This window comes from Mustela erminea, chromosome 7, assembly GCF_009829155.1.
Source record: "Mustela erminea isolate mMusErm1 chromosome 7, mMusErm1.Pri, whole genome shotgun sequence".
Classification (NCBI taxonomy): Eukaryota; Metazoa; Chordata; class Mammalia; order Carnivora; family Mustelidae; genus Mustela; species Mustela erminea.
The window spans coordinates 104,398,755-104,542,216 of record NC_045620.1 but is presented as its reverse complement, the minus strand read 5'-3'; the positions used below and the strand labels follow the sequence as shown (position 1 = coordinate 104,542,216).

The 143,462-nt window shown below is 42.5% G+C and overlaps 3 protein-coding genes, 3 long non-coding RNA genes and 1 pseudogene across 6 annotated transcripts in view; 4 read left to right on the top strand and 3 right to left on the bottom strand.

Moving 5' to 3' along the window:
* The window catches only part of SLC20A1 (solute carrier family 20 member 1), a 16,213-nt gene extending 8,272 nt beyond the window's left edge, over positions 1–7,941 (top strand). Inside the window, exons 6-11 of the mRNA XM_032352752.1 lie at positions 1,559–1,678; positions 3,171–3,440; positions 3,549–4,107; positions 5,063–5,248; positions 6,018–6,102; positions 6,963–7,941. Coding sequence (XP_032208643.1) covers positions 1,559–1,678; positions 3,171–3,440; positions 3,549–4,107; positions 5,063–5,248; positions 6,018–6,102; positions 6,963–7,124 — 1,382 coding nt within the window. The 3' untranslated portion in view covers positions 7,125–7,941. The remainder of the gene's footprint in view (positions 1–1,558; positions 1,679–3,170; positions 3,441–3,548; positions 4,108–5,062; positions 5,249–6,017; positions 6,103–6,962) is intronic.
* An 18,212-nt stretch (positions 7,942–26,153) lies between these two features.
* On the top strand, positions 26,154–31,916 carry LOC116596557. The gene is made up of 3 exons (XR_004288176.1): positions 26,154–26,227; positions 31,811–31,818; positions 31,906–31,916. It is a non-coding gene; the product is annotated as an uncharacterized LOC116596557 (long non-coding RNA).
* Positions 31,917–52,057: 20,141 nt separating this feature from the next.
* LOC116595908 lies at positions 52,058–56,914 on the top strand. The gene is made up of 4 exons (XR_004287910.1): positions 52,058–52,156; positions 52,272–52,708; positions 55,291–55,522; positions 56,609–56,914. It is a non-coding gene; the product is annotated as an uncharacterized LOC116595908 (long non-coding RNA).
* Positions 56,915–60,189: 3,275 nt separating this feature from the next.
* On the bottom strand, positions 60,190–90,949 carry CKAP2L (cytoskeleton associated protein 2 like). Its single transcript, XM_032352751.1, has 9 exons — positions 90,833–90,949; positions 88,475–88,541; positions 86,598–86,649; positions 78,759–80,005; positions 74,926–75,133; positions 70,189–70,344; positions 64,361–64,424; positions 62,546–62,735; positions 60,190–61,340 (listed from the first exon to the last, which is right to left on the bottom strand). Exons 1-9 carry the CDS (start codon positions 90,861–90,863, stop codon positions 61,115–61,117), a joined length of 2,241 nt encoding a protein of 746 aa, XP_032208642.1. The 5' UTR covers positions 90,864–90,949; the 3' UTR covers positions 60,190–61,114.
* A 4,134-nt stretch (positions 90,950–95,083) lies between these two features.
* On the bottom strand, positions 95,084–104,493 carry IL1A (interleukin 1 alpha). The gene is made up of 7 exons (XM_032352750.1): positions 104,414–104,493; positions 103,710–103,782; positions 102,686–102,734; positions 101,785–101,995; positions 100,021–100,194; positions 98,580–98,698; positions 95,084–96,382 (listed from the first exon to the last, which is right to left on the bottom strand). The coding sequence occupies exons 2-7, from the start codon at positions 103,772–103,774 to the stop codon at positions 96,191–96,193; spliced, it is 810 nt and encodes a 269-aa protein (XP_032208641.1). The 5' UTR covers positions 103,775–103,782; positions 104,414–104,493; the 3' UTR covers positions 95,084–96,190.
* LOC116595906 lies at positions 101,832–117,089 on the top strand. The gene is made up of 3 exons (XR_004287909.1): positions 101,832–101,906; positions 115,703–115,759; positions 116,613–117,089. It is a non-coding gene; the product is annotated as an uncharacterized LOC116595906 (long non-coding RNA).
* Positions 117,090–127,431: 10,342 nt separating this feature from the next.
* Positions 127,432–127,585, bottom strand: LOC116596602 (annotated as a pseudogene).
* Between the last annotated feature and the right edge of the window lie 15,877 nt (positions 127,586–143,462).

The following is a 143,462-nucleotide window of genomic DNA, read 5'->3' as shown; positions in this document are numbered from 1 at the left end:
AATGGTATGGGCAAAGAAAAGCTTGCATGCTACATTTTTGTTCTTTTTTAAATTGAAGTCTTTGTGCTAAACTAAAAAAGTCTCCTGTGAGGCTCTCAGCACTGAAGTTTTATCTGGTAGCTGCAAAGCTTGTAGTTCAGTGAAATCATTTTTGAAAAAGGAATTTGGGATGTTTTTGTTCTGTTCTTTGTGGATCATTTACAAGAAAAATTTCCCCTTCTCGTTTCCTCTCTTTGGGGAACTTGGAACACAGGCAAATTTAAATTGTGATAGAGATTGATTAAATTTCATGAATATTTTAGTTTGTGTGACTAAATACATGGTTAAAATTGATAGGAATTAAAATGGAAAGATTTATAGTCATTATAGAACTTTAGTTTTGAAGGGACCACAATTTATATCTGATTTTTAAATATTAATAATTGGGGGAGAATAGATTTTCCATTTTTTTTTTTTAAGATTTTTATTTATTTGACAGAGATCACAAGTAGGCAGAGAGGCAGGCAGAGAGAGAAGGAGGGGAAGCAGGCTCCTTGCTGAGCAGAGAGCCCAATGCGGGGCTCCATCCCAGAACCCTGGGATCATGACCTGAGCCGAAGGCAGAGGCTTTAACCCACAGAGCCACCCAGCTTCCCCTAAATTTTCCATTTTCTAAGTAATTTAATTCCTAATCAGAATAAAGCAAAAGAACTGTAGGTAGCCAAGCTATTCTTGGATAAACTATAATCATTATAACATCTTTTAGGCTAAAATAGAATTCTGTAGTGTTTTGCTTCAGTCAGTAGTCTAGGCTAGTGGCTTGGAACCTGTTGGCATATAAGTGATAAGCAGAAGAGGACTGATACTGATGATCCTAAAGCTAGGTGGAAAGTAGGCAAGTCCCTAAGATAAGGCTTGTTAATGAAATTACCACTGAACTATTTTCTTTTTGTGAAAGATAGCCCTTTGAACTATTCTTATCTTTTGATAGATAATCTGGTTTTTCTGTATCTTAGTTTGATAATGTCTCTTAAGAGATAATCTTTTTAAAGGATTTTACTGGAGGATAATAATAGTGGATGTGGTAACTTCCACAGAGAATTCTGTCACTATGACAAAGACGACTCTTGGGGCCCTTTTCTTTTTAATATCAAAATCTGTATATGCAAACATAATGTGTGGCAGCTACCATCTGGAGGCTAGGGAGTAGAATGCTTCCATTTTTTCATAGCTAGTGCAGATCCTGAGAATAGCGAACCTTATTATCTTCTAAGTAAAGAAAGGAAAAAAAAAACACCCAGTTTTTGAAGGAGCTTGGGAGACTTGAACCTAATCTAGCAGGTGTGGAGAGTGGGCCAGAGGTGGTGGTGTGGGTTTCAGATGACTGGGGGATTTTTCTCCCCTCCTGAATTTATGTAGTCAGGAACACAATGAAAACCCTGTGGACTTAAGACTGGCAGCAATTGTAAAGGGTGATGGGCTGGCTTGGGGAACTCCAGAGTCCCCAGAGGAGGGTTTACACATTGTTGCAGGGGGCTGTTGCCCTGGGGTTTTCAAGATGCACCATTTTATCTCCTAGTGCTGGGCTTTGACAAACTTCCTCTGTGGGGCACCATCCTCATCTCGGTGGGATGTGCAGTTTTCTGTGCCCTTATCGTCTGGTTCTTTGTATGTCCCAGGATGAAGAGAAAAATCGAACGTAAGTAACAAATTGTGGCAGAACATTTTAACTAGGAATGTGCTCGTTTCTTGTGTGATCAGTTAATAAAAACACATTATTCCGATAGATTGGCAAAGTCAAAAATTTAAGTGAGATTTCAGGAGATGGGTTTATTGGCCAAACTATGTTTTTATTGATTTGAAATGACCTGAGACCTACTTATAAGGAATAGTTGGCATATGTTGGGGATGAGCTGGTCATTTAATCTAGTTTTTACTGTATCAGTTGCTGGTGACAAATACACAGAGAAGTAGCTTAACATTAACTTCGAAGTATGAGGATATCTTAAAGTCTAATAAGGGTAGGCATAAAATTTTTAAGGGGGAAACTATTCTAACTACTTTTGTGTGTAACTTCACAGATTTTGACATGTGAATTTAAGTGTCTTGTTAGTATCTGACTTTTAGATGTGGTCAGTTCTCAGAATTGTCACACAGATTTGAGAGGTAGATATTTTCCATTGTTAATGTGAAGGAATTGTTTAGACCATTACTACATAGGGTAGTAGAGTATAATTAAATACAGAATAAATTTTGTTAGTGTTAGTCTTATTTAAACTTTGTATTCATTTCCTTACTGGCTGAGATTTGTTACAGTAATCTTTCTGCCCTTTTCATCTGCAAATGATTGGTTAGAGATTTCACCTTTGTCTTTGGGAAGTGAAAGGCTGCACACACTGCAGGGGCACTAGGAAGAGTGCTGTGTCATTGCAGCTGCACCGAAGTGCTTGTGCCCTGCGCACAGTGGGAATGAGGCTTGCATGACCTCCTGCTCTCGTTTTTCCTCCAGTTTGGGAAAAGAGACCAGTCTTGCTAATGTTTTAGGTCCTAGTCTATAGCATGGTTGTGCTGCCTGAATGAACGTGTAAATGTACTGGGCATTGTAGACTGGGCAGAGGATGTTCCTGCTCAGTTGGGGCATTTAGATCCATAAGGTGTGGAACATTAAAGCACGTCTCTGTTTTACAGAGGTGGGAATTCGAGTTTTCCTCTGTAGTTGTCTGCATTGAGCTGTTCCTTTGCTTAAACTCCTAGACTGAAATTTGGGGGCATTCCTTTTTTAAAAAGAATGTGAATTAGATGCAGTGTAAATTTTCAATCTGTCTACCTCATGCTTGAGGTACGTTTCACCTCAGAATGGGTTAGCAGGGAGCTAGGAATAGTTTTTATCCTTATAAAACCGAAACCTTTGTTTTGTAAAGGAGAAGAATATACAACAGAGCCTAAAGTGCCTAAAATATTTTACTGTCTGGCCCTTTACTGAAAAAGTTTGTGACTGCTGAAGCACTGTTGATTTCTTCCCAAAGGAAAGATAGGAGATATGGCAAGTGAAGCAAACAAGGAAACCTATCCCAAATTTTCACTGAAATACATTACGCTGAGATGAATATTTTTGAGGTAGGGGGAGGGAAGGTGTGGAATGAGTTTGGTCAAAACCAAACCAACCCCCCCCCCCCCCGCCTTTTTTCTAGGAGAAATAAAGTCTAGTCCTTCTGAAAGCCCCTTAATGGAAAAAAAGAATAGCTTGAAAGAAGACCATGAAGAAACAAAGTTGTCTCTCAGTGATATTGAAACCAGGAATCCAATTGCTGAGGTAGGATCTGCCACGGTGCCCCTCCGGGCTGTGGTGGAGGAGAGAACAGTTTCGTTCAAACTCGGAGACTTGGAGGAAGCTCCAGAGCAAGAGCGGCTTCCCAGCGTGGATCTGAAAGAGGAAACCAGCATAGACGGCACTATGAATGGTGAGTGGAGTGAGAAGAATTTTACTTTGTTACCTGTACTGGGGAGGAGGCTTATTGTTTGGACCCCATGATGTTTGTTTTTAACGTTACTGTTTTGGTCTTGGCTAGGGGCAGTGCAGTTGCCTAATGGGAACCTTGTTCAGTTCAATCAAGCCGTCAGTAACCAGATAAACTCCAGTGGGCACTATCAGTATCACACTGTGCATAAAGATTCTGGCTTATACAAAGAGCTGCTCCATAAATTACATCTTGCCAAGGTGGGAGACTGCATGGGAGACTCTGGCGACAAACCCTTGAGGCGCAATAATAGCTATACTTCATATACCATGGCAATTTGTGGCATGCCTCTGGATTCATTCCGTGCCAAAGAAGGTGAACAGAAAGGTGAAGAAATGGAGAAGCTGACCTGGCCTAACGCAGACAGCAAGAAGCGAATTCGAATGGACAGTTACACCAGTTACTGCAATGCTGTGTCTGATATTCACTCGGCATCCGAGATGGACATGAGTGTCAAGGCAGAGATGGGTCTGGGGGAGAGAAAAGGAAGTAGCAGCTCTCTGGAAGAATGGTATGACCAGGATAAGCCAGAGGTGTCTCTCCTTTTCCAGTTCCTGCAGATCCTTACAGCTTGCTTTGGGTCATTCGCCCATGGTGGAAATGATGTCAGGTCAGTTGACTTGGAGTCTCAGTGTCATGCTTTCTAGTTTTGTATCACCTTATCCCTTTTATAAGGCTGTGGTTGTGGCTTTGGTACCATAGCACCCTGTGGGACATGAATAATCTAGAGAGGATGAGGTAATAGCTGTTTAGCTGTTATTGACTTAATTAAACAGGCAGCAAAATTTTTTTTAGAAGGGTACTTGACTGGCTCAGTCAGTAGAGCATCTAAGTTTGTGGCCCATGTTGGGTATAGAGATTACTTAAAACCTTTTTTTTTTTTTAAGAGATTTTACTTATTTATTTGACAGAGATCACAAGTAGGCAGAGAGGCAGGCAGAGACAGAGAGAGGAAAGCAGGCTTCCCACTGAGCAGGGAGCCCAGTGTGGGGCTCGATCCCAGGACCCTGGGATCGTGACCTGAGCTGAAGGCAGAGGCTTAACCCACTGAGCCACCCAGGCACCCCGTGACTACTTAAAATCTTAAAAAATATTGTGTGTCCCCCTCCTCCCCTTTAGAGAGATTACAAAGAATGTTTCTGTAGATGATAAACACAGATATTCTTCAGGGAGAGGTCTTCTCTGTCAAGATAGGGGCCAGTTCTGTGATAGTAAATTCTATGAATACTGAGATGAAAAGCTAAAAAATCACTGCCCTAGGGAATGAATTTGGATGTTGTTGGCCTTATTTCTGTGGTTTGTAAACTGGTCATTGGAACCTGAGTTGTTCTAGGCTACCTCTTGGATGAGAGGCCACCAAATGCATGGGATTCTTCTCTTAAGAGCAGCTTTTATTTTCTTCTGCTTTGTATGTTGGGGTTCTATTTATTTCTGTTGAAAGGACTGTTTGCTAAATGAGCTTGACAGCTTTGCTTTAAATAATCTAGTAGGTCATTTAGCAAACTGGATCTTGCCAAATTCTAGTTCTGCCTGAAAAATCATCTTTGTCCTCTTTTTTCTTTCAGCAATGCCATCGGTCCTCTGGTTGCTTTGTATCTGGTTTATGACACAAGAGATGTTTCTTCAAAAGTGGCAACACCAATATGGCTTCTGCTCTATGGTGGAGTTGGTATTTGTATTGGTCTGTGGGTTTGGGGAAGGAGAGTTATCCAGACCATGGGGAAAGATCTAACACCAATCACACCTTCTAGGTAAGTTGGTAAAACAGGTCTTAGGCTAATGCTCATTTTCTTAGGATGCATAATATGTGTAGTGTTACCACACGAATCTTCAGCTAATGTAACCCAAGCTTGAATTATTTCCTGGTGTTCCTCTCATTGTTGTGAACTTTTTCGATTTCACATACTGTCTGGCCCTTAAACAAAATTTTGGTCAAATATTCATCTCCAGTGGTCTCTTAATAACATAACTTTTCTGAGAAAGGCTGTGTGTGGAGCAAATAGTCTTGTATACTTGTCCTTTATTTGTCTCTACTTGAGAGCTGAGATTAATTACATTCTTCAAAATAGAAGTGCAGACTTTAATAATGGGCTCTTAGGAACCCTTAGAACCTTAAAAATGTTAGAAAAGAGGGAAGAGAGCCCAATTTAAAGTAGATTTCAGGTGCACCTGGGTGGCTCAGGTAGTTAAGCGTCTGCCTTTGGCTTAGGTCATGATTTCCAGGTCCTGGGATCCCACCCTCCATTGGGCTCCCTACTCGGTGGGGAGTCTGCTCTTCCCTTTAAGATTGCCTCTTCCTACCCCTCTGCTTGTGCTCTCTCTCTCTCAAATGAATAAGGAATAAATAAAATCGTAAAAATAAAGCAGATTTCAGGAGCTACAGCAAATGAAAGATGTTAGGTCAGTGTTAGGTTTTGTCACTGAGTGGATCACAGTAAAATTGGGTTAACTTTGAGGTAATGTTAGCTTATAAAAAAGATCACCTTCCATTCTTGACAAGTAATCTTTTTATGTCTACAGTGGCTTCAGTATTGAACTGGCATCTGCCCTCACGGTGGTAATTGCATCAAATATTGGTCTTCCCATCAGTACAACACACTGTAAAGTAAGTATAGTTGTAAGGTATATGAACTGTGTCTATTGAATGGTTCTAGTAATACAAAGAGGTTTTTTTTTTTAATGTAGTAACTGTGGTTTAGAAACTTTTATGCAGTTGGAGTCTTGAAGAGTTCACAAATTTAGGACAAAGGACTGTAATAATGTAAAGGCTTACAGTTTATAATTCCTTGGGTCGAGTGTTCTTATTTAAGCCGATAATGTATGTTCTCCCCAAACAATGGCGAAAGTCCTTTTACAGATAGTTAACCCATCTGTGAGGCATGTTGGGCTGTTGAAGGGCAGCGTTAATTATAGAAGGCGTATATTCATAGCCTCAGAATTGAAATACTGAGAATCTTGTTGAATTCTGAAGTTGCTCGATGGCCATGTAATAACTAGAAAAAGGAAGAAACTAGCTTCCTTAAGGCAATTTAAGTTGGTTCATCCTGGAGCCTGTGAGTCATACTTCCTCTTCTAGGGTATCTCCAGTTGATTCGCTATGAGGTCTGATATCTGTCCTCCTCTAAAATGATGCTCGGAAAATCTGAAACTTAAAATAATTTATTAAAACTTGATTTATTTAAGACTTTATTAAAGCAGTTGATTAAAATGCTGGTAGCTCAGGAGAGAGAAAGGAAGTGTTCTCGTTCTCGTCTATTTACGCCAGGTACCACAGAAGTAATGATTGGGTTTTTGTATTGCCTTCGTCTTCCCATGAGTAATCTGCTTCTTACCCTGTTACAAACCATCTTGCATGGAATCCGTCTCATCAGCAGTTTGGGGCTGCTTACCTATGTACGATTATGAGTCTGTTACCAGAATACCATTGGCCTCTCCTAACCAGTGTCCTCCATCCCTCTCTGCTAGGTGGGCTCTGTTGTATCTGTCGGATGGCTCCGATCCAAAAAGGCTGTTGACTGGCGACTCTTCCGCAACATTTTTATGGCCTGGTTTGTTACCGTCCCCATTTCTGGCGTTATTAGTGCTGCTATTATGGCAGTCCTCAAATATGTCATCCTCACAGTGTGAAACTGTTTGAGATTACAATTCGTGTCGATGTTTGGGGCCACCTTACACATTCCTGCTCCTTTCAAGAAGGATCACAGTGTTACAGAAGACCGACAAGAGTTTTTTTAAAGTTTGGGAGCTGTGGGAGGGAAGTGTTACTTGTGCTATAATTGCTTTTGTGCTAAATACAACTTGTCTCAAAATTAGCTATGTAAAATAGCTGGGTTTCCACTGGTTCCTATTGAGGTCCCTTTTCCTTCTGGGCTGTGAATTCCTGTACATAATTCTCTACTTTTTGTATGAGGCTTCAATTCCATTATGTTTTAATGTTGTCTCTGAAGATAACTTGTGATTCCTTTTTTTTTTTTTTTTTTAAAAACAACCATTCAGAGCCTTTTGACGCAGTGTGCTCTGCTTTGGTGGTTTCACCAGCTTCTGCCCTAACATGCACAGACAGGGACCTAACAACAAACATAACTGAAGCTTCCCTTGTAGTCTCTTAGAGAAATAGAGCCATTTGTACTCTGCCCTCCTGTCGGTAGTGGCAGGTTCCGTTGGCATATGTGGGAACTTCTTATAGGGACGAGGTTCTTTGGACACAGTGAAAATTTTTAAGTTAGTAGAAACTTCTTGGCAAGCAATTCATTGACAATTACTGCTGAAAAGAAGTAGGAAGAAAAAGCCTTCTGGCTGTCTTGGTTATTTCTTTACAATTTCTGGCAGTGTGGGATGGATGAATGGAGTGGAATATGAACTTTGGGCAAGTTAAATGGGACAGCCTTCCATGTTCATCTGTCTACCTCTTAACTGAATAAAAAAGCCTACAGTTTTTAGAAAATTTTGTTCTCATGGTTTTTGTTCATGTTTGAAGCATCTGGGCTATAGATCAGTTAGCCCTATGCCATTCTTAGGAGAGTGTTCTCATCTTAAATGAGAACTACCGACCTACTTAAACTTTCCCACTCCTCCCTGGTAAGTTTCTTGTGATCCCAGAATGTACGTGACTTAACTCCATAGGTACTGTTGTAGCTGTTTGGCATTTTTCCTTATAATAGCACAGCCTAGACACTTTCACGTTAGCATGTATAAATGTACTCATTGTTTGACAGCCGCAAAGTTTTCCTGTTTGGATGGACTGTTACCAGATCCTTATTTAGAATGTCCTTAGCTTTGCTATTATGAAGGATATTAAGACAGGTGGGGTGTGTATATGTGTGTGTGGGTAGCTCAACTTAAAAATGCTCAGTGTTGGGTTCTTCAGTCTGGACCCATTACCTCTTTTACCCTTGATCAGAACAGTTAATGAAAAGTACGTTGCTTTGCAAAGTATGTTGATGATTCCTGTCCTGAGAGTTGTGTTTTAGGAAGATGCTTTTGAGAAGCCACACTATACCTCATAAAGATAAGCCTGCCTGACCTATGCCTGAGAGAGATTAGATCACTGGTTGGGTACATTCCATGAACTCCTCGATGTTCACCATTTAAGGTCAGGCACTGTGCTAAACTTTTTATATACATTTAATCCTTAAGACCTCTTCAAATAGGTTTTTACCCCTCTCTTACAGGTGACAGAACTGGCCTGGGAGCTTTATCTTTCCCAGTATTACATGGTAGCAGAGAATTGTCATCAGTTGTAGCCTTTGGGGCTGGCTGAAAGTAGCCTTGTGATTTTTTTATTTGAGGAAGGAAGGAAGGAGCTCATTATGGTAAAGAAGAATTTAGCATTAATCCCTGAACTGAAGGTTTTGGAGGAGATGCTCTTGAGTTTTGGTATTGGTTTCCTTTCCTGATGCTGTGTGACCTCACAAGTTCTCCATCGTGTCTTCCCTGTGATTAAATGAATAGTGACCAGCCTCAACATTTCCCCTTGGCTTGGGAGAAAACAGCTGAGAAAATACTTCAATCAAGAATGTGTTTCTCGGGGCGCCTGGGTGGCTCAGTGGGTTGAGCCTCTGCCTTTGGCTCAGGTCATGATCTCAGGGTACTGGGATCGAGCCCCACGTTGGGCTCTTTGCTCAGCAGGGAGCCTGCTTCCCCCTCTCTCTCTGTCTGCTTCCCTGCCTACTTGTGATCTCTGTCAAATAAATAAATAAAATCTTAAAAAAAAAAAAAAAGAATTTGTTTCTCTAGGAAGAGTAGCTAGATGTGGGAAAGAGGAACCCCAAGAGCTGGGAAGAGACCAGGGGGAGTTTGTATTTCCATATATAGTAATACCTACCTTGGGCCGGGAATACATGCTCCAGAGAGCCTTTGTCTATGCTTTTTGGGTATAGAGGTTGCCTTTTTTTTTTTTAAACGAGTTTTTAAAAATGAAGGTTATATGTGGGCATGTGAAGGAGTTATGTGATTCAGCAAGGCTTACAACAGAAATGGGTCTCCCACCACCATGTCTCCCTCTCATGATGTGACACTCAGTCCTTTTGGTATTTATCTCGGTGTTGCTGAGTGCTATAGTTTTGTGTAACTACTTGGCCTTTCCAGCTTTTGGCTCTTGACTTCCTATAGTGGAAAATGATGTGTAGTTTTCATCATCTTCAACTTTTATCATATACAGACCCTAATCTCCCACTTTCACTGTATAGTTGGGTCTTAATTTTGTTAAGATAATACTCATAGTATTTAAAAGCTGTTACTGAGTTGTTGAGTCTTAATAGTAATCTATGTAGTCACTTTTCTTAACACAACTTCTTGTTTTCCCTGGAGTAGTCTTTTTTAGGACCCCGTACCAGTTTTGTTTTTGTTTTTGTTTTTGTAAAGATTTTGTTTATCTGAGAGAGAATGAGCAGCGGGAGGGAGAGAGAGAAGCACATTCCCCGCTGAGCAGGGAGCCCAACACCAGGCTTGATCCTAGGACTCCAGGATTTTGACCTGAGGTGAAGGCGAATGCTTAACTGACAGCCATCCAGGTGCCCCCCTGTACCAGTTGTCTTAATTTCCTTTTAGGACTGTTGTAAACAGCAGGAGTGTTGGGGAACCTCCCTCACGGCTTATCTGCTCCAGTCTAGACCAGTTCCACATCTGCATCCTAAAATTTTACTCCATGTCCTGGGAGTTTCTTTCTTTTCTTTCTTAGGTTGGGGGAAAGGAGTGACAGAGGGAAAGGTAGTGAATCTTTTTTTTTTTTTTTTAAATGATTTTACTTATTAGAGGCTGAGCAAGCAGGAGGGGGAGCGGCAGAGGGAGAGGCAGGCTCACCACTGAGCAAGGAGGCACATGTGGGACTCCATCCTGGGACCCTGGGATCATGACCTTAGCTGAAGGTAGATGCTTAACTAACTGAGCTACCCAGGTGTCCCTGGAGAGAGGGAATCTTAAGCAGCCTCCACGCCCAGTGGGGAGCCTGACACAGGGCTTGATCTTAAAACGCTGAGATCATGATGTGAGCTGAAATCAAGAGTTGGCACCCACCCAGGTGCCCCTCTGGGAGTTTCTTTATCTCCTTTGTTAGGGTTCCTATTATTTACTGTAGTCCTGTGTTTGTTTTACTTGGTTTGTTCCCTTGTTTTTTTTTTTTTTAAATTTTTTAAAAGATTTTTTATTTATTTGTTTGACACAGAGAGAAAGATCACAAGTAGACAGGCAGGCAGAGAGGGGGGAAGCAGGCTCCCTGTTGAGCAGAGAGCCCAACGTGGGGCTTGATCCCAGGACCCTGAGATCATGACCTGAGTCAAAGGCAGATGCTTAACCAACTGAGTCACCTAGACACTCTTATTGGCTTGTTTTAATGGAGAACACCTTGTAAGCATTATTGGGTTGTTTTAATGGAGAACACCTTGTAAGCAGTTTCCTGGGACGAGTATTGGAGAGGATTTTTTGGGGGGACCTTGCACATCTAGACATGCTTTCATTACATTTTCACATTTAGTTGAAAATTTGAGTATATGATCTATGTTTGAAATACTTTGCCTTGAATATTTGAAGGCATTGCTTTCAGGGCTGCTATGGAAGAAGTCTGAAATCTTTTTGATTTGTAAATGACGCATCTTTCGGGAAACTTGTTAGGATTTTTAGTCCTTACTGTTGGAAACCTGACAGTGAAGAGTTGGTTTACTTTTCAGTTGACTTAAGTACTTCTTTGAGTCTAGAAAATAACGTTTTTCAATTCCAGCAACTTTCTGAATTTGATATCCTTTTTTTTTTCTTGAGCTTTTTAAGCTACCCAACTGGTCCTAATTTCTGAGTATTTTGCCAGTACCTTTTTCTGTTTCTCTGACCTTGTCCTTTTTATTTTTTTGAGAGATGCCCTCAATTCTTTCTAATCCTGTAAAAATTCCTGCTTCTTTTTGATTTCCAAAACCTTAAAAAAATAGCATCCTGGGGCACCTACCTGGGTGGCTCAGTGGGTTAAAGCCTCTGCCTTCGGCTCACGTCATGATCCCAGGGTCCTGGGATCGAGCCCCACATCGGGCTCTCTGCTCTTCGGAAAGCCTGCTTCCTCATCTCTCTCTGCTTACTTGTGATCTCTGTCTGTCCAATAAATAAATTAAAAAAAAAATAGCATCCTATTAAGGGATGCAATCAGTATCTCTTCGTCAGGATATTAATGAAAATTAAAATGTTTGTCTTCCTGTTTTTCACTTTCGTCTCTAATGCCAGTGACTTTCCTGGTCATCTCCTTTGTATGAGAGGAAAGCACTAAAATGGTGGTGGGAAGCTCTGAGTGTGTGGGTAGGACTGTGGGGCTTTTGTCTTGGGTAGCAGTTTTCCCACCACTGCCACCCCCTCCAGAATATATGGCAATACTTGTTTTGAGACATTCTTTGTTGTCACAGTAGGGGGATTTCTATATATTGTACAATTGTAAAAACATTGTGCAGTACACGGGGAAACCCCTGGCAGCACAGAATTACCTGATTTAAAATGTCAAAAGTCTGAGGCGGAGAAACCTGGGATTAGGGAGGTTTTGGTTAGATTTTCTTGGGAGAATCCCAGAGAAGCATCGGACTGCTCAAATTTCTGGCACTCAGTGGGGGAAGAGGTCACTATGTATTTTAATCTCCCTGTGTCCATTACAGGCAGTCCTTGCTTTGTGTGACTCCAATATGCACTATCGGTTACTGCAGTTTAGGCAAATAATAGCCTTCCCCCAACAACACGGTTCAACTTTCAGTTGCTGTGGTCTTTTCACTGAGCAACTGCATAAAGTACAAACTTGAATGCTGGTTCTTCAGTCCGCAAAGCACATTTGCAAAAGAACAGAGTGCAGCACCATCAGTGGCTTCTCAGATCACTCCTTTCTAAGTCTGCTGGTGGCTGCTTGCCAATCATCTGTTGGGCAGTTTACTCACTGAGGACAGAGCTTTTGATGGTGTCAGCTCTATACCTCCTGGTGGTAGAGAGACATTGTAAGCTTGTAGCACTCCTGTCGGGTTATGCCCCACATTCTCCTCGGGCTTTTGAATGAAAACGTGAAAACTTTGTGTTTTTACCATCAAATACAACTTCATTGATCAGCCGGTGGACAGGTTTATTTCAGCTTTTAATGGGCTTTTGGATGGTCATGGATGCTACAACCGGAGATCTTGCAGTATCTATAGCTGAGGTTTGGAAGACATGGGAAGCATTAAGGCAGAAAGTAGTAATATGCAGTGTGACAGAAATGTACGACACTGCAGATAGTCATGGGATTCAGACTGAAAATGAGTTGTATCTGTCCATGGGAAGGTTGCTGCTGCTGTTTGAGGGATTCTAGACAGGCAGCTACGGGAGCTTGATGAAGGTGATCTTTTCAGCATAAATGCGTAAGTGATTGTGATAAAAAGTGTACGGATGTCCCAGAAGAGGTGATGGCCATCACTTCACAGTAAGGAAATTCTTGGAGATATTTTACAACATTCAATAAAGGTGAAGTGTTGGAAGCTGATCCCAAAATGTTGAATCCCAGTATTTCTAATGTTTTAAATTAGTGGGATAACTAATTTTTTCCATTTCTGTATTCACTTATTCCTCTGTTTAATGTTTTGACAAATTTTTAGACTTCACAGGGCAGCCATCTTTTTTCCTGTTGATTATTAGTTTGTTTTGCATGGTTTCAGCTTGCATTGTCAGTTTTACGGACCCGTACCTACGGTGCATAGTGAGGCCTGCCTGTATATTTCTTTCTTTTTTTTTTTTTTAAAGATTTTATTTATTTGACAGAGACACAGCAAGGGAGGTAACACAAGCAGGGGAGCAGCAGAGGGAGAGGGAGAAACAGGCTTCTGCCAAGCAGGGCACCCAATGTGGGGCTCGATCCCAGGACCCTGGCATCATGACTTGAACCAAAGGCAGACCCTCAACAACTGAGTCACCCAGGCGCCCCTGCCTGTATATTTCTTGTGCCTAAAACTGCTATTTCCCAATCCATGGACTCTCTGGTACCCTTTATAAAGTAAACTTCCTGTCTAATGCCACCTGGGGAGACAGATGCCTGACCACAGTGTGGGATAAAGGATCTGGGGGCTTAACTGTTGATATTGAAAGAAAAAAAGTTTAATTACGGAGATCTTTAAATGAACGTGAACACAGAAGAGTATAATGAACTTGGTGTACTTTCTACCCGTCATCCAGCTCCCAAGAACACTCAGTATCCTGCTATTATTTCACTTCTTTCTCGAAATTGTTCAGTGGAGTATTTTTTTTTTTAAATATTTTATTTGGGGCGCCCAGGTGGCTCAGTTGGTTAAGCAGCTGACTTCAGCTCAGGTCATGATTCCAGGGTCCTGGGATCGAGCTCCGCATCGGGCTCCCTGCTCAACAGAGAGCCTGCTTCTCTCTCTCCCCTTCTCCGTGACACTCTGCTTACTTGTGCTCTCTCTCTAACTCTCTGTCAAATAAATAAAATATTTAAAAAAATTATTTATTTGACAGAGATCACAAGTAGGCAGAGGCAGGCAGAGAGAGAAGAAGGGAAGCAGGCTCCCTGCTGAGCAGAGAACCTGAAGCTGGTCTTGATCCCAGGACCCTGAGATCATGACCTGAGCCCAGGGCAGAGGCTTAACCCACTGAGCCACCCAGGCACCCTACTTAAGAATTCTTGACTAATATTTTAATGATTTAAAAAAAAAAAAGATTTTTATTTATTTACTTATTTGACAGAAATCATAAGTAGGCAGAGAGGCAGGCACAGAGAGAGGAGGAAGCGGGCTCCCTGCCTAGCAGAGAGCTGATGCGGGGCTCAATCCCAGGACCCTGGGATCATGACCCGAGCTGAAGGCAGAGGCTTTAACCCACTGAGCCACCAGGTGCCCCTTAATGGTTTTTTTAAAGCAAAAAATTTATTGGAATGTTTACATTGAGAAAGTTTGAACAATTAAGGTAGAGAATGAAAAGAACCTCACTTAGCTTTCCCCTTTCCCAGCTCCAGTACCCAAAGGTAGCTGTCAGTAGCTTGCCTGAGAGTAATTTGTGATTTCTGTCAAAAGCTTACATTTCTTAGGCACTTTGCCCTTGCATGTGTGCACATGTGTGCATGCACACACACACTTGAAGAATCTTTTTGAGAGATGAAGCTGTTCACTCCTGTAAAGCCTCCTTGGTATCTAGAAGTTAAATGGTGTCATTTCAAAGAATAAACAAGTCAATGTTGAGACACCCGTTAACCTACAGTTGTACCAAGAACTAGATAGATGTTACACAATTGTGCTTACTTGTGTTTACTTGCAAGTTGCTAGGTCCTTTGCAAGCTGGACTGAGCTTTAGGCAAAGCTAGTGCTTTCAACCGTGCATTTCCTGCCTGGCGTGAAATAAAAGGATTTGTTCTCACCCTCCACTCCTTTCCCTTCAGGCAATATAAAGCTGCTTACAGATGAAAGTTGACAAAGTTAAGATCGTTGCTCATTAAAAGCTGGGTTGTGTTCTGTATAAAATCTAGTGATATGAGGATGCCTGGTCTATTAAAACCCTTTCTCCACTGTGTGCAGTGTGTAAGATTTTCATATCTTTTTTTAAAAATTAAAATTTTTTTAAAAGATTTTATTTATTTGACAGAAATCATAAGTAGGCAGTGAGGCAGGCAGAAAGAGAGGGAGAGGCAGGCTCCCTGCTGAGCAGAGAGCCCGATATGGGGCTCGATCCCAGGACCCTGGGATCATGACCTGAGCTGAAGGCAGAGGCTTTAACCCAACTGCGCCACCCAGGAGTCGGTCTTTTTTTTTTTTTTTTTTTTTAAAGTGGGCTCCACACCCAGCATGGAGCCCAATGCAGCGCTAGAACTCATGACCCTGAGACCAAGAGTGAGACACTTAAACCAACTGAACTACCCAGGCGCGCTGATTTTCATGTATCTTGATGGCTGATAAATGTTTTCTCTTGCCTCATGCCAAACTTTTGTTCAGGGCTCCAAATTTTGGTAAGGTTATTAACCCAGAGAGAGCTTGGTTCTCTGTAATATTGTTTTCTGCCTTTCTTTTCACCTCTATTTGAGAAATCGAATCCCATCCTTTGTTTCACCTGAGACACATATTTGATAAGCTGAGAGGGGTCTGGTGGCTGTAGATTCCTGAGGTGTTTATACCAAATGATTTCTTTTGTGACAGATGGAGACTTCTGAGAGTTTATGAATAGATTTTTTAAAATAACTACTAAAAACACTGGAGCTGCTCATTGGCAGTAGTCCTTGCCTTTCTAATGATTGGGCTTTAGCATAAACCCTTTTTGTTACATTCAGAGGTGATACTGGATTTCTCTCATCAAACATACCGTGGTGCAGTGCAGAATGCTACTTATTAAAAGGACAGGATGGTTATTTTCTGGAGACTGCTGATAGAGCAAGGTCTTTCCTCCCAGAGTATTATTGCTAAAGACCTAGATAGCAGGTTTCTACTTCCCATTCATTCTATTTCTAGAAGCAAGCAAATGTTCTCTAATTGCAGGCTTGGGCTGAATGCCTCAACAGTGTTTCCCACTGTGCTAATTGGAAAAATATAATTCTCAACTAACTCTGTCCTGCTTTGCAAAATAATAGTTGGCAGCTGAGTTGCCAGTTTGGTTCCTAAAGTGAAGTGGTGCTTTTGGACCACTTGGAACCTTTGGAAATTCCAGGGAGAGCTTATTCTGTGTACAAGGATCATTAGAGATCAAGCTTCAGCCCATAGTAACCCAGTGCCTGTTGATTTGATATCTTTTCCTAGGAGTCATTATTAAATTTAATTTCAATTAAAAATTTTTTGGGGGGGCAGGTTCTGGGAATGTTAGTCAATATTTCCCATTAGTTGAATAGTCCTGTGAGGGGCCTCGTGTGTACCTTACTGATTTGGAAGGGAGATAATTTTCTTTTACCTAAGACCTTGGCTTCTGGCAAGCTCTCCATCCACATCAAATATGGTTGGTCTTGCCAGCTTTTTGGGAATACTGCCAGCCTGTGCATATAGAGTTGATGTGACACTTCTGTTTAGAATCTTTGGTTTTTCTCGGACTTCCCCACAGAATCACTATCTAGTATATAGAATGGCTTTTTTTTTTTTTTTTTTTTTTAAAAGAAAGGCTTTAAATTCACAATTTCCATTGGATTCAGGTCTTAAAGACAGTTGATTACCTCATGTGTAACGGTATAATATAGTGGGTTAGGAACATGAGATCTGGAGCGACATTTATCTGGGTTCTAATTCCAGCTTTAGCACTTGCTAGTTGTGTATCTTGGAGGCTGTTTAATATTTCTAGGCCTCAGTTCCTTTGTCTAAAGATGGGTGATAATAATGGTACTTATGTCACAGAATTTTCATGAGGTTTATGTGAATAGTGCATGTGAAGTGTGTAATGCCTGACACTTCGTAAGCACTTTGTAAAAATAGTGTTTATTAACTGATCTCATTCTCCAAATAAATATATGTAATTTTCTTGGTATGGTAATGTTCAACTTGACATTGATACCTTTCCTTGGCTGATGGGACAAATAATTTTCCTTAATTAAACCTTTATTTCTTACATCTGAAATAAAGGACATAACTTTGGTGGAATGTCTTTGAAGAAAAGTATATAGGACTCTGTATAAATTGGGATTAGGTTAAACTGAGTGACAGGAGGGGCACCTGGGTGGCTCAGTTGGTTAAGCATCTGCCTTTGGCTCAGGTCGTGATCTTGGGTCCTGGGATCAAGCCCCATATCAGGCTCCCTGCTAAGTGGGGAGTCTGCTTTTCCCTCTCCCTCTGCCTCTTTCCCTATTCATTCTCTCTCTCTCTCTCAAATAAATAAATAAAATCTTTAAATCTATGAGCAAAACAAAAAAACACCTGAGTGGCAGGAAATCGCAAGAACGAAGAAGAAAGTTTCTTTTTTTGCCAAGTGAAAGAGGCCCAAGGGCTGTTATAGTGGCATCATGGTCCTCAGGGTAGAAAGACTTTCTGTCATATTCCATCTTCAGCATGTGATAACTCCCTCAAGACTTAACTCCCTCAAGGCTTAAAGACCCAAACTATGCCAGTTTTCTTATTGATCACTCAGTTCTGATGAGCAGGAAATGCAAGTGGTTTAGATGGCCTTAGTAAGGTGTGTATGTGCTGGGGGGTGGGATATACACAATGCTCTTGGTACTGATTTCTGCCAGAAATCAAATTTCACAGATCTGACAGAAATTGTAGATTTCTATGAGATTTCTATCTCAACAGAATTTAATAAAAGAGCTAATGAGGTATAGAGTGAAATGGCAAAAAGCAGACACAGCTGTGTCCTAGATGTCGCAGCTAACGAGGCTGGGAAACCAAGAGAAGATGTTGGAAATATTTAAACTTTAGAAACAGAAGAGCCCCGCTGAAGCTGACACTCAGACCTCTGAGGAAGGGTTGCTGTTGGCTGCTGTGGGTCCCCAGCCATTGAGGAGGACATGCTGGTGGCTAGTGACTAAGGTCTGTGAAGAGGTGGATTCTGTGAGGGCTGCTGTATAGGAGGGGACCACTGCTGTCCTAGTGAAGAAATGTGAGGGTGACCTTCACAGGAACAGGAAGCAAGCAAGCAAGGGGTGAGTTCTTTCCCCTGGCAATCTCCTCATAGCCCGCCCCATCCCCCCGCCCTCCAATGTCAGACTGTAGTAGGGAAGTCAGTCCCCAGTCCCTAGTCCCTGTGTCACCACGAAGCTTAAGGGCTGAGATATGAGAGCTTAACCAACACGGGACGGCTACCTGCCAGATGTCTGCATTTTATTTTATTTAAAAAACTTTTTTCCCCAGATTTTATTTTTAAGTAATCTCTATACCCAACCCCAAGATCAAGAGTTGTGTGCTCTACCAACTGAGCCAGCCAGGTGCCCCAGGTTTCTCCATTTCAAGAGGATCTTTGGAATTAATACCTGATCAGTGGAGTGAAAATGAGAATGTGTGAGTATCCTATGCTTTAGCAGTCTTTGACCCAATTGCCTTAGTATCCACTGGGAAATCTAGCTGGAATCAGTTATCACTAAGATGGTTGTAAAATGGTGATTTTGGGGCCACCTGGGAGGCTCAGTCAGTTAAATGTCCAACTCTTGATCTCAGTTCAGGTCTTGATCTTAGGGTTATGAGTTCAAGCCCCAATTGGCAACTCCACTTACTTAAAAAAATAAAAGAACAGTTATTTTTCTATTTTTCTCATTCCTTGCATGTTTATTAGTTGGCATTCTTTGGTAAAGGAGAGCTTTCTCTTCTCCCTCATCCCTTGCCCTGGGAAATGTGGTTTCACTCTGGTGGCCACATAGCCAGCTTAGAGTTGGAGTTGTACTAAGAGCTGGGATGGAACAGATGCTGGTGTAGGTAGCTAGCTGTTACACGTCCTGGCCTAAGCAGTCTTATTACTGCGGTTGGATCTGTAACTGACTCGAATTGTAAAAACATCAGAAAGAATAAGAAGGAATTACTACTTCGTGCTTCACATATGGAAGGATGAGAGCAAAGAGCTGGAATTCGCAGGTGGTGTCCGGCGTTTCAGGCCCTCATTCTCCTGAGAGGACTTACAGGGTGGAGGGCCAGTGGTTCTCCACCATGGCAGCATCCTGCATTCACCTGGAGAGATGAGGCCTGGGTTCCAGCCTGGCCCATTGGGATTTCATAGGTGTAGGTGTGACCTGGGTGTCAGGATTTTTAAAAGCCTTCCCATAGATTCCAATATGCTTCTGGAGTTGAGGGCTCTGGAACAGGCAGCCTAAATTGGTCACATGGGGTAAAAAAACCACATGGGGTATTCTCTGTTCCATTCCATTGGATGGGAATGAAGGAACTGAACTAGGTTATTGGCATGTCTTGCTTTCAAATCTGCACTTCCAAAAATCTGCCCACTGTTGGTGTTTGACCTTGACTACATGGCATATTTGTAAATTTGACTTCTTCCCTTAAAAAAAAAAAATTTCTCAAAATCCAGTCTGACCAGCTAGTCCAAATCCAGGCAATCAGGTTTAGAATGCGTCTCATAACTTTAGTCATAAATTTATTGGAGCTTCTGTAAAAATGGAAGCAACTTTTTGTACCTTGTGCATGGAGGGAAGGAGAGAATCCTGAAGGTGAGTGAACATAAGGGGTGGAATGTCTGAGTGAAAAGGACAGACATTGTTACTGTATATGAAGCCCTTGCTGTGTCCCCAGCATTGTGCTACATACTTAATATAAAGTTGGTCTTTAAAATATACTTTTAAAATTTGCTGTGAATTATTTATGACATGGAAAAGGTTATATAAAGAATAAAATCACGAACACTCGTATACCCAAATGTAGCTTAAGATTCCAGGCCCTGGATTGTTTTCCCTTTGTTCCATTTAGGGCCGCTAACTGTTTGTGTTCATTATTTGTTATGTAATAATAGGTAACCAGAGCTACAGCCACGATAGAAACTGAAGGGAAGACATTTCTTCTCCTTTATGGATATGGAAAAATAAGTGTATTTAACGCATGTCAAAATTTGAAATCCACCCAATATGACTATTTTGGGTTTATTTTTCCCATATTCTACAAATAGCACGATGACTCCCAATCTGCTTTTTCCACTTTTCCATGTTCTGTTCTAGTCTTCGCTCTAATGAAACATTTAATATCTAATTAAATATGCAATTATAAAATAGATGTCGTTTAGATTTCCTGTGTTCTAATTCTTAGATGGATTTGGTCAAGGGAAATCACTCTTCGGGTGCTAAAAAATTAGTCCTAGTTCACATTAATTTAGCACTCATTTTGCTTTAACTCATTTAATACAATAACTCAGGAAGTTACATACTATAGATGAGAAGACCGAGGCCATCTAAGGGTTAGGAAACAATGCAAGATCACATAACCAGCACACTAGGGAATGTGACATTACAGTAATGGAGAAAATTAAAGTACAGGGGATGGTTTATCTGGGGCCCATACAGAGAGAACACATCATGTGAGGCAGGAGCATTTCCAGATCGGAGATAAATGGACTGCTAGATGCCAGCTCGACTGCTCCTCCTGCAGTGACTGAGTGCTAGGAAGATGAATTTAAGAGCATGGAAACAACGTTGGCTGTATGCTTTGGCAATAGTAACTTCAGAAACAGCAGCCAGCAGAGAGCTAGATACCATAAAGGTGACCCACTGAGACTTGTGCCTGCACTTGGAGCCCTTACCAAGAAACATGACCTGTGCTTTTCGGGTCCTTAAAGCCCATAAAAACAACTGGGTGGTCAAAAGAAGGAAACTAGGGGTGCCTGGGTGGTTCAATCACTTAAGCCTCCGACTCTTGATTTTGGCTCAGGTCATGATCTCGGGGTTGAACCCCAGGTTGGGCTCTGCTCAGCGGGGAGTCTGCTTGAGATTCTCTCCATCTCTCTGTCCCTCCCACCCTGTGTGCATGTGCGCACTCTCTCAAATATATAAATCTTAAAAAGGAAGGAAACAGTGAGGTGGTTGGCTTAGTAGATGGTAGAGATGCCTCTATTCCCCACCTCTGGGGTTTTGGTGTTGGTATCTTGTACTCTTGGTGAGGTCTACCGTGTCTGTAAGCCAAGGTGGAGTGTTGGATTCAAAACAGTGATTTGTAAGCATAATTACCATGATGCTGATAACACAGCCATTTTCTGCATGCTGGCCAGCAGCGCTGGCGTTCCCAGTGCAAACCTGTGGCCGGCAGCATCGTGGTCTACCCTGACCACAGGGGGAGGAACCTTGAGGCATGATGGTGTCCTAACGGGCTAAGCCTTGTTTGTCCCCACCCTCACCTTGTAGTACCTTCTGTCACACGGCAGAGTTCATAGCTAGGAGCCACTCATCTACTTGATGACCCCAAACTCCTGGGCGAAGCAGATGAGAAACCTGCTTTGGAAAGAGGCTGTTCCTGGAATTGCCTTTGTAAAGCTGCTGGGCTAACACCAGACTGGGACTGGCTTCCTTGCTTGCTTCCTCCTGAGCAGCCCTCTTGGCACGAGGGAATAGCCTGGTATCTCAGGATGGATGGTGGCAGTGGCAGACAAGCTTGGATCCCCAGGGCTCGTTTTGCTATAATAGTTGCAACTTCTTTCCCACACAAAGCACTCTTACTCAGGCCCCACCACTTAGAGCTTGTGTATACCCTTTATTGAGGGGCTGGCTTTGCCTGCTGTTGGGGTTCTAGTTCCTGATTGAGGTCCCATGTATTTCCTGGGCCTTTGTTTCATTAGCCTTACAATGGGGCTAATAGGGCTTTTGAATCCTGAGCTTTGGAAGAAATTAGAAGGATGTTATAAAGATAAGTGATGTTATAGGTCTATCTAAGATTTAGGAAACAAATTTCCTCCAAAGACACAAGTATCTCCAGATTTCAAGATCTAGGCTCCAGGCTGCTTTCCTTCTAGCTCTTTCAGGAAGCAGGTGCCCTGGATACTCATGAACATCTCAGCAGCCACTCACTCCCTCCTCCCTTTCCCCCTTCCCAGCAGCTCCAGATTCCTGGTGGAGGAGGAAAGTGGTTCCAGCCCTAAGCCAATCAAGACAAGCCAATTCTCTCTTCCTCTGGGAGGGACATGGGAACAAATATGGTCTAATCAGAGTGAATCTCTGGACTGCTGGGAATTTCTGCAGTGCAATTATCACCAGAATTCAAAGGGAAGCACGCAGCAGCTCCTGGTAGTACCCCCAAAGATGCTGCTGGCAACGAGGACGTGCAGAGCCAAGGACAGAAACAGATCCTTGTAACATTCCTGAACTACTGGAGGAAGCCTCCCCGTGGACCCTTCCACCCTCTGCATCTGTACATTTCTAGTATTGTTTAATCCAGGTTTTCTGCTTCTTGCAGCTGAAACCCTCCTAGCTGGTACCTGTGGGATGCCAGTTACTCCTTTGATCTGAGCTGTTATCTCTGATGTGGAGGAGGGAAAACTTAGAGATCGTGGCCTAGGCCTTTCTGAGAATTCTAGAACCCCAGGGCTGTAGGCTCATGGGGGAAGGCAGCCTTGACTTGTTCATCCCAATATTCCTAGCAGAGGTGGAGCCCTCCTTCCCAGATGTGAGGAGGACCTAAGTGTCTGGTCCTGAGGGAGTTTACCATCAAGCATTCATGCCCATGTGAGTATGGTTTGCCCATGGGCTTGAAGAACTAATTCCCTATAGGGCTATATTCAGTTTCTCTGGAACAAGGGAAGTTTAGCCACTCTATAAATAATCACATTCTCCGTCCTTCCCCTATCCTCACTTAATAATACCAGCAGCTTGAGGGCCTGGGGGGTTCAGTTGGTTAAGTGTCTATTTTTTTAAAAAAGATTTATATATTTATTTATCTATCTATCCATTTATTTGTGACAGCACACATGGTGGGAAGGGGCAGTAGGAGAAGGAGAGAGAGCCTTATGCAGACTGCCCACTGAGTGCAGAGTCCAACATGGGGGGCTCCATCTCACAACCCTGAGACCATGACATCAGATGAAATCAAGAGTTGGACATGCAACTAAGCCACCCAGGCGCCCCAACTGTTTGACTTGTTCTTAGCTCAAGTTTTGATCTCAGGACCATGAGTTCAAGTCCTGTGTTGAGCTCCACGCTGGGCCTGGAGCCTATGTAAAAAGAAGAAGAATAAAAATTACCGACAGCTCAAAACACTTCTCTTTTTGTTTCGTCACTGCTTGCTTTTGGTCTCACCAGATGACCCTGGGGATGTGGCTTTCAGGCGCTATCATATGCCTTTTCTCCTATCAGACTAGGCAGCCCAGTGCTTGCTGCCCCACTTAGTCTGGTACTCCTTGACAGGAAGGGAGGGCCTCATTTGTCCCAGATTCTGCTTGGGTCTCTTGTTCTTTTCCCACCCAGTTGATCAATAAGTTTATCCTCTAGGAAGGATTTAAAGAGAGAGAGAGAGAATAACTGATGAAAAATTAATACAAAGCCACAGTCATGGAAACAGTTTACTGCTATTTTCTGTATGGTCCAAGAATAGACATCAAATCATTGGAAAGTCCTGAAATAGACGCAAGTGTATCTGATATATAAGAATTTACTATGTGATGGGGCGCCTGGGTGGCTCAGTGGGTTAAAGCCTCTGCTTTCGGCTCAGGTCATGATCCCAGGGTCCTGGGATCGAGCCCTGCATCAGGCTCTCTGCTCAGCAGGGAGCCTGCTTCCTCCTCTCTCTCTGCCTGTTTCTCTGCCTCCTTGTGATCTCTGTCTGTCAAATAAATAAATAAAATCTTAAAAAAAAAAAAGAATTTACTATGTGATAAAAGGAGTGTTTCAAATCACCGGGGAACCAATAAATCAATGGTTTTTAACTAGGGTGGGGGGGGGTGACTTTGTCTCCCAGGGGACATTTGGCAGTGTTTGGAGACATTTTTGGTTGTCATACCTGGAGAAATGATCCTGGAATTCAGTAGAGGTCAGGGATGCTGCTAAATATTTTACAGTGTGCAGGAGACCCCTGCATTAGAGAAGCTGTGGCTCCAAATACCAAGAGTGCCACTTTTAAGAAATCTTGGGGTAAATGAAATAACCAACTGTTGGCCAACTGTTCAAGAAAAGGAAAACAGAGTTAGATTCTGAATCATATCACAGTAGAAATAATTTCAAGCTAGATAAGAAAACATTTTAATAAGTAGAATCTTTAATAAGACCTTTTTATTTTTATTTTTTTTTTTTTTATTTTTATATTTTTTTATTTATTTATCAGAGAGAGAGAGGGGGAGAGAGCGAGCACAGGCAGACAGAATAGCAGGCAGAGGCAGAGGGAGAAGCAGGCTCCCTGCCGAGCAAGGAGCCCGATGTGGGACTGGATCCCAGGACGCTGGGATCATGACCTGAGCCGAAGGCAGCTGCTTAACCAACTGAGCCACTCAGGCATCCCAAGACCTTTTTATTTTTAAAGATTTTATTTATTTATTTGACAGAGAGATCACAACTAGGCAGAGAGGCAGGCAGAGAGAGGAGGAAGCAGGCTCCCTGCTGAGCAGAGAGCCTGATGCAGGGCTCGATCCCAGGACCCTGGGATCATGACCTGAGCTGAAGGCAGAGGCTTTAACCCTCTGAGCCACCCAGGTGTCCCTTTAATAAGACCTTTGATAAAATTTGGAAGACATTGTTCTGTTTCTTAAATTCCACATGAGTGAAATCATATGGAATTTGTCTTTCTCTGACTGACTTATTTTGCTCAGCATTATACTCTCTAGCTCTATCCAGGCTGCAAATGGCAATGTTTCACTATTTTTTATGGCTAAATAATATTCCATTACATATATTTCTCTCTATATAGTCCATTATGTGTATATACACAATCTATACATGGATATGTATATATATATACATATTACATATATATTCCATTGTGTGTGTGTGTGTGTGTGTGTGTGTGTGTATACACACCAACAGTATACAACATTCCCCTTTCTCCACATCTTCACCAAGACCTGCTGTTTCTTGTGTTGTTGACTCTAGCCATTCTGACGGGTGTGGGTTGATATCTCATTGTAGTTTTGATTTACATTCCCCTGATAGTCAGTGATGATGAACATCTGTCTGTTGGGCATCAGTATGTCTTCTTTGGAGAAATGTCTATATATGTCTTTTGCTCCTTTTTAAATTGGGTTTTTTTGAAAGCAGCATTTCTTAAGTGATTTTTTTCTAAATTTGATTATTTTAGATTCTACATATAAGTGATGTCATTCAATATTTGTCTTCCCGTGACTGGCTAATTTCACTTATCACAACATTCTCCAAGTTCATTCATGTTATTGCAAATGTCAGGAATTCCTTCCTTTTTAAAGGCTAAGTAATATTCCATTATGTTACATATAATTACATAATTACATATAATGGAATAATATATATATATCATAAGATATATGTCACAATTCTTTTTTTTTTAAAAGATTTTATTTATTTATTTGACAGATGGAGATCACAAGTAGGCAGAGAGGCAGGCAGAGAGAAAGGAAGGGAAGCAGGCTCCCTGCTGAGCAGAGAGCCACCCAGGTGCCCCTATGTCACAATTCTTTATTTAGTCATCCATCAACTGGCTCTCGTAGTTTCCATATCGTGGCTATCCTGACAAGTACTGTAATGAACTTGGCAGTGCAGATATCTCTTTGATATGTTGATTTCCTTTCCTTTTTTTTTTTTTTTTTTTTTAAGATTTTACTTTTTGAATTTTTGTATAGTTTAAAAAGATTTATTTGTGGGGCACCTGGGTGGCTCAGTGGGTTAAAGCCTCTGCCTTCAGCTCAGGTCATGATCCCAGGGTCCTGGGATCAAGCCCTGCATCGGGCTGTCTGCTCAGCGGGGAGCCTGCTTCCCTTCCTCTCTCTCTGCCTGCCTCTCTGCCTATTTGTGATCTCTCTCTCTGTCAAATAAATAAATAAAATTAAAAAAAAAGATTTACTTGTTTTAGAGAGAGAGGGTCGGGGAGGGGAAAGAGAGGGGGGAGAGAGAGAATCTAAAGGAGACTCCCTGCTGAGCGCGGATTCCCACAACCCCTGAGATTATGACCTGAGCAGAAATCAAGAGTCTGAGCTTAACCAACTGAGCCACCCAGGCACCCCTTTAAGATTTTATTTTCAAGTTATCTCTACACCCAACATGGGGCTTGAATTCACAATCCTGAGATCAAGAGTTGCAATACTCCATGGGCTGAACCAGCCAGACACCCCTGATTTCATTTCCTTTGAATATATACCCAGAAGTGGGATTGCTGGATCATATGGGAGTTGAATTTTTAATTTTTTGAGGAACCTCCATACTGTTTTCTATAATGGCTGTACCTGTTTACATTCCTAATGTTTACATTCCATTCCATGTACGAGTGTTCCCTTTTCTCCATAACCTTGACAGCACTCAGTATCTCTTGGCTTTTGATAATAGCCATCCTAACAGGAGTCAGGTGATATCTCATCATGGTTTGGTTTTGATTTGCATATCTCTAATGGTTAGTAATATTAAGTGCATTTTCATCTACTTATTGGCCATTTGTATGCCTATTCAATGCCTTTGGCCAATTTTTAATTGGGCTGTTATTAATATTATTATATTGAGTCGTATGACTTCTTTATATATTTTGGATATTAACCCCTTATCAGATATATGGTTTGTATATATAATATCATGTCATCTACAAACAGACAATTTTACTTCTTCCTTTCTGATTTGGATGCTTTTCTTTTCTTTCCTTACCTAATTGCTGGCTAGGATTTTCAGTACTATGTTGAAATCAACTGAGCATCCTTGTCTTGTTCCTGATCTTAAGGAAAAGTTTTCAGCTTTTCACTGTGGAGTATGATCTTAGCTATGGCTTATCATATAGGGCCTTTATTGTGTTGGGGTACATTCCTTCTTTACCCAGTTGGAGAGCTTTTATCATGATAATGCTTTCGGTTTTGCCAAGTGCTTTTTCCTGCATCTACTGAGATGATTGCTTTTCTATCCTTCATTCTGTTAATGTGGTGTATCATGTATATTGATTTGTATATGTTGAACCATTTTTGCATCCCAGGGCTAAATCCCACTTGATCATGGTGTACAATCTCCCCTTCCCCCAGCTTTATTGAGATGTAATTGACATGTATGTCAATTACAATTACAATTTTTTTTTTAAAAGATCCTATCCATTCATTTGACAGAGAGATCACAAGTAGGCAGAGAGGCAGGCAGAGAGAGGAGGAAGCAGGCACCCTGCTGAGCAGAGAGGCTGAGCAGAGAGCCCGATGTGGGGCTCAATCCCAGGATCCTGAGATCATGACCTGAGCCCAAGGCAGAGGCTTAACTCACTGAGCCACCCAGGCGCCCCATGAATGATCTTTTTAATATACTCTGTGGAATTTGGTTTGTTAGTATTTTTTTCCTCGTGTTAAGAACTTCCAATATTTACTCTCTTAGCAACTTTCAAATATGCACTACAATATTACTGACTGTAGTCACCATGTTCATTATATCCCCATGAATTTTTCTATAACTAGAGGTCTGTACATTTCAACTCTCTTCACGACTCCCTTCTCCCTCATTTGTTCCCTATATGTATGAGCATGGCTTTTTAAATAAAATTTTTTTTAAAGACGCAACGTAAAAATGAGATCATACATTATTTGTCTTTCTCTGTCTGACTTATTTACTTAGCATAATATCCTCAAGGTCCATCCATGTTGTTGCAAATGGGAAGATTTCACTCTTTTTCTTGGCTGACTAATACTGGATATTGGTTTCTCATTTTCTTTTCTTGTAATAGCTTGTCTGGTTTTGGTATTAATCTTAACATATATGGAACTATTAGAAATAATTAAGAAAGGGGAGCCCACGTGGCTCAGTTGGTAGAATGTCTGACTCTTGATCTCAGGTTGTGAGTTCCAGCCTCAGGCTGGATGTAGAGATTACTTAAAAATAATAAAAATCTTGGGGCACCTGGGTGGCTCAGTCATTAAGCAACTGTTTTTGGCTTAAGTCATGATCCCAGGGTCCTGTGATGGAGCCCCGCATTGGGCTCCCTGCTCAGCAGGAAGCCTGCTTCTTCATCTCCCGCTCCCCCTGCTTGTGTTCCCTCTCTCACTGTATCTCTCTGTCAAATAAATAAATAAAATCTTTAAAAAATAATAAAAATCTTAAAAAAAAAAAGGAAGAGTTAGTAGTGTAGGCCTTATAAGTTTATGCCAGATAGTTTATCTACAAAAGACTTACAAATATATTTCTTCCATCACTGTGATTTTGGCTAGATACAAGGTAGAGAAGTGACAGGGCCCATTTAAAGCTAAGCAAACTGAAGTCCAGAAAGAGGGAGATCACTTAGGTTTGATGTTTTCCTGTCCAGGAACATTACCTGGACTCTGCTAACCTCAGGGCCTTGTACATCCAGGGAGTGCAGAGCTCCATTATTATTAAGGCACTAAGGAAAGCTGGGAAGAAGAAATCTGTGAGCTGACAGATCAAAAACAGTGTTATTTTAAAAGGTAATGGAGAAAAGACATTCAGGAGGGCCGCTGGAACAGAAAAGTCCAGAAACTCCTAGAGCGAGGATTATCTGATCTTGCCGGTGGATCATCAGGGGATATCACTTAATTTGCCTCAGGTTTCAGTGTCTTCATCCTCCTTGCTGGGGGAGGGAAGGTGGAACCTCTCCCCCTTTGATCACTCCTCTTTTCACAATCCGGTGAGAAAGGTGCTGCTCACATTCTTTTAAAGACTTTATTTAAACTGAAGTACAGATGACATATTAGCGTTAGGTGGATAACAGGGTGATGTGATCATAGTACCCATTCTGCTGTGCTCACCACGATTACCATAGTCACCATCTGAAGTTGTTACAGTCTTACCAACTATGTTCCCTATGTAGTCCTTTTCAACGCCATGCTTGATTTCTTTCATAACTTGAAGTCTCTACCTATCTTTTGCGTACTGCTTTCCACCGTCTAGACGCGCTGTCCGAGTGAGCGCCCCCCACCCCTTTTGCAATCAGGTGTTGAAGGCAGTTCCTGCTGAACTGCCCTGCCTCTTGTCCCAGAATCTGGACATCAAAGAGGGCAGGGCCTGGCGCAGGCCTCTGGGCTTTGAGTGAAGAGGGAGCAAGTGAGAGAGTTGAGGGCAAGGGCCTGCGGCCTCCTTGGTGTCTCTCCCTGCCGCAAGAGTAGGATCAGGGTGCTCGCTGTGGTGGGCTGAGGCGCTCACTTGGTGGGTTGCCCAGGGAGGCGGAATGTGGTGCTGACAGTGGTGGTCACAGTTACTCCTTTCTTCAGTCTGCTTTTCATGATGTTGCTGGCTTATTTCCCAGTAGGGAGGAACACCAACTCTTGAAAATAAAATGGACGCTCTGGCCAGCCCACACACCTGATGTTTTCCTGATGAACATGTCCTGAACTCAGGGCCTGACAGTGGGCCCTGCAAAGATCAGTAATCAAGAGAACGTCTCACTTCCTTTCTTGAGAGACTAAGGAGAGCCTGGAGTCTCCTGGTGCATGGGCCGAGGCTGTGGAGAGATGGACAGAGGCTCTGTTTGCTCTTCTCTCCCAGGCTTGAAAACCTTGCCTCCTCTGCTCCTACCCTGAATCCAAATGGGCAACCATGGGAGCTGTACCCTTCATCATTCATTCACAAATACCACCAAGCATATACACTGGTGGAAATGTACTCTGGCGTGTCAGGTTCTCACTCAAAACCCCCTCCCCTATCTTTAAAAATCAAGTTTATTGAAGTATATTTTGCATACAATAACATGCACCCACTTTTTAAAAAATAGTCTCCACTCTGCGTGTGGAGCCCAATGTGAGGTTCAAACTCATGACCCTGAGATCAAGGCCTGAGCTGAGATCAGGAATCAGATACTTAACCGACTGAGCCACCCAGGTGCCCATTTTAAGTACATAGTATGATAAGTGTTGACAAATGTAAATGCCAGTGTAAGCATCAGAGCAAATTCCCAACACACCAAATAATTCCTTCTTCCGCCTTTGTGGTCAGTCTCTCTCAGTCCTGCTTTCTGTCACCATCGTTTTGTCTTTCCTAGAATTTCACATAAATTGCACCAAGCGGCATTTTGTGCAAGGAGCTGGTTGCTGGCAGATGTGGGAGCGCTGCTGTGCACCCCTGCAGCGGGGGGAGGCTGGCCAGGTGCAGTCTGCTCAGCTTCCTGCGGGAGGCCCCTGGTTCTCGCAGGCTGGCCTGTGTGCCACGATGGTGTTTTTACACTTGTGCCAAGGTGTTACCCTTGAGTGAAGCATGATTATTCTCAAAGCCCAGCTGGGGCAGTGCCCTTGCGCAGAAGAGGCATGAATCTGGTGACCGAAGGGCCAAGGTTTGGAATTACCCTCTCAGAGAAGTGCTGGTGAGAGGATGGCCACGTCTGAATGGCTCCCACCGCTCTCATCGACAGCCGGCGAGGAGAAGTGAAGAGCTGGGTCCCTCCTCCTCAGCTATCGTGTGTCTGCGAACACAGAGGGTGTCTCCTGCCAGATCCTAGGAACTTTCCATCTGTCTTTCCTGCGTTAACCTCTGTGAGCCGCTGTCAACCTCCTGGAGGAAAAAAACTGCTTAGAAATTTTGAGATACTTTGACTTCTTTATTATAAATACATCCTTGGTTTATCAAAAGGATTCCAATAAAGTACTTTAAATTTTAAAAAGTTACATCAAGCAGTGTATATGCTCTTGTGTCTCTCACTCAATATGTTTGGGAGCTTCTTCTGTGTCAGTACTATTCTTCTTTTTGTTGCTGAATAATATTCCATTCAACAAGTTTTAGAATTGCTCTCTTATTTTTGACTTTGCAAGGGATGGCTTTTTCAGCTACTGCCTCAGGGCTGCTGGAGGCCTGTCTATGTGCTGGATCTTTCTCTCCCTCCTCTTCCTGCTGACCTGAGACCTTTCTCCTTCCCCGGCCCCCTCCTTTGCCTTATGTCTGCTGCAGAGCAAACCATTCTTCTGGTTGTTTAAGGTGATGTTAAAAATAATCATTTATTGCACAAGTAATATAAAGTAACAGTAAGAGATGCCAACTAAAAAACTAAAAAAAATGTGTACTCCTGACAGCCCACCAAATTAAGATTTTCACCTGATTTTAGCAGACTACCAATTCTTCACCACATGCTTCTCAAAAGGCTACCCTTTTTGCCAGAATGCATATTTTACTTTATTTCTTTTCTTATGTAGACACTCTGATATATTTGTGGATGTATCACATTTCTTTTTTAGGTACTTATTTTAAACTGTAAAAACATTTAAAAATAATATATGACTATGGCAAAACCAGATTCAAAAGTAGAGAAGAAATGTCAGTTGAGAAGAAATCTTTCTCCCTAGGTTGTCCTCATTTCTTAGGGCAACCCCTGGGAGGGCTGGGGTGAATCTCCCCCGACATTCACAATGTCTGAAATGCATCCAAATAAAAAACCAGGCCTCCATGTTTATGCCTTACTGCAGTGATCTGTCTGTGAGAAGCACAGATGCGGCTTTGCATTTGGAAATTGCATTGGTCTTTACTGAAGGTCTTTTGAGAGCCCTGGGGAGAGAGGTACATGGTATATACACGTGTTGGCCAGGGCTCTTGGTGGTAAGCAAGAGAAACCACTGTTTTCTGTTAGACAATATTAGGGGTTCACAGAATCTCTGGAGCGCTCACAACTGGGAGCCTCTGCAGGTGAGACCAAGCCCCAGAATCACTTCATGGAGCTAGTCTGGTTAAAATATCCTGAGCTCCGTCACCGATGCTGGTGGCGCCCCTTCTGGCTCCAGCTTGCTAGCCACCTGGGCCACAGCCCTGGCCACTCTGGAGAGGGAATAATGGGCTGCCCTGGAGACCGCCTGGCTCCTTCCTGAGTGGGGTTTCCAGAGTGCTTCATGTCACTGCTTTGGGATCCAAACGCTGGGGGAGAGCTTCTGATCGGCAGAGCCGTGTGTCCATCCTCGGTCTGCAAAACAAACTGGGAAAGGGAGCCTCTGGCACTGGCAGCTTCCATTGTGAAGGGGATTCTACTTTCCAAAGAGGGGGGTTCCGTTAACATAGAGGTTCACATCCTGATGACCCAAAGGAAGGAGAACTGCTTCTACAATACCTCCCTTTCCAACTCCCTAAAAATGTCTTCTTTTATCTGTGCCCCAAAGTCTCTTTCTTTCTTCCAGACTGTCTTCTTAACTCCAGCCTGCTCATCCATCTTAAGAACTCCCTTCTTCCTTAGGGGGCAATGGGAAACTCTGCACGCTTATACTTATAATTTTATTTTATTTATATTTATTTATTTATTTATTTATTTATTTATTTATTTATTTATACTTATAATTTTATTCCGGCCACATATACCTATGAGAGGGACCAAAATATGTGCATTTATTATACAAGTGATGTCATTCTCTGCACAATGTTTGGCACCTGACTTTCTAAAGCATAGATCAGGGATCGTTTCATGTAATAGATATAGAAAGCTGCTGTCTGCGTTTTGCTGAATGACATGTCAATAGACTATGATTTACTTAATATATCACTCTTTTTTTAAATTTTTTAATTTTTTTTTATTTTTTAAAGATTTTATTTATTCGACAGAGAGAGATCACAAGTAGGCAGAGAGGCAGGCAGAGAGAGAGGAGGAAGCAGGCTCCCCGCCGAGCAGAGAGCCTGATGCGGGGCTTGATCCCAGGACCCTGAGATCATGACCCGAGCCGAAAGCAGAGGCTTTAACCCACTGAGCCACCCAGGCGCCCCTCACTCTTTTTTTAAAAAAGATGTTATTTATTTATTTATTTGTCAGAGAGAGAGAGAGAGAACACAAGTTGGAGGAGGTCCAGAGGGAGAAGCAGATTCCCCACTGAGCAAGGAGCCAGACGTAGGACTCCATCCCAGGACCCTGAGCCGGAGGCAGATGCCCAACCGACTGAGCCATCCAGGCATCCTTTAATAATATTTCAGTCTTGATGAACATCAAGTCGTCTGTCTTTAGGAATTCAAACAGTGCTGCGTTCTTTATTATCCCTCTATGTAAGCAGGACATGGTTGGGTCCAGCTGGGGAGGAATGCTAGCCCTTTGTACTGCTGGGGCATGAAGTTACAGGGGGCCAGGTGGACCCCGGCTTGGCTGCTGCCAGTGAGGTCTCCATTTGCCTATGGGAGGGTGTAGGCACCCGAGTGAGGCTTGGAAGGAAATCCACAGTAAGAAATGTCACAACTCAGACAGTAGCTGGACCCGCAGAGTGCTATATTTCTTGTTCGCCCATGACCAGCCCCATTGTCTGGAGCTCGTGGTTCTTTGTTTCATTATCTTCTGTAGTATGCATCTACCACAATTTACTAATATGCATCCCTGATAATAGACATTATGTTACTTCCAACATTCCATCCCTCCAAAATAAAGCAGTGGCTAATATATAGGCACACATCCCCCAAAGAACAGCATAAGCATTTCTTTGGGATATATGCCCAGGTATAAACAAATATTTAAACTGACCTAATGCTGCTGTTCAATACTTGTCTAGAATGGCTACAGCAACCAGTAATGCAGGAAGCAGGGAAGCCTTGGATGAAAGCCCCAGAAATGCTTGTTCTATTAGATGAAATGCTTGGGACTTGTTTGGCAACTTGGCCCAGTATCTTCTGGACAGGGAGCAACTCAAATCTTCATTTTTTAAATTAATCTTTTAAAATATTTAATTTATTTATTTGACAGGCGCCCCTCTCCTGCCGTTCTGACTTCGGTTTCTGCTGTTCCATTCTGTGATCCCACCTTCTTATCATTTGCTTTTGTTCGTCACTGTTGGCTGTATTGCCAGAAAAAGCCTGGACTTGACCTCCAGCTTCAGCAGTGAGCCTGTGACAGTCATCACAGGAACCCCCTCTACTGCCCTCATTCTAGCACGCAGCCTGGGAGCTGCGGCCAGAGCCCGGCTCGGCCTTTCTGCTGTGTCTTCTCCAGCCTTGAACCCTACTTTGCTCTCCCTCCAGAGCCTCAGTGCCTGACCTACATTAGGTAGAACCCTCTGACCCCAAGAGATTGGGCTCAATTTCTCCCCAATCCTGTGGCTGTCTTCTGATCACCCTGTGGGCAGGTAGGCGGGTCCTGGTGCGGGGAGGCCTGGGTGGGGAGTGGATGGGCACAGCTAAGTGGGAAAGCAGAGGGAGGCTGAGCCACTGGGAGAGAGAGCGGGAGCCCCTGAAGAAGGAAAGGAGTCACGAATGTGGGCCTGAAGGTTCAACTGCCGAATTCTGAGCTTTTGTGATTTGAGGGTCCTGGAAATTTCTCCCTCCTTAGCACGAACTCTTTTATTAGTTTGGGTTAATACAGGACCTTTGGATTCCTTGTGAAATGAAAATAGTGAAATCGTGAACCCATGAAAATCTGGACATTTGGGCTTGTTTCTCATTAAGTCCTAGCAAAGAGCAAGCACAAGAGGATTAGATGCAGGCGTTTTAAGAAGAAAGAAAAACAAATCCGAACATCTGGATTTGAGATCCAGCTCCGCACTTATGACTGAGCAATCTACACAGCGCATTTGATCTTTCTGGATGCTTCAGGGGAGGGGGCAGGGAATCAAATGCGTTAGGAGCTCCAAGCTGAGGTTAGTCATTGCTGCTACTTTCCTCCTGGGAGGAGACACAGGCTCTCTGTCACCCGGCAGGAGGGTTTTTCTGGGTGAGCTTGTTCAGACGGTCGAGAAAGAAGAACCGGGGTTTGGATTCAGACTGGGAGCCTGTGACGAGACCCCAGGATCAGAGACATAGGAAGCAGCGCTCTGTGGAGTTCTGTCCGATGCTTCCCAGATACTCTCCGGTTTTCTCAGTTTCCAAGTTTAAGTTCATTCTGAAGCTGAAAAGCTGTGAATGAACCCTGAGGTTCAAAAGGGGAAGGCCCCCCATGATCAGATTAGAAGCATCTAGAAGGACCCTCTCTATTCCCATTTTATCTGCACCTCTGATGAACCTTTGCCTGCCTGCTGTCTGAGAGGAAGCCTCTGTCCCTTTTTAGAAAAATTTAAATTAACACATAATGTATTATTACCCTAGGGTTTAGGTCTGTGAATTGTTAGGTTTACACACTTCACAGCACTCACCATAGCACATACCCTCCCCAATGTCCATAACCCCACTACCCTCTGCCTACCCCCCTCCCCTGGGCAACCCTCAGTTTATTTTGTGAGATTAAGAGTCTCTTATGTTTTGTCTCCCTCCGGATCCCATCTCGGACAAGATGGGACAAGATGGTGGCAGAATGCCTGTGCAAGATCTGGGAGGGCTCAGGGAGATCCAGGGCCAGAAATAGGAAAGACGTGGTGGTTTCCAGGAGCACAATGCTGGTGTGGCTGGAGACACGTGGTCCAGGGGAGGAGGGATGATGAGGTGGGAGAGGCCAGCAGAGGTCCGGGGCTGAAGAACTTGAAGTCAGTTTGGGGGTGAGGCTTGGATACACTCTGGCAGCTTCCAACTCTTCTTTGGGTTTTGAGGTCTCCCCAACTCTGTTGGGAGAATGGGTCGAAGTTGGTAAAGGGAGCAGTGGCTATGCGGGTGACCTGGACAGGAGCTGGGAGAAGAGGCAGCCCCTCCCTCACCTCCCCATTCCCAAAGAGTCCCTCCTCCAAGCCCCGACTTGTGTCTCCATGGAAATGAGGCGTTGGGCCTGCACATTGGCCCTTGGGGTTTTCATTTCCGGGCGTTTGTGGTTATTGTTTAGACAGAGTCAAGACCCAGTAAATTTGTCAGGAGCCATCATCTCTGGAACTGAGCTGGTGGTAAAGTAGGTAGCAGGTGAACTGGTGAAATGAGGTAGCCTCTGCAGAGACTTGCCGGTCCTCTAGGACACGCATGTGACCAAAGTGGGCCGAGAAGATGTCCTATTTAACAAGAAATCCAGCCGCCAGCTTTGGAAATCCACTGCGCAGCTGGTGGGCCCCAGCAGAGATCCCTCTGAGCGACTGAGGCAGCCCCCAGGCCGGGCCGGCAGCCAGCTGGGCCTTGGGCCCCCGCAGTTGGCAAGCCAGGTAGAGTCTTGGGCCCGGGGCCTGAGGAGTGTCTGGGGTGTTGACCGTGTTTAGGGAGGGGGCAGTGGCTGTCCAGATGTTTGGCCAGGAGGAATTCATGCTTCCCAATTCTCGTGACTTTCTCTCCTTTCCCAGGAAGGCCTCCGCCGAACACAAAGTTATTTTTTTTAAACGAGTGTCTAACACGTTAAAAAAAAAAAATCAATCCTTGGGGTGCCTGGGTGGCTCTGTTGGTCCCCAGTCGGGACTCCCTGCTCAGCAGGGAGCCTGCTCCTCCCTGTCCCTCTGCCCCTCCCTCCCCTTGGGCTCCCTCTCTCCCTCTCTCTGTCTCAAATAAGTAAATAAATAAAATCTTAACAACCACAAAAATCGATCCCTGCCCTCCCAGAAAGTGTAATCTAGCAATAGTACTAAGGAGAGAAAAATATGAGACTTTCTTCTTAAAATACAGTGAGATTTAAAAAAAATCAATACGTTTTATTATAAAAGTAGCACATGCAATGGAAGTCTCTCGCTGGGGTGAGCGTAAGGGGGTCCAGCTGCGGCGGCGGACGGCATGGCAGAGGCTCCTCCAAAAGGGCCCGTGAGTGGGGACTTAGTCCTGCGCGAATGCTTGTAAGGGTCTAGTTCAAAAAACGGAAGGCGGGGCTCGGATAGATCGGCGTCCGCACAGGATGACAGCAGCATTGTTCGCAAGGGCCAAAATGCAGACACAGCCACATGTCCTCGAGCGGATGAAGAGAGGACATGAGACAGAGCCACCCAAGGAGTTGATACCGACCAGCCGTAAAAGGAATGAGATTTGTCCATGCATTCGGCATGCACGAACCTTGGAAAACCTCTTCGTGAAGCAAGAGTTGTGTATATCTTACCAAAGAACAAGTACTGAATGATTGTACTTACATGCGGTACCTAGAATAGGCAACTTGATAGAGACAGAAACGACAAGTTCCCAGGGTCTGGGGGATGGAGGAAATGAGGATTAGTGTTTAATGGGGACAGAGTTTCTGTTTGGGAAGACGGAACATTCTGGAGATGGGTGGTGAGGACGATCTCACCACAGTGTGAATGTACTTAATGCTATAAACCGTACACTGCTGAATGGCTAACGCGGGGGCCCAATTGGTTGAGTGTCTGGTCTTAATTTTGGCTCAGGTCATGATCTCAGGGTGATGGGATTGAGCCCCACATTGGGCTCAATGCTCAGTGGGCCGTCTGCTTGAGATTCTCTCTCTCCTTCCTCCTCTGGCCCCCCCTTGCTGTCTCTCTCTCTCTCTCTAAAATAAATAAAATCTTGGGGCACCTGTTTGGCTCAGTCATTAAGCATCTACCTTTGGCTTGTCAGGGTCCTAGGATTGAGCCCAGCATCCGGCTCCCTGCTCTGTGGGCAGCCTGCTTCTCCCTCTCCCACTCCCCTGCTTGTATTTCCTCTCTCGCTGTGTCTTCAAATAAATAAATACAATCTTTAAAAAAATTTATATATGTATATTTTTTATTTCTCATAGTTTGGTGGTTCAGCTGGTTCTCTGGCATCTAAATACTGGGTATATTCATCATTTTGCTTTGTCACATCACCACATTCCATTAGCATTTGGCGTGTTTATATGGCTTAAATTATTTTTACAAAGTTTGGGTCTTAGCATTTCTTTTGTCCCTACTAAGTAAAAAAATAATTCTAATAATGACTTGTGTTCAGGATATAATTTTGTATCTGGTTGTATTCGCACTTTCTTTGTATGATCATTTCTTGTAGTTTTTATTTCATCCTTTGAGTAAGAAATTTACATGGCTCATAATCCAAAAATACAAGCTAATGTACTATGAAGTTCCCCCCCTCATTCCCCATCTCTAATTCCTCCCACCTTTTCTAGCCTCTAAAATCCTATTTTTAGTTTCTTATAAATTATAAAGAGTTTCTTTATAAAGTACAAGCAAATACAAATATAGATTCTTACCCCCCCCTTTTAAAACATAGAATGTCATATTTGTTCTGCAACCTCTTCTTCCTCCCCAGTTTTCAGTACACCTTGCCAATCTTCCTTATCAGTAGATAGAGAGCTTCTTTATTCTTTCCATAGTTCCATGTATGAGGTACTCCATAATGGAGGGAGCTTACTTGCTTAACCAGACCTCTACTGATGAGTATATACTATTTATGTCACTATTACAAACACTGTTGCAACTTCTACACATGGATATGTATAAGTCGGTCTTAAGTGTAACAGTGGAGCTGCTGGGTCAAAGGGTTTCTCTTAATTTTGACTGATACTGCCAAATTGCCTTCTCAAGGCAATTTCACCCTATCACAAAGAATGTGTAAAATTTCCTTTTTCCACAGCCTCATCAACTCCTTGGATTTTTGCCAATCTGACAAAATTGAATTCAGATGATAACTGGTATCTTCAGTTTTATTTGAAACATTTAAATTAATTAATTTATACATTTATTTATTTGAGAGCGCATGAGTGGGAGGTGGGCAGGGAGACGGACATGGGGCTTGGTCCCAGGACCCCTGAGACCTGGACCAAAGGCAGAGGCTTAACCCACTGAGCCACCCAGGTGACCCTAGAATGTTTTTTATTACTGTATGCATTTATTAATTTTTTAAAAGTTATTTTACTTTTTTAAAAAGATTTTATTTATTTATTTGACAGACAAGAGATCATAAGTAGACAGAGAGAAAGAGGAGGAAGAAGGCTCCCTGCTGAGCAGAAAGCCCAATGCGGGGCTCCATCCCAGGATCCCGAGATCCTGACTTGAGTCAAAGGCAGAGGCTTAAACCACTGAGCCACACAGGCGTCCCTGCATATATTAATTTCATAACAAATGATAAGCATTTCTAGTAGTTTTAAAAATCACGGGCCTAGGGCGCCTGGGTGGCTCAGTGGGTTAAAGCCTCTGCCTTTGGCTCAGGTCATGGTCCCAGGGTCCTGGGATGGAGCCCCGCATTGGGTTCTCTGCTCCGCAGGGAGCCTGCTTCCTCCCCTCTCTGTCTCTGCCTGCCTCTCTGCCTACTTGTTTATCTCTCTGTCTCTCTGTCAAATAAAATTAAAAAAAAAAAGAAACTTTAAAAATCATGGGCCTAAGGAAATTGAGGTAGATTTCTATGCTCTTACACGGAAGAATGTCCAAGTTAACAAATGATTTAAGTTACTGGATAATGATATGCATACCATAATTCTACACATATAATGTGCATAGACGTGTCTATGTAGCTGTACACAGAAATAAATCTGGAAGGATAGAGAGAACGTAACAGTGGTGACTCCTGGGTCGTGAGACTAGGGAAAGGTCTTAGTAAGGGAACTTTTACTTTTTATAATATATTCTTCTGCAGTTCTTGCCTACTTCTTAAGAAATGTGATTTGTTTAAAATAAAACAACAGAAACAGTTTACCCTGTTCTCCCTCCCCTAACCATCACCTCTGGCAACCACCAATTTATTTTCTGTATCTGTGAGTTTAGTTCCTTCCTTCCTTCCTTCCTTCCTTCCTTCCTTTCTTATTTTTTAAAAAAGATTTATTTTATTTATTTATTTTTTAAAGATTTTATTTACTTATTTGACATAGAGACAGAGAAAGACAGTGAGAGAGGGAACAGAAGCAGGAGGAGTGGGAGAGGGAGAAGCAGGCTTTCCGCTGAGCAGGGAGCCCAACGTGGGGCTCCATCCCAGGACCCTGAGATCATGATCTGAGCTGAAGGCAGACACTCAACTACTGAGCCACCCAGGCACCCCTGTTTGTTTATTTTAGAGAGAGAGCAAGAGCAGAGAGGGGGGATGGGTAGAAGTAGAGGGGGAGAGAGAGAATCCTCAGCCTCCCCACTGAGCATGGGGCCTGACACAGGGCTCGATCTCAGGACCCTGAGATTATGCATGACCTGAGCAAAAATCAAGAGTCAGTTGCTTAACCGACTAAGCTACCCAGGTATCCCTCTTTTTTTTTTTTTTTTTTAAATATACGTACTTTTTAGATTTCACATATAAGTGAAATCATACAGTATTTGTCTTTCTCTGACTTATCTCATAAGGGGACTGCCCTCCAGGTCCTGCAATTACAAATCCTGTTTATTCCATTGTTTTCTAAATTTACTGAATTATACCTCCTTTGCTTCGTGGAACTGTAGTTACACCCTTTTGGCCTCTGGTTCTGTGGGACACTCCGGGGAGCCCAGGAGCTTTTGCTAGTCCACCCGGATGTGGCTCCTCCACCAGGAGCTTGTCCAGGTGATCAAGCAGAGTGTCCCAGTCCGTCCTGTGAACACCACGCTTCCCCAGGGCCTTTCAGGTTCTGCCAGGGTCTGGAAGAGGCCTCTGAGAATGTGAGCCTCCCCTGACAATTCCAGCAGCAGGTTCCTGATGGTGTAGACCACCCTCACCACGCACCACACCCAGTTATGCGGGACCTTCTTTAAAAAAAATTTTTTTTTTTAAAGATTTTATTTATTTATTTGACAGAGGTCACAAGAGGGCAGAGAGGCAGGCAGAGAGAGAGAGGAGGAAGCAGGCTTCCGGCTGAGCAGAGAGCCTGATGGGGGGCTCAATCCCAGGACCTGGGATCATGACCTGAGCCCAAGGCAGAGGCTTTAACCCACTGAACCACCCAGGCGCCCCATATGCGGGACCTTCTATAACCAGCACCCATGCTTGCGTAACCCAGCCATTGCTGTGGGCTCCAGGCGTGTCTAGACACCAGCTTGGTTTGAAGTCCATATTCCATGCCCTCTAGAAATCCAAAGCACTCCTCAGCGTCCTCACCAATACCCTGAGGATTGTGTTCTCATGTTATCTCTGACTTCAGCTCCCGCCCCCACGGGTGATGTCTCCGTTCTGCTCATCCAGATGGTAAATGTCAGCCCTTTCTATTTCTACAGAGAGACCGGCTCACACCAAGCATGTGGGGCATGGGAGGCGTTTCTGAAGATTTGGAGCACACGTGGCGATGTGAAGACGGCACAGTGGCAGCCCCATCTTTAAAGTGCCCCATCTTGGAGGCACTGCTGGCTTCCTCTGCAAATGTTGCTGCTTTCTCTCTGTCTCCTTTTCTCGCCGTCTGCCTACCTTCCTCCCAGGAGCAAGACTCCTGACTCAGGCAGGAACGGTCGGCTCTATCTTTTGATCTCACCTTCCTGGAAGGGGTTGCTGTGACAGGCAGTCACGAGTATGACCCGCACAGCCATGTGAGGTGGTCTGGCCTGCTGGAGCATGATTTTTTTTTTTTTTTCTTTGTAACTCTTGCTGTTTGTTTTTCTTGGGGGGGTTTCCTGTGCTTCCTGGAAATTCTGCTTTCTGGGGCTCTGGGTAGGGGAGTCAGGGCATCCTAATGAGGGAGTAATGGAGGAAGAGGAGGGACACTGGGAGAAAGGATTGGGAAAGGACAGTTAGGGGCACCTGGGTGGCTCAGTGGGTTAAGCCTCTGCCTTCAGCTCAGATCATGATCCCAGGGTCCTGGGATGGAGCCCCGCATCGGGCTCCCTGCTCGGCAGGGAGACTGCTTCCCCCCCACCCTCTGTCTGTCTCTCTGCCTACTTGTGATCTCTCTCTCTGTCAAATAAATAAATAAAATCTTAAAAAAAAAAAGGGAAAGGACAATTAAAGGTGATATAGGCACAAGAAAAACAATTCAAACTGTAGAAAACCGAATATAGAGTGACAAGCAAGACTGTCTCCTCCACCATCAGTCCCATAGTTTGCTTTCCTAAAATAACCAGTGTTACCGGCTTCTTATTGATTTTTTTGGAGATATTTTATGCATATATAGGCATAAATTATCTGTATTATGTATATGTATTTTCTCTTTTAAAAATAAATGGTAGCCTGCTATAGCTTTTTTTTTTTTTTTTTTTGCCATTTATCTATTTATTTATTTTAGTAATCTCTATTCCCCATGTGGGGCTCGAACTCATGACCCTGAGATCAAGAAGCACATGCTCTTCTGACTGAACGAGACAGGCACCCCTTCTTTTGCCTTTTAAAAATTTAACCATATAGCTTTATTATTTTTAATGGAGCTACCTATAAATATATACACCTAAATACACACACACACACACACACACACACACACTTATGTATTTTTTCTTGTACTTGCGCAAAAGGCAATCCTAGATGACCCTCTTCATCAGCCCCTGGGGAAAGGTTTCTAGAGCATGGGGATTTCCAGCATGAGGAGGGATTCTGGTTGCTGGAACATTCCTGATGTCAGATTCAGTACCCTGAGGTGATGACGAATACCCAGCCTTGTTTCTGAGGGCTCATGGCTGTGGTCAATTGTAATTTTGTTTCCAGGTATTTTCTGTCTACGCCGTAGGGGATTTTGTGCTCCTTGAAGGTGACCTTCAGCATGTCCCCATGGGAGGAGTGGATATGTCCCCTCGTTGGCATCAGGTTTGGCCACATTATCTCCCTGGGCCAAATGGAAGTGAGCGGGGGGTGTGGGGGCAGCAATACCATGTCCAGGTCGGAGTCTCCTGAGCCAGGGTGGGCGTTTGCTCTGTGTCTTTGTCTTTGGACAAGGGAATGGAGACGGGGTGGGGGAAGGGATTGTTCTGTCAGCCTGGGTACCCGAACCAGAAGACATTTGGGAAAAAAAGCCACAGTTGATCCATATGTCATGAGTAATGTGGGTGAGAAATAAACCTTGCTTGTCGTCAGCCCTGAAAGCTCGAGATTGTTTGTTCCAGCAGGCCTCAACTCATGAAAACTGATTTATGTTGGGCAACAGTGCTGGGCACAGTCCTTGGGTCCAAGAGGGTTCTGGGGAACTGCTTCCCTACTAAGAGCAGCCTCTGGGTTTGACCTGGATTTACCACCAATTGATAAAGAAGTCTGATTATTATTACAGGAACCAAGATATGCCACGGGCACTACGGAATCCCATACTTTCTAGCAGCAGGACCGGTTGCCTCGAATGTTCAGAAAGCCATTTGGCATTGTATAATGAGTCCTAAGATAATTTTTACTTCTAGAAATCTAGGTCAAGAAAATAAACGGAGATATGCAGGGAAGTCCATAATAGAGTTATCTGAAAAATTGGAGACAACCTAAATGCCCCGTCACAAGGTAATCGTTTATTCTATATGATGGATAGTATGTAGCCACGAGAATCGAGTAGCTGCATATTTAATGAATGGGGGAGATGTTTACATTTTAATACTGACCTAGAGAAACACGACGCAGAACTCTATCCATAGGACTATCTTCATTTATATAACAAATACGGGTTGATGCTCTCCATAACTTTGTAGATTTTTTTCACTTACATCATGCGAATAAGCATTTCCGCCAAGTGTCAAACATGTAGATATGTATAGAAAGAGACTGTGAGGAAGTAAGCAAAAATAGTGGTTCTCTCTGGCTCGCCTTTTCTTTTCTGTGCTTTCGGTATTTTCCGCATATTCTACGATGAGTATGGACTGCTTTCATAATCCAAAGTAACTGCTATTTAAAATAAGAATTATTCCGGTCACCTCGAGGGCTGTGCCTTTGCTCTGTGGCTGCCCAGGGACCTTAACTGGGGCTCCTTGTCTAAGAATAAGGCCGGGTGTTTAACTAGGTCAGTCTCCTGCCGCCCTAGAATCTTCGCACTGAGCTCAGCTTGCCGGGCCCAGAACCCCAGAGACGCAGCTCTGAGCCTCCTGGGCTGTGCTGTGCCTCTGCCTGCCTTTAGCTTCGTCTGGATTTGAGACATCTGTGACCTGTCACCCTGCCCCAGCTCCCTTCACGTCCCTTCAGCACGTCTCCTTTAAAAAGTAACTGTAGACCTCTTTTTTATGGAGGAGATTTTATTTTCTATTTTACAGAAGAGAATAGTAAGACTCCTGAAGTAAACGTTCTGACCATTGGAGGTTGACAGCAATCTGGGATGAGAAAAGCTGGTCAGCCTGGCAGCTTCTGTTCCTCGCTCCCCAGGGGCCTTCTCGGTAAGCTCTGGGTCAGACGGTGCGGGGCCCAGGGGCTGGCGGGGGGCCTGATGGAGGAGGGAGAAATCTCAGAAATCTCATTTGCATGAGAGCCCAAAGTCTCCCAGTTTGGGAACTCCATCCAAGGGAAAAAGGAGCCTGCACCCAGCCTGATTATAAATAGGGTCAGCAAGGGCCAGTCCCTGCGTATGGTTTTGCTAACGTCTTTATCCAGGCATGTCCCTTGTGAGGGAGTGGTGGCGGGTGCGGTGTCCGCGGTCCTGCCCAGTGGGAACTGCGGTGGAGTTGGAAGTCAGAAGGGACAGCTGGGACCAGCAGCCTCATGAGAGCAGAGCCCGTCAGTTAACTCCTGAAGTGTGATCCATGGGCAAGAGGAGTTGTGGGAGCTGTCTCACAATCCGTGCCACCTGTTGAGTGATTTCTGTGTCCTCTCCCCTCCCAGACTCCATCAGGCTCCCTTGGACCTGCTTCAGCTCTGCCTGGGAAGGCAACCCTTGGGCCTTGTCATCTCCCTGACTGTCCACATCTGCGACCTTAAATTCCATCATCCTCAACTTTTTTTTTTTAAGATTTTATTTATTTATTTGACAGACAGAGATCACAAGTGGGCAGAGGCAGGCAGAGAAAGGAAGGGAAGCAGGCTCCCCACTGAGCAGAGGCCCCGATGCGGGGCTCGATCCCAGGACCCTGAGATCATGACCTGAGCCGAAGGCAGCAGCTTAACCCACTGAACCCCCAGGCGCCCCAGCATAGTTTATTCTCGTCTGCTAATTCCACTGGAAGAACACACCACCATTTATTTATCCATTCTTTTGGCGGACACACATCATCTCTGTAACCCACTTTTCTTCCTTCACCCTCTTTATTGCCCATTGACGCCCCAACCTGGCAGCTCCACCGTATTTTCTTGCCCATCAGTCTGGCTACTGTGCCCCATCTCATTTCTTTTGAGGCCAAGACTCCTGCAAGGGAACCCTCTCTCGTGCTGCTCCTGCTTCCCTACCCTCTGCCCCTACTCAGCTGCCGCCATCTTGCCAGGGACATCCCACCAGTTCGGGTCTCCTGTGACCTACCTTTGCCATATGTAGGGGACATTTGGAGCTTCTCTGTGGCACTGTCCCTGCTCGTGGCTCCCCCCATGTTACCCCCTCCCGTTCTCCTTCTCTCCTACAAATCCGGCTGCCCCCTCTTAGCCTCCTTTGCTGTCTCCACTCCTGTCTCCGTCCTCACGTGGTTGCTCCTAGGCCTTTGTCCTCAGCTCTCCTCTCTCCTGAAGGGCCCTCTTGGGTCCTTAGCTACCACAGATACTAATATAACTTCCTTCCTCCACAGTCCCTAACTCATTTGGTGGCAAGCCTTGATCAGGCCCTGACATGAACTTGTTTATTGTCTTTATATAACCACTTCGTGGGAATGAATATTCATGTGTTGGCTGCCGGAATGTCAATGTGTTTGATTATGGGCCGTTGTTCCAGACCTTACCAAGGGAATGATCATGCATATATACAGTAAATGATGTATTACTTTCTGAAATTCAGAAAATTTAGAATTCTTTTTTTTAAAGATTTTATTTATTTATTTGACAGAGAGAGACAGTGGGAGAGGGAACGCAAGCATTGGGGGTGGGAGGGGGAGAAGCAGGCTTCCCACCAAGCAGGGAGCCCGATGTGGGGCTTGATCTCAGGACCCTGGGATCATGACCTGAGCCAAAGCAGATGCTTAACTGACTGAGCCACCCAGGCACCCCTTGAATTCTGAAACATATCTGGATGCCTGGGCTTCAGGTGAGGATTTGTAGACCTAGAACTCACTCCCCACCTCATACCCTCCCAACAAGTCCCTTCATTTCCTGCTGCCATCCTGGGTTGGTGTCTCCTACTCCTGTGGTTCTGTAGGATCTTAACTTCTTCCTTCCTCAGGATCATCTCCAGTTAATCCGTCCCCAGGTCCTAACTAACTTACTGACTCTCTGGCCAGCCTCCCCCCTCCACTCCTTGTAAATTCAGGCACGGCCCAGCGCCTGCCTGGCTGCTGTGGGACCCTCTCAGTAGCCAGTCCGGCTCCTAGCTACCCAGTCATTGGCACTGTCACAAGGTGCAGCTTTAAACCACAGGGGATCGTATTCTTACCCTGCTTAAAATGCTCCCAGGGTTTCCCACCACCTTCAAGGTCAAGGCCAAGCTTTTTAGTGGGACATAGTACCTTTCCCAATCCAGCTTTGCTCCTCTCGCCTACCTCTCTGGGTCTCCTAGAAAGAGGTGTGGGCTCACTGCACCCCTCCCCTTCCAAGAATTATAGGAATTCTTCTTGCGGTCTGTCCAGGGAGTTCCTATTCTTTTCAAAATCGGGCAGGCATCACCTTCTTCAGGAAACTGCCCTCATCCCTAACAGAGGAGGTCCCCTGTCCCTCTGGCTGGCTGCCCCTGGACCTCATGGGCAGCATCACATGCTCAGGACCAGGGTGCTAGGTATTGGCTTACATGGCGGGTGGTACCATCAGGGGGTTTAGTCTTCAGTGTTCAGGGGCAGGTGTTCATGAAATGCAGAAACAAAACAAAACAGAAGTTTTACTTAAAACAATAAATATTAATTCCATAGCATTTCATATTCTGCTATTTTCATTTGGCATAACATAGTTTCTATGTCACTTCATGTAGGTTTTTTTTTTCCCCCATTACCAAGCCATCTATCAGAAAATTGAGATACTAAAGACAAGAAATTAAATATGACCCGGTGTTTTGACCAGGCCCCTGGGTGCCTCACACACATTAAGCTGTTTTTTATTTTGAGTTATTTTCTCCAGTCCTTTTGTGTTTGCATTTTGTAAATGGTGATCAAGCCGGTGCTTTCTGCCTCTTTTTCTTGTGTGGCAGTCTGTCTTAAGTGGTTTTGGGGTTCATCTTCTTTTTTTTTTTTTTAATTGATTTTTATTTTATTTTACTTTTTTTTTTTTAAATTTTATTTGACAGAGAAGAAGAGACATCTAGAGAGGGAATACAAGTGGGGAGTGGGAGAGGGAGAAGCAGGCTTCCTGCTGAGCCAGGAGCCTGATGCGGGGCTTGATCCCAGGACCCTGGATCATGACCTGAGCTGAAGGCAGATGCTTAACAACTGAGCCACTCAGGCACCCCTGGGGTTCATCTTCTTAACCAGAGTTAGTCAGATTTGTCCAGCTGTTTGATGATACAGATGTGCTCTGCGGCTGGACACTGAGGGGGCCGATGGTTTCTCATGAGTCGTCTTCTTGCATCTAGCTTTGTCTCTTTTCCAGCTGACTTCGTAAAGGATGGATTCTCAGGATTAGAGGATTCGAAGAAAATGGAAGTTGTCCGTGTGACTGGATATGCATGAAGCTGGGTTTTCCTCCGGGGGAGTGACTGCTGACCACAGACACTGTGCGGAGGGGGTTGTCATCCCCGGAATGTGGACAGCCTGGGTCCCATGCTCTTGCCACGTCCTGCCTGATTCAACAGGAGATAGTGGCCAGACTTGCAGAGGACTTACCGGCCCAACAAAAACATCTGGCCACTCACCCCTCCCCTGTTGCCCTCCACTCCTTTCTAACTGGAGCAGAGCTCCTGGCCCAGTGAAACTGTAGAGATTTCTAGTCTTTAAAAAAAATTAAAAAAAAATTTTTTTAAAAGATTTTATTTATTTATTTGACAAACAGTAGGCAGAGAAACAGGCAGAGAGAGGGGGGGAAGCAGCTCTCCGCCCAGCAGAGAGCCTGATGCGGTGCTGGATCCCAGGACCCTGGGATCATGACCTGAGCCGAAGGCAGAGGCTTTAACCCACTTAGCCACCCAGGCGCCCCTTTAAAAAATTTTTTTTAAAAAAAAGATCTATTTATGGGGCGCCTGGGTGGCTCAGTGGGTTGGAGCCTCTGCTTTCGGCTCGGGTCGTGATCTCAGGGTCCTGGGATCGAGCCTCACATCGGGCTCTCTGCTCAGCGGGGAGCCTGCTTCCTCCTCTCTCTGCCTGCCTCTCTGCCTACTTGTGATCTCTGTCAAATTAAAAAAAAAAAGAAATAAAAAAGATCTATTTATTAGAGAGAGAGAGAGAGAGAGAGCGAGCAGGGGGAGGGGCAGCGGGAGAGGGAGAAGCAAACTCCCCACTGAGCATGGAGCCAGGTGTGGGGCTCGATCCCAGGACTCAGATGCTGACCTGAGCCGAAGTCAAGGGTCAGACGCTCAACTCTGTGAGCCCTGCAGGCGCCCCAGGGATTTCTGTTCTTATCCCTGCTCTCCCTCTGGCTAGTAGGCCAAGTGGAAGAGGGATCAATGACCCCAAAAGGGAGTGACTGTCTCCCTCTTCCGCCCCCACTAACTGGGATGGGGCCATGACTGAGAGACTTGGGGCAGACTGCAGGGAAAGCGGCAGCAAAGGGATGTTTCCTCCAGAACCTTCCCAGAGAGCCGGGGGTGGCACTGTTTGTGGTGGCAGAGGTTTCTAGAGCAAGCCCTTAACTTCCTCCTCTAGAAAGAGAAAAGGATGGCAATAATAGTAGTGACATCCACAGCACAGGGCGGAGGTGAACGTCAAATGAGAAAATGAAGACATAGTTGTCGAGAAATGCTGGGTGTTTCCGTGAGGGATGAGATTCCCAAGGCCCAAGAATGGGGTGACTTCAGTCTCCAGGTGTACGCACCGTGTCTAACGTTGGCTTGCTTTGTTAAATGTCTTTTTATGTATTTTATTATTATATTTATAGGGTTTGACAGTTTTTAAAAAAGATTTTATTTATTAGGGAGACTGAGAGAGAGAGAGAGCATGAGTGGGGGGAGGAGCAGAGGCAGAGGGAGAAGCCGACTCCCTCATGGGACTGGATCCCAGGACCCCGGGATCATGACCTGAGCTGAAGCCTAACGCTGAACCGACTGAGCCACCAGGCGCCCCTGTTAAATGTCTTTTTAAAAGTGAGGTTCTGAAGCTTTGTTGTACATTAGACTCACCCAAGGAGTAAAAAATGCCCAACGCTCCCTCCCTGTATGCCTACCTGGGGGACTTCTTTGCTGGCTGCTCCCGCTACACCAAGTACGTCCCATGCCCTGTCCAGCCCTGGGTGACCAGCAGGACGCTGCCATTGCCACTGCCCCGGGCCCATGCGCTGATCTGGGGTCCCTGCCAAGGAGCACAGAGCCCTCCTGAGGAGGTCTAGGAGCTCAGTGGGAAGGCTTTCACTGAAGGCGGGTGCCCGACCTTGTAACAGGCTCCCCCTCCAAGGGATGACCCACAGCCTAGGGTGATGCCCCTTCCAGCAGAGCTGGGACACAACTCAGTTTGGTTCAAGGGATGACTCTGATGCAGGGTCCAGGTTTCCTGGTCACCTCAGGCCTCCATTTCATCTTCCCCTGGCCTCACAGCCTGCCCCAGCGGTGACACTGGGTATCAGCATGGGAACCTCTTCAAGTCGTTCCGAAGCCTCTTCCAGGACATGCGTGAGGCCATGGATAATGTCCACCCAAAGGTGAGGGCCCAGGACCCCAGGACCCCTGTCCTCTCTGCCCTCGGCTCTGCTGGGCCAACCCTGAGGGCTTCCACCCCCTTAGAGTTTCCACTCCTCTGCCTGCTGAGGACTGCGGATCCAGGCCTGCAGGCAGGTCAGGGACACACACACACACACACACACACACACACACACACACACACACTCCCCTCTGCTCCACCTGTAGGGCTGTCTGAAGGAGAACACCCTGCAGGACTTAGACAAATATGTGGAGAAGGACATGAGTGGGTCATGACCAGGCCTGTCCCTTTGTCCCTTTCCTCCCTAGGGCAGTGGGGCTGTGTCCCTAACTCCCTCCTCGAGATGTGGCCAGACCTCTGTAGGCTAACTGGAGCCCCGTGCCTGGGAGGCTGAGAGCCGAGAAAGGGATCCTGCGGGCAGCTGGGAGCGGCCCCACGCCCGGAAGTGACGTCTGTCTACCTCTGCTCCAGGTGCGAATCCCCACCCTGCTGGACAAGAGGAAGGTGGATGGGAAAGGGCTTCTGGCCACCACCAGCAGCTACAACTACACGGATGTGAGTGTGTGGGTGGGGTGGGGGGATGGCCCTCAGCCATCGGAGCCCAGAGAACAGCCTCCTTTCTGGCTGCTGGAGGAAACTGAGGCCCTGCAGGAGCAGGAAGGGGTCAGGAGGAGCCAAGATCCTGCTACCCTCTGGGTCTGGTTGGCATTTTGCTTTCCATTTCTTGGTCTTTCAAGGTCTCAGTGGATTGAACAATTTCTCACGATGTTGTTCCTGTAGTCCCCAGTGTGTCCTGCAGGGTGAGGGCAGAGGCAGGCAGTGGCCCCCCAGCCCCGCCCAGTTCGGTGCGCCGACCCTTGCCCTGTCTTTGCCAGGCCATCTGGACCTGCCTGTTTGGCCTCTGTGAGGTGAGTGCCACGTGCCTGGCTGGAGAGCCTGTGCCAAAGGCAAGGAGGGCCAGGCCAGCCCACAGTGCTGAGGGCCTCGCCCATGTCTGGTCCTCCCCTTTGGAGAGAACTAAGTGTGGGAGGGGCGTTTCCCATGTATGGGCCTGGCTGGAGGGAGTCAGAGAGGCCGGTGACCTCAGCCAGGCCAAGGAAGGGCCCCTGAGGGGTGAGGAAGACCACTTATGGCCCTGGAGGAGCCATGAAGAGGCAATCAGACGTCTGGGGGGCGGGGTGTGTGAGCCCCAGAGTCCCTGGCAGGCAAACGGGTGAGCAGGGCTCGCACTCAGCTGCCACCGTGCTCAGGTCCTGTGTCCCTGAGTCTCTGCCCCAGTGCTGTGAGCAAGAACTGTGAGAACTCGCACAAGAGCCAACACCTGCCTCCACCAATACCTTTTGAGCATTTCCTTGTGCTGGTGCCTCCACCAATACCTTTTGAGCACTTCCTTGTGCCGGGATGGTCCTGGTCATGGGTGCTGGGGAGCCAGGGGTGCCGCAGGGCTGGGGGTCAGGACCCCAGCACACGGATGGCTTGTGACCTCAGTGCGGGCAAGCTTTCACCAGTGCAGAACGTGGCTGAACCTGGGCAGGTGCTCCCACCAAGAAAGGCAGGCCAGGGGATGGGTGACCGGGGTGCAGCTGTGACACGTGTCAGGGTCAGGAGTCCCAGACTGCTTCCATGTGTCCGCACATGCTCTCCCAAGCCTGCCCCATAGGCTGAGGCCTCAGCCAGGCCCTGGAGGTCTGACTTCGACCTGATTGTGGTAGACACACAATAGCCCTGCTTGTTTGCTGAGGGAACGGTGCTGAAATGGGTCAGCACAGTGATGGCGGGTAGGGAGCTGTTGAGGCCCCATGAACCTTGACCAGTGGGCCACATTGTGGGGAGGGCGCCTGCCTCTGAGGCTGGATCTGCCCTTGGCACCTGCCTCTTGGCTGCTCTGTCGGTCCCTGGAGACAGGGAACAAGGGGACTCTTCGGGGCTCTCACCTCCTTCCTCCCTCACCCCCACGGTTACCCCAGCCAGTCCCATCGCCCTGCACTGTCTGACCAGGGTGCCCCTCTGCCCCTCCAGGGCTCAGGCAAGCTCCACATGGGCACCTACACCAGCCCTGGGTGGTTCACTCTGGAGGTACCAGCTCCCACCTTGCCCCTCCTCTCCTGCCTCCACAGGCACCCTACTAAGAACCCATGTCCCCATGTCCCCAGCCTGCCCACCAGGCAAGAGGGGCTGTGAGCAAGCCAGCCTTCCGTCATGGGGCAGGCTCTTTGGACGTGGTGCGTGAGCTGCTTGCGGTGTGGGGGAAGGATATCCTGTATGTTGGGGACCGCATCCTTGGGGACCTCCTCAAGTCTAAGAAGTGTCAGGGCTGGCAGAAGGGGCCTGGAAGGGGGGCACGGGTGGCTAGTGCAGAGGCCTGCCCTTCACCACCTCGTCTTCTTTCCTGTTGGGGGTTGGTAGTGACCTTAATAATATTGTCCACTCTGTGCTTCACCAGAGCGGAACTCCTTTATCCCTGAGGAAACAGAGATCCAGAGAGGTTAAGCAGCTTACCCAAAGTCACACAGCCAGAAAGGGCAAGGCTGACTCAAATTCCTATGTCCTGACACCAGAGTGCTGTGGTGTTTCCGTAGTCTGAGGCTTCCTTCCCCACCTGACTCTACCGTCCCCATCAGCTGGGGACTCTCAGAGAGTGGACAGTCCACTCCCCCTCCTGGGAATGACTAATATCTTTGGGGTCAGGAGCGGCTGCGAGCCCAAACAATTCGGGTTTGTTCTAAGATTTGGGTTTGAGTCATGACCATGTGACCTTGGGTGGGTCACCTGCCGCCCTGACCGGCTTCCTCACAGGTCCCCACAGGACTTCTGCTGTCTTTGCTTTGCTCTGGGTGGAGTTTCACTCAATGAAAGGAAGAAGTGAAGGATGTTATGCACACAGCTTGGTATGTTGACCCCTGGTGACCTCGCCACAGGTTGAACTGGGCCTGGGAAAGACAAAGGTAGTTAGGGCTGTCACTCACCGCCCCCCCCCCCCACTGTCCCCTGTCCACTTTTCAGAGCGGAGGAAGGAGCTGAAGAGGCTGAACGTGTGCCTGGCGGAGCTGCACCAGTGAGAGCCCAGCCCGCAGAGGGGAGAGGGCTGGAGGGTCCTGTGCTGTGGTCAGGAAATCACGATCTGTTCCAGGCTGGCCTTCCTTGCTACACTGGGTTTGGGGATCCCTCTGGCCCCTTGGGTCATATTGTGACCTCTAGGCCCCTCCTCCTTACCCACTCAGCGCGGACTCAGGAGGCCTGTCCTCTCACACACGTGACAACCCCAGCCCAGCACCCTCCCTGGGTGGCCGCAGAGTGCCCTCCGACCTCCACAGGGATCAAGAGAGGTTGGACCTGCATCTCGGAGGTCTCCTGGGTCACATAGCCATTTTTGCAGCAGGCACATGGACGGGAGCAGTTATGGGCTGCAAGTCATCAATCCCACCAAGAAGGAGATTCAGGTGAGCGTGCTGAGGGGCTCAGTCCCAGGTTCCTGAGCCCAGTTCCGGGTTTTTCCCCAACCGCTGCAGGGCCACAGCTGTCCTTGTCTGCTGGCTCCCTCTGCTGGCCCATGTTCCAAACGACAGCCGCGGGCTGCCCCAGAAGAGCCGAGTTCAGCCTGTGGGGTGATGGGTGGTACGTCTCTCCATCTCCTTTAACCTACCTTGAGATGTGCAGGCCTGTCCATTGACTGATAGCCAGCTGTGATCAGCAAATAGGGACAGCCTGATGAGCTGCCCCAGGAGATGGGTTTGAGGGCCAGTGAGCTGATGGGTCCTGGGAAGAGGAGGAAGGAAGATGCTCCGAGGCACTACTAACCAGATCCCAAAGCTGGGAGAGTCCTGTAGGCCACATCAGGGGGATTCAGGCCACTTAGCATTCACAGAGCCAGTAGGGCTGAATAATGAAGGATCTCTGCAGGGCCTTTGCCCGGTATAAAGCTCTTTTCTACTGTGTGATCCTTCCCTAGCCCTGCGAAGTGGGCTAGGCAGGGATAGTTACCGTTATTTTACAGATGAGAAAATGGAGTCTCTATGAGGGATAGTAGCATGCATTTGGTCTCTCTGGGAGTAAAGGTCCAGACCAGTTCTCTAGACACTGAAAGCAAGGCCCAATGACGGGGTGGTGGGCTTGCAGAGGGGGCAGGTCTGGGGCTGGGAGGATGGGCCTCTGCACGTGCTCTGTTGGGGCATCAGAAGCTACATTAAGCTGAGGGTTTAGTCTGGTGGTCACTCTCCAGGTTCAGGCAGGTAACTGTGAGGAAAGCAGGGAAGGGAGGCCCGGGCAAAGCGGAGAGCTGCCCCACAACCCGAAGCACCAGTAGCTGCTGCCTCTGGGTTTAGAGAACCTAGCTCCTTCCCTACCCAGGGGCAGAGGCCTCAAGTTCTATGGGTGATAGACCCAGGGCGGGCGCAGCGCAGCCTGGCCCCAGCAGGGTAGGATTGGCTGTGGGTGACACCGGTCTGGGTAGGGTGGGATCTCTCTTCTGCCGGAGAGTCACCCCGGAGCTGGACCTGTGCTACAGCATGATGGGCAGCCCGTCTGCTGCGGCTTCTGCCAGCTGATCTTCTCCAACCAACTGATGGGCTCTGCAGACCTCTGTGCTGCCACCTGCCTCAGCTCGCTTCCCTACCTGCTCAACTCGCTGTATTGGGTGGCCCTGGAGCTGGCTGATCCCTGAAGAGCTTCCCCGGCATCCCTAACCTTCTGCCCCAGAAGGACTTGCTGGTCCCCAGCCCTGCCAAGAGCTTTCAAGGTCGCTAGACCCAATCTCCCACTTCCAGGGACAAGTGGGTCCAAGCCTTACAGGGAATTGTGGGACATAAAAAAGGCTCGGGAGGAGTTACAGTGATAGAGATAAGATGCTGCTGTAGGGACCTTTCCCTTCTGCCCAGCCTTCCCAACTGCTTTAAACTGAGACCAGCTTAACTCAGTATTTCCTTAGTAGAGAGGATACCAGATGCTAGGAGGAAGGCGGTAGTCCCTCTCCCTTCACTAACACAGGGTGACTTCAGGAGAAATGGACGAAGCAGCAGATGGCACAATAAACGCCTCAGCTGGCTTTCCTGTGGAACACCTGCGCATGCTCCTGGGTCAAGGGCAGGGAGGTGGAGGTGGGATGACATCACTGGGATTAGTGGGGAGCCGTGAGACAAACCCAGGCAGCGTGTCACTGAGCACGTGTGTCAATTCTCTCAAAAAAGTGTCAATATTTTCATCTTGTGACACGGAGTCTCATGTTGAAGATCTAGACTTGAAAGGATTTTCTGGGGTTCCTAGCCCCCTGCTTTCCTTGCCATTCTCAGCTACCTTTCAGGTGCTTGAGAGGGGAAAACCATTTTTCTGAGTGTCTCCTGGGTTTCCTGCATTGGCTAGGTGCCTTTTTATTTTTTTAAAGTAGTAATTTTGCTTAATGCTCAGTGTAACCCACCAGAGAAGGTCTTTTTTTTTTTTTTTTTTGGGAGATTTTATTATTTATTTGACAGAGACACAGTGAAAGAGGGAGCACAAGCAGGGCGAGTGGGAGAGGGAGAAGCAGGCTTCCCACGGAGCAGGGAGACTGATGTGGGACTCAATCTCAGGACCCTGGGATCATGACCTGAGCCCAAGGCAGATGCTTAACGCCTCCATTCAGGCACCCCCAGAGTCGGTCTTTAAGTCCTCATTCCATGTGAAGTGGAAGTGCAGAGAACCTGAGTACTTTGCTGTCACGCTGCTAGTAGACTGCAGGGTCAGAATTTGACATGCTCTGTCCCCTCCACCCCACTGCCACACAGTGGCAAGGGGGGAGTGAGCTCTCAGGATGCAGCCTCATCTCACTGCCAGGTTTTTAGATGAGCAGGGCTGGGGGTCTGAAATATAGTTAGATGTCATTGCTAAGGTAGTGACCAGGAAGGTGAAGAAAAAGCAACCTGAGCACCAAAGTGAAACATGTAAAGAAACTTGGCCTTTGCTCATCCATGCTGGCCTAGGATTAAGTGATGTCCATTTACTAGAAACTTCCTTCTCCAGCTGACTTCCCCCACCCCGCCCCCTGCCCCAGGCTTCCTCTTCTGCAGCATCATTGAGCAGGAAGCCAGCAGCTGTGAGCTGTGAGTGAAGTGGTGGGTTGTCGTTGTCTATGCATAACCGAGGACTTCCAGAAAATCTTGCCATGGAAGGAGCTGCTCCATCACCACTGGCACGTGTCTCTGCATATGCCCCATGAGTCAGTTGTGGAGCCAGAATGAGCTAACCTGGGTCCCTTCTCCTGCCCCTGCTTCTACTGCCGGAGTGTGAGTTGCTGGGAGAAGGCAGGTGGCTTCTATCCACAGTGGAGCTGGGAGGAGCCAGCTGGCTGTCCCGGGGGAGCTCAGCCACCTGGGGGGCTACACTGGGCTAGAGTAGGGGTCCCCAATGGAATGGTACTCAACCGAGGAGGCATCTTGTCTTCAAGCGTAGTTAAAAATTCCCGAGTATTTATGTTGGAAGTTTACTATTTTATCATAAATTGCTTTGCTCTGAATTTCTCCTATGTTATAGTATTACATTGATTTTTAAAATTGTGGAGACACTAACCACATTATCTATGAATTTCGATTCAGGGGAGAAAAGAAGAAATTAAAATGTTTGTTTTCAAAATGGGGCATTGGGTCCCTCAGGGCCAGGAAGCACCGGCTCTGAGCCCAGATTCACAGGTTTTGTTCTTTAGAGGTTAGCTGGTGCCTTCTACCTCTCCAGCCCGCTTTTGTCCGATTTATCTGACAAATCCATTCCCACTCTGGAATAGGCTGTAGAACCCGTGCTCTTCCAAGCTAGGATTCCTCTCCAGGCAGCTTTTGTAAACACAATGAGGAGGGGCCCTGCTTCAACTCCTTTGTCACATCGTGCTGCCCGGTCCCCCTGTGAGTGGACACTCCAGTTTTCACGAGTGCCAGCCTTGGCTCCTAGTCTGGTTCTGTCTCCTGAGCTTGATTTTTAAAACATCCACCTCGTAGGTTTCCTTTGGCTGGAAGGTGCCAGGCTCAGTGTGCGTGTTTTCAGCTACTGTTTACTGAGTGCCTCCTGCATGCCCAGAAATTTAGAAACGGAATCTTAAGCTACTTTACACCTGCCTAGGAGAAGCTCACAATTCAAGAATATTAACAGTCCTTTATCAGTGGTGTGCAACTCTGTTTCCATCTCAGCCCCCCAGAGGGCTGGACACACCCCCATCAGGACCTGCGAGGCCTCTGGGGAATGTGTATGGTTTGATTTCTGTACCCCTCATCTCCATCCCAGACCAAGCTGGGGCATTCTGGCACATTCTCTACCCCAGGGTTGGGAGCCATTGTGTAAGTTCGGGAAGACGGATTCCATAACCAGCTTTTTCTGTTTCTTAGAAGGCTGAGGGCAAAGAGAGGGAAGAGGACTGGGAAGACCACACTGAGGTTGACTGAATCCTCGTCAATCCATGGTTGTCTTCTACCTGAGATACTTTTTGTCAGGTAAATAGAAAAGTACAGAAGAGAGAGAAAGTAACCATACTGAAATCTAAATGGAACAGATTTGGAGTCTAAGAACACCTCTTTTAGGGAGGAGGGAGTACTGTCGTCATCCTAGAAGACACCCCCTGTGGACTTCGAACCATTTGAAAATGGGCATAACAAGGTGGAATTATTTTACCCAGTTCTCCTGAGCTGCATGATCGGTCACATCCAGTTTTATTTCTACATATTCTTTTTAAATGTTTTATTTATTTATTTGAGACAGAGACAGTGAGAGAGCGCATGAGAGAGCAGAAGGTCAGGGGGAGAAGCAGACTCCTGTGGAGCTGGGATCCCGATGCGGAACTCAATCCCGGGACTCCAGGATCATGACCTGAGCTGAAGGCAGTTGCCCAACCAACTGAGCCACCCAGGCACCCTACACATTTTTTAAGTTAAAAGAGTATTTTGGGTGGGCATCTGGGTGGTTCAGTGGGTTAAAGCCTCTGCCTTCGGCTCAGGTCATGATCTCAGGGTCCTGGGATTGAGCCCTGCATTGGGCTCTCTGCTCAGCGGGGAGTCTGCTTCCCCCTTTCTCTCTGCCTACTTGTGATCTCTATCTGTCAAATAAATAAATAAATAAAATCTTTAAAAAAAATAAAAGAGTATTTTTGTGCATTTTGATTCTGTTACTAGTAATAATAGTAATACTCTATTGGCCGTAGAGGACTTCATTGACTGCTCTTTCTCTCCAGGTCATTACGAAAAACAGTGAAAGAGTCAGCCCAAACATCTTTGAGCTTGCTGTGTGCATGCATTAAAACATGTCCAAAGTCATACTCATGACTTAAAGGCTTGGTGCTTTATTTTGGCAGGAGCCGCTCTGTGACACTAAGCCTGGGCCCTTCTCTGTTCTGATGTCATTGACCTGAGTTCACTTCTGTAGTTCCTGTTTCATCTGCTGGTAGCATCACTTGGCATCATCTAGAGGCTTAGAATGAACACACCCACGTAACCAAAATGACAGACGCTCAAAGGAACAGGGCTGTGACACAGTTCACTAGATTTGCTTTATGTGGATAATCAAGGGAAACCTTTAAAATACCTGAGGATAATTAAGGGACGATGGGCCATGTCCTGAGAGAGTTTCAGAAACTTCCAGGTCTGGTACTGCTAAAGCCTTTTGCTCTTCTTCCTGGATTGACTTTTGGGCCTGAGTCTGTAAAGCAGCTTCTCTAGGCAGAGACCAGCTTTCCCTGACCTTGTGTCTTCAAACACTACATTCTTGTTCAAGGGCTAGAGGGCAGAATTTTATCAGGGAAATTGCTCGGCCCCTAGGGCCCATGCTTTTCTGGAAAGATGGCTGAAATATGGTGCCGTCTAGTAACTAATACTACAGAAACCAACCAGAAGGGCTCTTTGGGGCTGAGGAAGAGGGAGAGGGAGGGGGAAACGGTGGCCAAAGGGCCTTTTGCATGCTTTTCTTCTTCTACCTGAAGTGTCCCCTACCTCTTCTCGTGTTAAACCTGCTCCTGGAGGGGCTTTTCCGCCTTCCTGACTGGATCAGATCCTTCTGTTGGTCCCATCCTAGGGACCTCTCTTGCTGGTGATTATTCCATTTTCACACATTTGTGTCCCCCCTTAAAACTCTTGGCTTCATGGGGCCAGGTCACATGGCTCATTGTTGCATCTCGGGCATCTACGGCGTCCTGTATGTTTTACTGAGTGCATTACGTCAGTCACCTGGTTTATTATTATATCGCAGGGGAAAAGGTGGGGCAAAAGATGGATTGTAAGACAAGAGGAAGTGGGGAAGACTAGAAGGCTTTGGGTTAGAACTCTGCTAAGCTTGTAGGAAGTCAGCTGGGGCAGCATAGGGTGAAAATACTTCTTTGGGGGCTATTCATTTAATGCAGGTTTTTAAAAAAATTATTTTTATTTATTTTTTTAATTAAAAAAAAAGATTGTATTTATTTATTTGACACAGAGAGAGGGAGAGATCACAAGTAGGCAGAGAGGCAGAGAGAGAGGGGGAAGCAGGCTCCCCCTTTCCGCTGAGCAGAAAGCCCAACATGGGCTTGATCTCAGGACCCTGAGATCATGACCTGAGCCAAAGGCAGAGGCTTAACCCACTCAGCCACCCAGGCCCCCCCGCCCCTTTTAAACCTAATGTTACCTCTGTACCCATTTATCTATACTTTAGTTGGAAATGTACTTCATTATTCCAAAAACTATAGTAGAAACTGATAGTCCCACCTCTGGAAGAATTTTTAGTTGGGCAGAGTATATTTCCCAGCGTTCTTTGGAGATAAGTGCATGTGCCCAAAGGTACAATCCCACAATCCTGAGTAGAAATAATGTGTCCAACTTCCAAGTCGTAGCCTTAAAAGGAGAGGGACTTGTCTTCTACCTCCTCTCTTCCCCAATGCCTCTGGAATGTGACCTTGGTTGGGAGCCATCCTTGGCCACATGAATGAGGCTGTACCCTTGTACAGTCGTGGCCTGGGCCTGGCACCAAACAATGGACAGTTTCACTTGAACTGCTGATGTAAGAGAGACAAGTTTCCCTTTGGGACTAGTTACAGCTGAATGGATACCCTCATTCTGACATCCAGCCCTGGGCAGTCAGAAAGAAAGGGAATGGAAGTATCATCCCTGAGTTAGTGGCCTGGTAAAAAGTGTGATCAGGTCACCTCATTTGTAGAATAAACCACAGTACTCTGGCTCTCATAGCAATTTCTGTTTGGTAAATGGGAATGGTTCAAGAAGTTCTCCAACTTATCACCTTCTCACTCCTCATTTCCTTACTTGGAGTAGAGGTGGGGACTGAAAGCTCTGGACTTGGCTCCAGACAACCTTGAGCCTGAAATTTCAGCCCTATCACTGATTGTCTAACTAGCTTCTCCATACCTATGTCATAAGGCTACTGTGAAGATGGAGTGAGATAAGGGGTACAGAACCCAGCTAGAAGAAGCACTAAATAACAGTGTCTTACACTATTGTTTGTGTGTGTAGGACTTTTCCCCTAGTAACCGACAGAAACCTGACACAGGCTTTCAGATTTTGTGATCTCTCGGCAATTCCCTGGGCATTATTTGGCTTTGCAGATGAAGGGAGTCTGTCCAAAGGAAGGAAAGGCTGGCTGTGTGGATTCCTGTATTTTGGTCATGGTGACCATTTATTCTTATTGAAAGTTAGTATTTTAACTTTATGGCTTTATAGCTCGGTTTTATGAACCTTGTCATTATAAACCTGACTTAGAGAGATGGTATTTCCCTTGTTGTGATAAAATCTAGTTCCTGGGTGGGGATGATGGTCAGACCCTGGTCAAGGTGAGTTCTTCATGGTAATGAATGTTCACTGTGAGGTCTCTTGAGATTGCCTAACAGTGTTTCCCTGGACAAAACCCTATTTCACTAGGCCAAGCCATCATCACTGTTTTTTTTTTTTTTTTTTAAATAATAAATAAAATGCATGAATAAGCAGGAATGAACAAAATTTATTTTTTTGTTTTAGATAATACTTAAATATTAAGAAAGCTAAAATTTAAAAATTCACAATATGTTGGCTAGATTTTTCTATACATTATATTTACATAATGATTCTAATTTTCCCCTTCCAAGAAGAGTTGCCCAGGAGGAAGGAAAGGCAACCTATGATAGTCTCTGGGGCTTGTACTGTCTTCTCAGACCAAGTGTCCCCATAGCAAAGAATTGAAGAAGTAAGTGGCCCTCCCCACCCCTCTCCCCTGCTCCCTATTGTTTTTCTTTGAAGCATTTCTGAATAACAAATGCACAATTAGATTTGGATATAAAAGCTAGACAACTGATGCGCTGTGTTTCACTGGAGAAGCTCTGGCACAGACAGGACGGGAATTGCCCCTCATCTATAGGGACACTGTGACGGAAGTCAGAGTCACATATGAGAGTCATCTGGGACATCTGAGCAAAAGCATAGCTAGCATCGGCTCCATAAAATGAGGGAATTTGATCAGTCTGTCGCATGGCATCTGGTCTGGAAAGCTAGCTTCTAAGCTCCCCTCACTGGGGCAGGGAGGACTCGCCCCCTCTGGGAAGTTGGCTGCAGGAAGAGAAGTCTATCATCCTGTGGCACCAGCCTCCTCATGTAAGAAAGAACTATGCTGAGAGTAAATTTGGTCAATAAGGTGAAAATGTTTACCATACTTGTGGGGTAAATGAATAGTCAATAGTTTAAAATTTATGTACTATAAAACCGTGGCAAACTGTAGTCTTAAATAAACAAAAGGCAATCCCGTGGGGATATTAAATTTGAGAGTAAGCCCAGGGGCTTCTAACTCCTGAGAGCCCGCAGTCTGCCTGTCCATTATAAAGTTTTGTCCAGGTCACCTGGACGAGGCTCTGAAAGCACCTTTAACAACAACAACAAAAAGGCATTAAGAAATTAGGACTCGAGGATTTTAAACCCTAATGTTACAGGCAAGGCCTCATTTTTACGAAATATGAAACACTCTGTTTCTTCCACTTCTAACAGCTCCTTGAGAGAGGCCACCACCACATCATGCTCCTGCAGCATTTCCGGGTAGCGGGACACCGCGCGCTCAATCCTGGCCGAGCGCCGCACGGGGGTGATGAGCTTCACGTCTTGTACTTCCGGCAAGCCGCTTATTCTGCGAGACAGAAGGAGCCATTCAGAATCTCCCGAAGTGTTAAGTGTGGTTTGCCTTTGATACTTGGCAGTGGGTGTTTGTTTATTCCATGAACCTTCAAAGAGTCGATAGGTTTTAGGGAAATGGGGCCTAACACCAAATGGGGTGGGACAAATGAATTCTAAGATTCTTTCTGGCTCTGACAGAAAATTATTCAAAAAACTTCTTTTAAGACGGTGGACCAAACCACAAACTGAAACTGGGCCAGCTGGGCATCTTCCTTGTAAACTTTAATGTGTTCCAATAAAAGTAGCCCTGAGGATAGTTTGCGGAGAACTTTCAAGTAGTGAATCTGTTTTACATCTCATAAACCCTCTGATGACATTAGTCTAAGAAAACTGGCAGGCCGGTCGGCTAAGAACTCTCATAATAAATTCCAGAGTCAGCAAGAGGTGGTTTTCAGACCCCCTGCTTGCCTTCGTCCTTCTGTGAGTCGGCTGTAATGGCAGGACCGAGAGGGGGGTTTAGGGCTGGAGGAGGCCCAGCTTTGCTTTCAGGGAACTAAAATACAGAACGGTGTGGTCGCGCTGCTTTTGTTCGGAAGCCTTTTTTAAGATCATGGATAGAGACTGTTGTTAACGTTTTAGGAAATGGCACTGATACCTGGACACAGTTCCTATGAATTCTGCCTTAAACTTTTACTTATTCAAACATCAAACACTTTCAATAAAAGGCGCAGCTTCTACCTAGCACGTATCCGACGGCGCAGCTTGTTCTCAAGGGCTATTCGCCGTCCCTTCCCTCCTACGGCTGCAGAGGTTGCCCCTGCTTGGCATTCTGTGTCCCCGCCCCGGGGCCTGGGCGGATAGGCTGGTGGGATCTGTAAGTGCAGCACCCAGTCCAGGAGCAAGGGGAAACTCATTCCAACCTGTCTCCACACTCCAGCACCACCTTCGTCACGGTGGGTCAGGTCTCCTCAGAGTGCTGTGAAGGTGATGGTGTGTGTGCACAGAAAGGGCACAGGTCTTCCTGTCAGTGGTTCCACCCCTCCCCTCACCCTCTGCTCCTTTCCTTAATGTCAAAGATGGGTTTGACATTAGACCACCTGTCCTCACACGACGCAGGGGTCTCCGTAAACTGCTGGTACTCTGCGTCTGTGGAAGTGAAACTGAGAACGGGGCTTGAGTTAGACCCGTGGACACAAAGCCTACTTAGAGTTTGCTTACCTAGGGATCGGGGCGATCTGTAATTTGATACCAGGATGATTATCCTGTTCTGCCTTGGTTATTTGGGGTGTTGCTGTAACCTGTTCTCCCTCTTTCAGAGACAGGCAAGACTCTTCAGATTCCGTCTTGTCGGCCAGTTCTTCTGTTGCTGTTACATTCGTCTCAGCAACTGGAGAGTCAGAGGTAACGCCTGTGTATGCAAGGTCAAGAAGGAAAGTAAGGTGTAGCAATAGGTTTTAACACTGAAACTAAATGCAATAAGATAAAAAGTCAACATACACAGTGATTTCCCAGTTTAAAAAAGAGTAACAGATTTGAAGTGAGACGTGTAGTTTTTCCCACCCAGCCCTCTAACAATGCTTTGCTGTATGAGGCCATCCTTCTAACCAGCCCTCCAGAATCCTTTGGGCCTCCTTGTCCCTTTAGATGGATCCTTGATAGTTTTTCCACATTCTGAACACATTCCCACCTCTTATTAGAGGTTCCCTTAGGGACCAATCATTGTTTTTTTTAACCTTATACCATACCTTGGGTCAATTTCTCTGACTCACTAAGGTTAACTCAGTTGACCTTCCAATGCCTTCCTACCCAGAGATGACTATATGATTATTACCTTGGGCAATGAGTGAAAAAAATGTCTTGTTTGAACACAATATACATGATAGCTCAATCACAACAACCAAAAGGAAGGGAAGAAAATTGGATTGAGATAGGCAGATATTGTGGCTGGAGGCTAAGACCCTAAAAGAGGTTGGCCAAGAAGTGGAAAAGGTACAGATTCCTGTTTTTTTCTTACCCCTTTGAAGAATAATGCCATGAATTATAAACAAATATCTGAATAGTAGCATCATTCCCAGTATAAGAGCACCATTGGGCATATCTCCTCTGTGACCTTATTCCCAAAAGTAATAGGTTAGTTAGCTATCATTCCACATGACTTGGTTGTTCCCCAAAGTTCAGTCTGTCTTTTTTTTTTTTTTAATATTTTATTTATTTATTTGAAAGACGGAGATCACAAGTAGGCAGAGAGGCAGGCAGAGAGAGAGGAGGAAGAAGCTCCCCGCTGAGCAGAAAGCTCAATGTGGGGCTCGATCCCAGGACCCTGGGATCATGACCCAAGCTGAAGGTAGAGGCTTTAACCCACTGAACCACCCAGGTGCCCCAGTTCAATCTGTCTTAAAGGAGGAACATTTGTCACCTTCTAAGATCAGAAAAATAATAATTTTTCTTTTCTCAGTGGAGCTTGTTTTTTCTTTCCATTCATATGACAAATATAAGCAATTAGAGTGGGCCCGTCACTGTATTTGGCACAGTAATTTTCATAGAAGAGATTTCTAAAGGTTCTAACCAATGATAGCAATGGTTAGCTAAATGAAAACGTTCCTGTGCCAGCTGATTAAAAAAAAATATTTTATTTATTTATTTGACATAGAGATACAGAGAAACACAAGGAGATGAAGCAGCAAGCAGAGGGAGAGGGAGAAGAAGGCTCTCTGCTGAGCTGGGAGGCTGATGCGGGGCTCGATCCCAGAACCCTGGGATCATGACCTGAGCTGAAGGCAGCTGCTTAACTAACTGAGCCACCCAGGTGCCCCAAGATTTTATTTATTTTTATGAGAGAGAGAGAGAGACAGAGAGAGAAAGAGAACAGAAGCAGGGGGAAGCAGCAGAGGGAGAAGCAATCTCCCCCATAGGAAGCAGGGCTTGATCCCAGGACCCTGAGATCATGACCCAAGCCGGAGGCAGAGGCTTAACCCACTGAGTCACCCAGGCGCCCCTAAAGGGAGTGAAATTTAAGTACAAAAATAGCAGTACCTTCTGTGGTTCTGTTCTGGTCTTGCAAAATATTAAGAACAACTTCCCGTAACTCTTGTATTGGCTGGAAGAAAGAAAATACATAAACAGTATTAAAAACATTCATGGAGGAAATGATCTAAGGAACTTTGCTTAACATCAAATAAGCTTCTTTTTTTTTTTTCAGAAAAATGTTTCCTTTTTAAAAATCTCTTATCTGACTACAAATAACATTTAAAAAGTTTCAGATTTATAGCTTTATGTAAAAAATGAAGGAACAAAGAAAATGTTGGTTGAATGCTGGCATGCTTTAATGAAGAAATGTGCTTATGGAAAGCTGTCTGTAGTGACATTTCTTTAAATCAGTTAATTTTCTTATTGACTTACATGATCCCACTGAAGATGTATCCCCACATAAAGATTCTGGCCCAAAGATGTAAAGTTAGTTATACAAAAATGCAGCATACGTTTTTAGTGTTGTCTTTACTGGATTTTTGTTTTTATCATAAAAGTCATATACCTCATTACAGAAAAACTGAACAATAGTGAAACTTAAAAAGAGAAATCACCCGTAATTCAATCACCCGGATACAGCCTTTATTTATTTTTTAAAAAGATTTTATTTATTTATTTGACACAGAGAGACATAGCGAGAGAAGCACAGAAGCAGGGGGAGTGGGAGAGGGAGAAGCAGGCTTCCTGCTGAGCCGGGAGCCTGATGCGGGGCTCAATCCCAGGACCCTGGGATCATGACCTGAGCTGAAGGCAGATGCTTAACGACTGAGCCCCCGAGGCATTCCCCCAAATAGAGCCTTTAGCTAGCATTTTGGATAATTTCCCTAGTCTTTCTGTTCTTTCTTCTTTTATTTAGTAACACAAAAACATAACATTAGACATAACATATAAAATACAATATTAAACATAACATAAAAAACAAAACATTAGAAAAAAGCCATTATTATTAAAAGTACTTTCCTGGTAATAGTAAAAAGTACTTTTCTGGGGTATCTGGGTGGCTCAGTGGGTTAAGCCTCTGCCTTCGGCTCAGGTCATGATCTCAGGGTCCTGGGATCAAGCCCCGCTTTGGGCTTTGTGCTCAGTGGGGAGCCTGCTTCCCCTCTCTCTTTCTCTGCCTGCCTCTCTGCCTACTTGAGATCGTTCTCTCTCTGTCAAAAAAATAAAAAAAATCTTTAAAAAAATTACTTTTCTGGTAAAATTATCTGAGATAGACTTCCTTTTTCAAAGTATCTAAAGCATTCCATGAAGTAGGACACTATAAATGAACTGTAATATCTCATAGGAATATTATATTTGGAGCTTGGCCTTTCTCTCTCTTTTAAAGATTTCATTCATTTATTTGTCACAGAGAGAGAGCACAAGCAAAGCAAGGAGAGCAGCTGGCAGATGGAGAAGCAGACTCCTGGCTGAGCAGGGAGCCTGATGTGGGACTTGATACCAGGGTCCTGGCATCATGACCTGAGCTGAAGGCAGACATTTAACTAACTGAGCCACCCAGGTGTCTCTCTCTCTCTCTCTCTCTTTTAAATATTTCACTCATTTATTTATTTTTCAGAGAGAGAGAGAGAGAGAGAGAGAGCACAAGCAGGGAGAGCAGCAGGCAGAGGGAGAAGCAGATTCCTGAAGGAGCTTGGTCTTTCTGATTTGGGATTCTCTATCAAATAAATGATAGATGTAAACTGACAACAGAACATAAAAGCAAAGCTGTTCATACATTTTCACAAAGTCTAATGTACTTCAAGCTTAAGGGAATGGGAATAAATGCACAGAGTACATTGCGAAAAGTCTGAATTATATAAAACATTTATCAAACATATTTTACATTTTTAAAGGTTTCTAGTTAAAGACGATGGATTGAATATACATTTATTTCTAATCCCTATGGAAACTCTAGTGAAATGATAATGGGATTAAAGGAGGCAATAACTACAAAGAATAGAGGAAATAGCAACAAGATTTGGAAGCTAGAATGTAGAAGGAAGAGATAACCAACTTAACCGACAGGAAAGAGCTGAATCCTAAGCTGGCAGTGTGGCTGAGAAACAACATGATTCAACCCCAGGGCCTTTCTGAAAGGCTCAAAAATGAGTGGGGGGTCAAAATCAGGAGGACTTGAGCATCTGTTCAGCACTCAGGCCCCCAAGTCTTTTTTTTTTTTTTTTTTAAAGATGTTATTGGGGCACCTGGGTGGCTCAGTGGGTTAAAGCCTCTGCCTTTGGCTCAGGTCATGATCCCAGGGTCCTGGGATTGAGCCCCACGTCAGGCTCTCTGCTCAGTGAGGAGGCTGCTTCCTCCTCTCTCTCTCTCTCTGCCTGCCTCTCTGCCTACTTGTGATCTCTCTCATTAAATAAATAAAATCTTAAAAAAAAAGATGTTATTAATTGAGAGAGAGACAGACACAAGCTGGGAAAGAGCTAGAGGCAGAGGGAGAGGGAGAAGCAGACTTCCTGCTGAGTGGGAAGCTCAACGCCAGGCAGAATCCCAGTGTCCTGAGATTGTGACTCAAGCCAAAGTCAGAAGCTTAACCGACTGAGCCACCCAGGTGCCCCTCCAAGTCTTTATCTTAACAGAAAACTGAAGATGTATTTTCCAAGTCTCTGGGTAATATCAAGCACTATTGAAGGTGGGGATGCCCACTGAAAAAAAGGGATAAATGAACGTTTCCATGCTGAAGGTTGAGATTCCCAACTCTCTTCTCCCCCACAACACTGGTAACCTGATTTCCAGATCCTTCTTTAGAGAATATGGGCAATTTTAGAGGAAAGATCAGATATTGAAGGTTCTTCAACTAGTTGGATCAGCCAGATCCCCCTGTGGTAAAACCTCATCTGTGTGTCCAGAGCTTTTTCAATCCACCTCTTTGTATACAGCTCAGTTTTTACTGGCATCTGAGTAAAGCTTTTCATGAACAATAGGAAAGAAAAGAAAAGAAAAGAAAAAAAAGAAAAAACCATCACTACCAACAGCAATAACACAAAACAGAGAGAGAAGAAAAGCACTGGAGAAGAAAAACAGGCAATGCTGATAGAAATGGGAATGTGAGGGTAATGGTGAAAGGTCCCAGAATAATAGGTAAAGACAGTGGTAAAGAGCAACCTGTAGAGATTGAAACTTGTCAGAAAGTTCTGGGAGAAGGGTCAATAAGAAAAAGAAATCGATAAGCTATCTGATGTTTTAAAAGTATTGAGAAATTTTGGACCTCATCAAGACAAAAACTCCTGCGCAACAAAGGAAACAATCAACAAAACTAAAAGGCAACCAATGGAACGTGAGAAGATATTTGCAAATGACATATCTGATAAAGGGTTAGTCTCCAGAATCTAGAAAGAACTCATCAAGGGGCGCTTGGGTGGCTCAGTGGGTTAAAGCCTCTGCCTTCGGCTCAGGTCATGATCCTAGGGTTCTGGGATCCAGCCCCAAATCAGGCTCTTTCCTCCGTGGGGAGCCTGCTTCCTCCTCTCTCTCTCTCTGCCTGCCTCTCTGCCTGCTTGTGATCTCTGTCACATAAATAAATAAAATCTTAAAAAAAAAAAGAACTCATCAAAATCAATACGCCCAAAATAAATCATCCAATTAAGAAATGGGCAGAAGACATGAACGGACAGACATTTCTCCAAAGAAGACATATAAATGGCTAAGAGGCACATGAAAAAATGCTCAGCATTACTTGGCATCAGGGAAATACCAACCAAAACCACAAGGAGATACCACTGCCCACCTGTAAAAATAGCTAAAATTAACAACTAAGGAAACAGTAGTTGTTGGCGAAGATGTAAGAAAGGGGAACACTTTTGCATTATTGGTGGAAATGCAAGCGGTAAAGCCACTCTGGGAAATAGTATGGAGAGTCCTCAAAAAGTTAAAGACCCAGAAATTATACTACTGGGTATTTATCCAAAGGATACAAAAATTTGGATTCAAAGGGGCACATGGACCCCAATGTTTATAGTAGCCCTATTTGCAATAGCCAAATTACGGAAAGAACCCAAACGTCCATCAACTTATGAATGGATAAAGAAAATGTGGTGTATATATACACAATGGACTATTACTCAGCCATCAAAAAGAATGAAGTCTTGCCATTTGAAACAACGTGGATGGAACTAGAGTGTATTATGCTAAGCGAAATAAGTCAGCCAGAGAAAGACAAGTATCAATGATTTTAGTCATATGTAGGATTTAAAAAACTAAACAGATGAACATAGGGGAACAGATGAAAAAATAAAATAAGATGAAAACAGAGAGGGAGACAAACCATAAGTGACTCTTAACTATAAAGAATAAACTGAGGGCTGCTGGAGGGGTGGTGGGTGGAGGGATGGGTTAAATGGGTGATGGGCATTAAAGAGGGCACTTGTGGTGAGCACTTTGTGTTACGTGTAAGTGATGAATCACTAAGTTCTACTGCTGAAACCAATACTACACTATATGTTAACTAACTTGAATGAAAAAAAAAAGAAATATTGAGAAATTTAGATAGAGAAAAGTTTGGAATCAATTATATACTAATAAATACTCAGAAAACTAAGCAAAGGGAAAACAAGACAATAATTAACTTCAGGAAAATTAGAAGATCATGCTTGAAAGGTAAAATAACCTTAGTATGTATTACATGGTTCAATGTATTCATGTATTTCTTACATATTCATAACAATACGAACACAGTATTATTTATAACAACAGTGACCAGGATTTCCATATGACTCTAATGGAAATATGGAAGATGGCAAAATTTGCAGGGTACGTGTCAGAAAGAGGGTTAAATTCTTATCCTGCATAGTTGGAAATCTACAAATCATCTCTAAAACTGAAAAATCAAGAAATAGCAATCTAAGCATACTATCTGAAACTATCCAGGTAAATATGAAAATAATCTGTTTGCTCTGGGAAGTGGGAAATGGGAGCCCTTATGGAAGGAAACTTACTGGATGGTTTTGACTCTTTAAACTATGTACATCTACAACTCTGATTTTGAACAATGGGAAGAGGTATGGTAGAATAGAAAATGACATGGAAAGTGACATTTAGGTGAAAAGAGTTATGAAACTTGGATGCAGTCTTTGTTAAAAAAAGTCATATGGAGACAGTGGTTTCAGTAAGTTTTAGAATTAAATTTTTTTCATGTACTGGCTCTGAATTATTGCTGTGTGAATATTGATATGTTGGGCTTAATGTATCTTTAGTTTTTTTATGATGAGGTATAATTTTTAAAGTACTGCATATTGATGTAAGTTTCCATGCTATTACTTTCTACAAGTGCATATTTCTACGATGAGTGTAAAGTGAGACACATTCATTTAATAAGAACAGTAATTCTATTACATGAAACACTATTTCTACTGAATAAAATAGGTTTTTTAAAAATTAATTTCTTTTCAGCATAACAGAATTCATTGTTTATGCACCACACCCAGTGCTCCATGCCATAAGTGCCCTCTATAATACCCACCACCTGGCTCCCTGAATCTCCCTGATGGCTAGTGATGATGAACATTTTTTCATGTGTCTGATAGCCATTTGTATGTCTTCATTGGAGAAGTGTCTGTTCATATCTTCTGCCCATTTTTTGATATGATTATCTGTTTTGTGTGTGTTGAGTTTGAGGAATTCTTTATAGATCCTGGATATCAACCTTTTGTCTGCACTGTCATTTAGCAAATAAATTTTTAATTAAATGTACATAATAAAGGACTTGTGCTTCATAATCTATGTATAATTGATGAAGTAAATTAGAAGTTTACAATTACATTGTATGACTGCCATACTGCAAACAACAGACAACTAACATGAGAGAATTTTCTGGAAGTTACCCACCCAAGACAGATACTCACTGTTGCCCCATTTCTAATGGCCTCTTCGTACAGCCCAATAACATCAAAGGGACCTTTACTTGCCAACAACTTTGCTTTACAGATCCAGAATTTAGCAAATTTTTCAACCTCAGGAATACTGGACAATATGGTAAATACTGCATTAGAAGGTACACCCTGTAAAAAAAAAAAAAAAATACCCAGAGGTAATTATTACCATTTTGCTGTTATTCTCACATCTAATGTTCATCAGAGCAGTTATGCAGAAATCAGTCTGATTGCTTTTGCTTAATTTCTAAAAAATTCAAATTTACTGAGGTACAGTTTACATATAATAAAATGCATCCATTTAAACAGTGTATTTCAATAAGTTTTGACACTGGTCATTCAACTTTAAGAGTTACACGAGACCAAATTGTAAAATGTTTTTTCACAGCTGAAGGTAAGGAATATGTTTACATTTTTATGCAAAACCAAACCCCAAACCAAACCAAACCCAACCCTACAGGAATCAACATTCATATATTTCTTACATATTCATAATAATGTGAACACTGAATAGTGAATAGAATTTCCATATGTTTCTAGCAGAAGTATGAAGGATGGCACAGGTAAGCAAGGGTCATGGGGTGTGTATATTTGTGTGTGTTGAAGATCCATGCAGCATATATAAAAAGGACTAATTCTCACAAAAAGTAACTTTAAGATATCCTCACTAATTTGGTCCCCTTCTGGCTTGTATCCAGAGCAGAGAGTGACATGGACCAGGAGGAATATGGGGAGTTACCATGACCAGAAACCCAGATACTGGCACACTCAGCTAAGCAGTGCCTCCTACTCCTCCTGAGAGGGGGAGGCCCCAAAGGTAAGCTCACAGTCAAGAATCCTCAATGTCTGAGAAAACCAACACTGCATGAAAGAGGCATAAATCTCAACAGAATTGAAGAAGAAATCAATGAGCTGAAAATTTGGCTGTGGGATTCTCCCACAACTCAGTGTGTCAACAGAGAAATGAAGGGCATGAAAGAGAAGTTGAGAGTTCTGGAGGGAATATCTATTAATCAGGAATTCCAACACCCAAATAAGAGATGGAACATTCACCATAACTGATCAGACATGCATTTCAACAAATTCAATCAAGCAGAACACATAACAGGCTACATTTACAATGTAGTATAATTAGAATCTGGAAAAAAAGATAGTCAGGAAAAACAAAACAAAACAGAACTCTAGCTGGGAGTTAAAGGATATTCTTCTAAGATAACTTTCAGGTTAAAGAACTCAAAATGGAAATCTCCAACTATTTAGAGATGAACAATAATGAGCGTGCTTGTTAATTATTAACCTATGGCCTCCTAGCTCCAAACCCACCTTTTATCCTGTTTTGGGGCACTGGGGCTGAAATTCTGTAAGTCACCCACTGTTTTCACAGCACAGGGTTCTGCCAGTATGGGGAAATAGAGGGAGACTGTGGGCATGGAGAAGAGAGGGATTTCCTCTTTCGCCACCCCAGCAATGGTCCTTCACTCTGGCAGCAACAGTAGATTCTAGCCTCTACCTTTTATCCTGGCGCTTACAGATCCTGTCTCACTGTGCTCTCTCAGAGGCAAAAGCACCCAGTGGGTGGCATCCTTTCCTCAAGGTCTGAGTCCCAGCCCTGCTGGGTCCCTCCACCAGTTTTTGGTACAGCATCTGCTAGATAGTATTGCTTCCTTAGAGTTGGAGTTTATTTCTCCTAGTTTCTAGATTCTTTTTTTTTTTTTTTTAAGATTTTATTTATTTATTTGACAGATAGAGATCACAAGTAGGCAGAGAGGCAGGCAGAGAGAGGAGGAAGCAGGCTCCCTGCCAAGCAGAGAGCCCGATGCGGGGCTCGATCCCAGGACCCTGAGATCAGGGCCTGAGCCGAAGGCAGAGGCTTTAACCCACTGAGCCACCCAGGCGCCCCTCCTAGTTTCTAGATTCGAATACCCTCAATCTCTCTTCATTCCCCTAAGCCCACTGGGTGATAGCTGCTTTCTGAAGTTAGCATCTTTGTTACCTCAGGTTCCCTTTTGCTGTCAGCCCTGTGTGTAGTACCCACATTTCCTCTGATGGTCCCTGTACCATTTTTGTGCACTGAGGCTTACAAGGTTCTTTAATGTCCAACAGTCAGCATCTGCTTCTCTTTGTATGTACCAGAGAGTCAGGGTGCCTGGGAATTTTTATCTCCCCAAGGGCAGCCATTAATCAATGATCATGGAGGTATTAATACTATTGGTTCCTTGCCCTGATCAGGATGATTCTGAGAGCTCTGATCCAGTCTCCAGAGTTCCCCCGTGGGATTGTGCCGCAGTTATATTCCATGGATTTTGTTTGATACCACATCCTTCTTGTTCTCCTTCCCTTCTGGGCCCACATCCCCAATCCTCTCTGTTTTCCCTGGGACCCTCTTCCTAATAAATTACCTTCACACAAATTCTCCTCTTTGGGTTTGCTTCTAGGGAACTTACATAAAACATTGTGAAACACCCTTTACATTACATTCATTCTATTAGAATACCTGATGCAGTTTCTGTTTTTCTGAGTTGACTGACCAATATAGAACCTTACCTAATCAAACATAAAGGATATGACCAAAGCTAAATTCAGACGCAAATTTATAGCGTTAAAATGTATTTTTAAGAAAATAAGATTGACGTAAATGATTTAAGCTTTCAACTAAAAAGTCTAATTAAAAACAATAAACATAAAAACAGATTCAGACATTGATGCAAGAGGAAAAAAATCATTAAAACCGCAGAGATGGCTGTTTAAAAAGATTGATAGAGAAATCTTTAAATAAAAGGCACAGAATCACTAAAATTAGCTCAGGAAATACAAAACCCCAATAGACCAATGGTCACAGAAAAAATTGAAAAGATATACCCAAAACTATGGTTCATAGTCTAGATGACTTTATGAGCAAGTTCTTATTAAAGCTTCAGAGAAAAAATAATTTCATGTTGTATAAACTATTTTCAGAGTACAAGGGAAGAGGAAAATGCCCAACTTAACTATCAGGGCCAGCTTAATACGAATATTAGGGAAATACAAGAAAAGACAACAAAAGAGCATATATAAAAATCTGAAATAAAATAATTGCAACTCACAAAAATATATACTTCATTTTTCTCTGTGCCTACCCAAGTGGTTTGTACATGCATAAAAGCTGTCTGGATGGATAATTGGCAATAGTGGTCAGGTCTAGGGAGAAGTCTGGGATGCATAATTGGTGTGTGTGCATGCATGCACAGATGTGCTTGGTGGGGAGGTCTAGTCATTTTCTCTTTGAAATGTTTTAAATTTTATTATTATTATTATTATTATTATTAGAGGGAGGGAGGGGCAGAGGGAGCCAGAGAATTTTAAGCAGGCTCTGTGTGCAGGCATTGTGCAAAGCCAGGCATGGGACTCAGTCTCATGACCCCGAGATCATGACCTGAACTGAAATCGAGAGTCCTGATGGTTAACCAACTGAGCCACCCAATTGTCCCTGAAATGTTTTTAATAATAAGAATGTATTCATGGGGGTGCCTGGGTGGCTCAGTCCATTAAGCGTTTGCCTTCGGCTCAGGTCATGATCCCAGGTTTCTGGGATTGGGTCCCACATTGGGTTCCCTGGCCAGTGGGGAGTCTGCTTCTCCTTCTCCTTCTGTAGCTCCCTCTGCTTCTCTCTCTGTGCCAAATAAATAAATAAAATCTAAAACAAAAATTGTTAAAGAGTGTATTCATGCATTTTCTTTAATACAATGAAAATAAAAGAAAGAGCAACAACAAAAAAAGAACTGAACTTTAGTTCTATCAAGGGGAAATAATTAATGTTTAACTGAATTTTGTGAAAAAATTGCCTGGAATAGAGCTACATTGAAGGTTTCCTTTTTCTGTTGCTGTCCAATGCCATCAGCCAAAGGACAGAATTTGGTTTGCTTCAGGCAAGGAACTTAGTATAGATGTCTACCCAATTGTTTTTAATTAATATATTTTTCCTTCAAGGCATCTCCTAGGGATCATAGACTTTGCTTACCATCTCCTTTATCCTTATCTGCAGAATCCAAGATACAATTTAGCTGCCAATTATAGCTACCCAAAGTCATCAGGATAACCAAATTTTATACATGATCTTGCCTTTGACTTCAGCTTCATATCACTCCTTGACCTTGATGCCTAAAGAAGGCAAAATTCCTTTTGGATCCCTTAAGAGGCAGACTGCTTGGATTAGTTTTCCAACTTCTTTGTGCCTCAGTTTCATTTGTAAAGTGGGCATGGTAATAGTTGTTATTGATAATTGTACGAGATCATATAAATAAAGTGTTAGAACAGTGCCTGGCATATAAGAACCTTTATTTAAGTGCATGCCATCATTATTATTGCTATTCTATATTTAAAAAAGCAGATGAATTTCTGCCAAGATCAAGGTTATCTCTCTTACACTATATTTAAGAAAAATATTTAAAAACTGTAAAGTTCGGGGTGCCTGGGTGGCTCAGTGGGTTGGGCCTCTGCATTCGGCTCAGGTCGTGGTCTCGGGGTCCTGGGATCGAGCCCTGCATCGGGCTCTCAGCTCAGCGGGGAGCCTGCTTCCCTCTCTCTCTCTGCCTGCCTCTCTGCCTACTTGTGATCTCTCTCTCAAATAAATAAATAAAATCTTAAAAAAAAAAAAAAAAAAGAAAACTTAAAAACAAAACAAAACTATAAAGTTCTAGGCCAAAGCTTTGGGAACTTATCCTCCTTACTCACCTCCTCAATGAGTTGCAGACATTGTGTTAGAGTGCTGTTAATTTTGTTGGACAGTTCAAGTTGTGCTTTCTTTTCTTCTTCTTCTTCTTCCATACTCTTCCAGAATGAAATATTCATTTCCTCTATTATTTTTCTTTTTGTTTTAAGTTCCATAGGAGGCCGCTTATAGATTTTCCCCTTAGATTTCTGCCATTCTTCCAGTTGTTTCCTGTTATAAAATTAAGAGTTGGGGGATGGGAAAATGCTTTAGGTTTCTTTTTGTATGTAAGTCACACTTTCAAAGTATAAGATATGCATAGATTGAGTACCACTAAATACCTTCAACTACACACAAAGTCAGGAGAATGGAGTTAAAAACAATTTACAAATGGGTAATCGCCACAAAGACAGAGTTAATAAACAATTTGTTGGAAAAACACAAATTAGGATACCACCAGTAAAATCACAGCAACTCTCTAGAGGAACAAATCTTGCCAGACCAGGAGAAAAACTCCCAAAGACAGTTCCCTCTCACAATGTTCAGATCCTTAGTAGAACTCAGGCACCAAATAAACCAGTGGTCAAGGATATAAAGGTTAATAGAGATAAATATGAAAGACCAAATGAAACTAAGTTTAAATCACACATTGTTACTGAACAGAAAATAAAACAAACCAAATCCTGGACATGCCCTACTGTGCTTCAGGGAGGCTTTAATAACAGACATCCAAACATTAAGCAAGATCAGAAATCCACCCGACCTTGTTTTAGAACTCAGACATCATGTGCACTGCAAAATTCAAGAGCACAATTGCTCCTATCCTTCAGAAGGCAGATTGCAGAGGGATTACTAGGATGTCACTCTTCAAATTCCTTGACTTCATGATTATTCTTCATTATTTTTCTCTAAAAATTTTTATTTCACCTGTATATTACTTCTGGCATTTGCTTTCCTAAAATATCCCTCCACCTCTGAGATCACAAACTCAGCACTCCATTTCTCTTACCATAAGCTCTCTATCTGCCACTCAACCAGACCCCCCAAACCTGCATTCTGCCCTTAATAGGGTCTTGGCCAGAGTCACCCACTTTTCCCGGTTCATTAGCACTCTCCTGGCCACACATGACCACCTTTCTTCCTAAACAAGATCAATAACTTCAGGAATCGTAAGTAGCTAGTCTCTGATGGTGGCCAAATCTTAATCCTCACTCTCCTCCACCCGCTCCTGCTTCTAAGCAGTCAACAGGTTACTGTTGGAAGAGGTACCAAGACCCATAGACTCAAGCATGTGAGTGTAGGCTCTTCAGCTTCTTTAAATTACTACATGTTTATAACTCACAGATGTACATTTCAAGCCAGATTTTCCCCCAGAGCCCCAAACTTTATAAAACTCACTGCCTAGTTGGTGTTTTTTAATTTGATGTTTGACAGTCACTTCAAATTTAATGCTCTCTAAAATAAAGGTCTTGATGTTCATCTCCAAACCTGTTCCCAAATAGCCTATATTGGTATATAGTACCCCAATCTACCCAGTTGCTGGGACCTAGAATGAGGGATTGTCTTTACATAGTTCTTTCTTTCTCTCACATCTGACACAACATTGTACAGCCAGTAGGCTTATCTCTACTACCATGACCCGAGTCTGTATCACTGTCACCTTCTTCCTGAAATGCTGTAGCAACTTCCTTCCTAACTCATGTCCTCGCTTCCACGCTCACTCTCAACAAATTCATCATGTGCCCAGTAGCCAAAGTAGTTTTTAAAGTGTAGACAGACCATGTCACTGCTCATACCCCTTTCCCTCTTACTCTATCCCCACCAGGAGCTTTGATGTTCTTTCAGTTACTTGATCCACCCTCATTCCTGTCTCAAGGTCTTGAATTATCATCTTCATTCAGTCCTCTGCTCAAATGACACCTCTTAGAAGAGATAATTATGTGTATTATTTTATTTCATCAATGTGTTGATTTTCTGTCTTCTCTACTAGAATGCAAGTTCTATGAAGGCAGACACCTTGGATGTCCCAGTGCCTAGCTCAGTGTCTAGAACCCACAAGGGTTCAGTAAAATATAGCAAAATTCACCTTTTTTGGGAAGTGTATGGTTCTGGGAGATTTGACAAATTCACAAAATCATGTCACCCGAACTATAATATAATCCCTTCAAAAATTCCTTCATGCTTCTTGGTAGTCAACCCTTCTCATCCTCAGCTGCCGGTGATCACCGATCTGTTTTCTGACCTTATGGTTTTGCTCCTTCCAGAATGTCAATAACTAATTAACCCTCGTTTCTCTCCTTGACTCCAGAGCATAATCCATAGTGCTTATTTCAGCCCCAAGTGCCCCAACTCCTTCACCCTCATGGTAACCACCTGCTTAATGACAGAAGTTGAGATGTCTGGCATGTGTTTCCTCTATGTTCCTGACATTCTTCCTCTCTCAGACTTCCTTCCAATCATAAATGAAGGGGAAACTTAACTTTTTCTAAGCCAACTTATTCCCAGGACCTCAGTGCTGTGATTTTATTATTCTAGTACTTTCCACATAGACACCAGAAAAAAAGCTCCATGAAGTTAGAGTGTGACTGTGTGCTCTCACCACTGTATCTCCCAGGAGCCCAACACTCTGTAGGTGCTGAAGGAACACTCAAGCAATGAGTGAGTGGTCTGTCCTGCTCCAGACTCATCTTGTGTAATCAAACACAGACCGCACACCCCACACTGTCTTAAAGACCCAACATCTGTTATCTGGTCTAGACAGTGGGCTCCAGGGGGAGGGACTCTGATTTCCTCATTCACCAGCTTGGAGTCTTTATACTCAGTTTTCTTTTTGCTCAGAAGGCTCATCCTTCTTTTTGTCACTATCCTTTTCCTAGATCACATGTCACTGTTGAAAGTACCTCCTTGATCCTTCTATCTAAAGAAGTCAGCTCAAAAAAAAAAAAAAAAAAAAAAGTCAGTTCAGCCTTTCTCTCTCAATCACATCACCCTAAATTAAGCTGTTTGTTTTCTGTTTCTTTGGGAGGGCAGAGAACTTGGTGGTAGTATTCAGGGCTATATTCAGAGAATAAACCCTGCCCTCTCTTCATCCTGTTATACCTTGTATACCTTCTACCTACCATCTAATTTTACATGTTCCTTTAGCCCTTGTCAGGAATCTCCTTATTTTCTAGCCCACCCAAGTGTATAAAGGTGCTTCTCCTGGGAGGTTCACCACACTATGACTCTATCTAGTCCAGTGAAGAAAGTGTGAAGACTTTTGGCTTGGTTTCCAGCTACATGTATGTTAATGTGAACCTCCAGCACCCTGAGATCCCCATTTCTACTGTCTGAACTCTGGGTGTGAACTCGCTGCTCCTCTTTGTCTTAGCTTACCTTTCAAAACTTGGCCTGCTCACACTCATGGAGGTTTCCTGTTCTTTCTTCCCTGATAACGCTCCTGGATGTAGCCACTGGTCTGCTTAACAAGGGACTACCAACTCCCCACTTCCTAGCTATACAAAACCACTACTCTGGCTCTTCCCACTCCGCCCTCTTACACTGTTGTTCAGTTCCTGCAAGGTACTTCTTGAACGAGTAGCCTGCTTCTACAACCCCTATGTCTTAATCAAACATTCTGTTTCAATTTTGTTTTAAAAAATAATTTCAAGCATACAGAAAATTACAGGGAATAATTTATAACACACATATGTCCCACCTAGTCTGTCAAGTCAATATTTGTTATACTTGCTTCCAATCTTCTTTCTTTCAGGGTTGTGGCTAAAAATCACTCAGAAGCCCTTATTTATGGCCTGAATATTCCTGATGGTCAATTGCCTAATCTTAGATTGCAAAATTATGGAATTAAGCAAAGTACCTTCGATCCTCTGCTGTGATCTTCTTCTTAATATTTGGATTAGTCTGGGTCTCATTTGGGACTCTTCCTCCACTTATGGTTTTGTTACCAGCTTGAGTTTTGGGAGCTGTTTTATTGAGAAAATGGTTCTGGGGAAGAGTCTTTTTCAACTTGGAGTCCAAAGTCTGTGCTTTTTGTTGATAGCTGTTGCTGCATTTATTCCTATTGGTTCCATTTGTTGTTATGTTAGGGGTACTTGGGATGACCGAATTAAAACTGCCAACTGCCAAATTAGGCCTTTGGCTTATGGCTCTTGAATTTTGCAGTGCACATGATGTCTGAGTTCTAAAACAAGGTCGGGTGGATTTCTGATCTTGCTTAATGTTTGGATGTCTGTTATTAAAGCCTCCCTGAAGCACAGTAGGGCATGTCCAGGATTTGGTTTGTTTTATTTTCTGTTCAGTAACAATGTGTGATTTAAACTTAGTTTCATTTGGTCTTTCATATTTATCTCTATTAACCTTTATATCCTTGACCACTGGTTTATTTGGTGCCTGAGTTCTACTAAGGATCTGAACATTGTGAGAGGGAACTGTCTTTGGGAGTTTTTCTCCTGGTCTGGCAAGATTTGTTCCTCTAGAGAGTTGCTGTGATTTTACTGGTGGTATCCTAATTTGTGTTTTTCCAACAAATTGTTTATTAACTCTGTCTTTCAGAACAGCACTATTCCCGGAACTTTTGCCCAAGGCTTGTTTGGGAGCCAAACTGCTCTTGATTTGATTATAAGAGTTAGTCTTTGGTTTACTTATTGTCCATAATTCAGGATTTGACTTCCTTTCAGAGTCTGGTAAGGTTTGGGGCAAGTTCTCTTTGTTTATCTCTTTTAGACAGCTATCCAAGTGTTCATGTTCAATATGGTTATTGTCCACAGAGTCTGAATATTTAGTAGTTCCTTGATCTGCTACCTGCTGCTTTGCAGTTTTCAATTCTTGCACATTAAGTGAAACTATAGTTTTTCTAGATAATTCTCCAGTAGTGGATGGCCCAGCTTTATGCTGTGGTTGATAACTGCTGGAAGGCTTGCAGTTTGAATTAGAAGAAACACATCCTGAAGTCAGCCTTTTACCCAGAAGTTTTGGTGCCTCCAACTTTGGGTTCTGGGGTCCTGTATTATTGGCAGGTCTGGGTTGGAGTTTAATGCTGATGGGTCTTGTACCTTTGGTAGGCAAAGCAACACGATTGGTAACATCTTTTTTGGGTATAATATGCTAAAAAAGACAAAGAGACACATCAAAAAAATAAATTCATAACAATAACTCAGTTTTAAAAACAAAAAAATTAGTAAAAAAACTAAAAAATTAGTTATTCAGAATTTCATTTAAGACAGCTAAATCTGAGAAAATAAAGGCACGAGTTGGGGGAGGGGCAGAGGGAGAGGGAGAAAATCTTAAGCAGACTCTCCACTGAGTGCAGAGCATAGAGACCAATGAGGGGTTCGAACTGCAGCTTTATAAGGGACTCGATCTCATGACCCTGAGATCAAGACCTAAGCTGAAACCAAGAGTCAAGAAGCTCAACCAATGGAGCCATTTGATGTCGTGTCCCTATAAGGTCTTTATAATTTGAGCTTTCACTAGAAATATACCAGAATATTTTAACTTGATAGAATTAAGCAGAGATGCAGTGAACACACAAAAATTACATTTAAAAATAAAATTTGCCTCAGTTGAACAAGTATTTGCTGAATGCCCATTATGTCCCAAATGAAGTGTCCTTCTAGGGACTCTGGAAAGATATATACATAATAAACTAATGTTAGGGTACCTCCCAAGTTCTTCCTAGTAGTACTGTGTATTGCTACACTGTTTTTTTTTTTAAACAACACTGCTTTTGTAAAGGTCACAGGGTCACTCAAGAACCTTTGTCTCATCCCTGGAGATCAGTGGCAAGGATAGATGGTAGGTGCTGGGAGACCTGAGATACTCTGGAATCGTTTTCAATGAAGTTTTACATTTCAGTAGAAAGTTAGTTATACTTGTAAAGTCAGGACAGGGTTTTACGGTTAGATTCTACATTATCAACAAGTAAATGTTTCATTCATGTGATTTAATCTTGGATAAGAAAGGTAGGACTAGGTTATAGAAAATTAAAAAAACACTAGGGATAGGAGTTTATTTAGTTTTTAAAAAATTTTTAAGCAGTTCTTTATTTTTTTTAAGATTTTATTTATTTATTTGATGGAGAGATCACAAGTAGGCAGGCAGAGAGAGAGGGGTTCGATCCCGGGACCCTGAGATCATGACCTGAACTTAACACAGAGGCTTAACCCACTGAGCCACCCAGGTGCCAGGGGATGGGAGATTAGAATTGATACAGTAAATAATTGGAGCAATTGTGGATTCCAGAGCATTTGCACTAAAAACAAGTTTCAGAAAGGAGAATTTGGCAGATTTGTAGATTATATGTCTCCAGGGGAAGATATGGGAGTGCTAGAGTTACCACTCTTTACTTTTGATTTGGTAATATTGTTGAGAATTACTATGTAAATTTTGTGAATGTTTAAAGAAAGTCTGTAACCAAAACCACTTGGCATTAAGGGCAAAGAGATGTCCGCTCTAGAATGGTATGCGAATGGTGGTGTTGCTGGTCGTGGTATAGGGGAGGGTTGGAAGTGGGAGGCAGGGAGATGGATGGATAACCACATGGCTATAGGGGGTTATTGCTTGAGTCCCAGTGTTTACATCAACCTCTCACCACTCTATTATTGCTTACTGAAGAGGCAGGGATGATGGTATCAAAGTTTCCAAACATGTCTAACGTGCTATTCCTTAGTTGTTGTTGTTGTTTAAAGATTTTATTTATTTATTTGTCAGACAGAGAGTGCACAAGCAGGGGGAGCAGCAGGCAGAGGGAAAAGTAGGCTCCCCCCTGATTAAGGAGCCCCATGTGGGACTCAATCCCAGGACTCAAGGATCATGACCTGAGCTGAAGGCAGACATTTAACTCACTGAGCCACCCAGGCATCCTTAGGCGTTCTTCTTCTTCTCCTTTTTTAAAAAATTGAAATATAACTTGTATCACAAAGAATTCCCCATTTTAAAGTTTGTAATTCAGTGGGTTTTAGTATATTCATAGGGTTGTATAACCATTGCCACTCTCTCGTTCCAGAATATTTTCATCACCCCAGAAAGAAATCCCATACCTGTTAGAAGGCATTCCTCATTTCCCTGTCCCCACAAACAGTGGCAACCACTAATCTACTTTCTGCCTCTACCGATTTGCCTAGTCTGGACATTTTGTGTAAATGGCATCATACAATATGTGGCCCTCTGTGTCTGGCTTCTTTCACTTAGCAGAATGTTCTTGAGGTTCACCCATATTGTAGCATGTGTCAGTCTTCACCACTAATTTTCAATAAAAAACTTTATTTTTAAGAACAGTTTTAGGTTCAAAACAAACTTGAGTGATAAGTGCAGAGAATTCTCCTATACTCCTTGTTTGCACACATGCACTGCATTACTTTTAATGGCTGAATAAATATTTTATTTCATGGATATACCACATTTTCGTTATTCCCTCATTGACTGATGGACATTTAGGTTGTTTACACTTTTTAGTTATTACGAATAATGTTGCTGTGAACATTTGTTATCAGCTTTTGTGTGAGCATGTTTTCAGTTCTCTTGGATATATACATAGGAGTAGAATTGCTAGGTCATATGGTAACTCTGTTTAAATTCTGAGGAACTGCTAAACTGTTTCCCAAAGTGGCTGCCGCATTTTACTTTCCCACCAACATTGTATAAAAGTTCTAATTTCTCCATATCCTCCCCAATCCTTGTTATCTGTCTTTTTTTTATTATAACCATCCTAGTGGGTATGAAGTAGTATTTCATTGTGGTTTTTATTTGCATTTCTCTGATGGGTAATGATATGGAACATCTTTTCATCTCTTATTGGCCATTTGTATATCTCCTTTGGAGAAAGGTCTATATAGATCTTTTGTCCATTTTATTATTATTATTATTATTGTCTTTTGTCCATTTTAATTATTTGTCTTTTTAATTGCTGACCTGCAAGAGCTCTTTATATATCCTGGATAGTAGGTCCTTATCATATATGACTTGCAAATATTTTCTCTTTTGTTCAGTTTTTATATCTTTATTTGCGATCAGCCTGACCTTGCTAATTTATGGTAAGTGGTAGAACTGGTTCTGCAGTTTTAAGTATTACATTGAGAGAAAATCTAGACTTAGAAGAGACATCAGGCTAATAGAATAGCCTGCAATCAATATGCAAATACAGAGAATTAAGGCTGAAATTTTATTATTATTGTTATTATTTTAAGATTTTATTTTTAGGTAATCTCTGCACCCAACATGGGGCTCGAACCTACAACCCTGAGATCAAGGTTGCCCCTGAGCCATATCTAGGTGCCCCCAAGACTGGAATTGAGCCCCTTCATTTGAGAGGGAAAGTGAGCTGCCGAAGGTCAGGCAGGGTATTAGGGGCAGGGTTGAAGGTGGAAATTCAGTCTCTAACTCTTGGTCTCTGATGACTCACTGCAGAATTGATGGATCAAACTGATTAAAACAAAAAAAATCAAAGACTGTAGAAGAGGGAACAATTGATCTAAACTGAATTTGGTCACTTTATTTTGGACATATGAAGCCAGGGGAGAGAGAAAATGCACAAAGGATATGACGAGGGTTTGTATTACAGCAGGTTTACTGAATATATGCTAGGCACTGTGCTAGACTCTAAGGGCATGCAAGATGAGAAGGGAAGATACTTACCCCTGAGGAGCACTAATAGAAAAGATATATGCACAAAAAAATTATGATATGATGAAATAAGGGCTGTAGTAAGGCTGAAAGAGATTGCAAAAACTCATCTTATCAGTGTTTTTCAAGCACTTTTGTTCATATATGTCCAAAATAACTTTGACAAACCCTGTGCCTTTTCATACTTTTTAAAGTTAACATTTAAAGTAAAGTTTTTCATTGTTAGTTTAAATTAGTTGTAAAGGATGTAATTTCAGGCACAGTGTAAATATTGGCATTTTAAGATAAATGAAATTTGACACTCACTATAATTCATTTAGAAAACCATACAAATATATTCTTCTTTAAAAATTGAAAACATGGGGTGCCTGGGTGGCTCAGTTGGTTCAGTGTCTGCTTTCAGCTCAGGTCTTGATCTCAGGGTCCTGGGAGGGAGCCCCATGTTGGGCTCCTTGCTCATTGGGGAGTCTGTTTCTCCCTTTCCCCTTTCTTCTTGCTCTCTCTCTCTCTTTCTTATGTGCATGCTCTCTCTCTCTCTCAAATGAACAAAATGTTAAAAAAAAAAAAATGAAGGGGTGCCTGGGTGGCTCAGTGGGTTAAAGCCTCTGTCTTTGGCTTGGGTCACGATCTCAGGGTCCTGGGATAGAGCCCCACATTGGGCTCCCTGCTCAGCGGGGAGCCAGCTTTCTCCTCTCTCTGCCTGCCTTTCTGCCTATTTGTGATCTCTGTCTGTCAAATAAATAAATCTTAAAAAAAAAAAAGGAAAACATAACACCTTTCCCTTTTTCCTTGGGTCTCTTTTTGTTTCAGTTAACCACAAAAATTTTAACCTAGATTTCTGTGCTTAGAAGCTTATAGTTCATTACCCTATCATACTTCTCAACATATATATATGTTTATATGTATATATATATGTATTGTGTGTGTGTGTGTGTGTGTATGTGTGTATTTCCTCTGAATAACTCCATGAGAAATCTCCTATTATTTTCATTTTACAGATAAAGTTATATAACTTGCCCAGGGTCATGTTCGCTTTGGCAGCACATATAATAACTTGCCCAAGATCATTTAGCTAGAAAATGAAGAAGTTAGGATTTGGACCTAGTCAGTTTTTAACAATTATATATCATAGTTTCTCAATAAATTTAAGGGTATGGCTCCAAGGAATCCTTTCAGATATTGGTTCAATATATTAAACTGCCAGATAGGAACAGAAAATGAAAAACTTTGTGTTCCTTTGAGTAGCAACACTGCAGTAAGAGTATGCCAGAAGAGCTTTGTTCAAGTCTTGAGTCTGTATAATTACTGGCTGTATAATTTTGGCAAAGTATTCAATTTCCTTGAGCCTTAGTCCTCTCATTTGTAAAATAACAATAATGATATATATCTTCTAGGAAGTGTGTCATAACATCCTATTTTTCACAAGATAGTTTTTATTTATGATCATTAGCCCAACATAACAGTACCTCCTTTTATTCATGAAGGTATCTGGACATTAAATCATAAGGCCACTTTTCTTACAGGGTTCTTTTGAATATTAATTGAGATATTATATTTAAGTGTCTCACCCAGTATCAGAATGATAAGTACTCAAATGTTAGCTATTATAATTAGGTATGAAAATGTTTTATAAATTTTTTATAAATTATAAGGCATTATACAATTGTAATGATGACTATTATTTGCCTAGGCTTCTTAGTTCATCCTGTTCCATACTTGCCTTTCCCACTTAATTTTTATCTTCACAACTGGGTAATCAGTATTGTCAGCTTCCCAGAGAAGCCTCTGGGAACTCTGATTGAGGACGCTTTTTTCCCAGCAGATTTTTCGTTTAATACTTGTGTGCTACACTAATTCAATCTACATGAAGTAGAAGTCTAACCCAGTGATCACATCATGATCTGCCAGTGTTCTTATATATATTTTCTATCATTCAGTGTCTAATGATGTTATATGTAGCCTTTCAGAAGGCTAATTTCTTCCATTTAAACCTTGAAAATGTGAGGATCCTCTACCACTCTATCCATAATATAGCTGAACTGTTTAGGAAGCATAGCTTGTTAGTAGCTTGGAAGATCTAATATAGGTGTTCCCTTTAAATGAGCCATTTAACTTCATGGCAGCATACCCAAGTGGTTAAGACCACAGGTTCTCACTCTCATGACTTGAGCCAAAATCCAGAGTCAGTCACTCAACTGCCTGAGTTACCCAGGTGCCCCCCAAATGATCATGACTATATTTTAAAGATGTATTTAATTTATTTGTTTGAGAGAGAGAGAGAGAGAGAGAGAGAGAAAGAGTGAGTCCATGAGCAGGGGGAGGGGCAGAGGGAGAGGATCTCAAGCAGACTCCGTGCTGAGATGTGGGGCTCGATCTCATGACCCTGAGATCATGACCTGAGCTGAAATCGAGAATCAGCCACTTAATGGGCTGAGTCACCCAGACACCCACAACATGATTATTTTTATTTATTTATTTATTTTAATTAATTTATTTATTTTCAGAAAAACAGTATTCATTATTTTTTCACCACACCCAGTGCTCCATGCAATCCGTGCCCTCTATAATACCCACCACCTGGTACCCCAACCTCCCACCCGCCCCCGCCACTTCAAACCCCTCAGATTGTTTTTCAGCGTCCATAGTCTCTCATGATTCACCTCCCCTTCCAATTTACCAGTTAGAATGGCCAAAATTAACAAAACAGGAAACAACATGTGTTGGAGGGGATGTGGAGAAAGGGGAACCCTCTTACACTGTTGGTGGGAATGCAAGTTGGTGCAGCCTCTTTGGAGAACAGTGTGGAGATTCCTCAAGAAATTAAAAATAGAACTTCCCTATGACCCTGCCATTGCACTCCTGGGTATTTACCCCAAAGATACAGATGTAGTGAAAAGAAGGGCCATCTGTACCCCAATGTTTATAGCAGCAATGGCCACGGTCGCCAAACTATGGAAAGAACCAAGATGCCCTTCAACAGACGAATGGATAAGGAAGATGTGGTCCATATACACTATGGAGTATTATGCCTCCATCAGAAAAATGATTATTTTTTGAAAGACTAATTTCTACTTACAGATTTAGAAGGTGGAGGATTCAGACAATTGCTCTTGGCTTTTAGATAAGGCCTATAAAAGACAAAATAAGATTAATTCTTACTACAGAAGGATCAGCAAGGCCTGGGAAGTATGATGATTAAGATTTATTAAGATTAGAATTTTAAATCATTGGAATTTCTGTATATTGTAAAATAATTCAAAATTATATGCAATAAAGTCTCCTTATTACCCCTTTCTTAGTCCTGTTATTCTACTCCTCAGCAACCACACCACTCTTACCCATTTTTTTGTGATCCTTTCAGAAATGTCCTATGCATAAATGCAGCATTCTAACAAGATTAATGAAATACATGTCTTCTTCATATTCACATACTGTTGTTCATTGAAACATCATTTCTTGAATACTGCAGTATGCAATATTGTAGAGATATGATGTCAAGAAGGTAATTAACAGCTTCTTTGAAAAACTTCCATTTTCAAGTTTTAAGTAACTTCAGATAATGAATATTCAGAGGTGAAAAAAGAGATAGAATTAAAAGAACAGGAGCACATATGAAATCTAGCCAGTGAGCAGAAAATGTAACAGTGGATAGGAAAGTAGAGGAGTTTAGAAGGGTTCAGTCTGCATGGATCAAAAACAATTCCCAGACTAAAAGGGACTTTGATCATGATTTGCTGTTAGTTTCCCACATCTTGAACATAAACCCTGGAGGGGGAGGGACCTCTCTGTCTTGTTAAGTACCACATCTCCAGAACCAAGAGTGACTGATATATTATATGTATTAAATAAATATTTGTTGAATAAATGAATTAAATTTATTTAATCAAGGAAATAGAGTTGAGTAAAACTCCAAAGTTAAAGGAAACTAAAATAAAAGGTCAAAGCTAACTTTGTAAAAATTCACTTCCTCTTCTTTGAGGAGAAAATATATCAATGTTAAGCAAGAGGACTAATAACACCACTACAATGGCAAGATGTTGATGGAAGATAAAAGTGAAACAGTCATATTCTGTCCAACTCAAGAGTAAGTGCTGAGAGAATGGCCAAAGACCATTGTTGGGCTGGAGGATGTTGGTGTGCAGCTATGGAGGACTGACTGTAACTGGCTCTCCTGCCTTAGCAAGGAACAACAAAACCAGGGTCATTCAACTCCTTGACCTTTTCTAGCCTTCACAAGAATCACTTCCCCAGGAATAAACGCAGGGATAGGAAAAATTCCAGCATTGTAGGTAATACTGTAGATCTCCCCACTTCCCCCACTTTAGAGACTGTCATAATATTAGTGCTTAACCTGCTCAGGTTTTTTTTTTTTTTTGTTATGTTTGGACCAATGTACTCTTTTCTGAGTTATCATAGGCTCTCAATGCAGTTTGAGTAGACTGCAAACAAAAGGGCTATTTTTTTTTTAAAGATTTTATTTATTTATTTGACAGACAGAGATCACAAGTAGGCAGAGAGGCAGGCAGAGAGAATGGAGGAAGCAGGCTCCCTGCCGCACAGAGAGCCCTAGGCGGGGCTCAATCCCAGAACCCTGGGATCATGACCCGAGCTGAAGGCAGAGGCTTTAACCCACTGAGCCACCCAGGCGCCCCAAAAGGGGCTATTTTTTTTTTTTTAAAGAGTATGTCCTTTCTTTTAAAAAAAATGTTTATTTGATAGAGAGAGAGAAAGAGAGTACAAACAGGGAGAGAAGGAGAAGTAGGCTCCCCACTGGGCAGGGAGCCCAACATGGGGCTCCATCCCAGGACCCTGGGATCATGACCTGAGCCGGAGGAAGACACTTAACCAACTGAGCCCCCTAGGCACCCCCAAAGGACTATGTTTTGAAAGGCTTTAAGTTGCTAGTAGCAACGAGGGCAACAAAACTTGCATAATTGTGTGAGACAAACTCACTTGGTGTTTTGGCACTTCAGTTTTCCCTTGGCTGCTAGGTACTCCTGGAGCTTTCTCTGCCGCTCTTCTGCAAAATAGGCAGGAAAACAAACAGCAGAACTTTAGTTGTAGATTTCTTTTTTAATATTTTATTTATTTATTTGAAGGAGAGAGATCGCAAGTAGGCACAGGGGCAGATTGGAGGGGGGAAGCAGGCTCCCCGCTGAGCAGAGAGCCCGATGAGGGACTCCATCCCAGGACCTGAGCTGAAGGCAGAGGCTCAACCCACTGAGCCACCCAGGTGCCCCTAGTTGGAGATTTTAACTAATATTCTAAAAGATGGCACTCTTCTGTAATAATTTTGGCTTTAGACTGTCCATATGTTACAAAGTTCCTAAACCCACAAATTTGCCTCCAAGTTAATGTCTATATTAAAAATATTATCAGTATGCCATGTCCTATACTAAACTCTTCATACTTACATTACTTTCTTTAATCCACACAACAATCCTATGTGGTATTTTACAGGCTGAAATCTAAAGAGGGTAAATGATATGCCCAAATCACCTAGCTAATATGTAGCAAAACCAGGATTTGAAACCAGGTTTATCCAACTCCAGAGTCCTTGCTCACAGTCACTGTTCTCAGCTATAACGTATTATGTTTTACATGAAGAAATCTGTTATTGGCTTATCAGAGCTGGTTAACCAGTCCTGGTCTTTTTTTTTTTTTTTTTTTTTTAATATTTTATTTTTTTAAGTAGGCTCCACGCCCAGCATGGATCTCAATGTGAGGTTTGAACTCATGACCCTGAGATCAAGACCTGAGCTGAAATCAAGAGTTGAATGCCTAACCAACTGAATCACCCAGGAGCCACTTGGTCTGGTCTTACTGTTTTTTGGTTTTTCGACAGGGATGAAGATTTTTGCCACAAACCCTTACATGGTTTTCTTTGAGCCTGAGGACAAAATAGGTTAGGGGGTTCATGGCAAACATCTATTACATGGTGACTTTCTTTTTTTTTAAAAAAGATTTTATTTATTTTTTTGACAGAGATTGCAAGTATGGAGAGCAGCAGGCAGAGAGAAAGGGGGAAGCAGGATCCCTGCTGAGCAGAGAGCCCGATGTGGGGCTCAATCCCAGGACCCCGAGATCATAACCTGAGCCTAAGGCAGAGGCTTAACCCACTGAACCACCCAGGAGCCCCTACATGGTGACTTTCTAAGCAAGGCATTTGTGAGGGTATGAAAATTCAGTATTTCTGTCTTCAGGAAGTTTCAATCTAGGAGTGAAAATAAAATAAACAACAATAATTACAATATAGGGAAAAATCTAGGTATCCTAAGAAAGGGTCAAAGAAAGAATTATGAGAGTTCAGAAGCAGGGAATGAGTGAGAGGAGTAATAGGTGGTTGGAGAAGGCTAAAATTCAATAATGACCAAAAAAAAAAAAAAAAGACAATGGGGTGCAAAACAATTCTTAATTTCATTAAACTGAGTTGCTGTGTGTTTTGATATCCAGCTCTGATGCATCCCTAGGAGACAACTTTGAGGATTATGCATTTTACTGTGCCAGGCAGTGTAGAGAGCACTGGCTGAGAGACCGGGTCAAAATCCCAGCGCTGTGGCTTCTAGCAAGTTAGCAAACCTCACTGCTGCTGAACCTATAAAATAGAGACAGAAATGCCTATCTTTAAGGGCTGTTATGTAAAGTGCCTAGGACAGTGCCCATGACCTAGCAGATAGTCAACAGGTAGTATTACTGAAACTATCAAAACACTGTGTGCATTTTGGGAGTTGGTGGCCTCTGAGCCATATTTTGAAAGGCAGCTAAGGGCTCCAGGTACGTTTAAGAGATCAGGGAACCCAGGACCCTCAGTTCTCGGTGCAGATTTAACCAACTTCCAGTGCCCACGCCCCCCTTTCGCCCCCAACCGCGTCCACCGCCCCCCTTTAGGGTCAGACACCGCCTCCTGGCAGCTGTCAAAGATCAGGCGGCAGCACAGAGGACCACGCCCAGGCTCTGCCTGGAGCCCAATCTGGGTTAGGGAGCGCTTGGCTTCCTTTGGGGTGTGCGACCCGGGGAAGGGGTCTCAGGGTCTCCATCTAAACGAGATGACAATGACGTCTCTTTGCAGAGCTGCTGCAGGAATTACGGGGAAGATGCCTATAAGGCATCTGGCTCCGCATCTACTCTCCCTACCCAGGGCCAGGGCCTGGGCTCGCATCAGCGCTTTCTGGACTGGAAACGCCCAAGGGGGAGACTGAGGCACGGGAGCGGACCGACACTTCCCGCTAAAATAACTGACTCGGTGGCCTCCCTTCTTCCCCGCCCCTGCTGGAGCGTCTGCAAGACGCAGGGCCTCACGATCTTACTCACCCGCGGCTGCGGACGGCCCCGGTGGCACCATGACACCTCCGCGACAGTTTTTCTTCAAAGCCCGCGCCTGAAGCTACGGACCGGGCCCAACGCGTCCTCTCGCTCTCATTGGCTCCTGTGGGTTTGAAACCCTCCAATAGGAAGCAGGAGAGGGCGGGACAAAAGGAATAGGGGCCTTCCGGTTGGCTCTACCCTTCGAGCCCTCCCCGGGAGCCCTTTGATTGGAAGAACGTGCAGCTCCCGGACATTAAAGGCGGCTGCGGGAACTTGCGACCGCGTTCGCGGGAGAGTCGGGCTGGTTTCTTCTGAGGGACCGTGCACTGCCGGTCGTGGAGTTGGGTGGAGTCGGTTACGAAAACCCGCTCGGCAGCATAGGCAGGGCCGCCTTACTCCTCTCACACCCTCAGAGTCACAGGAGCTCTGAAAACAATAAGGTAAACCCCAAATCTGATGAATTCGGAGCGCGTCACCAGCATATTAGCTTTACTTGTGAACGTTCTCATGAATCTAAAAGCTCTAAGTTCTTAGTACGGCAGGGTGGCTGCTCTTTTCTAATTTTTTTTTTCTTTTTAACCGAGGCAACATACACGTAACGGAAATTGCCATTTTAACCAGATTTAAGTGCACAGTCCAATGGCATTAAGTACATTCACTATGTTGTACAACTCTCACCACCATCCAAATCCCGAACTTGTTTATGGTCCTAAATAGAAACTCTATCCCCATTAAAGTGGAAATCCACCCCTCCCTTTGGACGGGGGAGGGGAAGCATCACTTCACTTTCTATGTGTGATTTTGATTACTCAGCGACTCCCATTTAGGTGGTATTGTCGGCTTATTTCCCTAAGCAGTAAGCCCTCAAGGTTCATCCATGTCGCATCATATGGCGGGATCTCCTCCCTTTCTAAGGCGGAATCATATTCCCTTGTATGCTTGTACCACCTTTATCCGTTCATCTGTGGATGGACACTTGGGTTGTTTCCACCTTTTAGCTGCTGTGAGTAACCCTACTATAAACATGGGTGCACAGCTACCTATTGGCATCTTCTTTGGGGGTGTTTATAGAGAAGGAGTTTTGTTGGATTATATGGTATTTCGATTTTCAATTTTTAGAGGAAGTGCCATGCTGCTTTCAGAGTGGTTCCTTTTTAAGTCTTCCTGAGTCATTAGACACACCCCACTCCTCTTATTTCAGCCTGAAAGTTTTCCTTCAAAGCTTGCCCCCTGGGGCACCTGGGTGGCTCAGTGGGTTAAAGCCTCTGCCTTTGGCTCAGGTCATGATCCCAGGGTCCTGGGATCAAGCCCTGCATCGGGCTCTCTGCTCAGCAAGGAGCCTGCTTCCCTTCCTCTCTCTGCCTGCCTCTCCACCTACTTGTGATCTCTGTCTGACTAATAAATAAATTAAAAAAAAAAAAAAAAAGCTTGCCCCCTGTTTTGCCTATTCGCTTGTTTCATGAAGAGGTCTGGGGAATGTTTCCGGTATTCTGCATGTCAGGGTACCTCTCTCCTGGATGCTGAGAAGTTGGGTAGAGAGGGGGTCATGTCTGGGTCCTTGTTTGCCACATTTGCTTCACCAGTTGGGCACTCAGCTGGGCATGAAGCTATCATAGCGGCTTTTCACTTTGGCCTCCAGTGGGGAGTTTAGCGGGGAGCCATGCAGAGGTTTCTGGATTTATGCATCTTCATATTTACATTAATTATATACAAATATGCTTCAAATACAACAACTGACAATTATTTTAATGAAAATTTTGGACTCTTTGTCGAGGACCGCGATCCTTCCTAATGGTTAACAATAGCAGCTGGGCAAGAGCCTTTTTGGTTAATGAGTAAGAAAGAGGCTTGTTTACAGACAGTTTCAGAAAAGCAGAGGGAGTTCTGTTGGTCTTTATGGAATTTTAGTAATTGAATGGATTTCAAATTATCTTGCCTGATCTCCCACCCAGTGCAAGAGGATTCTATAGATCCCATTAGGTATTTCGTCTTTGCAGGAATATTGCTGGTGTCAAGGAATTGCCTTACCTTATTAGAAAGCCCTGATTATTATGAAACTTTCTTTGAAATGAGCTCAAATAAGCCTCTTGCTAATTGGTCCCACTTTGAGTAACATAGGCCAGTTCCACACCCCTTTCTACATTCTTTGGATAGTTGAGGGACTATTTTGTGGGACACAAAGTGTGGAAAGAAAGCTAGATAGGTTTTTTTTTTTTTTTAAAGTATTCAGCTTGTCATTTTTATTTTTTTAAATTAACACATAATGTATTATTTGTTTCAGGGGTGCAGGTCTGTAATTCATCAGTCTTACACAATTCACAGCACTCACCATAGCATATACCCTCCCCAGTGTCCATCACTCAACCACCTCATTCCTCCCAATCCCCTCCATTCCAGCAACCCTCAGTTTTTTTCCTGAGATTAAGAGTCTCTTATGGTTTGTCTCCCTCTCTGGTTTCATCTTGTTTCATTTTTCTCTCCCTTCCCCCTATGATCCTCTGTCTTGTTTCTCAAATTCCTCATATTAGTGAGATCATATGGTAATTGTCTTTCTCTGATTGGCTTATTTTGCTTAGCATAATACACTCTAGTTTCATCCATCTCCTTGCAAATGGCAAGATTTCATTTTTTTTTGATGGCTGCAAAATATTCCATTGTATATATGTTCCACATCTTTATCCATTCATCTATTGATGGACATCTAGGCTCTTTCCATAGTTCGGCTACTGTGGACATGCTGCTATAAACCTTGGGGTACGTGTGCTCCTTCAGATCACTACATTTTATCTTTGTGGTAAATACCCAGTAGTATGATTGCTGGGTCATAAGGGTAGATCTATTTTCAAATTTTTGAGGAACCTCTATACTGTTTTTCAGAGTGGCTGCACCAGCTTGCATTCCCACCAACGGTGTAGGAGGGTTCCCTTTTCTCTGCACCCCCATCAGCACCTGTCATTTCCTGATTTGTTAATTTTAGCCATTCTGACTGGTGTGAGGTGGTATATCACTGTGGTTTTGATTTGTATTTCCCAGATGCTGAGTGATGTTGAGCACTTTTTCATATGTTTGTTGGCCATCTGGATATCTTCTTTGCAGAAATGTCTGTTCATGTCCTCTGCCTATTTCTTGATTGGATTATTTGTTCTTTGGGTGTTGAGTTTGATAAGTTCTTTATAGATTTGGATACTAGCCCTTTATCTGATATGTCATTTGCAAATATCTTCTTCCATTTTGTTGGTTGTCTTTTGATTTTGTTGACTGTTTCCTTTGCTGTGCAAAAGCTTTTGATCCTGATGAAGTCCCAATAGTTCATTTTTGCCCTTGCTTCTTTTGCTTTTGGCGATGTTCCTAGGAAGGTTACTGCGGCTGAGGTCGAAGAGGTTGCTGCCTGTGTTCTCCTCAAGGATTTTGATGGATTCCTGTCTCACATTGAGATCTTTCATCCATTTTGAGTCTATTTTTGTGTGTGGTGTAAGGAAATGCTCCAGTTTCATTTTTCTGCATGCAGCTGTCCAATTTTCCCAACACCATTTGTTGAAGAGACTATCTTTTTTCCATTGGACATTCTATCCTGCTTTGTCAAAGATTAATTGACCATAGAGTTGAGGGTCTATTTCTGGGCTTTCTATTGTGTTCCATTGATCTATGTGTCTGTTTTTGTGCCAGTACCATACTGTCTTGATGATGACAGCTTTGTAATAGAGCTTGAAGTCTGGAATTGTGATGCCACCAACTTTGGCTTTCTTTTTCAATATTCCTCTGGCTATTTGAGGTCTTTTCTGGTTCCATATAAATTTTAGGATTCTTTATTCCATTTCTTTGAAAAAAAAAAGGATGGTATTTTGATAGGGAATGCATTAAATGTGTAGATTGCTTTAGGTAGCATAGACATGTTCACAATATTTGTTCTCCCAATCCATGAGCATGGAACATTTTTCCATTTCTTTGTGTCTTCCTCAATTTCTTTCATCAATCATTCTTTCATCAATCAGACAACAAAAATAAATTAAAGGCATCCAGATCGGCAAGGAAGAAGTCAAACTATCACTCTTTGCAGATGATATGATACTTTATGTGGAAAACCCAAAAGACTCCACTCCAAATCTGCTAGAACTTGTACAGGAATTCAGTAAAGTATCAGGATATAAAATCAATGCACAGAAATCAGTTGCATTTCTATACATCAACAACAAGACAGAGGAAAAGAGAAATTAAGGAGTCAATCCCATTTACAATTGCATCCAAAACCATAAGATACCTAGGAATAAACCTAACCAAAGAGGCAAAGAATCTGTACTCAGAAAACTATAAAGTACTCATGAAAGAAATTGCTGTAGTTTGATCACAACTTTTAGAACCTAGAAAGAATGTTGCTTACATTCCAGAAAAGAAAGATTTACAGTTGTGTCATGGTTACCAAAGTTAAGTTTATCCCATTTTAGCTAGTAAGACTTGATAGCAGGTGAAATTGAATGATACAAAAAAGCTGAAGCAAATTTAGAAGCAGAGGAATGAAAGGGAGGTTAATTATCAGCATAAAGTATTAATATAAATTTATTATCATAATTACAGTGTTTCCACATATTACAAAAAGCAGGACTCAGACCAAAGTGCCTTGTTTAACTAAGTCAAACTCATTTAGCCTAAAAAATACTTTATTATTGTTAAGGATGACTGTTAAGGAATTGCCATAAATATAATATCATTTTATCATAAAATATATTTATAAATATATGTATACATAAATGATAATAAATATATAAGCTTTGCTTTCTTAAGGCTCAGTAGTTTCATTCAAGAAGTATTTTATTAAACTGATCTCATTGATTAGCATAAAATACTGTTGAGGCAAGAAGGATGTAAGTATCATCTCCTCCGTTTTAAAGATGATCAAACTGAGGTCCCAGAAACTTACAGTATTTGATTAAGGGTCCATCAGCAACTTAAAGGCAAACAGTTGGAATGAGATTCTAGGCATATGGCTTCTCATTCCAACTGCTATTGTGGGTATTTAGTTTTCTTCTGCCTCAGTTACTTAACCAATCTGTAATATGGGTAGAATCTTTTTGGTAGCCATAGTCAGTAGCCCCGGTCCTCCCAAGATTGTTATGAAGAATAATAATTAAACGGATTGCTAGTTTGCAAAGTATAGGGTGTTCTTAAATAACAAATAACTTTATATATTAGTGTTGTTTGCATTAGACCTTGCTCACTCTGTTACAAAGAGAGTAAATATTCATTTGGAATTACAAAGGCTCAGCACATGCTCAGCAAGTGACTAAGAGTAAAGGATTTGACTCCTCCATGTACATAGTACATATGGACTGTCAACACTTCACAAGTAAGTAGACCCCAGAGTCAAGTTTAGGTTTCCAGTATCTGAAAGTCAGTGATAGAGGGTTGCCCTTTTGCCATGTGCACCAGTTTTCGCTCCTGTGTGGCAATGAACAACTTTGGCTGGGCGACTGATGTGAAGTAGTTCTTCGTGCCATGACGTTCCCAGAAGAAGAGAAGGTTGGTCTCATCTTTGATGGTTTTGGGTGTCTCAGGCATCTCCTATGATAAGAAGAACAGAGATATGTTAGAGAACAAGATTCCAGACAAAAAACTGGAGTGCACTCCCTGGACATTTGGCCTTTGTGAGAAATATAGCACTTTAGGACACTGACTCTGTAATATGATGATATAGATTCTTCTTTCATTTGTTCATGCAGCAAGCATTTATTACATGCCTATTAGAGTATGGCCCAGTCTACACATAATAGTTAATTTCCTTACTTAACTGGAAAGAAATCCAAATTAGTCAAGGATTGCCAATGACAGTAGTGTCTCACTATATCGTGGCAGGTAGAGTAAAAACATTGTTCTTGTCCTTCCTTCATAAGCAGAAAGCACTTTGCATAAAACATGAACACTAGCAATTGAGATCTCTAAACATTTGACCACTAAGTGGGAAAATCTTAGGGAAAATAATTTATCATTAGAGATGTTTTTCTCCGTATTTAAGCCAACGATTAAAAATTTACCCTCCCCGCCACTTCCAAGTATGTTAGGAGCTGACTCCTTACAATATAGTTTTTGACAATTGTATCTTTTTAGGCTGTACTATACTTTTGAGTATGAATAGAATAACAATACTTTCATGGAAAAGTGAAATTCACCTTTCAACTTGAGATGATTCTTTTGTGTTCTTTTTAATCTGAAGCAACTAATTATCCATTTGAGCTTTTCTTGTCAACAAGGGTTTTCAATGGCAACAAGGAATTTATTTCCCAAACCCCTTCCTCTCCTAGTTTTTTCCAATCTTAGTAAATATATTTTCTCCCCCGCTCCTGTTGGTTCTATCTCTGAAATCTAACCGGTTCTGTCTAATTTCTACCTGCCTCACTACTTCCACTCCCATGACTATTATCATTACCACCTAGTTAGGCTCTTTGCTTTCTCCATTGTCTTCAGGCTGATCTAGTCTCCATTTTAGAAAATATAAGTGAAGTTAGGAAATTTCCCTATTTGAAACCCTTTAATGCCTTTTCATTTTACCTCAAATGAAACCCAAATGCAAGGCTCTGCAAGCACTAGCCTCTGCTTATCTTTCCTCCTTCTTTTGTGCCCCAGTTTTAGAGTGTTCCCATTGATTTCTGAACCTGGCATTTTAAACTCTTGAAGCTCTAGGTCCTAGATGCACTCAGATCCCTCTCTTTGGAATGCTTACCCTCACCTGCCCTCTTGCACCATGCTCCTTCCTACCAGCAGATCCCATTCCCACAGGGAACTCTATGTAAAAAGCACTCTCCAATTTTTCTCTATCTCACCACCCTATTTATTTGCTTTACAGCATCTTGTACTTCTTGCTGGTGTTTGGCTTATCTACTGTCTGTGTCCCCAAGAAGACCAAGTTCTATGAGGCTGGGGACTTTGGCTCACCATGGTCTACACAGCTGTTGACACTATGTTTGAATAATCGAAGCCTCTCAATAAATAATGCCTGTTGAATGAATTCATGAATGAAGCTACTGCCCTAGTCTGCAGATATCACTTTTACCTCACTTCATCCAGTTAGAGAAATACATGGCACCTACAAAAATTCCGGGTAGAGTTGGGGGTCTGCATTATACATTTACTAAATAAGAGTCACCTACTTACCAGTAACTTAGGAGTAAACATCTAAGGCTGTAGTGGGCATGTGTGTGTCTATGTTTGAGGGAGAGGTGGTAGTGGAGATGGGTCTGGGAGGAGGGGTATTGCTGACACCGGTGAAGAGAGAGAGGCAATGGAGTCAAAAGGCCAGGGTTTGAGTCTTGGCTCCCTGTTTTTTGTTTTGCACCCACTGGCAGGTGATTAACCCTCTCTGCTCCTAGTTGACTTGAGTATCTTGCAATCAGGTCCTATTGTCCTAATACCTACCATTATATAGATCAGATGGAAATTGTTAGTAAGGTTCAAGATGGGTGGAATAAATGGATGCCCTGGGATGGGAGGTGACTAGGGTCAGGCAGGGTAAGGAAAAAGAAGGAAGAAGGGAATTTACCTTTTATTTACTCTGGCCACCTCCATTTTACTTTCTCATAGATCCTGCCTAGAAGTGCCTCTGGGGATAGGTGAGAAGTAGCATGTGGAGCGGGTGGACAGGTGGAAACTGTGATAGGAAGAGAAGAGGATTGTGCTACTCTGCTAGGGGTATCTGCCTATTTGGGATCATTCACAAAGATATGGGATATAAATGAAAGTAAATTGGGGACCGAGAATGACTGACCTTTAGCAATACAGGTTCACCTTCATTTTGGGCACTCACAAACAGCCGAGTTTTTGAGATTCTTAGAGTCACAGGAAATTTAGAATCTTCTGAAGTGTAAGCCCCCATGTCAAATTTCGCTGTCAAAGAGAAAAGCAAAAAAGAAAGTAAATCCATTGTATATGAATGAAATCAAGTGTTACGTAAATTGTGTGTGCATGTCTGTGTGTATCTGTATTTAAGTCTCCAACTATGGTGTAAATACCAGAATGGAATTCCAAACATCTTTTATCCTTTATAATGTCTGCCATATTTACTAGGCAGGTAAATACTTGGTTAGTGTCTCTGGAATTTTCTATGTTGAATAAATCCTTGGGGGCTATTTGTTGACTCTCTTGTAATTACATTAATGGGATAAGACCCCTCAACTTTTGAGCTCATGAGTTCATAATAACCTAAAATGGAGGGGTTTAGGGAAGCTGATACACTCCTGAAAAGTAGTTGTTTTCCTTAGAGAAGAATACTTAATAAGAGCTGTATAATTATTTATCCCTAGGAATCCAGGAGTTCCATTTTTGGGGTATGATCCAAAGAAATAACCTCATAGGGAAAAAATTATATACACAACAATATTTGCAATAGAGTTACTTAGAGCAAACCCAAGAGACCAGCATAGTATCATGATTGAATATTCTAGTGTCATTAAACATGGCAAATATATATGCTATTTCAATATGTGGGGGAAATTATGTGAAATAGTATTAAGTAGGAAAATACAGCACAAAATAATTTGTAAATGTCATAGAGTGGAAAGCATGTTATCTGAAGTATGCCCAACCAGAAAGCCCTGTTTGTTTATTAAAAAGTAGCCTCTTTGAAATTCTGAAACCAGTTTTGTATACTGAGGACATGTCCTGAAGCTAAAATATGTACACCATGGAAACTGGATTTGTGTGACGAAATTTCTTGGACACTAAATTTCATCCTCCAGAACATATTCTCAGCTTATTGCGTGTTTTGTTTCACAACTATGTTCTCAAAGATGATGATTCTTTCTAGTTTGTTGTTATTTGTAAGTTTGAGCAACAGGCTTTCTAATGGAGAGTGATTGCTCCTTATTGGCTTCTGGGCAAATCTGGGTAAGTCATTTAATATTTCTGAGAGTCCATTTCCTCATCTTTAAAACCAAGGATAATAACAGCTGAGAGAACTGAAGGAGATACTTCCTCAGAAAGCTTTATACTCAGTGCTCTCAAAGACTGGAAACTTCTCTCTTGTGGAGCTTCCTGATTTGGCTGAAGCTCCTGTCCTTGCCCAGCATTTTACTGGGGGTTGTTGTGCTTCATCCTATTCTAGCAGAATTGTACAAAGCTAGGAATCTAGAGAGGTTTATATATTTTGAAAGAAAGTTTGAAAGAAATGCAAAACTAAGAGGAGGGGAGAATGACCGCTCTCCACTTACCTGCATCATCCAGATTCTGTAATGCGGCAGCCATGAGGTAGTTTCCCCCAGTTTGTTGAATTATACTTTGATTGAGGTTGTCATTCAGAATGAATTGCGATTTGATGATCCTCATGTAGTTGTATTTTTCATTGCTACGGAAGTTGTATGCTGCAGATCTGGGCTTCATGATTTCTAAAGCCATTACACAAGCTCAGATTAATGTCTTTGTATAAACACAGATGATATATCTGCTCTAATGCAAGCATCAGAAGTAGCTATGGAAGGGACATTAGGAATATTTTAATCCAGGTGAAGAAACTGAGAGAGAAAAGTCACCCTGTCAGCAGAAGTGGTTTCTAGGATTATCCTCATGGTTACTTACTTCTTTTTAAACTTCAGTTCCTCAGGGGGTAATTTTTAAAAAATAGATTATTTATTAAATATTTTCATTTTGGTTGTTTGGAGGTTTCTAAGGAAATAGGGAGACTGCTAGCATTCACTATTACATTTTTCAAATGAATACACTGAGAAAAAAATGAATTGTATGTTCCTGAGGATACAGGTCTAAATGTCTACTCCCCTTTCTGGACAGTGGTGTATAACAACAGCTTCATAAATCCACATTGTTCTGAGTAATTTTATGTCTAGGAATCTATTCTAAGGAACTGGTGATAAAAATGAAGATATGATATGGATGTTATTGGATGGATGTTCATTATCTATTACTTATAATTTGAAAACCTGGTACCCAAGAATGCCCTTGATATATTGCTAAGTGAAAGAAGCTGAATATAAAATTGCATATAATCCTATTAATGTTTGTTTATATGTGTGTAGGTACATGAAAAAGACCTTAATTTGCCGATGGACCCTTAATCAAATACTTCAGTATTTTCTCTAGTCTTGGCAGTGACAAAACTCTTAGTGTTTTTATTCTCTTTTTTACATTTTCTTGTATCTTCCTATTTTCTAGGTGAATGTGTATTAGTGTGTACCTGTTACCTTAAAAAGCTCTTATTTAAAAAATGTTTGGTTTATGTTTCATGTAGAGGCTTATAACAGTAGAGGCATGGGAAAATAAACCTGTTAAAATCAGAACTAAATTTGGTGTAAAGCTCTCCTGCTTACATACTATGTGACTTACGTAACTGAGCTTAGTTTCCTCCAATGTAAAATGAGAATGTAAGATTGTTGTGAAATGTAGAGATAATGCAACCATTCATAAAGCAGCAGTGTTGGTAGTATTAACAAAGGTAGTAGTAGTAGTAAGGAGGAGGAGGAGGAATGACAATACCTAACGTTTACTGGGTATTTAGGTACTAAGCATTATTCTAGTCCAGGAGCTTACAAGTATTGACACATTCAATCTTCACAACAAGTAGGGACTCTGATTATCTCCATTTTACAGTAGAGGAGACTAAAGCGCAAGAAGGTTAAATAGCTTACCCAAAGGGGCGTAGTTGTATCTGGAGGAATATAGCTTTTAAGTGGTCACCCACTAACAGTTTATAACTGCTTTCTGCCGTAAGGATAAAAGTCACATGACCTTTAAAATATGGCCACAATATGAGCCCATGAGGAAGTATTCTGTAGACTCAGGTCACTGGTCCTCTCTCCCCACTGCAGAAGGATAAACATTAATTTTCCTTCCTTATAGTCACCAAACCGATGCCTGGCTGCCCTCTTGTTACTCGAATCTCGGTTTTATTTTCTCCTGTGTTCTGTTGTCTCCATTTGCTTAACAATGGAAAACAAAGATATTATTTGCACTTGACCTCTTACCTTCTTCTGTATCATTGGTAATAACTTCCCGGTCATCATCAGTGATGAATTGATTTAAACTCAACCGTCTCTTCTTCAGAATCTTCCCGCTGGCTGCCACCATCACCACATCCTCCTTGAAGGTAAGCTGAGATGTCTTTGAGGTTTCAGAGGTTCTTAGAGACATGCAGTCCTCATGAAGTGGGTCATAGTTCACATCATAGAAGGATTTCTATGAGGAAGGAAAATGGAAACTGAGGGGCTACATACGGTTGTTGAATGAGATCCCTTTCAGTAGAAGTTTTATCCAATAGATTTAGTGAGAAGGCTCTCTATTTCATCAATCTTTTCCCCATTCCCTCTCTTCTTCCCCCACCCCCAACCCTCTTGTCTTTCCCTCCATTTCTCTCCCACCTTTCCCTTAGAAAATCTGTTGAGCATGGAGAATGTCATCAACTATTAGTGTAGAGAGGCAGTTGGTCTCACTTATGATGAAGAAATGTATGTATCTGAACTTCTAGTGAGGGCGAAGTAAAACTTTCTAAGATTCAAGCTATTGCTGTTTTTTCCTGTTAGAGAAAATACTGCATAAGATTGCAATCCTATATGTGGAATTTAAGAAACAAGGCAGAGGATCATAGGGGAAGAGAGGAAAAAATGAAACAAGACAAAACCAGAGAGGGAGGCAAACCATAAGAGACTCTTAATCTTAGGAAACAAACTGAGGGTTGCTGGAGGGGCGGGGGTGGGGGGGAACGGTGTGGCTGGGTGATGGACACTCGGGAAGGTATGTGTTGTAATGAGCACTGAGTATTATATAAGACTGATGAATCACAGAAATGTACCCCTGAAACTAATAATACATTATATATTAATAATAAAAAGAACAGCAGTCCCATCAGAATTACAGTCATTTGCTTACCTGACTCAGAGAGAGATGGTCAATTTCAGAACTGTATTCTTCATTTTCACTGTCAAACAAGACAATGAGAATGTAATTCTGTTTGCTATATCTCTGCTGTCACTGGACAATGTATTTTAATGACCACATTAACTTTGGGTAACACACACATAGTCATTATTGTCCTCTTTGAAAATTAAGGACTTCTAAACATACATACATATATGCAGTAATTTGTGCCTCGCTAATTTGGAATTAGTAATCATCAGGACTGTTCTTGAACTTTACCTGTGCTTTAACTTCAAAAATGGGGGTTGGCTAAAAAATTGAAGAGCTGGAGTTGAATTTCAGGGAAAAATGTTAACCTCCTCAAGAGAGAAATGCTTTTTGAAGCACTTCATTTTAATTAATTTAATTTAATTTTAACCAAATAAGTCATGTGTTACACATTGCTTTCATGTATTCACTAAAACAGATTTAATAATTTATACTTGGGAACTATCCAGCAACATTTTGATAACGTAGTTTGTATTAGTAATGGGAATACCGTGTTTGTTTAACATATCCTATAAATTTTAATTTTATTCATTTATCTTTCCCTTATGTCTGAATGAGGTTTGGCTGTGTATGTACATTCACAGGCTCAAATTGCTGTGGAGCCATTACCTCTTCCAGATTGAGATCCAGATCAGAAGTTGGTTTCTCTCTCTGGCAGTCCATTAAAACCCATTACGGTATCATGTCATGTGAACCTGACTGAGGCTGTGTCTAAGTAGATGTTGAAATTCACTAGGAGACTAGTGACTAGGAGACTGTAAAAATAATTTCCCTACAATGGCTGTCTCCCTGTCAGTGTCATCTCAGTGTAACATGCAAGATGCTTACTTTTTCCGGATCTTTGCTGAACCTGCCCTGACTTCAGAGGTAGGATGCATCTCTAGACCTCTGCCAGTCTGGCTCCATGCTAGTTACTGTAACTGCTAGATAGATTCTAATATACCTTGATCCCCTCATTAAATTACAAGAGATAGAATTGATTTCCTACCTGTAACAGTTCTTGTCCTTTTTGAAAATCTGAAGGTCTTCAAAAAGGTCAGGAACTTTGGCCATCTTGACTTCTGCAACAGAGAACACCAGTGGTTGTCAGCCTAGTCAGCTACCACCCAAACACCCGCAAGGGGAATCATCTCTGCTTTGTGCTTCTTGAGAAGCTTAATGAATGACTTAGCCTATACTCAGCATTTTCCCCATTCTTTTCGCTCCCTTGAGTTATTTTCATATGTATCTGTCTCCTTTCTTAGACTATAAACTTCTTTTAGAACTTCTGTGTTCTTTTTGTGCCCCACCCAATGCATTGTATACAGTAGACATTCAATGAAAGCTTGGATAAATTAAAGAAAAAGCCCACAAGAATAAGGTCTTTGCCTTATATAGATGCAAGAAAGGGACAGATTTGGAAATTTCTAGTTTTCCCCTAATAGTTTTAGTAGTAGAGACTCCCTCCAAGGGAAGGCTCGGCTGCGCTGACCAATGCCTTAATGTGAAACCAGTTCTTCTGTCCCTCAGCTCCCCATCAATAGAAAGAATTATTTTCTGAAATCTGACTGTGATCTAACTCACACACCAAACCAGGGACAGACAAGAAAGGAAGGAAGAAGCTTGTGCTTCAGAGAAGGCAGTTTGAGAGACAATGGCCAAGGAGAAAAGCAAAATATATTTTAAAAGTCAAAGATGTGATAAGGACAATACCTTTGCTGACTCAGGCGCCAATGAAATGACTCCCTCTCTGTCTGGAGCCCTAGTCGGGTTACTTCGCCTTTTTGTCTTCTGGAGTAGGCGTGGCCTGTGTGCGTCATGGGGGAATTTACAGGGAAGAATTGTATTTTTTTTTGTTACTTCACCCGGAAACTGACCAAATAATGACAGATTACATGCTTGATACTAGTGTTGTTTGCAGAGATTCCAGGAATTTCTAACTTGGCTCATTTATTTATGGCTTTGCTCTAAACAATTATAATAAAGTAGTCTTAGAAAAAGAGAAGAAGGGCAGGAAGTTAACTTTTTTTTTTTTTTAGATATTTTATTTATTTATTTCACAGACAGAGATCACAAGTAGGCAGAGAGGTAGGCAGAGAGAGAAAGGGGGAAGCAGGCTTCCTGCTAATCAGAGAGCCCAATGCGGGGCTTGATCCCAGGACCCTGGGATCATGACCTGAGCCAAAGGCAGAGAACTTTAACGCACCGAGCCACCCACGTGCCCCAGAAATGTTAACTTTCTAAAAATATATGGTTGGGAGGAAGAGAGAACTCCTAAAATCAGAATTCTAGATGGCCAGAGTTGGAGAGGAGCTTAGGAACTGTATTTTGTGTTTTAGCTTAATTTGTTTTTTGCACCCCAGGGCTAACTATAAATTGATGGAATGCTTGGAAGTCCCTGGCAGATAAGGATTGGCTGTGAGGGAAAATGATCCATCTTTTCTGAAGAGGGACATTTGCAGAATAGGCATAAATCACTCTGAGTATGGGGAGACAGCCTGCTGTTAGGGCCCGGTAGGGGAGATAGAAGTGATAACCATTACTCTTCTGAATACTGTTGACCCATTTCCTACAGTACTCTCTGCCCTGGCCATATTATAGCAAAGTGGCCATCTGTCAGGGCCCAAAGGGAAGTCTGGTCTTTTCTAGAATAAACCTAAGGTGTGTGAGGATAGCTGTAGACTCAGGGAAATATGGGCAAGCTGGTAGCTGCATTTGAGGATAGAGTTTGAGTGCAGGAGAGGGACTGTTATATACACACTACATCAGTGTTGCCTGGTTGTTATTATCAAAGTCTTTTTTTGGTATCCTAAGGCTGGCCCAGTTCAGGTGGTAGAACATCAGACTCTTGGCAGATAAATGCTGAAGGTCTCCTGTTTGGAGTTTAAGCAATGTAAATTTTTAAATTGAGAAAACAGATGGAAAAAGAGGGTGGGGGGGGGGAACAAGAAGGTAAAGAGAGAAAGGTAGGCACTGCAATGGAATATGGTATAAAAAGGCAAGACCACTCAGAACTGGGAGTGAAGTGGCTTGTGTGAATTGGGTAAAGTATTTTCTCTGGTCTCATTTAACAGTAAGTAATGGGGTTGGTGAGATGATCATTAAGGTCTATCCTAAGTACAAAATCTCTGATTCTGGTTCTATTGCCGGTCAAGATCCTCCTGGTCTCAGACCTGGTCACAATCGTCATAAACAAGAGCCAAAGAAGTATTGTATCCTAGATGTAGACAATGTAAATTTAGGACAAGATTGGGGCAGATCTTGGATGTCTCAGGATGGATCCTGTTTGAATGGTGACGGTAGCCAATTCTCTATGTGGCTCTCCTTCTGGCAACACAGATATTAATCCTGGTTATTCTTTCTGCCTCCCACACATCTTGTGAGGCTATTACCAAGAAACAATTGCAAAGCACACTGTGAATGTGGGCTGCTATGGAGATGCAACTGAGCAAAAATAAAAACAAAGCTAATAATGGCTTCTGTCACTTGGGAACCTGTATAGTCATCATTGTAACACCTTAATTCACCAAAGAAAATATAGTTCTTATGAAGATATGGGTTTGAAAACTTCAACAGGGAGGACATTTTCAGGTGAAGGCCTCCCTTGAAACCCTGAAGATATTTAGTTTCTGGGAGGAATGTAGAGCATCTGTTTGGTAATCCAGGAAAAACATCCTTGGTTTTACCATTAGTGGTAACACCCGTTCTGGCCTATGCTCCTCCTCTGTTGTAGAGAATTAGAATTCCCTGAATGTGGTTGTTGAGTTTCTCAAGGACAGTTGGAATTTTTTAGACAGACAACTCAGGTTGAGGTTTCACTTAACTTTTCCTTCATCTGACCATTTTGGAAACTGGCTTTTAAGGGAAGAACAACATGGGTGAGGTTTAGAACCTTTTGTTTTGTTCCCCAAAACAAAAGTCCTCCTTTTGTTTTGGGGAACCTACTTTTCTGTATGTGTGTACCAAGACTGACTTGTAAGTAAGCCCCATCATCGGACCAACTCCTCCTGGGGAATAGAGAGAGAAACGTGCTAGGTAGAGCTCTACTGGAGCTCAGGGGGTCTTTGGGGGCTGTCCTGTGACAGAAATTTTCGGTACTTCAAATACCCACCTCTTGACTCCGAGGAGACTTCAAAAACTTTAGTCCTTTTCCACCTAGATCATACAGAAAAAAAAAAAAAAATTATTGTGTACTTATTCTGTGCCAGAGTGCTTGTTAGACATAAGCGTTTTTCTCTCAGGATTTACAAAATTAGATATGCAAGGTGAAATGATATACTTTAGTGGGTGAGTGGCTACACCCTATAAGCCCGGAGGTTGCAGGTCCAAAGCATCATAGTGGCGCTTTTCATTTGAAAACTGCTTTTACCTCACAAAGAGCTCTCCCTTGCTTTGTTTCACTGGCTCCACACTTAACCCACGGAGGTAGTGATTACTATCTCTTTTCACAGAGGAGGGCCCTTGAAGACATTAAGGTGGCCAACCTGCAGTCACAAAACTGGCAGAGCCAGCTCTCTAACCTCAGGTTTCTCGTCCAAGTCCAATCTTCTCTTTTCACTGCATTTAGCTGCTCAAGTCTCTTACCTCCACTGAATGCCAAGTGACGGGCTGAAAGAGATCATTCTTGCAGGTCTTTTCAGCCTCGAACACCCTGTCGTTTATTGATTCAGTTTTTTTTGTTTAAAAGAAAAGATGAAGAAAAAAATGGTTTGAAATATCCCCCTTTCCCCTCCCCTCCTCCTCCAGTGAAATCTCATTTTATTCTGTGATGTAGAAGAAAAGGGTGAAGGCGGTCAACGTAGCTGAGTGCATGGTCAGTGATGGAGTCTGGATATGGACTTTTTTTTTTTTTTTTGAAGATTGTATTTATTTATTTGACAGACAGAGATTACAAGTAGGCAGAAAGGCAAAAGGAGGGAGGGAAGCAGGCTCCCTGCTGAGCAGAGAGCCCAATGATGGGCTCGATCCTAGCACCCCGGGATCATGACCTGAGCTGAAGGCAGAGGCTTTAACCCACTGAGCCACTCAGGCACCCCTGGATATGGACTTAAAGCTGTGTTCTTGCCATTGTGCCATGAAGATGTTTACCACGTAAACATCTTTGGAAGCAACTTTAAAATCATTGCATGTAGTTGGATCTGACAGCCATTGCTTGAATGAAAAAATACAGCTCTTCCCTGTGAATTTTTCAGGGGATGCAATTATTTGTTTTTAAGTTGTAGAAGGCCTCTTCAGAGGAATGAAGTATGCATAAACCATTGTTACATACAGAGACGATTGAGCCTTTTGTCTCAATTCATGCCCTATTTAATTATAACCTGGTATTAAATTCTGTGGCAGTGGGTTGGGAAGGAGGAAACGACCTAACATAGTCTTCCAGGTGTTCTAATACATTATCTCATTTAATCTTTGCCTTAAACCTGTGAGGTAGGTATTCTTGTCACATTTTATAGATGAGGAAGTCAGAGTTCGGGGAGATTAACCAATCTAAGATTTTGAGTTTACCAAATTGCTGAAATGGAATTCAGACACCAGAGCTTAGGCTCAAGCAACTACTGGGCTGTCTCTTTTACTTAGTGTGTGAATTCTTCCTTTTCTTTGCTCTTTTTAATTTCTAACTTTTTCTGCTTTGTCTTGTTAGTCTGTTGAAGGATCTAGAATGATACATTGGAAGATGTACCTCAGACACTATCTAGGTTAAACTTTCATTTTATAAAAGAGGAAGCAGTTTCAGAGAGGGGAAATGTCCAGGTTGCAAGGTCACATGTAGAGTTTGTGTGAGAGTGGGAGCAAAAATGAAAACTCCCATTTCATGATTTCTGGTTCAAAATACCATACTACCCAATGACACTGGCTCCTTAGCAAAGAGGGATAAGGTGGAAAAACAATGTCTCCCATGAATTCTCATTTATAAATTAAAAGGGGGCTAAAAAGAATGAAACCCCATTCAGGGAGCACAACCAGCCATTGTTCTTGCTTTTGTGGAGGCTGACAGTGAAGACATTCAACGATAATCCGATAATACCCTGAAATAAGCAGATAAACAAATGAAGATAAGTTTAGTAAAGGCATGAACAAAGAAGCTAGTCTTAGACTGGGAGTGGGTAGTTCAATGGGGAGGGAGGAGGGAACATTCCAGGATGAGCAAAGGCTGTGGGGATCAAATACGTAAAAGTAGGGCATTGGAAGCTAGAGTCAGAGAGGCAGGGCCAGTGGAGTGGCAGGTGAGGATGATGAGGGAGGCAAGTGCTAGACAGTGAAGACCCTGTGTAGAGCTCACTAAGGTCTTTACCCATTCAGCTTTAGGTAAACTTTAGGCAAATGCTCTGGGAACTCAGCAGAGGGATGGCTGTGGCTTGGAGTAGATAGAGAAATTCAAGTTGGCAGAAACCTGTAGTGGGAAGGGACACCTTCATGTTGAGCCACCAAATCCCCGGTTAGCTGTGATTCCCTCTCTTTGCCTTAGCTTATTTCTGCCCTAATTTATGTGCTTTTTTTGTCTCTAAGTTTCCTTTCTCTCTCCTTTGGGATGGTCGTTCATAGGGCTGTGCCCTCTCATTGCCTTCTCCCTTGGCACACTGTCTTTCACAGATGCACTTAAAAATCAGAGTTCGTCAGAGAGCTTCCGTGTGACCGCAGTCATGTCTGGGCCTGTCTCTCACTTTTCTTCTTGCTGTCTAATTGTGATTACCTAATCAGAAGTGCATTTTAAAGAAATTCCCTTTTCTTTTGACTCATTTTCTTTATGGAGTCAGAGTTGTCTCTGGTCTGAACTTGTTTCACAATTAAAAAAAAAACTTGGATTACTTTTCTGGATTCTAAACCATGATTATTAAGTAGTGCTAGGGAAATATAAAAAATATAAAAAGAAAATAAAGCCTACAAACAATTAAATAACTAGAGGTATTCATTATTACTATTTTGGTGTATTTTCTTTCATTCTTTCCTTTTCCAAGGCATATATAGAATTGTTTTTATACAAATGGGATACTCTGAACATTTCAATATTTACTTTCCTGAAATCTGGGGAATGTATATCTGGTGGACTCTCCTTACCAAATATGCATTTGTGGGATTACTTGATAAATGTCTGTCTTCATTTCCTAGTCTCCCTTGCAGAGTTGGATTAAGGACCCATGGTTTTTTTCTGGCCAAAGCATTGTGAGCAGGAAATGAGACGTGATTTGTTAGACTTCTAGGCTTATGCAATCAAGGGCCCATGTGTACTTCCATCATCTTTAATTTCGACTGGTGCAGCAACTTTGGAAGTCATCTTCCAGGTGGTGTGGCTGCAAATGGATGAGGTGTGGTTGCAAATGTATGAGACTAGAACAACCTCGTTTGACTTTGCATGAGTGAGAAACAAATCTTTAATTGTGTGAAGTCACTGAGATTTCAGAGTTTGTTACTATATATAGTAATATATATAGTAATATTATATATAATATATATATAACCTAACCTATTCTGACTATTACTATGTATAAGTATCTTTCCCTTCTCTATCACAAACTCCAGGGTCACATCACTTTATCTCAAAATTCCTCTTTCATGTAATCAATTCCTTCTTGGACAGAATTGTGTCTAGATTAGTATTCCTCTTTCCGCATTCTCCACTCTCTGGGAGGTGGATTTTCAAGTAACGTGAATCAAGAGCCCAATCAGATGCTTTCATTTTGACCAAATTCTGGGTCCAGACATAAAGATATAACAGTTCTGAAATTAAAAGGGCAGTAATAAACTGTTGAGTTAACATCCCAGATAGAAATCATATAGTAATTATATTAAACATCTAACATTTATATGGTACTTTATAGTTTTTCAAAACATTTTAAAAATAAATATCAATAGAAGCATCCGTTCTGATGTGAAACTGACTTATGCATGAAAAGAATTAATAGCAAGGGTCTTATGCCCAGTGCATGGTTTTCTTCTCCCTCCTTTTGGTATAGATTCCTGGCTGCTGGGGAGGATGGGCCCCTGATTAGGGCAAGTGTGGCACAGGGCAGGGAATGGCAGGTGTGGCACACAGTGTGGTTGGAAAGGTGAGACTTGGATCTGGCTTTGACCCTAACCAGTTGCTGTGTGACCTACATTTCTACACATTTAAGAGTTTTCCTTCTTTACAAAGGCAAGAGGTTGGACTGGATGACTACAGGGATTTTTGCAGCCATGGCTGTTCATTCCACACTTTATGACTATTCTGAACATAATCACATTGTCTTCGTGGCACCTCTACACTCTTGGGTATAAATAGAAACAAGTTCCATTTCTAGTATAGAAATATGTAATAGTTGCTGATAAATTGGAAGGAAATGAAAATTTTACTCCATGGATGATGACTCAGGCTTGATACAGATGAAGATCATCTGGAGCCTTGATCACCCTTAAGAAAAGGGAGTATATGTGTCTGAATCAGAAAGTCTAGACAAGTTTTGCAGTATTTTGCTTTAAAAAGATGAATATCCAAGGAAGAAATGTGATCTTACTTTCTCATTTCTGCACTCTGCTGTCCATGGGATCTTAGTGCAGTTCTAAGGAGGTCATTATATCCCCTTCAAGGTTGCTCAAAGGCACTCTAGCTCCCCGGGGAGAGAAGAGACTGAGAGAGTCTAGACTCAGGAGCAGGACTTGGAGGCAGAGGAGAGCAGGAGTTACCACAGAGCAGAGTCGCATGAAACCTTCCTGAAGCCAGCTTGGCAGTCTGCTTCATAGTGAGGCATTGTATCAGAGGCCATGGGGGAAAAGAGGTGGCAGAGAATTCCACTTGCCCTTAATAAGCTTTTAACTTGTGGGGAAGATCTGCACAGACGACTACAGTGCAAACAGAATAAAAGAAGGCTTTGGTTGCTTCATCTATAAAACTCGGCTGGTGATTCTTACTTCGTAGGGTTTTGGAAGGATTAAATGAGATTGTGTTTGTGAGAGTGTTTAGTTCAGTGTTAGTTTCCTTTCTTTTCTCTCCAAGTGTCCAATGTTCTCCTGATTCTATACCTTTGCTCAGGCTGTAACCCCTTTGGGATTTATCCCGTAATCCCCCATCCATGGAATTAGAGCTTTCTTTACTCCTCTAGTCCAGGCCCTTCCTTGGCACAGAATGGAAAACATAGATTAGCTGCAGGGAATTTCCAATGTGGCTAACCAAAAATCAGGTTATAGTTAAAGGAATTCTAAGTAGAATGCAAGTTGTATCTCTGCTGGTGGAGAGGCACGCATGATCATAGTTGCAATTTTGAAGAAAGTGGTAGTGTGAGATGCTCTGGAGATATATGCAAGGAAGTGGGAGGGGGGAGGGAGGAAAACCTAATCTAGTCTGAAAGGTCATGGAAAGTCTCTCTGAGAAGGCAGCATCATGGATGGGAAGGGTAAGATTTATCCAGATGAAGGTATGGGTAGATGTGAGAAAAGCAATGGGAACAGCAGGTGCATAGGCCTGAAAGCTAGAAGGACTTTGGTGTCCTTCTGAAACTTAAAAGGGCCAGGGTGGCAGAAGCCCAGGGACTGAAGAGCAAAGTGGCAGGAAATACGGCTGAAGAGGTGGACATGGCCAGGTCATGGGCAACCCTGCAAATGGGTTAAGGACACTGGATATATCCTGAAGGCAGTTTTGAAGTGTGTTAAGCAAGCGATTGGCAAAATTAGTTTTGTGTTTTTAAAAGATCTGTCTGGATTCTAAAGAGGAGAGACAGTGGGAAGAAGGTTAATGAATTGTCTGGGTGAGAAATGATGATGGCTTTGGACTTGTGTGGTGGCTGTGGAGATGGAGAGAAGTGGATGCATTTGAATTATTAGAAGGGTCAAATCATCAGGATTTGGTGATTGGTTAGATAGGGCATGAGGAAGATAGACAACTCAACAAAAAGTGCAGTCCCTTAGACAGATGAGATATTTGAGTTGTACATATTCTGGAAGCAGCAGTCAGGAATACCGAAGTACCATATTCTGAGAGAAATGCTGGCAGAATCGGAGAAAGTGGAGTGGACTCTGAGGATCCCATGAAGCAAATCCCATGGGAGTTGCATGCATGGATTTGAAGCTTGGAAGAGTCAACAGGCTAAGGCATGGAGTCTTGGCAGTGGGCACGAGGCCCAGGAGAGGGTGTGGAGGTGAGGCACCCCCACCAGTCAGAGCTGTGCATCCAGGGATGGCAGTCAGGGCAACTGGGAAGCAGAAGACCTGCTTGTCAGGAGGAAATGTAGAATGTGGTGTCCTGGGAGTGGAGAGCTGACTGCCTCGTCCATCCGCATGGAGATGCAGTTGGTGTGTCACACCCTTTCCAGTGCAGCCGCATCATGGTGGGCTCTCATGTGGCATGACTTGTGGCTCCTTCTAGCTTCTTCTGACCTTGTTTCAGCACTTTCTTTTCAGTCACCAGTGTCCTGTTCTGTTCCCAGATCTTTCTTGACTTGGAGGAAAGTGATCTGGTAAACTATTTGATGTAAAATTTCCAGGACCTAATATGGTGCAACTTACAGACATATTTATATCTTTTATTTTATTTAAAAAATTTTTTAAAATTTATTTGACAGACCGAGATCACAAGTAGGCAGAGAGTTAGGCAGAGAGAGAGAGAGGGAGGGAGGAGGAAGCAGGCTCCCTGCTGAGCAGAGAACAGGATGTGGGGCTAAATCCCAGGATCCTGAGATCATGACCTGAGCCGAAGGCAGAGGCTTAAGCACTGAGCCACCCAGGCGCCCCACATATTTATGTCTTTTAAAAGAAGAGCTTGGAAAAAGCAGGGCTTTACTTTGGGCCTGGGCTTCTGGTCCATGGAGAAAAGCAAATGCATGGGCATTAAGCTGCAATGAAATTTAAAATTAAAAAAATTAAGACTGGGCAGTATAACACTTTATTCAATACTTGAATAAATATCCTTTAAAAAATATATTTATTTATTTTGGAGGAGGAGGGGCAGAGGGAGAGGGAGAAAGAGTCTCAAACAGACTCCATGCTGAGCGCAGAGCCTGCCAGGGCTCTTGATCCCATGATCCTGAGATCATGACTTGAGCTGAAACCAAGAGTCAGATGCTTACTTGACTATGCCACCCTGTGCCCCTTGAATAAACACCTTAAATCCAGTTCAGACTAGGGATAGAAGAGGAAAGAAACATTTGGCAGAGTATTTAAGAGACAGAGTGCTGTGTCAGAATAAGGAGAAAAGATTGGAGAGGTAGGTGGGGTAGGACCAAATTGTACTGGGCCTTGCCTTGTGTAATGTCTGAACTTTCATTTATGAGCAATGAGGAACACCTGGAGTGTTTCAAGCAGAGCAATGATATGATGTAGGAGTCTCACTGTGGTGAGTTTAATGGATTAGGCCAGGAAGTGAGTGAAACCACGAGATTGGTCTGCTCCTCCTGGTGAAAGGCGGGAGAGCCAGGGCTGAGGGAAACAGACATGGGATGCTACAGTGGAAATGGACATGAAAGGCCCATGCAGGGAAGGAAGAACTAATGCAATATGTCCTGGGTGTGCAGCAGAGTAGAAAGAGGGACGCTAGGATGACATCAAGATGATAAAGAACTCGGGAGGAGGAAATAGTTTGGGGAGGAAAATGATGATTTAGGCTGTAGAGAGTTTGAGTCATCATATAGGATAGACTGAACTGAATAGGTAAGTATTTCCTACATTTCCCCATATTAGTTAGTTCTGCTTTCTCCTCAGGCCCTGGAAATTTTTATAGTGGCCTTGCAGAGTTTGGAAAGAAGAAATTCTTAGAAACAAAGTAAAAAGAGGGAAGTGACGTATTCATCCTCTCATAGATTTGAGGGAGGGAACAGGATTTCCTCAAATGTTGTCTGAGAGGTAGCAGATTACATTTTAAAGTCAAACTCCAGTATTTAAAATCAGAAGGGGCAAGTGTGGATTGATTAGTAAGTAGTGTTTGGGAACCAATAAGCCATTTAGAAAAAGAAAAAATTAAAAAGTTACATTCTCTACTTCATACAAAATTAAATTCCAAATAAATAAAAGGCTTAAACATAAAGAAAAGTGACATCATAAAATGAACAAAAGAAAATAGAGGCTAATTTATCTAATCCTGGAGAGAAATTTCCTTAGGATGAATTTCTAAAAGTGGAATTCAGGGTCCAACGGTTTATGGCACTCTATTGCCAAATTGCCCTCCAGGAAGGCTGTGGCCCTTTATGCTCCTACCAGCCTTGTATGGAAGTGCCCACTTTCAAACACTTTGACCAGTGCTGGCTATTTTCGCTTTAAAAACATTTCATTAATTTTCTGTTAATGACTTTTACCTTTTTTATTGAAGGAGTTCAGCTTTTATTGTTAGCTTTTAAGAGCTCTTCATAAAATAATAATGTAAACTGATAGACACAAATGAAGTAAATATGTATTTTTCCATTTTGGTCTGCATTTCGGTTACTGAGGACTATCTGTATTATGATTCCATTTTATAAAAACAAAAAAGACTGACTCTGTATCTACCAGTATGTAAATGATAGAAATATTTTGGTAGTGGGGTCACAGATGTTTTTAATTTTCTTATTTGTAATTTTATTTTTAAAAATTTCTACAACAAACACATACTACTTTTGTCATTCTCCATTAAAGTCTAATTTAGCATTTTCTGTCCTCACTCTTCAGTTTCATTAAATGAAGTCTTTAGAAAACTCCTAGTATGTGTCTGACCATAGACTATTTAGAATTTGGGTGCTGTTTTCCTAGTTCCACCTCTTCCTCATGTTGCAAAACATTAAAAAACATTTAAAACATTAAAAAATGTCTTTCCCAATTTTCTATGAAAATTTTATAAAGAGGGACGCCTGGGTGGCTCCGTCAGTTAAGTGTCTGCCTTTGCCTCAGGTCATGATCCCAGGATTCTGGGATCGAGTCCAGCATTGGGTTCCCTGCTCGGTCCCCACTCAGTCTGCTTTTCTCTCTGCCTGCTGCTCCTCCTGCTTGTCCTCTCTCTCTCTCTGACAAATAAATAAAATCTTAAAAAAAAAAGGAAATTTTATAAAGTGATCTTCCTCTGGCCTTCAGTTCTTAGGAATTGGACTTCAGACTTCTTCTGGACTTCTGAAGTTGGCAGAATGGGAGGTGAGCTTCTCTTTATATTGGATAACTTAGTGGCTTTTTGGGTAGCAGACCCTTATATAAAGTTCTTCCGAAGTTTATCTTTCCCCAGCTGAACTGGCCTCATGCAAAGTGTTACTTAATATTCTGGGAAATCTTCCAACCCAACTCTCACCACTCTAATTGAGCCAGACTCTGGGACTCATTACTTTATCACCATCCACTGGGATTGCTTTGGTGCTTTCTTCCTTACGTCTAATCTAGCATTTTCCGTCCTCGCTCATTCATTTTTCATCAATCAAAGTCTTTAGAAAACTCCTAATATGTGCCTGATCTTCTACCTTTTAGAATTTGGGTGCTATTTTCCTAGTCCTTTCTCTTCGTCAGGGTAGGAGTGACTTCTGTTGTGTTCCTGCAAAGATGAGGGTGATTTGAGAAATGAGACATGTGTATCTTTGTGAAGCAGCCCACTCTACAGCTGAAAATCTTTGTCATTAGAATGTTCTTCCTCTGGTGGACCAAAAGCGATGAGCTACACTGAGTCCCTTCTGTTTATCCAAAATATGCTCTCAAAGATGCATAGATGTTCTGATACTGCAGGAGAGCATCTCAGGAATGTGATGACATCTGTTATATGCTCCCCTAAGCCTTCTCTAAATGTTCCTCCCATTGCTTGCTTCTTAGACCCCTCATTGAGCTAGTTACTCTGAGCAGTGCAGGGTCCATGTATCCAGGGCCCTTCTGAAATATGGTAGACTTTCAAATACTTTGGTGTAAAGGCAGTGTGGTTTGGCCTTTCTACTTCTTGTGGATTGGGTCTTAGTTGATCTCCAGTGGAGCAGCGGTGAACCAGATTTTTCTTTTTTTAAATCCTCAGCAACTTTGTCACAACCTTGTCTCCAGAGGCAAGACCAGGCCAAACCAGCTTGTAACTAATTCTATTTACTGTAAAAAGACTCATCAATCAAGCAACAAGTATTTTCTCTATGACCGGCATTGTTCTGGGTGCTGAAGAAGATACCAATGTAACCCTAGACTCTCTGGGCCTCATTATCACCTATAAGAATGTCTAAAAAGAAAAAGACTGACCCTACCAAGCATTGATGGTGATGGAGGAGAAATAGGATTTTTATACACTGCTGATGGGAATGCAAAATGGTACAAACACTTTGGGGAACAATTTGACAGGTTCATAAAAAGCCAAACATGTAACTACCATATGATCTAGCCCTTCCACTACCAGGTTTTTATCTACCCTCATGGAATAAAAGCATGGGTTTCTACCAGTATTCCTACAGGAATATTCATAGCAACATTATTTGTCATTACTAAAAATGGAAACAATGCAATGTCATCAACAAGTGAATGAATAAACAATGTATGGTACATTCATACAATGGAATATTATTCAGCAATGAACTAATGATACATACAACAATATGGATGAATCTCAAAATAATTATGCTCAAAGAAGCCAGGCATGAAAAACTACGTTCTATGATTTCATAAAGTTCTAGAAAATGCAAACTCATTTGTGGGACAGAAAGCTTCGGTAGCTGTCTTGTGTTAGGGTGCTGGGAGGAGGAGGGAAGGTTATACAGGGGTAGGAAGAAACTTATTTTTTGAGGAAACTTTTGGGGGTAATGTGTACGTTCATTATCATGAGTGTGATGATAGTTTCACTGGTGTATGCCTGTGTCACAATGATCAAATTGTATACCTTCAATTTGTGCAGTTTTGTTTTGTTTTGTTTTGTTTTGTTTTGTTACCAGACTATTTGTAGAAAAACAAAGACTCTCTAGGCCTCACAACTATCTAGGTATAAAGGAATTGTAATAATAGTTCATTCAAGCTTCCTTAGCTCCTGTTCCCTTTTGACCAGGAACTTGGAGGCTCACCCTGCAAATCTTACCTTGCTTATCTTAGAGTCCTTTGATGATATCTCACATATAAATCAGTCTGGCAGCTCCAGTTCCCACATGGTACCACCCCTGCTCTTGGTGAGAGCAGCCTGAGATGCTGAGAGAGCACAGCACTGGCTTGGTGCTGGGATCAACAGAGAAGGCTGTTGATCACAGCTGTTGATCACATTCACTGCTTCCCTCTGTGTCCAGGGTGCTTTTACATCCGTAGCTCACAGAATCTGGTGAAATAACTCCTATAAGCCCCTTCCTCCATGATTTCCTCTGCCTGAGCAAAAGCATCAACTAAAGAAGGATGCCATGCTGTTTTCTCAGGGCTGATTCCTCTGCAGGTTCTCCCATCCCTGCATACAGATCAGTTCATGTCAGTGAATGACTTCCTGATGCTTGCCCCACCCTCTCATAGGACCTGCTTGGACAAATCGTATGCAAGCACCAGTACCACCTAGGGTACTCCCACTCTGTGGAGAGGTTTGGTTTCTCTGGCAAACACCAGGGATGGAAGACTTTCCCCCGTTCCCACTGCCTCTTCCTAGGTTCCAAGTCAGGGGAGAAAGGGCAGACAATAGAGGGGAAGGAGGAAAGAGTAAAGAAATAGTTATTTTTCCCTTCCCAGAGCTATAGATTAGGCTGAACAGGGGAAGGCAAGAAACTCTGAATTAGGTATGAAATTGTGTTCTTCTCCCTTCTGTCCATTCCTCATCCATTCTTGTCATGAAAATTTTCAAACATACAGATAGTTCTAAAGAATGGCACAATGAACATCTGCATAGCCATCTTCCCAAACTCAGTGTTTTGTCATATTTGCTTCATATGTGTGTGCATGGGCACATATGTGTGCATACACACCCACACAGAGACAGGCTAATGTTTGGTTGGATAATAATTCTAGGCTGAAATTAGTTTTCCTTTAGGATTTTGAAGGCATTGCTCAATTTTCTTCTAGTCTTCAATATTGCTTCTGATAAGTCTTATGCCATTCAAATGCTCAGTTATTTCCACGTGACTGTTGCTTTCTATCTGGAATATTGTAGGATTATCTCTTTATCTCCAGTGTTCTGAAATCTCATTGGGTGGGTGTTTTTTCATTCATTATGCTAGATACTCAATGGGAACATTACCATCTGGAAACACTTGTTTTTCAAGTTCTGAAAATTTTATGAATTATTTGATCAAGTGCCTTTTCTCTCAGTTTTTTCTATCTTTCCTTTTCTCTGGAATCTCTTGTTTTTGACTTCAGGGTTTCCTGGACCTGTCCTCTAATATTCTTACTGATTCAATTCTGTCTTTATCCTTTTGCATTACTTTCTGAGAGATTTGCTTAACATTTTTTAAAAATTATTTTTATTAATATATAATGCATTTGCTCCAGGGGGTGCAGGTCTGTGAATTGTCAGACTTACACAGTTCACAGCACTCTCCATATCACATACCCTCCCCAATGTCCATAACCCAATCACCCTCCCCATACCCCGCTTCCCCCAGCAACCCTCAGTTTGTTTTGTGAGATTAAGAGTCTCTTATGGTTTGTCTCTCTCCTGATCCCATCTTGTTTCATTTTTTTCCTTCCCTACCCCCCAAACCTACCCCCAAAACTCCCCATTCTGCCTCTCAAATTCCTCATATCAGGGAGATCATATGATAACCGCCTTTCTCTGACTGACTTATTTTGCTCAGCATAATACCCTCTAGTTCTATCCACATCATTGCAAATGGCAAGATTTCATTTCTTTTGATGGCTGCATAGTATTCCATTGTGTATGTATGTGTGTGTGTGTGTATATATATATATATATATATATATATATATATATATATATTTTTTTTTTTTTTTTTCCATTCATCTGTTGATGGACATCTAGGCTCTTTCCGTAGTTTGGCTATTGTGGACATTGCTGCTATAAACATTCGGGTGCACGTGCCCCTTTGGATTACTACATTTGTATCTTTAGGGTAAATACCCAGTAGTGTGATTGCTGGGTCATAGGGTAGCTCTATTTTCAACTTTTTGAGGAACCTCTATGCTGTTTTCCAGAGTGGTTGCACCAGCTTGCTTTAGGTAGCATAGACATTTTCACAATATTTGTTCTTCCAATCCATGAGCATGGAACGTTTTTCTATTTCTTTGTGTCTTCCTCAATTTCCTTCATGAGTACTTTATAGTTTTCTAAGTACAGATTCTTTGCCTCTTTAGTTAGGTTTATTCCTAGGTATCTTATGGTTTTGAGTGCAATTGTAAATGGGATCAACTCCTTAATTTCCTTTTCTTCTGTCTTCTTGTTGGTGTATAGAAATGCAACTGATTTCTGTGCATTAATTTTATATTCTGACACTTCACTAAATTCCTGTACAAGTTCTAGCAGTTTTGGAGTGGAGTCTTTTGGGTTTTCCACATAAAGTATCATATCATCTGCAAAGAGTGATAGTTTGACTTCTTTGCTGATTCAGATCCCTTTAATTTCTTTTTGTTGTCTGATTGCTGAGGCTAGGACTTCTAGTACTATGTTGAATAGCAGTGGTGATAATGGACATCCCTGCCATGTTCCTGACCTTAGGGGAAAAGCTCTCAGTTTTTCCCCATTGAGAATGATATTTGCTGTGGTTTTTCATAGATGGCTTTGATGAGATTGAGGTATGTACCCTCTATACCTACACTTTGAAGAGTTTTGATCAAGAAAGGATGCTGTACTTTGTCAAATGTTTTTTTGGCATCTATTGAGAGTATCAAATGGTTCTTATTCTTTCTTTTATTAATGTATTGTATCACATTGATTGATTTGTGGATGTTGAACCAACCTTGCAGCCCAGGAATAAATCCCACTTGATCGTGGTGAATAATCCTTTTAATGTACTGTTGGGTCCTATTGGCTAATATTTTGGTGAGAATTTTCACTTCTATGTTCATCAAGGATATTGGTCTGTAATTCTCTTTTTTGATGGGTCTTTGATGGTTTTGGGATCAAGGTAATGCTGGCCTCATAAAATGAGTTTGGAAGTTTTCCTTTCATTTCTATTTTTTGGGAACAGTTTCAGGAGAATAGGTATTAGTTCTTCTTTAATGTTTGGTAGAATTCCCCTGGGAAGCTATCTGGCCCTGGGCTCTTTTTTGTTGGGAGATTTTTGATGACTGCTTCCATCTCCTTACTGGTTAGGGTCTGTTCAGGTTTTCTAGTTCTTCCTGGTTCAGTTTTGATAGTTTACATGTCTCTAGGAATGCATCCTTTTTTTCCAGATAGTCAAATTTGCTGGCATATAGTTGCTCATATGTTCTTATAATTGTTTATATTTCTTTGGTGTTGGTTGTGATCTCTCCTCTCTCACTCATGATTTTATTTATTTGGGTCCTTTCTCTTTTCTTTTTGTTAAGTCTGGCCAGGGATTTATCAATCTTATTAATTCTTTCAAAGAACAAGCTCTTAGTTTCATTGATTTGTTCTACTGTTCTCTTTTGGTTTTTCTTTCATTGATTTCTGCTCTGATATTTATTATTTCTCCTCTCCTTCTGGGTTTAGGCTTTCTTTGCTGTTCTTTCTCCAGCTCCTTTAGGTGTAGGGTTAAGTTGCATAGCTTTCTTGTTTCTTGAGAAAGGCTTGTATGGCTATATACTTTCCTCTCAGGACCACCTTTGCTGTGTCCCACATATTTTGAGCAGTTGTGTTTTCATTATCATTTATTTTCATGAATTTTTTCAATTCTTCTTTAATTTCCTGGTTGATCTATTCATTCTTTAGTAGGATACTCTTTAGCCTCCATGTATTTGAGTTCTTTATGACTTTCCTCTTGTGATTGAGTTCTAGCTTCAGAGCATTCCGGTCTGAAAATATGCAGGGAATGATCCCAATCTTTTGGTAAAGCTGATTTGTGACCCAGGATGTGATCTATTCTGGAGAATGTTCAATGTGCGCTAGAGAACAATGTGTATTCTGTTGCTTTGGGATGGAATGTTCTGAAGATATCTGTGATGTCCATCTGGTCCAGTGTGTTATTTAAGGCCTTTATTTCCTTGTTGATCTTTTGCTTGGTTGATCTGTCCATTTCAGTGAGGGAGGTATAAAATCTCCTATTATTATTGTATTATTGTCAATGTGTTTCTTTGATTTTGCTATTAATTGGTTTATGTAATTGGCTGCTCCCATGTTAGGGGCATAGATATTTAAAATTGTTAGATCTTCTTGTTGGACAGACCCTTTGAGTATGATATAATGCCTTTCCTCAACTCTTATTATAGTCTTTGGCTTAAAATCTAATTTATCTGATTTAAGGATTGCCACCCCAGCTTTCTTTTCATGTCCATTAGCATGGTAAATTGTTTTCCATGTTTCCACACCCTCACTTTAAATCTGGAGGTGTCTTTGGGTCTAAAATGAGTTTCTTGTAGACAGCATATTGATCGGTTTTGTTTTTTTATCCATTCTGATACCCTGTGTCTTTTGATTGGGGCATTTAGCCCATTTAATTCAGTGTAACTATTGAGAGATATGAATTTAGTGCCATTGTATTGTTTATAAGGTTAATGTTACTGTATATTGTCTCTGTTCCTTTCTGGTCTACTACTTTTAGGCTCTCTCTTTGCTTAGAGGACCCCTTTCAATATTTCTTGTAGGGCTGGTTTGGTGTTTGCAAATTATTTAGTTTTTGTTTGTCCTGGAAGCTTTTTATCTCTCCTTCTATTTTCAGTGATAGCCTAGCTGGATATAGTATTCTTGGCTGTATATTTTTCTCATTTAGTGCTCTGAATATATCATACCAGTTTTTTCTGGCCTGCTAGGTGTCTGTGGATAAGTCTGCTGCCAATCTAATATTTTTACCATTGTATGTTACAGACTTCTTGTCCTGAGCTGCTTTCAGGATTTTCTCTTTGTCAATAAGACTTGTAAGTTTTACTATTAGATGATGGGGTGTGGACCTATTTTTATTGATTTTGAGAAGAGTTCTCTGTGGCTCCTGGACTTTGATGCTTGTTCTCATTGCCATATTAGGGAAATTCTCTACTATATTTCGCTCCAGTATACCTTTTGCCTTCTCTCTCTTTCTTCTTGGGATCCCAATTTTTCTAATATTGTTTTGTCTTATGGTATTGCTTATCTCTTGAATTCTCCCCTCATGGTCCAGTAGTTGTCTCTCTTTTGCTCAGCTTCTTTTTACTCCATCATTTGGTCTTCTATATCACTAATTCTCTCTTCTGCCTCATTAATCCTAGCAGTAAGAGCCTCCATTTTTTATTACACCTCATTAATAGCTTTTTTGATTTCAACTTGGTTAGATTTTAGTTTTTTTATTTCTCCAGAAAGGGCTTTTATTTCTCTAGGCAGTGTTTCTCTAATATCTTCCATGTCTTTTTCGAGCCCAGCTATCAGCTTGAGAATCATCATTCTGAACTCTAGATCTGACATATTACCAATGTCTGTATTGATTATGTCCCTAGCCTTTGGTACTGCCTCTTTTTCTTTTTCTTTTCTTTTTCTTTTTTTTTTTTTTGTGGTGAGTTTTTCTGCCTTATCATTTTATCCAAATAAAAATATATGAACGAGAGAATAAAATACTAAAAGGGTGGCAAAGACCCCAGAAAAATTTACACTAACCAAGTCAGAAGAGATCTCAAATCAGGGGGAGACGAAGGGGGGTAAAAAGAAAGGAAAAAATTTTTTTATAAATATATATATATAAATAAATTTTAATATAAATAAATTTTAATATATATGTATATATACATATATATACTATATATATATATTGGACTGGTGAATAAAACAGAGCTACCCACTTGATTTTGGGTATATTTTGGTCTCTTAGAAGAAACTACCTCCCAAAATAAAAAAAAAAAAAGAAAAACTTATATATATTAAAAAATAAGGGTAAACAAGATGGGGGGATGGAATATGACTGTAAAGATGAAAATTTTAAAAAAATTCTAAAAAAAGGAATTGATAAGGTAAGTTTTTTGGGAAAAGAAAGAAAAAAAAAGTGGAGAGACTGTGCTCAGGCTGGAGACTAGAACAAAGCCCTGTGCTAGATTTAGGGTATATTCTGATCTATTAGAAGAAATTGTATCCTAAAATTTTTTAGAAAAAAAAAACCCTATATGTATACAAAAAATAATGTTAAATAATATGAAGGATAAAATATGACTATAATAATGAAGGTTTAAAAAGATTTTTTTAAAGAAAGATATTGTTTAGATAAACTAGTTAAAAAATGTTAAAAGAGGAAAAAGGAAAAGTTAAAAAATTAGAATAAGAAAAAAATAAAATTAAAAAAATTTAATTTAACTTTGCAAGACTGAAGAATCATGGGGAGAAAGCCATGAATTCCATGCATTGCTTTCCCCTAGCTCTAGAGTTCTGCTGTTCTCCTTGATTGGTGAGCTTGGTCTTGGCTGGATGTTCTTGCTGATCTTCTCTGGGAGGGGCCTGTTGTAATGATTCTCAAGTGTCTTTGCCCAAGGCGGATTTGCGGTGCCCTTGCCAGGGGCCGGGCTAAGTAATCTGCTTGGCTTCACTCTTTGGAGCTTTTGTTCCCTGAATGCTTCCTGTAGAGCTCTGGAGGATGGGAATGAAAATGGCGGACTCCAATCTCCGGTAGGAGGAGCCGAGAGCTCGGGGCCCCACTCCTCAGTGCACCCTCAGAGAAAAGCAGTTAATCACTCCCATCTCCCTGGTCTCTGGCCACGCTCTGAGCTCACCCAGCCTGTGACTGAGTGTTTCTCTCTCTGGCGCATAGTCCCATTTGGAGTCTCCAAACCCAGCAGATTCCTGCCATGCTGCTCCAGAGGAGGAGGAAGGTGAGTCTCCCCGGATCTGCCACTTGTGGTCCCTACTCAAAGAGCAGTGGTCCAACTGTGTCATGGATCATTGTTTAAGGTAACCCCGATTGGAGAGCTCACTCCTCGGCTCTGTCTCTGTAGTCAGCTTCCCCACTCCAATACCTGGGAGCTCTGCCACACTCAGATACCCCCAATCTTTTTGTGACCCCACAGGACCTGAGACCACACTGTCCCTGCAAGGGCTCCACCCCTGCTTAGACCTGGAGTGATGTCCCTCAGTGGAGCAGACTTCTGAATGTTCTGATTTTGTGCTCCCCTGCTCTGCGGCTTTCCAGGAGCCACCCCCCCCCAACTCCACCCCACCCCACAGTCTATCTTCCTGTCACTTTGGATTCACTCTCTGTGTCCTACCTTTCAGAAAGTGGTAGATTTTCTGTTCCTAGAATTGCTGCTCTTCTCTTCTATCTCCTGTTGAGTTTGTAGGTGTTTGGAATGGTTTGGTAACTAGCTGAACTGCAATCTGATGTCATCTCAGTCTGCTACTCTTCTGCCATCTTACCTCTCCATCGAGATTTCCTTAACATTTTCTCCATTTTTTAAAATTAAGTTTTCATATTTTCTTGTTCTTTGAATATTTTTCTCTCCCATCTCCCTGGTAGTATTTTGTTCTTGTTTCTTCATTCTATTATTACTTTGAGGATATTCATAACAGTTATTTCAGGTTTCTTCCCTGCTTTAAAAAAAAAATTCTGGTGTAATTAACATACCATATTATATTAGTTTCAGGTATACAATATTGTGATTCAACAATTCTATATTTTTTCAGTGCTCATCACAATAAGTGTATTCTTAATTCCCTTCATCCATTTCACCCATCCCTTCTCCAACTTCCCTTCTGGTAACACTTCTTTGTTCTCTATAGTGAAGAGTCTGGTTTTTGGTTTATCTCTCTCTTTTTTCCCTTTATTCAGTTGTTTTGTTTCTTAAATTCTTCATATGAGTGAAATCATAAGGTATTTGTTTTTCTCTGGCATATTTCACTTAGCATTATCAATGCTAAGATCCATCAATATTGTTGCAAATGGCAAGATCTCATCTTTTTAAATGGCTGAATAATATTCTAGTGTGTATGTGTGTGTGTGTATGTATCTCACATCCTCTTTATTGATAGACATTTAGGTTGCTTCCATAATTGGGTTATTGTAAATATTGCTGTAATAAACATAGGGTGTATATATCTTTTCAAATTAGTGTTTTTATATTCTTTGAGTAAATACCCAATAGGGGAATTACTGGATCATATGGTAATTCTATTTTTAATTTTTGAGGAACCTCCATGCTGTTTTCCACACCAGCTGTACCAGTTTGCTTTCTCACTATCAGTAAGAGAGGATTACTCTATCTCTTTATCCTTGCCAACACTTGTTCTTTTTTGTGCTTTTGATTTTAGCTGTTTTGACAAATATGATTTGTAGTTCTGATTTGCATTTCCCTGATGATGAGTGATGTCTGTTGAACATCTGTATGTTTTCTTTGGAGAAGTGTCTGTTCATGTCTTTTGCCCAATTTTTAATTGGATTATTTGGTTTTTGCTGTTGAGTTGTGTAAGTTATTTATATATTTTAGATACTAAACCTTTATCAGATATGTCATTTGCAAATATCTTCTCCCATTTGGTAGGTTGTCATTTAGTTTTGTTGATTGTTTCCTTTGTTGTACAGAAGTTTTTTATTTTAATATAATCCCAATAGTTTATTTGCTTTTATTTTTCTTGCCTCAGGAGACATGTCTAGAGAAATGTTGCTATGGACAATGTCAGAAATTACTGCCTGTGTTCTTTTCTATGATTTTTATGGTTTCATGTCTTACCTTTGTGTCTTTAACCCATTTTTAGCTTATTTTTATGTATGGTTTAAGGAAGTGATCTAGTTTCTTTTGTGTGTAGCTGTCCAGTGTTCCCAGCACCATTTGTTGAAGGGACTGTCTTCCTTCCATTGTATAGTCTTGCCTCTTTTTTTAAAGATTAATTGACCATATAATCTGGGTTTATTTCTGAGTTACTCATTCTGTTCTAGTGATCTATGTGTCTATTTTTTGTGCCAGGGCCATACTGTTTTGATTACTATAACTTTGTAGTATATCTTGAAGTCTGGGATTGTGATACCTCCAGTTTTTTTTTCTTTTTCAAGATTTCTTTGGCTATTTAGGGTCTTTTGTGGTTCCATACAAATTTTAGGATTGTTTGTCCTAGTTCTGTGAAATATGCTGTTGGTATTTTGATAGGGATTTCATTAAATTTGTAGATTGTTTCAGGTGGCAATTGATAATTTAACAATATTTGTTCTCCCAGTCCATAAGCATGGATTATCTTTCCATTTGTGTCATCTTCAATTTCTTTTAGCAGTGTTTTATAGTTTTCAGAGTTTGATTGGTTTGTTTTGATATCCATCTTACAAAAACTTTCTGCAGAAGTTTAATAGCTTTTCTGCTTATATTCAAGAGTATGTAATTAAAAAAAAAGATTTTATTTATTTATTTGACAGTGATCACAAGTAGGCAGAGAGGCAGGCAGAGAAAGAGGAAGGGAAGCAGGCTCCCTGCTGAGCAGAGAGCCCGATTCGGGGCCCGATCCCAGGACCCTGGGATCATGACCTGAGCCGAAGGAAGAGGCTTTAACCCACTGAGCCAGGTGCCCCAAGAGTACATAATTTGAAAGCAGACTGGAAGCACTGAGTATCTGTGAGGTCTGTTGGCTGTTAAGTGCTGTTATTTGATAACCTGGGAGGGCCATTGCTTTGGAGAAACCTTAATATTAGTATTGACTTTCTTCCCCAGGGAATTTTCTTTTAGTTTCCTGCCTAAAGGGTAAAAGCCTGGCAACCATCCTTGTGGGAAGAAGGCCTGGGATTCTCAAGATCATGCTGCGTGCTTTCATTAATCATGCTGTTTTCAATATTTTTCTCCCACCTTCAAATGTGCCTGGTGTCCCCACACCCCCTTTATCTTACATTTTCTACAGAATAAACTTGTTGTCTTCTACTAATATGGGAAAGGTAATCTGTGGATATAACTATTAGTAAAATAATTATCATGCTGTTCTTTAATTAGCAATAATCGCGCCTCGGATAAACCTCATTGGCTACGATACTGCCACTGCGCAAAGCTCATGCTGTTCTTTAAAAGACTGAACCAGTCAGCAACAAATGAGTTTCCTCACAACTCTGCCAGCACTTTTAAAAGACAGTGTTATTGATGTAAAACTGACATATATAATATTGATGTAAAACTGCATATATTTAAATGGCGCAGCTTCTGTTTTGACACATGCCCTTTGAAACCATCACTGCTGTCAAGATAGGGAACATATTCACTACCTGTTTTATCAGGCCTCTTTGCAATTCCTTCTTCTCCTCTTCTTCATTCCCAAGCAAACACTGACCTATTTTCTGTCACTGTAGTTGACATTTTCTAGACTTCTGTGTAAGTAGAATCATACAATATGTACTTACAAATGTATTTTTTCTTTGATTTGTAACCACCTTTTAAACTAGCTTCCAGTCTTCCTTGTTTTACCCTCTGCTCCAATCTCAGAGGTCCTAGACGTTGGCTGGTTCCAGTTCTTCCACTGCTCACTCAGGATCAGCTTCCACTTGTCCAACTGCTTTCCAGCTTTCAATTTTTTTCCCTAAAAAACTCCTGCGTGAGACTGGGAGCTCTTCAATTTTTGTTGTGAATGTAAACTCGGTGAAGTGCATGCCCAGGAAATGGCCAGACTGATCAAAACGATGCATTTCCACACCATTGTTGGTGTGTCATTTTCTCTGTGCTAGTGGGTTTGTACCTTTAAAAATCACTTTAATGTTATTTTAATGGGGTTTGGGGAAAGAAACAGAATTAGGTGGAAAGAGTCCATATTGCCATCTTTACCTGGAGGCTGAGACTGTTCATATATGAAGCTTGGTTTACTAGAAAGTTCTTCTCTGGCTAGAGATGTCAGAGCATGTGTGAAGCAGTTGCTGGAAGAAAATAAGGTCATTTCTTGTTTGTAATTCACTACATTCAGACTGCCCAATATATTGGTTACATTTGATAGTCAGTAAAAAGTAGTTTTTCCTCCTTCTGTCCTGATGTCCTTCTCTCCTGTCCTCCCTCCTCTCCCTTCTTTTCTCTTTTCCTCCTCCTACTTCAGCAGCTGCTTTGGGGAAATTTCCCAGGAAGTTTCTCTTATCAGGAGGAGAATGGGCCAGCAGTAAGGGAAGAATCTTGCAAGGATAAAAGAGAGGCTGCAGGGGCATCTGGGTGGCTCAGTGGGTTAAAGCCTCTGCCTTCGGCTCAGGTCATGATCCCAGAGTCCTGGGATCGAGCCCTGCGTCGGGTTCTCTGCTCAGCGGGGAACCTGCTTCCTCCTCTCTCTCTCTCTCTGCCTGTCTCTCTGCCTACTTGTGATCTCTGTATGTCAAATAAATAAATAAAATCTTTTTTAAAAAAGAGAGAGAGAGAGAGAGAGGCTGCAGCTCAATTTAGGATAGTGTGAAGGTCACTGAAGATATCTCAGGCATCAGCTAGTTAGGGAATGGATTTCTGCCATTGAAGGGAGGCAGGATGGGAAGAGAGTTAAGGAGGAACCTCTGAGAATTGGGATTTCAGGGTCTGCAGTCAGGAAGAGACTCTAAGGAGGCCTGAGCCTGTAGGGCCTCAGCTGATAAGCAGCCTGAAGTCCAAAGGAGGACTTTTTTCTGTGACTAGGTAGAAAGTTCCTTCCTCACACGGGGAGGCCACATGGCAGATGAGTGACGGGGGCGCATGGAGAGACATCCCTGGGAGAGGTTTGGAAAATAGGTTCAGATAGGGACTGCAAAGTTATTATTGAGGAGTCATTTTCATGCTTAATCTTAGAGAATAGAATCCAAGGTCACCTGAGAGTGGAGGAGGATGGTAGGAAGAAGGATAACTGGGGCTTACGTGTGCGAGAGCTGTGGAGTCACTGCTTCGCTGTCTCTCAGAGACTCTGCTGAGGTCACTATGAAGACAAGAGATTCTCAGCCTTGGTGTGTGGTATTAACTGAGGGAACCTTATTATTAGCATTCACTTCCTTCTCTTTTGATGAAGTTTAGAGGTCACCATTTCCTCTTGCAAAGTAAGTTCCACAAATATTCCATTTCCAGTGTTAGAAATAGCAATACATCAAGATGATTGCATACTCCCTGTTCTGGGGGAATTCCCAAGGAGGGGGAGGCAGAGTTCTGAGGCAGTGAATTCAGAGTGATTACTCAGTGGTAGCACCAGCAGCAGCAGGGACCAGAATTTCCCCACACGTGTCTCCGGCTCTCATCTGCCACCTCAATCTCTAAGTATTTCTACTGACAGAAAAGAAAATATCTGTGGATGAAAGAATTCATTTTTCAGACAGGCCTCCACTCAATGTTTGCTTAGAGGCCTGTCTTACTTTTCTCTTAGGTGGCAGATGCAAAGGTCCCTGATGTTGGGAGAGAGAAATGTGTGGGTATGTACACTTGAGTTCCATCCACTTGCAACAGGAGACAGAGACGAATGTCAAGTGTGTTGACATTCTGCAGACTGTACTCAGTCTCATCCTGCCACTTCCGATGAGTTGGCAAGGAATGTAAATTGTTTTGGGCTGTCCTTCCCCTCTTTGGGGCAGATGATCCAAAGCTTACTTTCTATGGATGGAGGGTCAGTGGTCAAATGTGGGTGATGCAGCCGTGCTGAAAACTCCAGAGAGTTACATGCCAGGAACTCATATGTCATTCATCTTTTTTTGTTCATGGGAACTGTGGTATCAGGTCTGAAGTTAAGGGCTTCCTACCATCTCTAGGGGAACAAAATTCCCATACCAATCTGAGATGCTTCCATTAGAGACTTTTCTTTTCTTTCTTTCTTTTTTTTTTTTTTTTTGGATTGATGTGTTATTCTCAGATAATTTGCTGTTTTTTTTTTTTTAAGATTTTATTTATTTATTTGACAGACGGAGATCACAAGTAGGCAGAGAAGCAGGCAGAGAAAGGAGGAAGCAGGCTCTGCTGAGCAGAGATCCCAATTCCGATTCCAGGCTTGATCCCAGGACCCTGGGATCATGACCTGAGCCGAAGGCAGAGGCTTTAACCCACTGAGCCACCCAGGTGCCCCGGTTGTTGTTGTCATTTTTAAAATTCTCATTATAACTGGCCTATTTCACCTGTTTTTTCATTGCCTCCAGGCCATTCCAGGACCGCCATCTGAACACTCATCATCTCAATAACTAAGGATATAAAGCGCTTAAGAGAGGAATAAAGATTAGTACTGGTTTCTTCTAGGAAAAGGGCCTGGAGGAAGCAGAAATAAGAAGGGAATGGGCAAAGATGAATTTGCTTTTTATAAAATAGCAAAGTTCGATAAAAAATAGGGCATTAGTGCCATTTGTTTTTATTTTATTTTGTTTATTATTATTATTATTCTATTTGACAGAGAGAGAGAGAGAGAGAGAGCACGCACAAGTAGGCAGAATGGCAGGCAGAGGGAGAGGGAGAGGCAGGTTCTCCACTGAGCAGGGAGCCCGATGTGGGGCTCAATCCCAGGATCTTGACCTGAGCCAAAGGCAGCCACTTAATCGACTGAACTCCCAGGTGCCTCTATTTTATTTTACTTTTAAAAAGATTTTATTTATTTATTTATCACACACAGAGAGGTAGAGGAATCACAAGCAGGGGAGGCAGCAGGCAGAGGGAGAAGCAGGGTTCCCCACTGAGCAGGGAGCCAGATGAGGGAGCCATGGCTAGTGAGGGAGGTGAGACTGGTGTTTGGAAGAAACAGAATGCCACAGTACAGTTTGGATTTAATTCTGGGGGCAGGAAGGCCCTGGTTATCCCCCCTCCCTATGACCTGGCTGGAAGATAACGGGTTTGTGGAATGTCTGCCACCATTCCTTCCCTCTTAAGAAGAAAAAGAAGACTGAGGCACAGAGAAGGGCAATGACTTGTTCCAATAGCACCATGATTTGGCACAAAACAAGGACCAAACCTCATACCCAAGCATGCTGACTTACTCCCTTCATTGCGAACACATCTACTTTAGCCCACTGTGGACTGTCTTGAGGTTGATACTATTCACCATTATAAGGGCTTCAGCTGCCTTCATGTGAAAAAAAAAGAGTTTCAGCTTCCCCCCCACCTCCCCTACCCCCCAAAATGGCCAGTGTTAACCATCAGGCACAGAGGTAAGAACCCTAGGCTGGGATTCTTGGGGTTTAGTCATACTTGTAATCAACTATTTAAACTTCTCCAGTATCTCTTCCCACTTATAAAAATGAACTCCTTTGAACCAGATGGCATCTAAGGTCCTTGCTAGTTATGAAAACAAATGGTATTGGGACGCCTGGGTGGCTCAGTCCGTTAAGTGTCTACCTTTGGCTTGGGTCATGATCCCAGGATCCTGGGATCATGTCCCGCATCTGGTTCTCTCTTTTTTCTCCTCCAGAGCCCGTACCCGCACAGCTGTCTCCACACCAGAGGCCCTACGTCAGCAAGTCCAGGAGGGAGCCCACACACAATAGCTGTTTATCTCTCTGGCTGACGAGGTCTTGGAATACTTGTTTCCAACATTCGGTACCCTGAGAGATGTATAAATCCTGTTCCTTGACCACAAAAGGAAACAAGCAGACTCTGGCTGGGGGTTGGGAGTGAGGTTGGGAGTGAGGGGGGCAGGGAGGAGAACAGCGATGAGGTTCAGGAAAGTTTTCCTAAAAGAAGTGGAATTTAAGCTAGACCCTGAAAAATGAGCATTTCTATTAATGGACATGGGGCAGGTGAAGCAGAAGTAAAGAAAATAAAGAGGGCCCCTCTGCTCACATCTGACTCTGTCCCCTGCATTTCCCCCTCTCTTTATTTTCTTTACTTCTCTTTCACCGGCCCCATGTCCAGGTGTGGAAATAGCTATGCAGGTACGGGCCCTGGAGGAGAGAAAACAGAGAACCTTAAAAAATGTGGTGTGGACTGTGTGTACTTTTCATGGGGTTCGTGGGAATAAGCAGAGAATCAGAATCATTTTAGAATTGCTTTTCTGTTGCTAAAGTGTATGGATGTGTGTGGGGGTGTGTGGTGGTCGCTTCCCTTCTCAGTGCTGAGACTTAGCAACATAGTTGCCCATCAACAAGGTTTCAAATGGACTGTTAATGTGCTGGATAGGAGTAAGGATGGCCAGCTTCATAAAGACTACTTGGGAGGAACCTCTCTCCATGGTCTTCTGAGTTGAGAGCCCTGATGGCAGACTAACTTCCTTAAGTCAATTAATTTTGGGGGGGGGGGTCATTTAAGAGTTGCTTGTGTGCATAGGAAAGACATTTATAGTTATTGGAGCCCTAAACTGAGCTGATTAATTTTACTACAATTATGCATTTCAAAAAACCCAAAACTTCCTTAACATTTTAAGTTCAATTTACAAATCTTGCTGTTCTGTTTATAAAGCTAGTTTTGGGTTTAACAATGAGAAGAGCCACTTCACTTTTTAAGTTTATGCTCAGTTATTTTATTGCTTAACCTATGAATTCTCCCTAAATATTTGACTCTCTTATCTACCACATTTAATTGAGTTCCCTTAATTATTATAAGTTAAAATTTAATATATCTACAAATTTAATATATATTTCTTTCAAACATTTCAATTGTCTGCCAAGGCAGACTTAAAAATCTAGTAAGCAAAATCTTTCCAAGTATGTAAGTAATTTCCTGTAACTCCAAAAAGAGCAGATGGAAAAAAAATGTAGTTAATCAGGCTATTAAAAGTGAAATAAATTTTAGAAACATAAGCAAATTGTTTTCCACCCTTCGAATTAAAATCAGAAATCTAATATCAATTACACATTGCAAATTGAAATTATAAAGATAATATCTCAGATTCTTTAATGTTTCAGTTTCTTTAATTGTTTAAAACTCCTTAAATAATGAAGACTGATTACCAGGATAATCTTAAAACATTTCTGTAAACACAAAATTGTTGAAGCTGTGGGCTCATTTACATCATCAACTCCATGCTTTTTTTTTTCTTAAATATTTTCCTGGAGTTGTAAAACCACTTAATACAGGGGCACAGATCACAGATTAATCATCCGACATAGTTCCTAGGCCAAAGATTCTGACCCTGAGTTTCCTGGGTCAAAGATTCAGGAACCTGGTGTGAGCCATTGGCTTGAGAATGTGAGACTGTCATTGGTCTCTTCTTGGGTAACTTGATGCAAACCACAGTCAATTTTTTTTTATTAATTTATAATGTATTATTTGCTTTAGGGGTACAGGTCTGTGAATCATCAGGCATACACAATTCACAGCACTCACCATAGCACATACCCTCCCCAATGTCCATAACCCAGTCACCCTATCACTACCTCCCCACCCCCCAGCAACCCTCAGTTTGTTTCCTGAGATTAAGAGTCTTTTATGGTTTGTCTCCCTCCCCAGTCCCTTCTTGTTTCATTTTTTCCCACTGCTTTACCTCTCAAATTCCTCATATCAGAGAGATCCTATGATAATTGTCTTTCTCTAATTGACTTATTTTGCTTAGCATAATAACCTCTGGTTTCATCCACATTTGTTGCAAATGCAAGATTTCTCTTTTTTTTTGATTGGCTGCATAGTATTCCATTGTATATATATGCCACATCTTTAATGTTTTGAATGTTTATCCATTCATCTGTTGATGGATATCTAGGTTCTTTCCAAAATTTGGCTGTTGTGGACAAGACTGCTATAAACACTGGGGTGCACGTTCTCCTTCGGATCACTACATTTATATCTTTAGTGTAAATACCAAGTAGTGAGATTGCATAAGGTAGCTCTATTTTCAACTTTTTGAGGAACATCCATGTGTTTACCGACAGTGTAGGAGGGTTCCCCTTTTTCCCCATCCTCGCCAACACCTGTCATTTCCTGACTGGTTAATTTTAGCCATTCTGACTGGTGTGAGGTGGTATCTCACTGTGGTTTTGATTTGTATTTCCCTGATGCTGAGTGATGTTGAGCACTTTTTCATGTGTCTGTTGGCCATCTGGATGTCTTTGCAGAAATGTCTGTTCATGTCTTCTGCCCATTTCTTGATTGGATTATTTGCTCTTTAGGTGTTGAGTTTGTAAGTTCTTTATAGATTTTGGATACCTTTATCTGATATGTCATTTGCAAATATCTTCTCCCATTATGACAGTTGTCTTTTGGTTTTGTTGACTGTTTCCTTTGCTGAGCAAAAGCTTTTGATCTTGATGAAGTCCCAATAGTTCATTTTTGCCCTTGCTTCCCTTGCCTTTGGTGAAGTTTCTAGGAAGAAGTTGCTGTGGCTGAGGTTGAAGAGGTTGCTACCTGTGTTCTCCTCAAGGATTTTGATGGATTCCTATCTCACATTGAGATCTTTCATCCACTTTGAGCCTATTTTTATGTGTAGTGTAAGGTCCAATTTCATTTTTCTGCATGTGGCTGTCCAATTTTCCTAACACCATTGAGTTGAAGAGACCGTCTTTTTTCCATTGGACAGTCTTTCCTGCTTTGTTGAAGATTAGTTAACCATAGAGTTGAGGTCCATTTCTGGGCCCTCTGTTCTGTTCCATTGATCTATGTGTCTGTTTTTGTGCCAGTACCATACTGTCTTGATGATTACAGCTTTGTGATAGGGCTTGTAGTCTGAAATTGTGATGCCGCCATCAATGCCGCCACAATTGGTTTTCTTTCTCAACATTCTTCTGGCTATTTGGGGGTCTTTCCTGATTCCATATAAATTTTAGCATTATTTATTCCATTTCTTTGAAAAAATTGATGGTATTTTGATAGGGATGGCATTAAATGTGTAGATTGCTTTAGGTGGCATAGACATTTTCACAATATTTGTTCTTCCAATCCATGACCAGGGAACATTTTCCCATTTCTTAACCACAGTCAATTCTTAGGGTCACTTCTTTGAGTTGGGGCCAGACTGATAAATCAGTGGGAATTAGTTTCACAACTAAGCTCCATGGACATCTTTCAAATGTCTTCATGCCCAATTTTTATCTTAACTGCTTTCAGCTTTCCCCACCTCATATAGATAGATTAAATCTTGCCCCTTATCTGGATCCTAATTAATATCTTTTATTGCTTTATCAGCTAATTTCTAATTTCTTTAGTACCTGACTTTTTCCTGAATGTTTGCTGATGACTACAATTCTGTACTCATTATGATTAATGGGTGCTTTAAAATCTCAGCATTCTTATGCATTTATTGCCTGAGATGGCCTAAATTCTTATGCATTTAATACCTGTAATAGCCACTGCTCACAGGTGCCATGTGATAATGAGTAGGAGGGAGATGCCTCTCAGACTCTTCTCGAATCCAGTAGGACCTTAAAGGAGTTGAAGCTAAGGCACAACATTTGGGGTTTGACAGAGGATGACTCCAAGAGAATGTGCCAGTGGCTAGGGAAGCTCAACCTGTTTGGTCTGAGAGTAAGAGCTGGGCAGTGAAAATGGTCCTGCTTAGGGCGCTAGGGGAGGAGAACCCAGTCTGGGTAGGAATAACAGCCACAAGCCCCTGAGTAGATAGCATGACTGAGCATACTCTGTACCATCTTATTCAGAAGAGAGGTGTAGTTAGGAAGGAGTTGCTTTGTGTTTTTACCCCAGATATTACTGACCAACTTGCATCTGTATCCATGTACATCACCTCCCTTTATCTTCTTCCCTATGGCCTACTATAGGCTTTGGCTCCTGTTATCCTTCTTTTTCACTCTTACATCATTTTTCTCTCTCCTTTGTCATTTATCTCTTTCCTTCTCACTGATTGATTATATGAACCTACCAATGTATTATAACAACTCCCAACTTAAATGTAAACATCCTCTTTTGAGCCCATGGCCCCCTCCAGCTATCACTGCATTTCTCTGCCCCTCTTGCTTCCCCTTTTCTTTTATAGCAAAACTGTTCAAAGGAGTCTTGCCTACTCACTGGTTCCACTTGTTGCCTTTCATTCTCTCCTGAATCAGGTCTGAGAAGGGTTTTGTCCTTAAGCTCTGTCCTCACTTTTGTTTTTGCCTTCACAGTCTCTTTCTCACCAAATCTGAAGTCCAGGCTCTCAGGTCCTTGACCTTTTGGTATTGTTGGACCTGGTGGACCTCCTTCTGCTTTACCCTCTCTCTCCTGTTGTCCTTTCCCCTCCATTATATCTTCCCTCACCTCACTGGTTACTCCTCAATCTCCTTTGATGGCTCTATTTCTTCCTTTCAACCCCTCTACATTGTTATACTCAGGACACAGTCTTTGGCTGTTCTCTTTTCTAGCAACTCACTCTTGTTAGGTAGCGTCAGGTGACCTATGGCAGCATATGCTTTCTAATCCCAGTTACTCCTGAAACTGAATCTCAAGGGAGATTTGGATTTTCTATTCTCATGGCTAATAGGTATCTCAAATACAACTTGGCTAAAACAGAACTTCTGGTTCACCCAATCCCCCACAAACAGGATACCTGCTGCTTCCCAAGGCTTTCCTATTCCTTAAATACCCCCCATTTACCCACTTACTCAGCTTTCAAACCTGTGAGTCCTCCTTGACTTCTCTTTTCCTCCTCTCCTACATTTATTCCATCAGCTAGTTCTGTTGTCTCTATGCCCAGAATATATCCCCCACCACCTATTACCCTTGTTCAAGATAGTGCTATTTCCTGTGTAGTCCATTGCTACAGCCTCCTAACTAGCCTGTTTGCTTCCACTTTTGTCATCCTCTCTTCCTGTCCCCTGGGTCCATTCTTCACACAACAGCAAGAGTGATAAAAAAAAATATCAGGACATCATCCCTCCCATGTTTAAGAACTCTGTTGGTTTTGTATGACACACTAAGTCCCAACTCCTTATAGAGACCAGACCCTTGCCTTGAATCACATCTACTAGAGCTGATTACCTAAACTTGCCCCTACCTGGCATTATTACAGAGGAAGAAAAAAGGTCAGAAGGAAGAGTGGGGCCAAGCCTCCCACTCCAATCTTCTCCCCCTCACAATGCAACAGAGCTCCATTAGGTCTTGTCACTCTAGTCACCTGGCATCCTGACATTAGCTTTGGTCATTCTTGGCTTTCATCCAGTCCAATAAATAGCACCAGGGCAGACAGCCACATGAGTAACAGAAAGAAGGCCAGACTGACCTTCACTTCCCATTGTACATTTGCCCTTTACCTACTCATCAAGAAAGATGAGAATACCAGTCTTCCCACACTTTCCTAACCTTAGGAAGTTAGATTGCCCTAGGGTATCAGAGCCCCTGGGACACCAAACAAAGGGAATATCAGTGTTCAGTGAGGGACTCTAAGGGCTTTTGCAGCTCCGATGATTTCCATTTCTTTACATTTTTCTTTTCTTCCCTTCTTTCTTTCTTTCTTTTTTTTTTTTTTTTAAAAAGATTTTATTTATTTACTTGTCAAAGAGAGAGAGACAGAGAGAGAACAAAGAGGGGGAGTGGCAGGCATAGGGAGAAGCAGACTCCCTGCTGGGCAAGGAGTCCAATAAGGGACTCCATCCCAGGACCCTGGGACCACCACCTGAGCCAAAGGCAGACACCCAGCTGACTGAGACACCCAGCACTCCATGATTTCCATTTCGTAACTTCCAACAAAACTGTAGAATAACCTTAGTAAGTTGTAGATTAATAAGTCATTAAACATAATTTTTGATGATAGATGACTATGTAATTTTGGCAAGTAGCTTAGAAGGATTTCAAAGAATTGTATGACATTTCTGCAGTAAAATTCCTTTCATTCTTATGTATTACTTATATGTACATGTTTTCCCACTACTTACCCTTCAAAAAAAAAAAAAAAAAAAAAGAAACAAACCAAAAACAAAATAAGAATAGGATCAATGTTGAACAGGATCACTCTAATTTTGAGTAACATATAAGTATATGAAATAATGTTTTTAAAAGCTTGGTCTCTGAGCCTGGGTGGCTCAGTTGGTTAAGCATCTGACTCTTGATTTCAGCTCAGGTCATGATCTCAGGGTTGTGAGATCAAGCCCTACACCCGGTGCAGCACTGGGCGTGAAGTCTGCTTAAGTTTCTCTCTCTTCCTCTCCCTCTCTGCCCTTCTCCCCCCGCAAAAAAGCTTGGTCTCATCAAGGTATATTGTTAATAATTAATATTCATAATATATTATGTTTAATTTATTCGTTATTTTGATTGGTTGTGTAGTAACAATAATTGTAATGATGACTCAATCTAGAGGAATTTTGAAAAAAATTTAACATTCTGTGATTACATAAAAAATTTTTTAAAAAAAGATTTTATTAATTTATTTGACAGAGGGAGAGAGATCACAAGTAGGCAGAGAGAGAGGAAGGGAAGCAGGCCTCCTGCTGAGCAGAGAGTCTGATGCGGGGCTCGATCCCAGGACCCTGGGATCATGACCTGAGCCGAAGGCAGAGGCTTTAACCCACTGAGCCACCCAGGTGCCCCAAAATAAATATTTTTAAAGATTAAGTTTTGATTGAACATGTTTTTATTGTTGCAAAGAAGTATCATGGAATGATCAGTAAAATGCTTTTAAGCATAATATGTGTTACATTATGATAAAATTTCATAGGGGAATTGGATGAAAATATCAGTTCAAGAAAAAAAGGAATGTTGTTAATTTTCACCTGTTGAAGAGGAATTTGTTCATGTAATTTTTAGATGGCTGACAGTAAGAAACAGTTACTATGGTATTAGGATTTTGTTGGATATGTTTACAAGTGATGTAACAGTTTTTTTTTAAATGTTAAATTTACAATATTCCAGAAATGATAACATTTGCAATTAACTATTTAAAATTACAAGGGCACCTGGGTGGCTCAGTGGGTTAAGCCTCTGCCTTCAGCTCAGGTCATGATCTTGGGGTCCTGAGATCAAGCCCTGCATCGGACGCTCTGCTCAGTGGGGAGCCTGCTTCTCCCCCTCTCTCTGCCTGCCTCTCTGTCTACTTGTGATCTCTCGGTCTGTGAAATAAATAAATAAAATCTTTTTAAAAAATCACAAAAAAATTTAGATTTTAACCTTAAACATGTATGTTGTCAAAGGGGTGAGGTCAGTTTTTCAAAACTCTCCTAGGTGGTTTATAAACTAAAACATTGGAAGACCAACATTCTACAAGTATTGGGCCCTGGAAGGGTCTTTGGGGAGGGAATTGGACTTGATGCCCTAGAAGTTAGGTTCATGATGGTTGGTGCATCAATAGGACATTACATACTTGGGACCAAAGTCTTATCCCTGTGGCTAGGAGGGCACTGAGGCTCAGCCCCCACACTTGACTTCTCTTCTAGGTGTTCCTGATGTTATATTTTAAAGCCAAATCACAGTGTGTGTAGATGTTCCTATATGTATCTGGATTCCACATATCCCTCTGCCCCAAGGACTCATCCAAACCCAGCCTTCACATACAAATCATGTGGACCCTTTTGGCTACATGCTTCTTCAGGTTGAATGGCAGTGTCAGGATGCTCAGGTGGTGGCTGTGAGGACTCCCTTGGCTCACACTTCTCATCCCTGACAGATGAAGGATGTCATACCTTTTGTTGGCTCTGAGAGCTGATGGGTTTGGGTGCAGGGAGGGGCTAGACAGAAAGAGAAGCATTGATTCTTTCAAACAGCCTATGTGGAAGCTCTCATCAAGAAAGGGAGTGGCTGGCTGCCTAGTATTCCATTGTGCATATATACCACATCTTCTTTATCCATTCATCTGTTGATGGAAATCTAGGTTCTTTCCATAGTTTGGCTATTGTAGACATTGCTGATATAAACATTTGGGTGCATGTGCCCCTTCGGATCACTACGTTTGTATCTTTAGGGTAAATACCCAGTAGTGCAATTGCTGGGTCATAGGGTAGTTCTATTTTCAACATTTTGAGGAACGTCCATGCTGTTTTCCAGAGTGGTTGCACCAGCTTGCATTCCCACCAACAGTGGAGGAGGGTTCCCCTTTCTCCGCATCCTCGCCAGCATCTGTCATTTCCTGACTTGTTAATTTTAGCCATTCTGATTGGTGTGAGGTGATATCTCATTGTGGTTTTGATTTGGATTTCCCTGATGCCAACTGATATGGAGCACTTTTTCATGTGTCTGTTGGCCATCTGGATGTCTTCTTTGCAGAAATGTCTGTTCATGTCTTCTGCCCATTTCTTGATTGGATTATTTGGTCTTTGGGTGTTGAGTTTGCTAAGTTCTTTATAGATTTTGGACACTAGCCCTTTATCTGATATGTCATTTGCAAATATCTTCTCCCATTCTGTCAGTTGTCTTTTGGTTTTGTTAACTGTTTCCTTTGCTGTGCAAAAGCTTTTGATCTTGATAAAATCCCAATAGTACATTTTTGCCCTTGCTTCCCTTGCCTTTGGCAATGTTCCTAGGAAGATGTTGCTGTGGCTGAGGTCGAAGAGGTTGCTGCCTGTGTTCTCCTCACGGATTTTCAAAAGAAATGAAATCTTGCCATTTGCGACGACGTGGATGGAACTGGAGGGTATCATGCTTAGCGAAATAAGTCAAACGGAGAAAGACAACTATCATATGATCTCCCTGATATAAGGAAGTGGAGATGCAACATGGGGGGTTAAGGGGGTAGGAGAAGAATGAATGAAACAAGATGGGATTGGGAGGTAGACAAACCATAAGTGACTCTTAATCTCACAAAACAAACTGAGGGTTGCTGGGGGGAGAGGGTTTGGGAGAAGGGGGGTGTGGTTATGGACATTGGGGAGGGTATGTGCTATGGTGAGTGCTGTGAAGTGTGTAAACCTGGCGATTCACAGACCTATACCCCTGGGGATAAAAATATATTATATGTTTATAAAAAATTAAAAATTAAAAAAAAAGAAAGGGAGTGTCTGAATACCAGGAACACCTTGGTCCCCAGAGGGCCCCTCTTACCCAAAGATAGGCTTTACTTGGACCCATCTATCTCCAGCTGCCCTATTTGCCAGAAAGTGCGATGTTCTCAGAAGAAAGGAGGTCCCTGTTTTGAGAGAGCTGCCTAGAGCCCTGGAACCATCCTTGCTCCTCCCAGACCTTCCTTTCCTGGTCATGTACTTCATTTTATGGTTTTATGACTTGCTTTCCAAGAGGGATTTTAATTTTCATGATTTTTTGTGTAAGCAAACAATCATACAAATAAGAATCACCTTACACCAGTTAGAATGGCTAAAATTAGCAAGACAGGAAACAACATGTGTTGGAGGGGATGTGGAGAAAGGGGAACCTTCTTCCACTGTTGGTGGGAATGCAAGTTGGTACAGCCTCTTTGGAGAACAGTGTGGAGATTCCTCAAGAAATTAAAAATAGAACTTCCCTATGACCCTGCAATTGTACTACTGGGTATTTACCCCAAAGATACAGATGTAGTGAAAAGAAGGGCCATCTGTACCCCAATGTTTATAGCAGCAATGGCCATGGTCGCCAAACTGTGGAAAGAACCAAGATGCCCTTCAACGGACGAATGGATAAGGAAGATGTGGTCCATATACACTATGGAGTATTATGCCTCCATCAGAAAGGACGAATACCCAACTTCTGTAGCAACATGGATGGGACTGGGGGACATTATGCTGAGTGACATAAGTCAAGCAGAAAGAGTCAATTATCATATGGTTTCACTTATTTGTGGAGCATAACAAATAGCATGGAGGACATGGGGAGATAGAGAGGAGAAGGGAGTTTGGGGAAACTGGAAGGGGAGGTGAACCATGAGAGACTATGGACTCTGAAAAACAATCTGAGGGGTTTGAAGGGGCAAGGGGTGGGAGGTTGGGGGAACCAGGTGATGGGTATTATAGAGGGCACGGATTGCATGGAGCACTGGGTGTGGTACAAAAACAATGAATACTGTTATGCTGAAAATAAATAAAAAAAATTTAAAAAAAAAGAAAAAGAAAAACATTGCTTCAGGACTTCCCGGGGTGGGGGGGAACCTAATCACTTGTCTTGTGTCCAAATGTCAATTTAGGAGCCAGAATGTGGTTAAGATGTGATGGAACTGGGAGGAGACTCTGACTATGGTCCCATACCCCTGGGTGGGCTTCACACCAGTTCTCTAGGTCATTGTCACCCTGGCTTCCAGTTGAATCGGATGTTTGTGGATAATTCAGCAAGGCTGCACAGGGGGATAGGAATGGGGCAGAGAGGAAATCTGTACAGAAGACACTCTGACTTATGCTTCCGTCATTGACCATGACGGAGCAGCAACCCACCCCAACCTGTCTTTCAGACTAGATGTGCTCCCACATATCGTTGCATCATTTGCTTTTCCCCCAGCAGATACTGGCTTACTCCAGCCCAAGCATATAGGATAAGCCGTATCCTAACCCTATGGACTCAAATTTATGTGCACTTGCCTCCTACTCTCCAGGTATATGGGATCTCCTTGAAAGCTGGTAGGAGCTGTGATGATATGGTATGTTTCCTACTGGAGGTTACAAATATGTCTTCCCTAGATTGTTTTTGTGTTTTGACTTTGCTTCTGGTGACTTCTGCAATTTTGGAAAGTTTACTCCTTACATCATTTATTATTCACTTTTTATTTAAAAATTTTAAAAGATTTTTAATTTATTTGAGAGAGAGAGAGAGAGAGAGAGAGAAAGCATGAGAGGGGAGAAGTCAGTAGCAGAAGCAGACTCCCTGCTGAGCAAGGAGCCCAAAACGGGACTTGATCCCAGTACTCCAGGATCATGGCCTGTGCCAAAGGCAGTTGTTTAACCAACTGAATGATCCAGGTGCCCCTTATTATTCATTTTTTTGCTCCATACTTTTGATCACACTGGTCCCAGTACTAAGAGAACCCTTTCCCTTCTTTGTGCGGAACTCCTGCTCATTCTTTTTTTTTTTTCTTTTAAAGATTTTATTTATTTATTTGACAGACAGAGATCGCAAGTAGGCAGAGAAGCAGGCAGAGAGATAGGAGGAAGGAGGTTCCCCGCTGAGCAGAGAGCCCCATGCGGGGCTCGATCTCAGGACCCTGGGATCATGACCTGAGCTGAAGGCAGAGGCTTTAACCCACTGAGCCACCCAGGTGCCCCACTCCTGCTCA

Coding starts and splice junctions, on each gene's coding strand:
- CKAP2L (XM_032352751.1), bottom strand. CDS start 90,863: ATGGTGCCACCGGGGCCGTCCGCAGCCGCGG. Junction 88,542..90,832: donor GGGGCCGTCCGCAGCCGCGG/GTGAGTAAGATC, acceptor CCTATTTTGCAG/AAGAGCGGCAGAGAAAGCTC. Junction 86,650..88,474: donor CTGAAGTGCCAAAACACCAA/GTGAGTTTGTCT, acceptor TGTCTTTTATAG/GCCTTATCTAAAAGCCAAGA.
- IL1A (XM_032352750.1), bottom strand. CDS start 103,774: ATGGCCAAAGTTCCTGACCTTTTTGAAGACCTTCAGATTTTCAAAAAG. Junction 102,735..103,709: donor AAGGACAAGAACTGTTACAG/GTAGGAAATCAA, acceptor CTTGTTTGACAG/TGAAAATGAAGAATACAGTT. Junction 98,699..100,020: donor ACAGAATCTGGATGATGCAG/GTAAGTGGAGAG, acceptor TCTCTTTGACAG/CGAAATTTGACATGGGGGCT.